General features: G+C 42.8%; 4 protein-coding genes across 5 annotated transcripts in view; all 4 read left to right on the plus strand.

Annotated features, from left to right (window-relative positions):
* The first annotated feature begins 46,938 nt into the window (after window positions 1-46,938).
* angpt1 (angiopoietin 1) lies at window positions 46,939-114,508 on the plus strand. The gene is made up of 9 exons (XM_080484180.1): window positions 46,939-47,891; window positions 75,642-75,797; window positions 76,354-76,475; window positions 77,569-77,801; window positions 86,579-86,706; window positions 88,297-88,398; window positions 92,458-92,624; window positions 107,464-107,594; window positions 113,574-114,508. The coding sequence occupies exons 1-9, from the start codon at window positions 47,460-47,462 to the stop codon at window positions 113,735-113,737; spliced, it is 1,635 nt and encodes a 544-aa protein (XP_080340306.1). The 5' UTR covers window positions 46,939-47,459; the 3' UTR covers window positions 113,738-114,508.
* Window positions 114,509-133,270: 18,762 nt separating this feature from the next.
* On the plus strand, window positions 133,271-135,377 carry abrab (actin binding Rho activating protein b). Its single transcript, XM_080485726.1, has 2 exons — window positions 133,271-134,115; window positions 134,593-135,377. The coding sequence occupies exons 1-2, from the start codon at window positions 133,379-133,381 to the stop codon at window positions 135,074-135,076; spliced, it is 1,221 nt and encodes a 406-aa protein (XP_080341852.1). The 5' UTR covers window positions 133,271-133,378; the 3' UTR covers window positions 135,077-135,377.
* A 2,846-nt stretch (window positions 135,378-138,223) lies between these two features.
* Window positions 138,224-140,343, plus strand: LOC308122726 (zymogen granule membrane protein 16-like). Of its 2 annotated transcripts, XM_080484752.1 has the most exons (4): window positions 138,224-138,527; window positions 138,607-138,659; window positions 138,740-138,869; window positions 139,806-140,343. In XM_080484752.1, the coding sequence occupies exons 2-4, from the start codon at window positions 138,608-138,610 to the stop codon at window positions 140,116-140,118; spliced, it is 495 nt and encodes a 164-aa protein (XP_080340878.1). In that variant the 5' UTR covers window positions 138,224-138,527; window position 138,607; the 3' UTR covers window positions 140,119-140,343. The 2 variants fall into 2 exon arrangements, with proteins under 2 accessions (XP_080340878.1, XP_080340877.1); XM_080484751.1 differs by having other exon boundaries at window positions 138,281-138,659; window positions 139,806-140,341.
* Window positions 140,344-141,371: 1,028 nt separating this feature from the next.
* The window catches only part of LOC308122725 (zymogen granule membrane protein 16-like), a 4,414-nt gene continuing 1,606 nt past the window's right edge, over window positions 141,372-144,179 (plus strand). Inside the window, exons 1-5 of the mRNA XM_080484750.1 lie at window positions 141,372-141,806; window positions 141,900-141,930; window positions 142,011-142,063; window positions 142,297-142,426; window positions 143,930-144,179. The exon at window positions 143,930-144,179 is cut by the window's right edge and continues 1,606 nt beyond it. Of these exons, the coding sequence (XP_080340876.1) occupies window positions 142,012-142,063; window positions 142,297-142,426; window positions 143,930-144,179 (432 nt within the window). The 5' untranslated portion in view covers window positions 141,372-141,806; window positions 141,900-141,930; window position 142,011. The remainder of the gene's footprint in view (window positions 141,807-141,899; window positions 141,931-142,010; window positions 142,064-142,296; window positions 142,427-143,929) is intronic.

The following is a 144,179-nucleotide window of genomic DNA, read 5'->3' on the forward strand; positions in this document are numbered from 1 at the left end:
CTCCACCCGTCACCCGTCACCCTCCACCCAGAACTACATCTCTCTTTTTTCACTTTCCATTTAAATCCCCTCTCAAGAGTTATTTATAAAGACCTTTGAGATCGACATTCTCCCTTCACCTCACCGCTCCCTTCAGATGCCGGCGCCGCGTGCCTTTTTGAACGACAGCCTTGCTGGAAACCCTCCTCGTGTGCGTTGCGTGCGTCTGATTCGCCGACTCGGCTGAACGCGGAGTGTTTTCAACCCACTCAAGGTTGGATGTGAGAGTTTCCTCGTCCTCTGTGTGGATTGTGTGTTTGAGTGCAGATGTGGAATTTGAAAAGAGTTTCACAGGCTCGTTCATGTCAGATCGTCCCGACCTCGCCGCCGCCGCCGCCGTGAATAAACACGCCTGTTTATCGCGAGGTCGTCTCGCCTCGTGTCATCGTGTAACAAGCTGAAACAGTTAGAACTCGTCGCAGGTAAGAAAGAAAGAAAAGTCTTATGAGGCTGTTGGTGTCACGTTCACCCAAAGCAGCCTGTGTTGGGGAAGAGATGCATCATGGGACCAGGAGAGTTCAGTTTGACAGCTGAGAATTTGGATGCGACTGAATCCCGACCGCAGACGACAAAATTAAATCACGTCAAACCCGTATGTAGCGGAGCGCAGATAAAAACACAGCCTGCTTATTCCGACGATCAAAACGTCATTTTACAAATCTTCTTCACCTCAGATTAAACAGGTTGGAGGATTTTCTCTCCACGTCTCAGACGATTCTCAACCGCAAAATTAAACGTGTTGGAAGTTTTGGAGTTTTCCAAAACTCACTTTTCTTTTATTTCTTGGTTTTTGTAACTGAGGGGGTTGAAAAAAGAAAAATACTGTTACTGACCCAGAAAATCCTACATACTTTGTAAAGCCGGGATGAATCTGTGGTATTCAGCTTCATTTGAAGTTTTCTTCCATGTAATTACTTGAAAATGACTCAGGTGTTTCCATACAAGTCAACTGAATTCAGACTGTATTTGTATGGGAGTGGGAGTTTTTGCTCTCATAAAATTAAGTATTTTGACACTGTATTCTGATTTATATATATATATATATATATACACACACATTTCAGCTTTTTGAGGTAAACTCAAAAAACTTTAATAAAAGTTGGTGTGGAATATTTATTAACGTGTTAATATAAATAAAATAAGTTAAGTCGGAGCGTTTCCAAAAAGTTCCACCTTCTGAGTCATTTACCCAAAATTCCCATTTCCACGGAGGATCACGTGTTTCCACGCAGACGGACTCGTGGCGTTTCCCCCAAACAAATCTTGTTTTCTCTAGTTTCCGCGAAGACAAAAGGTATTCGAAAGGTTCGACTTTTTCATAAAGTTTCATCTTCAGTTGCTCCGACCACCGTTGTCATGGAAACGGAAACCCAAAACACCATGAAAGTTGAGTTGTAAACGGGTCCTCAGTCTAATCAGTTTTCATTTGGTCTCACTACTGTGAGCCTATTAATCGTACAGCCGTTCCACTTAAGAGAACGTCTCGGAACCTTTTATAGGATTTCCTTTGTTTCTCCCGTTACCAATCCAAAGTTTTGCTCTTCGCCGGAACCAAATAGAAATAAATTCTGAGGGCATTCAGGGAGGAACCAACTTCATGTGCAACATAGTCTTACTGATGCATCACTGTCTGATTGACGCTTTACTCTTAAAATATATCTCAAGGACGATGATTATTCTCTCCTCCACCACAAGGGGCTGATGGCATTTTCAGAAATCCTCCATCGTCGCTGCAGGCCGACTACTTATTAGACGCATTGAAGACAATTTCAGTGAGAGACACTGCGAACAGATTACATTTCAACCTTCTGACCGACATTAACAAAGTTTGAATGAAATTCCCCCATTGCAATTTAATTTTCATAAAACCTCACATGTCGCCACTCAAACCGATAGTTTGATTACTTTGCTTCCAATAATGCAGCGCGCGCACACACACACACACACACACACACACACACACACACACACACACACACACACACACACACACACACACACACACACACACACACACACACACACACACACACACACACACACACACACACACACACACACACACACACACACACACACACACACACACACACACACACACACACACACACAGTCCAGTACCATGTCAGTTAATGTGTAATTACAGGCAGATTAATTTGCATTTTTAATTAAGCGCTGCATAATGGGGATAGCGGGTTCAGATATTGTGTGTGGTATTTAAAGGCGTGGAGGGACGACCGCTCATTTCAGATACACAGCCTGATTGCTTTCTGCCATTTAATGAGTCGTCTGCCAGGAAGAATGGTTTTGATTTAAACGACGTGGTCGTGCACCGGGCAGGCCAGCGACGCTGGAGACGCCACAGCGCCGAGGTTAAAGGCCACCGAGGGCGAGAACTTTTGCCTTGAAGGAGAGAAAAATGGAAAATATGGGATGAAGTCAAACCATTAGACACTTTTGCTCCCTCGTTCCTTCACGGATTTATTTGTATTTCCAAGGTCATGGAAAAGCACTTTGAGTTGAGTCGTGTCTGAATGGTGAGATAAATAAAATGCTTCGTTTGATGTTCATAAGGTTTGTTTTCACAGTCTTCCTGTGTGAAGTTTGCATGTTCTCCATGTTCTTTTTCCAGATCCTGTCTGTGTTTGTCCTGTGATGGACTGCTGGTCCATCAGGATGTAACCTGCATTCACTCCAACGCATCGTTTTCAGCTTCATCTCTGAGCTGCAGCTCAAACAAAAAGGCTCTTCTGAGTCTGGTTCTGCAGGTTTCTTCCCATTAAGAGTTTTTCCTTTCCACCCTCTCCTCTGCTTTCTCATGAGGAATTGTTTTTGTTTTTTTTCCCATAAAAGCACCTTGAAGTGACTGTTGTATTTGGTGCTGTCAAAATAAAACTGAATTAAGGAAAACAAAACACATTTGAGAAAAACATTTAATTGAAAAAGTACAAATATGACACCAAATTGATTAAAATCTCACCCCCTGAACTTTTATACAGTAAAATCAAATGAAAGTATCAGGTAAATACGATGATAATAAAATGACTATATTCTTTTATAGTCACATAAAAATGTTTTAAACTGTAAAAATGTCCATAACTAATTAAATCAGACTCTTATATTTGTAGGAACATCTTCATTGAGAAATAAAGAGAACAAACTGATATTTTACCTCAATATTTGCTTGGTGTTTTTTTTTTTTTCCAATATAATTGTGTTATTTTGATGAAAACAAGACGACCTGATATGAAGTGGCATTAACGGCGGCAGCGAGGAGATCTGAAGATTCACTGATCCACTGGAATATTAAACGTAATCTCGTTTCTCCTCGTTTATATGAAAATGATTCATGAGAGAAACTCATCACACAGAACACATCGACCCCCCCCCCATCCCGACCCCGTCCCGATTTTGGAAATGAAGGCAGCGGCTGGAGGGGAAGATCCTCCGAGGAGCGGTGGAGACTTGTAGCTTGACCATGTGAGGATCAGGACAGAGGTTTTTACATGAAACGTTAAAGGGTTCATCCGCAGGTTAACATCGATTTGGAGAAGGACCAATAGGAGCCATCGAGCCGCCTGCAGCCAGACTTCAGCTCCTTCCACTCAAATCAGACATGACAGGTTAAACAGGCGTTACTGGAGAGAAGTGATGCAGGAGAAGATGTGTGGCGAGACGGAGGGTCTGTCCAGGACAGCGGCGTGAAGAAACTCAGATAACAGAGAGGATAAAATATCCTTTCTCCACGGGACGTTGGTGTGCTGATCATCTGGCAGCTCTGAGCCGTCGGCTGGACGACCTCCAGCTCACTCAGTCCTTTTCCTCTTTAAACCAACGGGGTTCTGCTCCACCATGGGAACTTCCTGGGATCGCAAACATCTCCTATTTAACCTGCGCTGTGAGCGAGATGGATTTGTGGGAGAAAGCCCAGCCTCTCATCGGTATTCGGGGCCTCTCCGTCTCGCACCGCCTCATTTCAGACTCTCGAATCACTTTGTCAAATACGATTGATTTGCTTGATTTCCACTGTTATCTGACGGTTCAAAGGGTCAGTGGCGGTATGAGTTTAGAGAAATGAGCTTGTGAGAAGGTTCAAATCCAATCAAGGACCAGCAGGAGAGTCTTTTAACCCTGAATGCTCCTGGAGCAGCCCACAGATCAGAGGATTGATTACACAGAGCAGACTAAGGTCTCACCGTAGCATGTGACAGAGAAATATATTGTCAAGAGGGAGAGAATCAGCATTATTAGTTCTCATCTAATAAAGTGTGTTTTACCGATTTCCCTTTGGAATCATGGCCGATCTGCACATGCTCAGTAGATGGACAATAACATCAATGTTTGCCTCCGTTGTCATGACTCCCAGTCCAGATTATTATATTAAAGTGAGAGTCACCGACCGGCGTAGCGTTCCACCTTCTGCCCATACGAATGTCTGTGTACTACAAACCTCAGAACTGTGTTGACAAACTGTCATGATAAGGAGAATAACTTCCAGGACTATATGAAGGCGCAGGAAGCTTGTATTTGCCCGAGGCTCAGCGGTTACAAGCTATGGCGTTACATATTTAACCACCGCTGCACATCGCTCTGTTGAGAAGTCATTGAGAGGATTTTAAATTACTCTCCACACTCCAACATGCTGATTTGAACTCATAAGGTCACCCGAGTCCACGTGTCTGGATCAACACCTAAGGTGAGACGGGAAGCTTCGACTGCTGCATGTTTATTTTATTCCTCAGTGGAGGAATCAAGGTCCTGGTTACACAATGTTTTGAGGGAAAAGTGCATCGTTTGTGTTTTTGTTTGACGTTTACACAGAAATGCTTTGAAAACAATGTTTATGTCCACGAAAATGACAAACACTGAAAAAATAAAAAGTCCTGTCCGGCCACTAGTGGGTGCTGTTGGTTTTTTTTTTGTTGCGATGAAACCACATACGCAATGGGAGAGCACGGACATTCTCATGGAAAGATTGTTATTACAGTGACTGTCAAAATAAAAGTCCGAAGTCCCAGAAGAATCTGGACTGGGAGTCATGACACCACGGAGGAAACATGGTTCTGATTGTCTATCTACTGGGCGTGGGCACAACTAATATTTACTACAGCCTTGGTGAACGTTTCAGAAAGGTTGTGTTTTTAAAAAGTTTTCAGTGACTCAGCATTGTCGTCATGTAGACGGACACACAACAGGCAACGGAAGCTTTATCTTTTCTCTTGAAACATCTCAACGGGGGCTTACAGTCATTTAATCCCAGAACGCTTGTATTAGGTGTGTGAATGGAAGAAAACTTACTGATAAACATGTAAACTCCACTCAAGTTCTTACAATCCCACTTTATCAGGCACGACTACTCAGTTACTTATCAACTAATCACATGGCGCCGACTTCATGTTTTAAGACTCGAACATGGTGAAAATGAGCTGCAAATATTGAGAGCGATCATGCAACTTGTGAAGAAAAATCATTTAAATGACTTTACACTGGTCATGGTTTCACCAGAGTATTTTCAAACCCTAACTAGTGCCAGTCCAACAATGTACTGCGTTATGTTCACTTCAGTATAGTTGTGCTTTAACTTGAGTATATGAATATACATTGTGCCTATAAATAACTCTAAAACCTTCTCTGGAGCTCATGATTTTCTCCCATGAGGGTGATTTGAGGTTAAAACAGCAAATCTGCATAAAGGATAAAATAATTATCCTTAGAGGGGAACAAACCAGCTCCCTGTATTTGGGTGTTATTTCACTTCAGTTTTTGAAAGTGAAGCCTTGAAGTAAACACTCCTCTCGGCCATCCACCAGAACTTTTGATCTCCACCAGCCGAGGACTCGGGACAGTCCAGGTCCTGTGCCAGGGTGGGGGGGTCGGGGGGGGGGGGGGGGGGGGTACTCGAGGCCCCTCTCATGTGGCCGTCGGCCCCTCGGCCCAGTCTGTCACTTCTCAAACCCTCCACACGAAATGGAGCGAGGCACAAGGGGCGCACAGAAAGCCCGAGCTCAGCACCAGGCGTCCTATCAAAGCTCTGGGAACGCCGCGCTCCCAGCTAAGTCAACTTGGCTGCGTCGGCGCGCAAATATTTGAGCAGCGCTCGGCGGCTGGGATGCCACTGGCAGAGCTTCACAGGGTCCCACGTCCAACACAGAAACCTGGGGGCCGAGAGACAGAACGGGTGGGGAAGTTGGTGTCGAGGCGGTCTGAATGCTGGGAATGTCTACGCCTCTGCGCTTCCTCATCCTCCCTCACTCAGACTTCATTAGGGCCTGATGTTGACGAAACATCTGACAGCGCCGCTGACTGAAGTCACTCAAGTTCGCATGAGTTCCAACAAGTTTGCGCGGTTCGTTTTCATGTAGAAGCCGTTTGCATGATTCAACGCCTGTTTAAATGTCAGAAAGACACTGAGCGTCACAATGTGCACAAATCTTAAATATAATATTTACAAACCAGAAGTTACTAAACAACACATAACTGGTTATCTTAGAGCTCGGCCAGCCAAGCTGTAAGAGGACCGGCTCTATAGAATCAATGACAACGACTCACATAATGGGTTTTAGGCACTTTTTAGTACTTTTTTCAAATATATAAATTCTTAGCTACAATTCATTTGGAATAAGTCGCTACTAACTACGCCCGGGATTTGATTTAATAATCAAGTGATCTGAGGCTTTCCCACGGGTACCCACTCAGCTTGGCTCCGTCGAGCTCCGGAATCCTCTGGTCGCCACCAGACAAAGAAACATCGCTGCTCCACCAGCTTGAGTTCTGTGCGTCTATCTATGGTTATGAGCATTTTTGTTGTGACCAGGTTTTAAAAATGGCGGGTTGAACGAGTCGATCTCGTGACTCATCTGTGTCGTCACGCGCCGGCCAATCAGCGGCCGCCGTCTGCCGGCGTCACATCGTCTATTGCTTGGGACCTCTGTCGAGGAGAAACCAGGAAAGTACCTGGTATCAGGTACCAACACGTAATGGACAAGTTTAAAAGGCAAGGCGAGTCGAGTAGGGCAGAGTAGGTACTAGTGGAAAAGCACTATTTGTGTAAACGGGGCCTCACGTCGATATGAAACCGTCATTTTCATTCATCAATGCTTTCAAAAGAAAAGCACATTTTGGTCGTCTGTGTACGTGACGACGGTGCTCACAGCCACTGGAAACTGTTCTGCACGTCCACAAGTGTGTAGTTTCATTATAAAAACAAACTGCACCCACTCTGGCACGTTAAATGAAAGGTGCATTAGAAATGATATGTATTATTTTATTATTACTCATGGCCTGGCATGTTAACCACATCGTTTTCAGCCTTACTGACGTTTCCGAACATGGCTTTTAAAACGATGTGTAAAATGCAAAAACTTTTTGAAAACAGAAATACACGTGTAAACGGGGCCTTAGTGTACCATCGTGTAACTTTACTCTGAGAAATATTCTTTGAATGCAGATACAATGGAATCCTGTCAAATGTGAATAAACGCAACTGATATTTTGAGTATTATTACTTTTGAGGTATTAACCTTGTTCCTGTGTTTGATGAGGAAAGCCATGTGGCGTAAAAATGAATCAAATCTACAGATCAAGTTGCATCGATGTTGGCGAACACAAGAAAGACGTGGACAGACTCTACATATACTTACGTGCTTTTTAAGTAAATTTTTTTGCCTTTTAAAACTATTTAAGGCTAAAAAAGGGAACAAAGCAGTGTGCAGAGTGACGTAATGATCCATATAGTAAGAAAACATTATTCCAACAGTTTCTGTAGAATTTCATGACTCAATTTGTAACATATATATATATATATATATATATATATAACTCCAAGACTTATCACAGAGAGGATTGGTAGAAGAATGACAGTAAACTATGGAAAATGGAGGTGTAACTATTTCTTCAAGCTCCAGCAGCACGTTAACGGTATCAGATTCACTACTTGTGCCTCGCTGAACCTGCTGTGAATGCTTTATGTCCCGTACTAAATTCTCAGGCCCTGAGGGTGTGTGTGTGTGTGTGTGTGTGTGTGTGTGTGTGTGTGTGTGTGTGTGTGTGTGTACGTGTGTGTGTGTGTACGTGTGTGTGTACGTGTGTGTACAAGTTCCTTCAACTTTCACTCACCTATTCAGGTGTCAAGTTTTAGGGCTGGCATTTATGAAAGCCATAACAGAGGAGGGCAAGTCCTCCGAACGGCAGAGTTACAAGGGGTGCAACACGAGACTATTGTGTTCCCTCTCCTGCGAAAACAGTAAAATAGTGGGTTTTATCCACAGTCACACTGCTGCGGGGCGGGTATGGATTTATTCTCTGGCCCATTGTGCCGCAGAAGCAGGTAAATAAAAATGCGTCCCTCCTGCAGGTATCGCTGCGTTTCCACCCACTCACCTCCTGTCCTTGGTAACATTAAACACAAAAGAAGCTTTTTGATGTATTGATTCTTTTCTTTCTCTGCATTTTAATGGGACACGTTTGTCTTTCTTCACAACTTTCAAAGCCATCAGTGTTTTCTGTAACACTAACACATTAAACAATAGGCGGTCTGGATGCGGGTATAACACGTGGCTGGTGGACCAGAACCGGTACCAGCAAAGGATCCAATCAGGCCACATTACAGGTGAAAACTGTTTCAGGAGATTCGGAACCGAATTTCTGCATGAAGGCGACAGGCTTCAGCGAGTGGGGGAGCATTAGCATCCATGCCATGAGGGTAATTTGAGTTTGGTACATGAATACAAGAAAACTTTCTGACCAGGGATGCACCAATACTGATACTACATGGCCGACACTAAAAGTATTCGGTACTCAAACCTTTAGCTACTTGCTAATACTATTACTTGATCTTGTTTTCGTCTTTTAAAGAAGAGGGATCAGTGCAGCCCTATTTTTAACTTTGGGGACAGACTTAAGAGCTTGGGAGTCGGTGACCACTGGGGGTGACCGGGCAATTCCTCTGCTCCCTGGATGCGGCACGGTAACTTATCAATGATCGATTTGATCAGATGATCTGAGAGGTTCAGAGCAGCGATGGGAAACTTCGATCAAAAGCATCAGAAATATAATCCAAATCCTAATGGGTGGTTAAGGATGTACGTAAACATCATTTCCGAAGAGAAATGTCTCCATTATGATTCAGTAAGTATATTTGACAGGCATTAGTTTGAGGATTTCCACCTTGTAATGCATTTAGTTTGACAGTATTGATTTTAAATGTGGATAAGTGACCTGGTTTTCCACTTGAAGATATCTCATGGAGAGGGTTCATAATATAGCAATATAAAGTACATTAGGCCCAGTGTATATCAATGTTTACTGTCCCTAAACTAGTGTTGTCACACATACAACACGTGCTCCATTTAAACCCAACCAAAAGAAGTGACTGCAGCACCCGGGGGGCTCAATGACCTACACAGAAGCACAAATGAGTCTGAAGGGATCACTGTTGTCCCCCCTGGTGGCACGTTGGGGTAAGTTTTGACCTTTGGTGTCAGGGACATGGGATTGAATCCAAGTCAGCATAAAAATAGTAACCGACTGCAGCACTTCCTGGAAAAGGAAGAAGCCAAATGCACATTTGAGTGTGAAGGATTTCAGCTTGTTTGTTGTGTGCAAAATTGTCTCCGGATATGTTCGAAGATTTCATAGATATGATTTGAGGGTTTTCTGATTTATTCTGCCTTTTTCCTGAGATCAAACAGGGGCTGTTGGACTCTTCTGTCCCTTTCTGCTTTGCACATGCAAGGCTGACTTGTTTTTATGAAAATACCACAGTGCCATCTAGTGGTGCGGAGCTGTAAAGCAGAACACGCTCTCAACACAAAGTCTTAAAAACAAAACAAAAAACACCCTGCCTGTTTAGTCCCACTCATGCAGTCTGGTTTGTGTCCAACAGCCCACAGAGGGGCACTTTGGGGCACTTTGGGGCCGTTTGGGTCCGAGCTCTCCTCTTAACGAAGGTCAGACAGGACGCTGAAGAACTAAACACCTCCTCCTCCCGGAGGTGCAGCCTGTCCCTGGAGGTGGAGTGAAAAACCGTTTCCTTTAATACCCCTGGGAGGTGAAGGGGAAATTGGTAGTGTGTGTGTGTGTGTGTGTGTGTGTGTGTGTGTGTGTGTGTGTGTGTGTGTGTGTGTGTGTGTGTTTGGGCTTGCTCTGCTAAAAACCCAGAAAATAAATCATGATTGGCCTGAACAGTGACAACCTAATCCTCCGTCTCCACGCCGACCCTGGACCAACAGAATCTCTTTGGCTATACGGACGCTGCCTTTAATAGTCTGTTAGTGCTGACCTTGGATTCATTCTGTTGGAAACACACACGCGGGAGCCATCCAATCCAATCCAATCCAATGTATTTATAAAGCACTATTAAAAACAACTCAGTTGACCAAAGTGCTGTACAACAATATAAAAATACAATTATAAATACAACAATACAGTGGCAGCACAGAATACACTTATAGCAGTAAAAGTCAACTTCAACACTGGTTAAAAGCCAAAGAGAACATGCGTGTTTTAAGATGTGATTTAAAAACATGAAGGGAGTCAGCCTGTCTAATGAACAGAGGAAGCTCATTCCACAGTTTGGGACCAACCACAGAAAACGCTCGGTCTCCTCTGAGTTTGCGATGCGTCTGGGGGACCGAAAGCAACGCTTGATCAGCTGACCTGAGTGAACGTGTTGGGGAGTACGACACGAGCAGGTCGGACAGGTAACGAGGGGCAAGGTCATTAAGACATTTAAAAACAAATAACAGAATTTTAAAATCAATTCTAAATTGCACTGGGAGCCAGTGCAGAGAAGAGAGGACGGGTGAAATATGATCATATTTTTGTGAGCCAGTCAAGAGGCGCGCTGCAGCGTTCTGAACCAGCTGCAGGCGGGTCAGTAAGGACTGGCTGATGCCGGTGTACAGGGCGTTGCAATAGTCCAGCCGGGTTGTGACAAAAGCATGAATCAGTATTTCAAAATGATGTTTTGAAAGTGAGGATTTTATCTTTGCGAGTTGCCTCAGGTGGAAAAAACTCGCCTTCACCACAGCACTGATCTGTTTGTCAAATTTAAAATGTTGATCCATCTTTACCCCCAGATTAGAAACAGTTGGTTTGACAAACTGTGTCAGCGATCCTAGGTTCACTGGGGCGGCAGTACCAGAAGTGCTCGGCCCCACTAGGAGGACTTCAGTCTTTCTGTCATTAAAATGTAAAAAGTTAGCAGACATCCAGGATTTGATTGCTTCAATACACTCCAAAAGTTGAGTGGCACTGAAAGCATTCTCACGCTTCAGGGGCACATAGATTTGGCTGTCATCAGCATACAAGTGAAATGACACCCCAAATCTACGGAGAACAGATCCTAGCGGGAGCAGGTACAGTGAAAACACAATGTGCTCCGGTTACAAATGAAAAACATTTGGTTGCATGAGCCTCAGTGGATGAATCCGATCAATCTGACACGTCTTCATAATGAGGTGGTTTTGTGGCGTTAACGTCTCACACCTATTCTGCTGTGGGGGGTCCGTTTACACGTTTCATCACGAAAAACAAACACCAACTAGTGGCCCAGCATGAAAACGACATTTTCAACATGTCTGCCGAGTAAACAAACACGGAAACGTCACCGTGGGAAAGGAAAGAACTGCAGAAACGACAAGTTTTCACTTGAAATTAATGTAAATAAAGTGACGGTTGTTCATCAATAAGTATCAAGGATATAATTCAAGGAGTAAAATCTACTAACAAATCTTGATAATAGAATTTAATTTAAAACTTCCAAGTCTAACATGTTGACCAGTATTAAAATAAAGACAATTTTCTTCAAGATATGTGATTCATTCAACAGTAACACTAAAAGTGGCCAAGAGGCCAGGGTGCCTGGTTCAGATTTTTGCAATTTAAAAAATAAAAAAACAACCTAAAACCTGACGAGAGATGGAGAGGGAAGCATTCACCAGACGAACAGATATATCTCCAACACTAAATAATAATTAAAAAACTAATCCATGAGCTCACGCCATGGGGAAATCATCTCATGGAGGAAATTTGGGAAATCATACAAGAGACACCCAGGATTACTAAGTGGGCACCCTGCGCAGTAGCTTGCTGATTTTAAAATAAAAAAAAAATAAAAGTAAAAACAAGTTGGTTTGACTTATCTTTGCCAAGCAGCCAAAAACACCAAAAATTAATGCTGATGTTTCAAAAAAAAAAGTTTGTTTTATAGTCGAATTTTGTGCAGAATTGTTACTGAAGAATAAACATTAATGTTCATGTTATCTAACATGCAGCTTGTCCTAATCGTTCCCGCAGCGTTCATCTCAAACCAACGCCGAGAGGCCGCGAGTCCAAGTCTTCACTCCACAAACTCTCCAAACAAGGAGATAGAGGGAAGTTACAGGAGGCCGCTCCTGCCCCCAGGAGGCGCTAATGAAATGCATGTGTGTATATCTCAGACTCGATAAGAGGCTTGTTCAAGATGCATAATGCATAAATGTGCACATAAAGAAAAGCGCAGCCTGGATCGCCTCACAATGCAGCGGCTTCACAGACGAGTCAAGATATAGAGGCAGAGTGGATTTATTCTTTCAAACACTCGGGGTGAAGGCTCCTAACAGCCTCGTATTTACAACGGGGGGTTTGGAGCAGAGACCCCCGGGCCGCTGAGTGATGAGCCCCTCTGCCAGACAGCATGTCTGGGACTCAACTCCTCGAGCTGCGACAGAGCTCACAGTGTGTGTGAGTGTCTACTGATCGTAAAGCTCTTCACTCCAAGGATGTCTGGCATTTTTAACAGATTTCAGAGTTTTGGCACATTAAACAACGTCAGTGTGATCAGAAGATGTTGGTTGTTTGTTCAAACAGCAAACTGAAGCACACGTTGGTGTGTTGGAAGCCATTCCAAGGCTTTTCCGTGGAGTTTGTATGTTCTTCCTCTGGATTCTTCTCCAGATACCCTGGTTTCCTCCTACGGTCAGGCTTATCGGGTTAATGGGTCACGAATCAGAAACAGGTTCACACACTCTTCACGTAGGGCGGAGGACAGATACGTTAAAGTAGAGTTTCAAGGATTAGGATGAAAAAAAAGCAAAAACACTCGTGTAAGTGGTGGTTGTAAACTTAAATAACATGCTGTACATAGAAAACACACTTAACAGAAATATATATAAATAAAATAGCACTTGTCTGATTATTAAAAGTCTTGGGGTCCAATTATTTTTGATGCAATTAGATCATGCTTAAGTTGATCCACTTCTGCAGCTTCAGTGTGGATAAAATGTACTTAAGTACACAAACAATGCACAGATACTTTCCACCTCTGGAGCTGGTGACCCATCATGAGTGAATCCTCTCTTCGGTGTTAGAACAATAATGTGGGTATAAATCAGGGGCGTCAAACACATTTCAGTGTGGAGGCCACATTCAACTCAGTTTGATTTGAGTGGGCTGGATTGGTAAACTAGTGCCATAATGACCTTTAAAGATAAATGACAGAAAATGGCGACAATCCCAATATGAATCTAATCTCAATAGAACCTTTTGGTGCAAAATAAAGTGAGATGTCCTGTTGCATTATGGGTGTTCCTCTTCAGAAGTTTGTTGAACAAAATTTGCTTGGTGGTTTGACACCCCCTCATATGAAGACTAATAGTTATGGTTCCCTTTGATCTGCTGTTACCTCCACTGTCCAACAGGTGGAGCCGTCGCTTCACCGTCCTTTTTACTGTCTCCCTCCACAAACGGTTGACCTACTTTTCCAGTTGTTTGTCATGTGAATGAAAGCAGCCGAATTGGATTTTTTTTTTTGCAGCACAACAATTAAAACACTTTATTATATATATATATATATATATATATGTATATAGCAGCTGCTAATATAAAGATGGCTCATTGGCTGCTTTGCCTCATTAACTAAAAGAAGGATGTCCTCAACAAATGATCGTTTCAGAGACGCTCCCCTGCCACACTCCGTACCCGATTTAATCCCTTCCCCAGCTCTGATAAATCAATAAATCAGAGCCTCGTCTCTCAATGTTGCCTTTATACTCGCTCTATTCCCCCTGCGGCAGTTTACTCTTCAGCCCCGGGGCCCAGGCTTCTTTTGCTAGACAGAGCATTTCCAAACAGCAGATAGAAAAGGAGGGAGATAAGGCCTGCAGACGGATGATTTATCGGGCCGCCCGCAGAATAACCATGCAGTCGGGCTTCCTTTCTGCCGACTCTCCCCCTCAGCTCGCTCGCCGTCAGCAGGACTCTATGTGGATCATTTAGGCCTAATAAATACTTTCCAAAGTCGTCTCTTGTCCCCCGTCCCGCCCCGCGGCCGGGGGCTATCTGAGGCCCTCATGACCCATCAGCCCCGGGGGTCCGCCGGACCGCGGCTGGGATACAGGCTGCTCTTTGATGTCTGCCACCGAGCACTCAGACGCTGCTAACTTCAGATTAGATTCCCCCGCCATTTGCATAATGCCTCCTTTAGAACAGGCTGTGACTCAAGGGTCGTAATCTGCCTGCTCGGAGACTGCACCGTCTTTTGAACTGCAGAAAAGCTCATTCGGGCGACGATTTGACCACAGCCCAAAATGGGCGTTTTTTTTTTTTTGTTTTGTAACTTTGGGAAAGAAATAAGCACCGAACAGGCTGAAAAGGAGATGAAGTTTGGATTGTCGGGAAACGGATGCATGCGAGCCCACGACACTTCTGATTAAGGCTCTGCCACTACGCATGCGTACCGCGGAGGCAGCAAATAGTTAGAGTGACCGATTCACATCAACCACACAGGAAGAACATGCACAAGCCTGGACTCGAACCCGGATCCTCACTGTGAGGTCAGATTAACCACTACACCACCACTGGGTGTGACGTTACAATTAAACTCCACGTCGTTCACTTTACATTAGAGGGCTGTCGACAATATCCCATTTCCAGAACGACGAACCAAAATAACCACCTTGTCACTTGCAGCTATCTGATGTAACTCCAGCTGACCCCAATGACAGATCAGATTGACTCAGTCGGTTCAGAGCTGCGCTTCAGAATCTCCCTTCACCTCGGGCCTCGGCTCGGTATCTGGTAGAGAAACAGTTTTTCACATCGTGAGACACGTTTACATGCTTTCTTTACAGATCTCTGGCTTGAGTGTATCAGCCGCGGCGTTACAGCTCGGAGTGGCCGGGATTAACAAAACAAACCGAGGAGAAAACGTTCAGGGAAAAGAATAATAAAACACATTCTGGGACCAGGACAGACTTTGGATTTCTCCATTTATGTTCAGCTTCATGAGCGGATTGTGGAAACGAGACGTGCTTCGAGTTGTAAATCTGAATTTCTTTCTTTATGTGACAATATTTCACAATTCTATACAGACGGGTTTTTTTTTTTACACATTTTTCGTGACCACAACATACCTACAAAAACACAAAACTGGTATATTCTATCATTGAGCAAGTCCCTCATGTAACATATATACAATATACTGTTTATTCATGAACTGTTTTTTTTGTAGGTTGGTACAAAGTAAATCATCCATTTCTGTGTTTATTTAGTGAACTTGTGTTGTGAGAACACCACGGCTCCAATCGACTCCTCCTCCGTCGGGGGTTCCTTAGTTACATTATTTTAATGTTTATTTATATTTATCTATTAGTGGCTTTAATCATAGATGGGATGTTGCCAAGATACATTGTGCAGGAATCACGTTTAATGTCAAAACCAATTTTCTCAATAATGGCCGCTGCTATTTCAGTCCAGCAGGGTTGGACGACAGGTCGGTCCTAATAACTGGAAATGATCTGCCTGGGAGTTTCTACATTCTCTTCAGAAAGGCCCCGATGCTGGAAGTCCCCCCCCCTGAGAATGTTTTGGTTTTGGAGTGATTAAAAAATATAATTTTCAAAAGGTACGAGGATGAAGAAGGTGTGGCCAACCACTAGGCTATTTTTAGGGGCAAATATCTGGTCATTTCTTTTGGTTATTTATATTGTTCGTTTCTTTCCTTGCACTGTGGGCTTGTGTGTGGGTACAGGTGTTTATGTCTGTAGATATGTATGAATGGACGTGTATGTATATATATTCAATGTGCTGCACAGGACGTGTGTGTGTGTGTGTGTGTGTGTGTGTGTGTGTGTGTGTGTGTGTGTGTGTGTGTGTGTGTGTGTGTGTGTGTGGGTGTGTGTGTAAGAGATGGAAGGAAGTAATTATATTATTTATTTGTGACAAGGGGTGAGAGTAAATAAGTTTTTACTTCTTCTCACTCCTTTTCGAGTACTCTGACGATGTTTTTCTTGATTTATTTTATTTTATTACTGTTATTCATTTATTTATTATTTGAGAGGAAAACTTTGTTGTTAATTTTCTTTTCTTTTTTTCTTATTGTTTTCGTATTCGAAATAAACATTTCAATCAAATAATTGTATTTTTCCATGTGAATTCCATCAGTTTTAACTTGAAGTGTTTGACTTTTGCAGATATTTCGCCAGAGATAGGGTTTTAGCTTCTCTCTCACCGTTTGATTTGAAATAAAGTGTTGACCTGTTATTAGATGGCCGTAAGCTTGAGCAGAGTCTGGATATATGTCATAATATCCCTTCAATGTTATGTGTTTGTTGAGGTATTTAAAGAATCTTTTCTTTCTAAATAAGTTCTGATACACTGGATTTGTTCCAAAATATTAAAGACAAATATTAGACAGCATGTTGTTCTGCCTTTAAAGAGCCAATGTTGAGCCATCGCAGCAGGTTGTGTGTGAACCCGAAGGAGGTGAACCTCAGGGCCGTGCACCAGGGATCACACTAGGGTCTGACCAGGCTGTCTGGGACCAGGCTGCCAGAATTAGAATTGCACAACATAAAACTACCAATTTGTTTCATCTTGAAATCTCATCCAGCCTCAGTAAGAAGCACTGAAAAGTCCGGAGAAGAAGAGAGAACATCACTTTACTTCAGGACAGAAACGTGAAGACACATTTTCCATGTGATCTATTCTTAAGGAGACGGTTCGGTTCAGACCGGCTCGTTCCAACGATGTCAGACGGCGGCAACTCGGCGTCAGCGCCAGGTGATGTGATGGATCTGAGTTTGGCCTGAAATGTCCTTCACCAGTTCATCAATGTACGGACATTAAATCAAACGTGGAAGATGACTCGGCTCCTGGGAGAGTTTGATGGTTGCCATCTAGAAACCCGGGGCGTCAGCGAGGGACGATGGCCAGGCAGTGGTAAGATTAACAGCGGTGTAGGAACAATACTGAGATACTCTGGCCAACAAATGGACTCATGCAGCGTTGGAATCGAGCCGAGTAGGGAAGCTACATGGAATTTAATTGGCTGGAAGCCAACAAGCGATCACATCATCAGTCACACGTTTTCAGTTGTGAAGAAATCCCTGGTGCAGGTTTTGAAGACGCCAACGCTCCAAAATCACGTCTCTGCCTAAATGATTGGATTTCCTTTCTCCTGAAATATGATCTGCTTGCTTCAGTCCAGGTTGGTGTGGACTCAATTATCTCACGTGAGTGAGGTTTAAAAAGGAGCGTCTGTTCTACTGCACGTCGTCGTCTCCTCTGGTTCCTACAACGTCACATCTGCCACTCAACTACACTTCTGGGACTCTTGTATCGCATTTCCTTACAGGACGACCATCACAGCCAAGCGCCTAACCTCGACTCTAACCCCACCGTAAAACTCAACCTTAAACTTAAAATTATGTAAAGTTATGCATGTTGCTGGGCCCAAAGTTATGGTTCCCACAAGGTAGGTCAGGTGGGTCAGGTCTAGTTTTTATGCCTTCCAGGGACTTTGCATTGATATGTGATCACGTCCGGCAGCTCCTTGGCTGACCCCTACCCCAACCTGGACCTCAGCTTCACCATAAAACATGTCTTCACAGTCACATGAGGAAAAACGCCTCTGCTGTCCCCACATCGGGAAAAACACAAAGATGTAGGAGCTGCACATTGAAATTTAGCCTTAATTAGCCTTAATGAACATGGCGTCTCTTCCACATAAATTACTGGGAGGAGTTAAGGTGAATAGATCCCAGTACACCCAGAGTGATATACCATCTGAAATTCTGATATTTATTTTTAACCCTCCTTACATCAGGACCTTTTTACATTTACACTCTGTCACTCGTGGCGTTATCAAGTATTTCACCTGCAAAATAAAACTGGGAGTTCAATCAGTTTGCGTCAAAGTGCCAATAAGAACGTTTTAGGAAGGATCTTAGTAAATCAGACCGAGTTCTGATCTTAACCTCAATGCAAGTTTAGTTTTAAAACCACGTCTCAATGAAGCGCCCGCTCAGAGTGGGTCGGGCCCCACAAGAATACTGTTGTTGGGGCCGACAGAGAAACAGAAGAAAACACACGACCTTCTGACCCCCGCTCAGTCGCGTGCCGGCACACTGATAAATCTCCCATTCTGGATGCTGCAGGTTTGAGTTACCTCTGGTTCTGTTTGCATTATCGCCACTAATGCGTACCAACCACACCACACACACTCCAACACGGATCCTGGAGAGTCAAATCTTGACACTGTGGCCCGGCAGCCATTACGTCACTTGAAATGGAGAATCCGCTCACTCTGGTTCTCTAATTCTGTAATCAGTCATCTCTGGAGGGAGTCTTCCTAATCAGACTCAGATTCATGCAGCGCTGCAGCCGGCCTGCCGCTACAGCCGAAGAAATGGAATCTGTTTCCTATTGGAAACCGGTGGCTGGAAAGTGCTAACGTGTGAACAAATTGGGACAATCTAACTGAACGCAATCCTTCCAGAACATATCGTCTGAGCCACGGGGAGACGATGGATCCAATTAGGAGGCTGAGTCTCGGTATGTTTTCAATCTTTACTTCTGTTGGGACCCAAACCACTGAGATTACACATTCAAAAAAATTAATTGATCAAAGTTAAACATCCAAAATTAGAATTTTAGTGGGTAAATATAAAAATAGAATCTGTTATTTATTTGAACCTATAGCCTCAGTATGCATAAAAGTAAAAAAAAGAAAACTACCCTTCGCAGGGCATCCAGAAGCAAAACTACGACAATAAAGGCATGAAGTCAAACGGCGAACAAGCAACTTGGAAAAATACTGATTACATGAGGTGTGATTGAAGAAATGAGACATTTATCAAAGAAAAAGTCAACAAATGTTTATAATCACATTTGCTCATGTGAATTTCCTTTATTATTATGTATTTCTATTGGTTTTCAGAAGCTACCATCCTAAATGAATCCTTGTGTACCAACTCTTCCATCCTGATGTGCACCAACCCCCTTCAACAATCGGAGCGCTTTCAAAATATATAAATATATAGGATATATCCAACATGAGCCACGCAGTGAATGACTCAGTCTCAATCTTTTATTCTGAGTTCAAACACAAAACAATGTTGGTAAGAGCCATTAGTACAGACATACATCCGTCTCCTTGACTCTTCTTGAGGTTTTCCTTTCGCTGTTATGATCAGAAGTAATCGAACCCGACACTCCCGTCAGTCGTGACATTTGGATCGGAGCAACTGAAGGAGGTGTGATAGTGAACCAGCTCATTTACTAAAGTGGGCCATCTTCCAGTTGGATGGGCGGCGACACGATCCCCCATTTTACACTGTCCATATAATCTAAGTGACCTTGGTTAAGATACTGAACACCCAATGTACGTTGGTGTGTGAGTGGCAGCGTGAATCCAGCTGCCAGCGTGAACTAAGAATTAAGTGGTGGAAATGTGTTTGAAAGTCAAGTTAATTTAGCGTTTACTCGCTAAAATGGATCAAATTTACATTTCGTCTCAAAAACGGGTGTGACAACACTCCTAGACGGACGCCACAACTCTTCTGGAAACGCTTCCAGGAGCTTGAACTGAATCTTTGATGCCTCAGACTGAAAAGTGGAGGCCCGTGGGCCTGGCCAGCGCTGCAGCCCAGAGTTGTTGTAACCTCTATCGGGAAGGCTCCAGTCAAGACGGATGGACAATCGTCCAAAGTACACAGGAGCCGCTCGCTAATCCACCGGACTTCAGAGCACCAAGACTTACAGTAATACTCGAAGAGTAACGGATCTGGTCTCATGGAAAAGCCATCAGTGGAGAGGTGAAAGAAGAAACACCTCCACATTACTCCTAATCAACACGTTGAGTGAAGACGTCTTTTCCCCATCGGACACGGTGCGGGAAGGCGGTTTGGTAAGACTCACTTCCTGTCGGGAGACGATGCAGTGTTATATTTAGTACATGTGGAAGTGAGTGAATGAATGTAGGCTAGTGTAAAATCTCCACAACGTCAGTAGTTTCACCCCTGAGGAGACTAAAACTGTGGGTTTTCCATTCCTTTGTAATGGATTTATCAGCTCTGTATATTTAACGTGAACATTAGATCTCCAGAGTTGGGGGTCGGAGGGGTTCACTGGTATTTTTGGAAGCCGTCTTTTATAGCCGCTATGTTTCCATCAGCGATGACAGATATGGAGTCAGTGATTGAATGAGCATGAAGTCCCGTGGCTCACCTCGCCACACACACACACACACACACACGCTTATTTGAGGCAAGTGTTAAAAACCTGTGGCGTGCCAGTGTTTGTTAGTTCACACTCCTCCCAGTTGATCTTAATGATGCTGCTCGATTTGAAAAGCTGCCTCAAGCCCGTCGTCGGCTTCTCGCACACAAACACTTGAGATAACCGTCATTGAAAAATCTGCACTTGTTATCGCAGTGAAACTCCTGAACACAAGCCACAGCCTCACACATACTCTGACTGCACATCGCAATTCATCGTCGGCTCGTTGCGACACCTACTGCCAATACTTTCCACAATATGTGTCCACATTTAAAAGAAAAAAACACAATGATTATTTTGGTCCCCCAGTGGCGCCTCTGGTTAACCCTTCATGGTGCAAGTGACCATATTTTGTAATTGCTTTCTTGCTAAACAATATTAATGTTTGATATGATGAAATATTTGATCGTGTGCTCTGTGATACCGATGAAAATGTCTAAAACTAATGCTTTCAAGTGAAAATGCAAAACTATCAGCAAAACTTTTTTGCTTGAATATTAAAATAAAATTACATTTTGCGGTTTCGGTTAGACAACTACCGTACTCTTAGCCAATGAAAAACGCAATATATTTTTGAAAAACAACTCCCAAACTACCAAAAAAACCCACTTGGTTCAGTGCGAGGTCCACTTTTCTAACGGCTCTACACACTGTTGCTTTACCAACATTATTAGGAAAACTACCAGTTTGCAAAAATAATAACCATAATGCCGCATAATGCAGAAAATGTGTCTGATGTGAGGAACGGGGAGAAATTTCACCCATGAAAGACTCATGATAAAGACTCATGACAAGTCATGTGAAATTCTTTCTGGGAGCTTCAGGTGGGAGGAAAAACAAAAAACTCAGGGTTTCTTCTACAAAACCTGCCAGCGAGCAGGTTCTGTTCACAGAGTGTTACTGTGGTGACTTAGAGCTCGAGTTTTCCCTCATTTCAGGGTTAACGTACTCCGAGTTTTCACATAACCCGCTTTTCCCCCCCGTACTCTCCACTGCACTAACTTTTTTTTTTGTTCTTCTCTCAATATTGTTGTGATTTACGTTTCAAATTACTCGTGGAAATTCAATCCCGGGAACCTGCTTACTATTCTGCAGAGTGACAGACGAGATAATGCAGCCGGTTTGTGGACGTACTGGAAATGAAGGTGACGGTGGCGCTCTGTAAGAAAACAGGAGGTGATGGAGGCGAACAGCAGGACCCCTGAGATGGTGGAGGTGCTGGTAGAGGCCAGTATGAACGATACCTTCTCTTGTTCTATTTAACAGTATTTGTTGGAATGTAGCAGCCACATCTACAACAGCGCCTCAGGAGACTGTTTATATATCTCTAATGTAATGATGCAACAGCAGCTCAGTGCTTCAGCAGCCTTCTCTCATCCACTCCCCAAAGTACACGACAACATGAAGCAGTTCAATATTTTTACATGGGAGTTAACCATTTCGGCACAATCCAGTACGTTTGTCATCACAGGAAGCCATTTAGAAGACAATTAAACATGTTCTCTTCTCGCATGCAGGTTTTGTTCAAATTCGGCGCCCAACTTAACTTTTTTTGAAAAATCTTAGAAAGATTCAGTTTTTAAAAAAAAGATCGAGAAGAAAAAGAACAGAAGTATCTGGTGAAACTTTCACAAGAAAAGCTAAAGTGTTGAAATTAAAGAGGATTTCTTGAGAAAGAAATCGCAGGACAACTCCGGCAGCGTGACGTCGCCGAGGCAGACAGACAAATGAAGAGACAGGATCAGATTGAAGGCTTGAATACACAGAGGGAGGCGGAGCTGACGAGACACACCAGGCAGCAATCAAGGCTGATCATTGGAGGAGAGGGAGCTCAGCTCACCGAGGGAAAGTCTCCAGACAGAAGAAACTAAAAGGGAAATGCGGAAAAACACAGGGAAGTGGAAACTTTCAGCTATAAATGTATGAGGAGAGAAAAGAGGAGATAAACTCATAAAAATAAGATGTAAATCTAAAGCTAGAAACTAGAAAATGGTCCAGGACGACCTGAGAGACTGTAAACTAAAAACTTTGTTAAATGAGGAAGTTTTAAGGTTCAGACTGTCTTATTCTCCTGAATTACAACAGGAAACTGTTTCAACAAGAGCTGAGAGTTTGACCTCAGACTCTACTTTTGGAAACTCTGGGAACCTCAAATATGCAGCAACTGAAAGAATTAGGCCCCATCGTTTTCGTTTGACCTAACCCTAACCCTGTTTCCTGATTGCTGTGTGCTACATTTATCAATAATGAGGATAATATTTACCTGTACGTGTCTACGCAGGTGTAAAGTTCCTAAGTGTTTCTCAGTGGAGCCGTGGTGACAAATCCAACATACCTGGAGATTCATCCACAGGGAGAACATGGAAACTCCTCACGGAAAGACGCCCGAGCTTCTGAATTGCACCAGATATTTATTTTTTTTCGTGATGGGATCAGAGTGCGAACCCCTCGAGGACAAAGTCAGAGCTGCAAAGAGGTGAAATCGCTGTTGCTTCAGCGTCGCTGCCAGAAAGAGGATGACACACGTTTAGACTCTCGAGTGCAGCAGGAATGTTGGTAAAAATAGGAAAAGTGAGATATGAGCTTTTCTCCAGGGGCTCTCGGTATGACCTCCTCCACCAACAGAAAGCATTACTTAACCTCAAACTGGTGGACTTTCAACCAGCCCAGCAGCTGAACACGTACTTTAAAAAGCGACGAGCGTGAGTCACAGTGACAGTATTTTTCAAACAGGCTTACAAAGTGGATGACAAATCACCTGGGAGATGTGAGACAGGACACTTTCCCCCTCCTTTTTATCGTTTGAAACGTTCACCGCAAGTCTGGAACTCATTTCTGTCCCGTTTCCTGATAAGGACGAGGCGTCACACTGTTCCTCGGCGCTCTGCAGAAAACCCTCACACAGTGGAGCCCATTCAGCCGCCGCGGCGCGAGTGTCCAGTCAGCACAGAGGCCATGGCCTCGACCAGAGCGTGGAACCTCTCGGCCACGCTCAGGTACGTGTGGTCGTCGAGCAGAGGGAATAAAAATCAACAGACGAAGCAGGTCTCTGGCCTAAACCGCTAAACTGAGATCGGATTTATGAAGGGCTGCTCGGGGGAGCGTGTCGGTTTGCACATTAATCACATTTGCTCGCGGTTACATGCGCAGACACACACCGTGCCGGCGCAGTCAGGGGCGGCGTCCGGCAATCAGAGCGAAAATGTGCCGCTGACCCTCTTTTCATCGATCAGGCGGACGGCGAGCGGCCGCTCGGCAGAGTCCTGTCACATTAGGGACGTCAAGCAGACAGCTGCGTGCATCCCAATGCCAAATCAAATACATCGTGGTGAAGGTGGAGCGTGGCACGAGGCGGCGCGCCGCTATCAGGGCTCGCACAGCAAATTGAGCTTAATGCCAAGCAGCTGTGAAAGTGATTGTATAATTACATCCAAACAACGACTCACATTCTGGATCTCCCCCGAGCAGCTGAGTGAAGCGCGGTCGGCTGCCACGACGTGACTTCCTCGGCCAATTAGGACGAATTGTCCTCCGAAGTGTCTCATTATGTCAGAAATAAAAACGAATCCTTTCTAATGAAACATGATGGCTGACAGTTTGTCTTATATTTACTTTTATTGTAAGTAATGACCCTGTGGTGCAACTCAAACTGATGACGAGAGGAGTGGCGAATGAAGCATCTGCACGTTTTTTAATTGTGCTTTAGGAAGATTTTTTTTTAACGTATGACGTACTTGAGCATTAATTTTTAAGGTTTCCTCCCTTCATTTAAAGACAAACGTCTGTACTTTCTCCTCCGTTCATTCTTCAAACTTGATGATTCAGAGTTCTCGTGAAAGGGTCAAAGTTGAACAATGATGCTGCTGAAAGACAAATTTAAGGACACCGTCCCCCTACCGTCCACTTCAAGTAGACTTCGGCTCTGTTGACACAACGACGCCGTCGTTTTTAGCCGATCATCCAAACGGTGCAGCATTTTAGGAGCCTGAAAACTGGAGATTTCAAACCACTACCTCTGCTTTGACGTGTGGACAGAAACCCTGTGAATTTCTCTGTGACGTCATCATCAACAACAATGGCGGACTACAGCCTCCACAACGAGCTGCAGAAGCTACTGATGCTACCGATGCTACTGATGCTAATGTGGCCAGATGTTGGAGTTTTCTATTTCTCAGTTTTTGCCTGCTCCGTGTCTTCTTCTCCATTTTTGGTGTATTTTTGTGACAGTTACAGCGCCACCTATAGACCGTGTGGATGGTAAACTTTTCAAGAACGACGGAGAGAAAAACGGTTGTCTTGCTGGAGTGGACAGGCCCCGTTTACACAACAACACTTCGAACACGATTTGTTTTGGGGTTTTTGTTCTGGAAAACAACGTTGTTTTTCATGTTTGGCCACTGGTGGGTGCTGTTGGTTGTTTATGTAATGAAATCGCACACGTATGCAGGCAGAGAACAAATACATTATAAATATTAACAAGAGGAGAACACGGACATTCTAGCGGACAGACGATCATGCCTTAAACACGGGATTGTGTATGAATACAGTGAAAATGTTTATTTTGGAACATGATTGGAGTAAATCTGTACTTTTATCTACACCTTTAAGTAAACAATGTGCCCCGCCTGGATGACTATTCATGAAGCACATTGGGGCTGAAATGGGGATTTAATTATTATTTGGGAATGAAAAAATCTGCTATGAGAGAATAAGTGTCCATCCTCCTTCTCATCCGTCCCAATGGAAACCATGTTGACCCCCCCGCCCCCCCACCTCAGAGCCAGGTCCACTGTACAGCTGTCAGTAGGTGGTAAAAATAGAGGGTGTAAGAGGGAAGCAAAGACTGTCATGCTGCTCTTTCCTCACACCTTGGAGCAGATATGAAGCACAATTAACACAGATGTGTGTGTGTGGGGGGGGGGGGGGGGTCAGCAGTGTCAGCTCATACTGGGATGACTTTGCTCTCGATTTACAGCTGATTTTATTCTGCACTGTTTACTTTTGTTCAAGTTTTAGCACTTTCCATTTTGTTTACATTTCTTGCACTCTGTTTACTTCCAGATCTCGGCTTCTATACTTTGTGCTTATATGTTGACACTGTTTACTTCTTTTTTACACTGTTAATCTAATGTTTACTTTCTGTTTATGTTTTTGAAATTGCTTTACTTGGTGCACTCTTTACTTTTTATGTCTGAGCACACTGTTTACGTTTTGTTTACCGTTAAAAAAACATTACTTTTACTTCATGTTTTAGTTGTAGCATCAGAGGCCTTGTTGAATTACGTTCTGGAGTGCAAGTGCCAAAGTACAAATACTCAGATTACTGTAATAAGTTCAAAATTTTAGGATTAGTTTTTTGGCTCACAAATTTTTATATTTATACTTTAACTTTGCTACCTTTGAAAGCAAGACTCACTAACGAATATATACTTTTGTGAGAGGCATCTTTTACTATGTGTGTTGTTATGCTGTGTTGCTATGGCGTGCTCCTATTGTGTTGCTATGGCGTCTTGCTGAGGCTGTTGCTACAGTGTGTTGCTATGGTGTGTTGCTGTGGCGTGTTGCTATGGTGTGTTGCTATGGTGTGTTGTTATAGTATGTTGCTATGACGTGTTGCTGTGGCGTGTTGCTATGGTGTGTTGCTATGGTGTGTTGTAATGGTGTGTTGCTACAGTGTGTTGGTTTGGTGTGTTGCTATGGTGTGTTATGGCATGTTGATATGGTGTGTTGCTGTGGCGTGTTGTTATGTCATGTTGCTATGGCGTGTTATGTCATGTTGCTATGGCGTGTTGTTATGGTGTGTTGCTACAGTGTGTTGCTATGGTGTGTTATGTCATGTTGCTATGGCGTGTTGCTGTGGCGTGTTATTATGTCCGTCAGTCCGTCTTTTTCCTGTTATGCAGAGAGGTACTCCTGATGTTTGATGACAAAACAACAGTAAAGACATTTAATGTTATTTTATAGAGGAAAACGAATCTCGCCTGCATTTCAGAATAAAATCAATCTGAAATGAGCAACATTTAGCAGCTGGTATTCTCAGTCAATTTAATCGGTAATATTTAGAAGCCCTCACACAGATTTACTGTTGTTTGACATTTATTTTCAATATTTAATCAACAAGTTTTTTCCAAAATAAAACGGTCTCTCTGGGCATGCTATATTAGAAATGACAGAAAAGGAGAAATCAAGCATAAATGTTCCTTATCTGAGTGCTTTATTTTTCTTTGGAGTTACAGCGTGTTCCTGCTATAATCACAGTTTGCTGTCGGTGTCGCCGCGGCTGCTCAGGATCACCACGCCGGAGAGCAAACAGGAGGCCCAGCCAGCTCTGGATCGCAGCTCCAGCTTTCCAGGCAGAAGCTGGACTGCGTCGGGTTATTTGTCCAGCTCCGAGGTGACGGAGAGGCTGCTGCGATATCACAAGAGGGTGCTAGTCACCACACGCCAAATTAGGGCAACGCGCCTTGGCGTTCCAAGAAATAAACCCCCAAAAAAACCTGTAATTTGAACTCTTGGAATTTAACTCAATCTTCTCCTTGTTTTGTTTTTGATTTGCTGGACTCCTTCAGGCCTTCACAAACAATGAAATGCTGGCAAAGCCAAAATACATTAGAATAGATGGTCGTGACCCGAGTTGTGCAAGTGAATGGAAGGTAAACCTTGATTACAGTTACTAGTTGAAACATAGTGGACTTCACTATGAATACATCTGCTTTATGAAACATATGGTTGGAGGGGGCTGGTGGTGGTCTGGGAGGCTCTGGTCTCGGGTCAGGTGGGCTCGACTATAACACCAGTGGAGTTAGTTGATGGTTACATCACAGCAAACTGGTCCAAACAATAAATGCTGCTCGCTAATTAGCATTTAGCTTCATGACTTTACATCCTGTTTTTAAAGTTTCTATATTTAATATTTTCTGCTGGTTTCAATGATTTCTTGGATATGTGAAAGGATTTTTGTAATGCTGGAAAGCAGAAATAATATAGGATGTGTTGGAGCCTATTTATTGATATTAACATTATAACTGTTAACAGAACTATATTCGACCATCCAGTGTTGACCTGGAGTTACACTGTTCGGCACATGATGAATTACTCTACTGTTGCTTTTAATAATCACTGCTTCTTTGAATTATTTTCTGATGAAACCCGAGCCATTCAGTCAGATAAAAATCATACGCGGTCCATGATAAAAATCTGCTGCTGCTTTATAATGAGCCTACATTAGCTGACATTAGTCTTTGAACCTTTGCAGGAAACATGCCAGCTGAACATCTGGAAGCAGCTCCGTGCCAGCTTCTTCTGAATTACTTATGTTTTTCTACCTGAGTTCATCTTTTATATGAAACGCAGACTGTATGGTTTGGATTTGAATACTCATATGTGGCCATTATGTCAGGAACTGTGACTATCACCTGTAAATCTTTGTTTGCAGCGCCCTGCAGAGCCGTTGCATCTTTGTAATCGTGGAGGTTGTAGAGAAACAAACCGGAGTTGGTGGAAAGCCTGTGTTTGCGTGGGTGATTGTAAGTGGAAGTGAGTCCTTACGAGTGCCTTTTGTTTATTTTTTCAGGCTGAAGCTTGCCAGCGGTGGTGGTTTCTGGGTTGTTGGGAGTCATTATGAGATGGACTTCAGGCGACCCTCGTCAGGACGACAAAACAAGCTGAGGTAATGTGGGACCGCTGAGCCTGTGGCGTCGCTTCAGCCGAGGGCGGACGCTTGTTTACTGTTAACAAGCCTCAGATATACTTTATAAAATCATACCATTTATAGGCACATAGTTTCTTTCTGTACATTGTAAGAAAATTGACGCCTATCAACACAATTACAGGTTATCAACATATCAACATACCAAATTCAGAAAAACAAGCCGTAGTATATCTTTTTATTCATTTTTTTTTATTGTTATTTGACTATTAATAAGTTTCAGACATATCAAATAATATACAAAATACAGATATAAAAAGAACACTTTTTTGCTTGTTAATAAATAAAAATAAAGGATTTTATTCCTTCTTTCTTAAGTAAGATTTTTATTATTGTCCCCCAAGTAATAAAACTGATCTGTGTTCATAATATTAAGACAGATAGAAAATAATATGCATGCGGGCACGTATTAATTTAATATCTTTTATGTCTTTTTTATTATTGTCATGATGCAAGTTCTGTTTCTTGTATCACTTTTAGAGCCTGACTCTGGTTTCAGGCTCCTTGACTTCCCCTCCTCGTGTCTGATTGCTTCCCTGATGTGTTTCACCTGTTCCTGACTGTGTGATTGTCTGCACCTGGTGGTGGCGGTGTGCGATGGGCGTCTTGTGTGTGTTCTGGTTGATTAGAAACACACTGATTTCAGCTGAGATAGCAGCTTCCTCACGAAGCAAACTTTCCATGTCCATACATCTATTTCAATTACAGTCCCATAGTAACAAAAGTACATAACAAAACTCTGGGGCCAGTGGTGGCATGAAGGGGTGGATTGCAAAAAGTTACAGCACTGCTATTTGAGGGAGCACCCATTAGGTCCTTGTGTACATTTTGTTTCCAGTCGTGGAAAACCTTTTTAAAACTGAAGTCATTTTCTATCTTAATGAGTAAAATTCTGTCGAAACCCAACGCGGAACAAGCCACAGAAATCTGATTTACTGTCTAACACATTACATCATTAAACCAGCGTAAAGCATGTCAGTGTGATCAAAAAGGGTTGACAAATGTAGACGTCATAGGAAAAGGTGGGCATTCATTGTTGGTTGTGGTTCCAATTACAAAATATAACAACCTCGAAATAAAAAAAAGAAAAAGAGTGATTCATTAAAAAAAAAGTGCCTACGCAGACTTTCCATGGCACACGCTGGATCAAGGTTTACACAATGTCCTTAGCTCTTCACCTCGTCCTGTAAGCTGAATGTTTAGTCTTTAGTAATCGTAGAAGTTTCTGCAGTTTGCACAACACCGAGCACAGCGAGCCAATTTCCCACAAATTGACTTAGATTTTTGAGTGAAAAGCTGCATTCTGAGCTCAGGAAGCCAAAACGGAGAGAGCGAGGATTTGTCAGGGTTAGTCTTGTCGACTTTCCGCTAGTTTAGGGTTTTGTTCTTGTTAAATCACAGCGATGACCACATAATTCTTCGAAGGTCGGCGGCTCTGCTTGTGACCGCTCGTCTTTTTCTCGCCGGACGAGTTAAAAAGTCCAGAGTGGAAAGTCAAATCACTCAATCAATATTAGAAACTGTTGATAGTTTCCTTTGGAGTTAAATTCATGTTAAGATTTATTCTGCATTTCGAATATCAAAGTAGTGATTCATGAGTATTTTTTACGCCAAACCGCCAGGACATCGTCCTCTCACGTAGGTTAATATTTCTAAATGACTTGTAGAAAGCTGCAGCCATCACTCCGAGTCAAAGAAACACATCGATCCTCAGACATGAACGTTTATATCGAACCTGAGAAGATGTCGCTGACGAGTGAAATCCGAGGTCGGTCCGATACGTCGAGAGCTTTTCTGGCAAAGAGATCATCGCATATGAAAGTACAAAGTGTCTCCTTTACCATTGCCAGAAAAGGAATGTGGAAGAAGAAATGCATGGTGCAGACAGGGCTGGTTCTCCTGTGGTGTCATGTGATAGGCAAGCTACGGGTGATATGCAACAATTGGCCGCAACATTCGTTGTCCAGAAATGGTGGAATCTGGCTTCATGAAGAAGACTTATGACTAAAGTTGTATGGCCAAACAACGTTATCAAACATTGGTGCTGTCGCAGTCATGAAACGTGAAACAGGTGCATTAATATAAAGTTTGAACAGAACTAAAGGTTTTTGGCCGAAGTCAGAACTCAAGAGTCAGAATTGTGCAAATGAGTTCACTTGATCGTGGTCGTGTTTCGCACTCATGGAAGTATATCCGAGGTTTGATTCTGGACTTGGTGGGGTTCTATGTGGAGTTTGCATGTTCTCCATAAGCATATGCTTGAGGTTAATCGGTAACTCTAGATTAGCCAGGTATCAATTGAAATGACTTAAAATTTGTATATATATTGATTCAGTTAAAGGTAAAACTGTAGAATGCATTTATGATGATTACAATTAGAGACATACGATTTCTTCTTTAAGACCCCATTTACACTACGGTTTCTTTGTGTTCTCATAACAGAAAAGTTTTGCATTTATACGGCAACTTTTCTTGAACTTGATACCCATTTACACGTAAACAGCAGAAATGCTTAAAACTATGTAGTTTTCACGTTGGGCCACTAGTGGGTGCTGTTGGTTGTTTTTGTAATGAAACCAATATAGATAATGGATGGGTTGATGAAACTTTACTTCCATATTGAAATGAACAGAAAAATGCATAAAACCCCAGCTCCTTATTTGTTAAATATAAAAAAAACTATTTTTTTTGAAGATATATGTTGATAAAATTGTTTCAAAACGGATATAGTAAGATGACTTTATACCAACCTTTGTTATGCTGTTTATGTCCTATCAGGATTAAAGTATAAGGACATGAGGAATCTTTTCCTTCCGCTTTTATTTTACACACTGTCCCAGCATTTTTGGAATTGGTGTTGTAAATGACTGCGTTGAAATTCACTTGAATCGTTGCAACACTGAACACTTTCCCAAGACACACTCACAGCCCAGGGGTGTGTTAGGTCAGTCTTCAAAAAACAGCCACAGTTGGACAGAGACGTATAAATTATGGGTTAGCTCGACCTTCATTTTTAAGAGAGAAAAGGTTTACATCGGCCTGCTGCAACGGTCCACTGAGAGTTTTGAAAATGAGTTCACAGGAACAATTTGAATTCAAAGATAAGATATAACTGCACCGTGCTATTAATCACAAATTTACCACTTTTACAAATTGAAATTTATCGACTTTCCAGAGTTGACTTGGAGATCAACTCCGACAATAAAGACAATGTGACACAACGAGGACTTTAGTGGAGCTGGCGGGCGGATTCTGCGTCATTAAGTTGGACCAGAGTTAAATATTTAAAACAATCGAAAGGTTGCACAGTTAGCTGAACGTTCAGGTTAGTCGTTTTCTCTGTGTCGTTTTCGCTACACTCCTGTTTACTATCAGAGAATTTCACTTACTGCAGAATAAGAGTATCAACTTAAGTTAATGTTACCGTCCCTCATCAGACTCATGAGCTGCAGTCTAAGATACGAGTGAAAACGCTTCGTTTTTGTGTATTTATTTCAGAAAAGTTTCACGTTTAGGATGTGCAATTACACCAAAACGGCAGAAACACTGAAAATGATGTAGTTCCATGCCAGGCCAGGAGTTGGCCCTGTTTTTTGTTTTGTAACCCCCCCCCCCCCCCCCCCATTCTGATTGTCCGTCGACTGAGCATGTGCAGAACAAGTATTTACTCCGGTGTATGAACAGTAGCAGCGTTTCTCCTGTTTACACACAGACAGAGCCCGAGCATTTTCAAAAAGCTGTATTATCCCCATTTCCATGGAGATCAAGCGGTTTTACGAAGCTGCATTTTCAGTGGCTCCAAGCACCGATGTCGACCCAAAGGAACCCCAAAATCCAGACGAAGTTTTCTGTTTTCACTTTAAAATGCTGCCAGGTGAACCGGGGGCCTGAATTTTGCTGTTCTTACTTCTCATGATAATCCCTTCATATAAACACTTAATTAAACAAGCAAAAATATGAAAATGTCAGAGCACATTTATCCCAATAAACGTTTGGAATTCCTAAATGTTGAATCGGCGATCAGCTCAGCTGATGTGTCACAGCATCACCAGAGGAACACGTTACTGAAGGAAATGCAATGTGACGCATGGTATCTCTCCAAGAGTTTGGGGAGTTTGTATCTGTTTTATCTGGTAAGATGACTCCACGTCTTTGGCAAGAAGTACTTCTAACTGTAATCGGTGGCTCTTTTTCAGTCAGTTGCGCAACAATGGTGGTTTGTCGAGAATTCCCTGTGGAGTGGCAAACTCCCGCCACAGATTTATCACCGTGTTACAAACACTTCAGAAGTGATTTTCCACTCGATGCCAGTGGTTTGGGGTCTGTCAGCTGTCTTTACAACTTGACTTTTAAATAGCTGGATACCGTTGGTTATAGTAGGCACAGCATTGAATCACAGATGTGAAAAGTGGGAAACGCTGTTCACCTCCGAGCCCCAGTCCTGTCATCTGTCGAAACACTAGGAGCAACAAACAGAACCAGAGACGCCGGCGACTTGGTCAACCCGGTGTCACGGAGGTCAGGTACCATGTGGTGGTGCTTTCCCTCCCCATTCGCCAAATTAGTCTCCATTTATTTTTACTGGGTAATAGTGGCTTTAGTGCATGACAAGTTCATAGACAAATACTCAAATAAGCACTAAGTACCCTCAGTAGTGTGTCCTGGAGGGAAGGCACGGAGGCCAGACATTGATTGTGTTTAGTGTTGGCCCTCTGACCCGTACAACAACGTGACGTGATGTAAACCATGGCCGCGCTCCTGGCGTTATCCGATGTGACAGATTAACGGTAAACATACACCTCTCTCGGACGATTTTACACCACTTCTCCATCTCCTGGCCTGGATCTCAACACGAAACGGTCAAATTATCACCTACACGCATCAGAAATCCCTTTGCTTCAAGGAAAAGTTTAAGGGAATCAATTCATCAACCCTGACGGCTTAATGAGACATTTGTTTCTGATCAGCGGCCGAGGAATTTACCACCGAGAAGCATCTCGAGTGAGTCTGCCGCGGTGGGGGTCTGCAAGCGTCTGGTTTGTAGCACAGCCAGTGTTTCTGACAGATCAGTGAAACATACCCGCCCCGATCACCAGGTGAATAACTGTCCGTCCGCCGCAAGACGTGTTAGACACGCTCTTTTGCAGTTTTCAGCTTTAATGTGGCGGCTTTCTGGGAGGTATTTCAGGTCTGTGTTACAGTGTCACTCCCTCCCCTGACCTCACTGTATATCTAATGGCTGAGCAAAGCTTTGCCAGAATTCTACACATTACTGCTGCACAGGCTGTGGAGAAGTCGAGATTCTCAATTTACTTTATGGTCACACATAAATGAGCCATAACATTGGGACCACCTGATAAATATTCCTGACGCCCTCCTCCATCCAGACATGTACTCGACTAGACATCTGAAGATGTGCTCTAGTGTAGAGACTATTTCATACAGTCATTGACATGAATATTAGAAGAGTATTTGAGATAATTGATTTTACCATGGTTGCATTTAGAACAGACGCTGTGGTCTTTGCATCCCCAACTTGAAATTCTCAAAGTTAACGAAACACTGAAATGCTCTCACTTGAAACCAAAGTTCCATTTTTGGCCTATTTTATGAACAGCTGAAGGTTTTGATTAGTTTTTTGGGATTTCAGCGTTCAGTGTCTGCCACCAAGCAAACATTTAGTAAAATACACCGGCTGTGCTGGTCCCTTTATGGGAACCAGCAAATTCTTATACAAGCAACACGACTCTTTTCATTTCAACGCTCACATCAAACTCATCTGGTTTGTGTCTAAGCTTCATTTGTCCGTGAACCTGATGTCCTTCACCAATTTGTGGATATGTGTTGTAAAGAAGTCGTGCAAAGCAGGCAGAGCAACATTGGAAGACTCGCGACGACTTGGGAGGCTGTAGGGGAGTTAAATGAGCTCCATCAACTGGTAAAATCCACTTTCCTCCACAGTAGAAAATGGCTGGTTTTTCCCGTGTGATCATTTTCTTCCCCTTGTTGGTGATCGACTTAACTTCGCTGTCTTTATTAAATTTTGTGCCGCAAATCGGCTTCTGGCTCCGTTAGCTTCGAGTTCGCTTGTTGCTTCTAGAATCGCTCGGACATTTCTGGGTGGCGGCTTTTGGAAGGAGCGATTAGGTGAGTGGCGTTAATGACTTGATGCGGCTCCTTCCACACTTTGCATTGCTTTTTAGTTTCTTTTGTTTCTTTGTATGACTTAACCTAAAACACCTACCTTACAATTACTTTGGTTTGGACTCTGCTAAATCATACACTGATGTGAGAACTGATATGTCCTTTAAATGGTTGAAATAGACTTAAAAAATAAATCAAAAATGTGAATGACAGTATTTTAAATATTAAAGAAAAGTGTGATTACTCCACAAAGAAAGTGCAGACTAGGCACATCTGGTGTAAATCGCCAGTAAATACATCCTCCCCACTAACAAGCCCCACGATAAAGAGATAATCAGCCTTATTCACTTCACCAGTCAATGGTCATAATGGAATGGCTGATGGGCGTATGACTTAATCACCGGGTTCTACAACGCCTCCAGATATTAGTGGGTCACATCAGGCGACGCAGCGGTGCTATCGACAATGATAATGTGTTATTTCTTCACTCCTACCATTACGACTCGAGACACGATCCCACGCACTTGTTCAAACGCGGAGAAGAACTGCATCAGATCATACTCGTGGCAGGAGACGAAGAACTAATAGCTCTGGCTCGGCGTCGTTTCACTTTATGACTGCGCACAGGGATGCGGTCATATCTTTTGGGTGCTGTTTTCCATATGGTTGTCATGAAAATATGATCTTATAAGGTCAAAATACATCCTTTCAGAGTGTTATAAATCAAATCTTGGCACAGTAGCAAGTTTGGCACCGATCAGCAGGGAAATCACCGTGGCGTTATCGTAGCTCTGATGTGTGGTCATCCAGCAATATCCAGACAACAAGAAGACAGCCGCCCCGAATGGGGGAAAGTAATATCTGTTTTTTCACAGTTTGGTGTTTTGAAGAGCGAGTAAATGTGCTTTTTAATCAGTTTTTGGAGATCTCCATGTGGTCTCCGCTTCTCAAACTGCAATGACTTTGACACCAGACACAATAACATTTGGCGTTTTGTATTATAATGATGACCCAGGTTGAGATTCGATGTGCCAGAAGTTGTGAATCATTTTTCTTTTCCACTTTAGTTTGTGCTCAGATATGTGTTATGTCATTGTCACAGTACTTTGTCTTGTAGAGGGTAATCCATGTGGTGAAAAGCAATAAACAAAACAAGATAATTCTTTTAATTCCAGCAGGAGTCTCTTGCTCGATGTGAAAATGAGGAAAAGCTCAAAACAGCTGACAACGGACTGATTATCAACCCAGTTCAATTTTTCTTTCCTTAACGGTGGTGACACATCTTCATTATGTGAACCAACACAAACGCAGAAACATGACGAGAAAAAATGGAAACATGGAAAAATATTTTTGTAAAGCGGTGCGTTCCTCAAATGCGGCGAAACCCGAGATGGGATATTGAATTTGAGATGATGACAGCACATTTTGCAGCTCTCACCTGGTCAGTGAGTGATGATTTTCTGAAAATTCTGAACTATATGTCATTGGGAATTGATTTTATTTATATAAAGTGATTTATGAAACATGGTGGTCGTTTTAAACCCAAAGATATCTAAACAAAAACCTGAGTGTGGGTGGCAGTGGAATGAATAAACTTTGACCTGTAAGAATTCATACAAATTAATGTATGAAGAGTAAGAAAACATGAAAAAATTGTTGTTTCAACAATCTAAACCTGCGGCAACTTAACTAGAAAATGATTAACGATGACCTGAGCTTGTTCGTCCTATCATATAGGAAAGTATCTACTGATGAATTACTAATTCTAAAGATGTCTTGTTGATGGCAGGCTGTAAGAAAACATTTCATGCATTAGTATAAACATATAGCAACCTCACTAGTAAATGAACCCCGTTGACTTGAGTTTGAAATTGAGCCTTTCACACGTTTATTATAAGTACCTTCAAATGTAATTTGTAATTTTAAAGATATATATTTGATCTTATAGGCTGTGAGAAAACGGTCCAGTTGCAAAAAATCAAATTTGCATGAAATAGTCAGCATTAATAAAAGCATAACATCCCATTTGTTGGACGCACAGACCATATTGACTCTGAGGGTAGATGATTTACTCCTCTGAGTTTGTGGGAAACGTAATTGATTAATCAGATGGTGAATTAGATGGGGAACCTCACGCTGAGAGGGATCGTCACACACCATCAACAAGTGACAAGCGGTAAGCGTCTGATTAACGTCAAAGCTGCAGAGACGGAAACCATGAAAACCACACGGCGTTGTCATCAGGTGATTCAACCGTCACGGTCGAAATAAAACACGGAACATTTTCTGGGCATCTGGTGGTGAAGGAGAATGTCGGAGAGCCCGTTTCAGGGATATTTCTTTAGAAGCCACTGAGGAGCTACTGACTGAGTCCGACACAAACAAGCTGTTATTTGTCCAACTTTCAAAACTACCATTAAAAAGTACTTGGGGTGAAGTGGACTGTAAAAAGAAAATCTCCGAAAAGTCATCAAAGGAAGGAGAAATGTATAACTATTGACTTTCAGCACCGTCGGCAATGTCCAGGAATTCAGCCTTTGCCTTCTATAATTGTATTGTCCCGCATTACTGCCAGTTGTCCATCAGAGTACAATAAGTTTTGGTTTATATGTTGAAAAATTCCGTTTTTGTACTCGGGCTACATGAGAGCAAATTGATGTGCGTTCAGGAGCAGGCAGGGAAAGTACCCAAGGTGACGACAAGCGTTCAAAAACCTTTAACGAAGGTCCAAACAAACAAAAATCATATTCCAAGACACTCAATGGAGTTGGAGAAAATGTGAACGCAGATCAGTCCACTAAGTATAATAAAGAGACAAACTGACAAGGACACACATGCAGAAAAGGGAAAAATGATAGTGGTATAAATTAAAAAATAAAAATGCAAAACAAAAAAAACACTCCTGCACATAGTATTAAAGATCTTCAGTCGATTGGCCTCACTTAGTTCGTCTTAACTTAAAGCAGCTTACCTAGAAAATGGTCCAGATCTGAGCTCACCCGAGCTGCTTTGGACCTACTTGTTTACAGACGCCATTTCAGTCATGGTCTTAAAAACACCTTAAAGGAAATATAGAACATGTTGTTGAATAACTACATGTATTTTCTGTAGGTTGAATCTCGTAAACGTTTTCCCAAAGCATTTCACCAGCTGATTTGGATTCATCATGAAATAAGTGTATCAACGGTTTCAGACTATGAATAAAGACCTACAAGGCTTCAGATTTTGCAGCAGGCTATATGTTGAAAAGTGGAAAAACATCAGGAAACTTGGTGTTTGACCATAAATCACTTGGTGTTGTGAGAGGTGGGCTTTAGGGGCTTTTCCTCCCACATTTTAAGGATCTTCCATTAAACAAAATGTGACTTTCACTCAGTTTAAACACCGTACTCAGTGTTTTTTGTTTTATTAAATCCAATAAATCAAGCCACTAATTTGTGAAGTGAGTTACATTAAGTTTCTTTTTTCATCACTTCATCTTTTGCGGATAACTCTGGTTTTTGACCAGATGCTGCTTCATGAACAGATTAATCTTCTCAAGAGTTGAAACTAACTCCGAGGGAGAAAAGACTTCATGCAAGCTCTCGTCTAACCTTCAGTCCATTAAAAGATTACGATTGTGACAGAACGGACAAAAACCTGCAGCCTTTATGGCAGGATCATAACCGATAATATTAACAAAGAGTGCAGTGAGTGTGCGTAGGTGTGGAGAAACAGACAAATCATCCCTTGTTCACCAGACCCGTTATCAGATTCCTCAGCCTTCATCCTTCATGCAAAGTGTTTGGGGTCAGCTCAGGCAGTGTGTTTTAGGGTGAAGCAACCATTTCCCCCATGATTACCCGAGTTCACCCCCCGAAATGTAAAAAAAAAGAAAAGGACAAGGACAAGCCTATAAACACAAGAGGTGTGCAGAACGGTGCACAACATTTAATTTGAACAGTTTCACTCAGTGAGAAGCAACATACAAGTGAATAGACCGAAGGACGGGAGTCTTAGGTTGATGTATTTATTACTCTCACATGTATGACCTCATACAACACACACACACACACACACACACACACACACACACACACACACACACCTACACACTGATTCAATTGTTGATTTCACCGGCAGGTTAAGTCAAGAACATAGCCGTGCGCTGAGGTCATGCTTTCTTCTCATGTTAGGAGGACCGGTTGGCCCCATTACCGCCCCAGAAAATACCACATGACAAATGGCAGCAAACTGGCTGCACATTAAGACGGCAAGAGCAAACAGCGCCTGCCAGCAGAGAAATTAGCAAAGCAAGTAAGAAGATATATCTGGACTTACTGTGTCTCGTCTGATGCATGACGCTGGACAATGTAACCTATCCCAGGCCAACGAATCGCGCCTCCATCAGCGTCACACTAATGGACGTGGAACAGGGGTCCAAGTAGCCACGTTAGATTAGTTATTGCTAATTAAATCAGCATTTCGGCCTCAGATCAGATTCCAGTGTTGGATTATGGTGTGCTGACAAACAGCGAAGGGAAAGTTGCTTCAATCAGTCTCAGTTTGTTGTGTTTGACCGACTGGGAGGCATGTTTCTATTTACGGTTGCGTAATCCTACACATGTCGCGAAGGAAACATGCTGATATCAGCCGTCATCGGCTTGTATCAGGTGTCTACTGCGGTTAATTTTTCTTTATCTGATGTGGCAGAAGAGGATGGGAAACGTACGTAAAGAATATTAGCTAAAGGCTGAGGAATGCGAAGGGCCGGGCGTCCAAGAGTTACACCGACTTCATCTGGGAGCACATTTTTAAAACATGAACTTTGAAAGAAGTCGCACAACAGGGAAGGAATTTTACCACTTTGATCAAATTAACAGCTGAGCAAATAAAGAGCAGTTTGCTGCAGGAGACATCAAATCTTTAGGGGACATCAATAAGACATACGGAAAAGTTAAAGATCGGGCTGAGTGAAGTTTTCATCTGCTCTGCCCACATTATCACAGTTACAACTGAACTGGAGCCTTTCACAGACGACTGCAGCAGAACCCCACCACCCCCACCACCACCACCACCCCCCGAGGTCGCCAGTTCATCAAAAGGCAAACAAACTACAGTCTTATTATCTCAACACGCGTGCGTTTGGATTGTGTGATGAAGTCCCACACCTGGAATGGAGCCAACATCTGCACAAAGGAGGCCGGCGTTCCACCGAGAACCTTCTGCAACCAGGGCTCCGTTCACACCGCAGGTCTGGATGCTCCGTTCACATTTCTCGCTGAGATCCGAGTTCTTTGGGCGATCGCTTCAACTCGACCTCCATCAGACTGCAGTGGGAACCCAGAGTGACCCGCATGCGCAGAAGAAGACGTGACATTTCGCCCAGCACACGCTTTATGAAAGTCAGCGCCAGGGTTGCCAGATCTGACTCACTCTGTCGAGTATTGGTCAGCGTGAGCAGAATATCAGTCGGGTCATGCTTGTCTGCAGTGTGAACGTGCTCTATGGCTTTCTGTGTGAACTGCAAACTGGAGTGGCCTTGTGTGTCTTGTGCTCTCAGTGAGAGAGGAGGACAGATTTGAGAGACTTTGATGGCAGGTTGTAGAAAGCACCATCTTCCAACTGCTTATATGTTTAACAGACCTGCTTCAGTGTTGCTCTGCTCTCCAGAGTCCAGGCAGAACACAGAGTCACAGAACAGACACTCGCCAACCCCCCCCCCCCCCCCCCCCCCCTGACCTCTTCAACAACCAAGTATTGCAAGAAATGTCATATTTTGTACGTGCAATTGTTTTCACATGGGATTGCTCGACCTTGTGATTGCAAATCAAAAGCATGGTGACATCATGTTCGCCTGATTGGGACAAATTCGATCTTGGTGATTTGTAGAAAATTATATCATACACAACGGAGACAAACTGAAGTAAAACATGTAATTAGCGGCCGGTCAGTGTGTGACGGGGGGGGGGGGAGGTTGGAATAGGACGTCACATGAGACCCCGATGCAATAAGATGCAAAACATTTTAAGCAACATATACATAGCAGCTTGAATTTCGCTTTGGTTTCGATGGTATGCTGATGAAGCACAGAGGCAAAACAAATGCAAACCACAAAGGTTTTGCAAATGGGCTCAAAGTTCCGATCAATTTAATTCATTTATGTCTTTTTGTGCATTTCCATTGTGTGCTGATGTATAGTTATTTGTTTTATAGTGGTGCCATGGGCTCGTACCCCCTGCCGCGGGCCCCACTGGACCGTGGTTACCTTGAATTCTACCGTTAGTTTCGGTTTCTGTCGAAAGACCCAGACGATTTAAAAAGAAAAGCACCCTTCCTCTAGGAATTGAAACAAAAGATTTAACGTCGTACTGACAGACAAAAACCTTCTCGCTTTTCCTCTCACCCCGGCCTGAACTCCGTCTCCCGCGTCGAGGATGGGAGGGCTTGACGTGGGATTGGGCATGGCTGCTCTGACAGCAGACAGAGGCCATGCTCACGGCGAGCGCAGACCCGGAGCCCCGCGGGGAGAGCGCGGAGTGACAGCCACCTTGTGCTAATGGCTCCACGGTGTCACCCTTCCAGTGGTCTCACCCTGATGACATCACCGGTCCGGGCAGGCCCGAGTCAAAACTGGTTGCGTGGAGAATCCATCAAATCCTCTGCTGCTGCGGCAGAATTTAATACGAGCTGCTGAAGTCAAAGACACAGAGCAGTGAGATCAGCGCACCGCGTGTTTGGGTTTGTACTGTCAGCATCTTTTTGAGGAAACGTCGCTGAACTGAGGCTGTTTTAGAAACCTGTGACAGAGGACTAATGTAGTATTGGAACTTTCTGAAGAGGCTCACTGACTTTCAGAAGGCATCTTTATTGTTTCACGTAGTGCAGCTCATGGATATTTTATTGTTTTATATGAGTATTATCAGCAGAAACATTAATAGAGCAAATGACACAGCTGCTCCTGATACAGGGAGAAATATCAGTGGATATTCAACAGAACAAACTGTTCCATCCAGAGCTGTAAACGTGATGAGAAAAACTCAAATCAAACTTCCTGTTGTTGGATTAATCTGTAAGGAAACAAGAAACTACACTTTATTTCTATTGTCCGGAGGAAGTCTGCAGATATAAATGAGATTTTTTCTTCTTTTTTTTTTTTTTAGTTAATCCATATGCTTTCTGGGCAAAGAAAAAGCGTTTAAGTTTCAGTGTTATTTTCCCAGAGTATTTCTGTAAACTGGAGCTTATTACTCTCTGGGCTGAGTGCAGAGTGGTTGAAGTGGCTTCGGAGAGTAAAGTCATCAGTGTAGCTCTCAGCTCCCGACACGCTCACTTCAGTCCTTCCATTCAAACGCGGCCCTTCAAACCACAAGGCCCTCCCAGCTCACACAAAGTCCCGATTCTTTAACGCTCACCTCTCAACCACCGAGCGTGAAAAGTGAAGTCATCACTTGGTGAGATGCTAACGAGGCTATTGTGCGTGGGATTACAGTTTCCTCGAGGCCCCCCGCCTGCCGAGATGTGGATCTCTGAGCCGGCTCTCAGAATATGACACGTCTGACCTGAGCTCACAACAGGAGGACAATGCAGCAGAATGACCCGCATTCGCACTCGCAAATAGGTTTTTCCCCTTCTGATGAGTCAATCGTACGGCTGCTGGCGGCCGTTCAGCATCGCCATGACGTTGTGTTTGAGCGTGTAAACCTCAGCTACCGTCGCCATGACAAACGGGCAAACGCAGGCGCCAGAGAAACGATGGCCTCGGTGCCAATCCATCACATTCAGGTTTTCTTAGTTCTAAGAGTGGCAAACAGCGAGCGAGCCGGAGCTATTCAGGCGTGTCTGAATGAGTTGCTGAGGTTTGTTCTCTGGAGTCAGACGGAACGCTTTTCGCCCTTTACCTTCCACCCAGTGACAACTCCATCTGTCACCCGCAGCCTTCTGCTTTCTGGCCTCGCATAAAGGATCAAACAGCCTAATGGCTCCATTGTCAACACAGATTCAAACATGTCAATTTCTTTCTGGAGTTTTCCAGGACTTTTGATTTCCTGGCAAAACCGATAATGTGATTCAACATTTTGCCAAGTGTTTTCTATCCATGGAGCCCAAGGCTGCTGCGTTTGGCCCGGAGGACCTGCAGCTGTTCCCGACTTGGGAGTTGGTTCATCTTACTGGAAAAAAACATCCAATAGCACTTTTCCAACACATCAGATAAATATAACTTTATTATGGGCCACATAGTGTTGTGGTGGTTAACGCTCTTGCCTCACAGTTAGATTATCCACGGTTTGAGCCCAGATTTTGTGATTTCTCTGCGCAGATCTCATAGAAAATTTAATCGGGTCAACTAGACATGAATATATTGCCCAAGTCCGGTTCACGTCATTTAATTTGCTTTGAGGAGCCTCCTACCTGGAGAAAATATAAACATATATAAAAATGAAGACATATTTCTCTGCAGCATTTGCATGTTCTCCCTGTGTGTCCATTGGTTTCATCCACGGTCCCAAAACACCAGTTTGAGGCTGATTGGTGGCCCTGGAATCCAGAGGCTGGATGGATCTGCAAAGTTAGATTTCTGTTTATCCTCCATAAAGGAGTGATGAATGTACGTTCATGCAAATAAATGGAGCTTTTACTTTGAATGTATCTATGGGGAATAACACAATGAGTGATATAATGTGCTAACAGGAGTATTGTAATTGAAGGTTTTGCATGCTTCAGAACCTGTTTACATGATGAGGATCTGCTGGAACCGAAATCACCTCAGTGTTTATCGGTGGTGTTCAGTTTAGTGATTGAATGGAACTGAAGTTTGAGTTGTTTGTATTGGAGGAAACGTTTTTAGATTCATTAAAGTAACAAATAAATCAGAATTTAGCAAAAAAATTTAAATAAATTCCGTTATCTGGATTATCGTTACAGTTATTGGGACAACACAGAAACACTTCTTATAAAGTCTACAAACAAAAGTCACAGTGTTCCAGCTGAGGAAATGATTCTCAGCCTCTATTAAAGCTGTTCTCATATTCAATATGTCATCTAAGTGCCGCACACTCGCCACCAAACATTAAACTGAACTAAACCACATGACAGATCCCCTCATCCACAGCATCACTTCCTGCAGGCAGGAGGTAGGAAGCTCCACCGACTCACACAAGACTTTCTTTCAAAATCAAATTTCAACACATTTTGTTATTTTAAAGCTCGTTGTTGTGATCACATAGCGCTGAATACACAAGTCTCATATACTCGCATTAGCTGAGAGCTTCGCTGGCCAAATGTCTGAACGTGAACTGATCAAAGCGACGAGCTCGGCGGGAAGAAAACAGAAAGCCCTGAGAAACCGTCTGATCTCATGTTCCCCCCCTCATATATTCACTTCTACATCAGATGCGGAAGGCGGTGTCACTCAGATTGATGTCCACTTATACAAAATGTCCTCCCAAACCTTTCACAAGTAAAACACAAGCCAGATTCCCATGAACAGCAGCTGCCTGCAGGCCCCTCACCACTGACATGAGCCACTCTGCTCTTGACTGTCACCAAGCGATTATTCCATTTTACTATAGCAGCTGTGCGTCGGCGAGACCTTGTGGGGACACGCAGGGCGCGCAGCCCGAGGGTGAGCAAATGGTTTTGTTGTTGTAGCTTTGAAAACGGGTTTGTTTTCTCAACGAGTTTACATTCCAGTCAGAATTCTGATCTAAGATTACAACACTCGGTTACAAACTCATGAATATAAACAGCTTTTTGTGGCTCGCCGAGTTCAAGACAAGGCGGTATGGATGTAGTACAGGAGAGGTGCCGGTGGGGATGATGGTACAGTTTTTTTAAATGTTTCGATGCAGAGCAGGTGTGTCTTGGTATCACATGTTGCCTCTCCGGGTGGTACGGTGTGTGGGGGACAAGAGGAGAATAACTGGGAAAGCTACTGAAGCAGTCGGAGAATATCATGTGTGCTTGCGAATGGATCTTCAGATGCACGAAAGGCGTTTCCATGGAAACGGACATCGCTTTCAAAACATTGCCGTGTCAACGTGAAACTTTTCTCAAATGAAACGCGTCACTGTTTTGTTGCACAAACGGGGCTCGTGATCATGAAGTATTTTGATTCTAATTGTGGGCAGCTTTTGATAAATTGAGGAAATTGGAAGCTCTTTAACCAAAGCGTGTTTTAGAGCTGGAAAAGCAAAGCAGAATAAGCAGGGTTTACAATTTAATCCATACCATCAACATCAACTATGCTTTATATTGGAAAATTTAATTTGCTGATCAACTTAAATCTTGATGGCTAAAGAAAGACAAACACAAATGTTAGAAGCAAAATCTCATGCGTCACGATTTCATATAGGAATTTTGAACACGAGGAGGAGCACTCTTCCTGCACAGCTCTGTGGTCCTGGTTTTTAAATGTGTTTGGATTTTCTACTACCAAATACAGGCGATTTAAAAAAGCCTTGATATTCGAAGCTAGATGCCTACCGTATCTTGTTATGGGCACTCTGGGTTTTTTTTTTTGTATGTGTGTGTGTGTGTGGATTTGTGTTTTTTCATGCTCAAAATGATGTGTAGTTTAATTTTGCACGCTCAAGGTTACCCAGTATTGGCGATTATATCCCACTTAGTTTCCCTTGGACACAGCAACTGGCGCCTCAATTTTAGGACACCGGCAAAGTACGTCAGCCTAAGACAAGCATTCCAAGAGCAAACATGCTTTGTGTCTTGGCCAGTCTGGGTTATTCAGAGGGTTTGTTATCTTGGGTCTCCTTCATGCATTCGTTCACACCGCCTCTTGGCTCCCACACACGGGGTCCTACTTTTTGTAGCCCCTCATATCACTGGATACACATTGGATAGGCCGAACACGCGTATGATTAAACACACACCTAGAACACGTACCATAAGCATGTGCATTCACCAAGATAGCCACTTTATTCAAATCGCAGGAGAAAGTTTTGGAATGGAGGAGATTGATGATTTGCAGCCAGTAATCAGACAACAATTGAGAGGATTTAACAGACTGTCCACAACAAGGACCTGACCTCTGACCCCGGGCCTTTCAGCGCTGCGTTTCCTCGCTCTGCTCCATCTTCTGGCAAAATGATAAAGAGACATTCCTTCTTCGCCTGCTCACTCTTGGAGTTCATTCTTGTTTTCTTGAAAACATACGAGCTGAGGGTCATGTGTTCTGATGGACTGTATGTTAAATGCAGTGGGATGGGGAACGCTGAATACTGGACATACAGTGTATATATTAAAGATGGAAAATCATCATTCTCACACTTAAATCAAAATTTGCTATTTCTGGTCCACATGGATGGAAAATAGTTTTTGATGACACTCGATTAAATCTATGGCGTTCAGGCTTCCCTTTTGTCTCCAGACTCTGGTATCCATGAGTCACGGGTCATTGGTTGTACTTCATAGGATCACTTGCTGACAAGAAGAGTGGTCTTTTTAAAAATGATTTCGCTGAGTCATCTCATTGAATCGCTCTTCTTTTCTCCAATAAATTCATCTTTAAAACCAACTAGAAGCCATTTACCACATGGCACTGCAGCAGATGAAATCACAGGGTGGTTAACACAATTTGTAACATATTTACTAAAAATCTTCCATTTACGTTGTAAATTGCTGCACCCAAAGAGTAAATACAAGATTTCCAAGACGGGAAAACACTGGAGCATATCTGCACTCTCCATCTACCTTAATACCAAGGAGTTTTTTTTCCGTGCATACTTCTACACCAATGACCAAGACGACAGAACTAAAGAACAAATCAAGACCAACATCATTCTGGAAGTACTTGGTAGTGGTTGCCAAAGCAACAGTCAAACTTGCTGACCGACCAAAGTTCATGAAATCTGCACAGTGTAGCAGTGCTGAAGTTAAAATCACACGGTCCGTTGCAACCTTTTGTCGGTTCATGTCAATGCAGTTTCCCACCTTCGAACAAATCAACTTTAAATGCTGCCAAATATATCCCACCTGCTGTCAGACGGCATTGTAACGACATAATCAATGGTTTTCACTTCACCCTTCAGCTAATGCCAGGGCTGACCGGTGCAGCAGGACACATTTCAGGCATGCAGAATTTTAAAAGCTCTACTTGATATGAGGGGGGGGGGCTTTATTTGAAGTGCTGGGATGAGTTCGCCCCTGTTGTCAGGAGAGAAAGTGAAGCAGGTGAAAAGTGGACGATGAAAACACCTTGAACTGCGTCGACTCCCCGTAACGGAGCACCTGCTGCTGTGCGGCGCGCTCCGGAGAAGGGAGCGTTTCAGGAGCAGATAAATTAAATGCACACGTTCAAACGAGTGTTTTGTGTCAGCGAGCAGGGAGAGAAGGCAGGTCAGCCGCATGAGCCTGTAAACCGATCCTCATAGTCCAGGCACATCCTCTGTGCAGCGGTCTCCCTCTGCCAGGATCACACACACATTCACGCACACGCACACACACACATTCACGCACACACACGTCTATGCACATAGTCACATTCCTCCGCAGGCTCTGCAAGGGGCCGGCGCAGAGTGTGTGCTGGAAGCTTGGAGCTGCTCTTCAGAGTGAGCGCCTCTCTCACTCTGGCCAGTCGCTAAGTGAGAGAACAGAGGAGGACGGGAAGGCAGAGAGACCAGGGGAGGTCTGACGACACCGGCCCGGCTCACCCGGCACCCACTTCAAATGCACAGACTGATAAATGCAGGCACGGAGCTCGCGCCTGGCTTTGATTTACTGGAGGAGCGCCGGCGATTCATAACCAAAGCTGTCACTCTGCTCTCTGAGAGACGTGTGCAACTTTTCCTGCCAGGACAGAAACTTGAAGCGGGCTCGGGAAACGTTGCACGTGTGCTGCCCATGGCAAGAGTGTGCAGTAGCTTTCAGTGCTGGAGGTCCAACTGAAGGATGGACGACACGTGTTTCAGACTAACTGTGCTCGTCGCCCGGTTCTGATCCAACTGCAAAGGGAACTTCCAGTCAAACATAAACACAGCAAAGCAGCAAAAGATAGAAGACCCGAATTCACCTGCAGCCCGTTTCCCAGGCGAATATGATGCTGTGGTACCATATTGGTCGTCAACTGCTCTCGCTGGCGGCACTTTTGGCGATCGTGAGCTGTGGAGGAGGGGAGCAGCGGAGAGCGACGGAAAGCAGCAGCAGCAGCAGCAGTAGCAGCACAGGTGGCAGCAGCAGCAGCAGCGGCAGCGGAGGAAGTAGTAGCAGTAGTGGCAGTAGTAGTAGCAGCAGTAATTACAGCAACAGGCGCTTTCATAAAGTCCAGCATGGCCAGTGCACCTACACGTTCATCCTGCCTGAGGGAGACGGAGCCGGAGGCTCCTGCAAGGACTCGAAGGCCAGTAGCTCGCAGTACAACGCCAACTCGCTCCAGAGGGACGCTCCTCCACCTGAGCCAGAGTTTCCCAGCCAGAAGATCCAGCAGCTCGAGCACATTATGGAGAATTACACCCAGTGGCTGCAGAAGGTAACCGGGTCATGTGGTGGGACTCATTGGCTCTGCTATCAGAATAATTCAATGTTCTCTGCCCTGATGTTTTTCTTTGTAATGAAGTGGAATTTTCCTGCTTTATAATTGGACCCATGTTGAGAGCTTTCCGAGCGGAGATGTTCCTTTTGAAGTGGTCACGCTCCACGTATATTTGTTGAGATGTTTGTGTTTCCGCGGGTGTGTGGTCTCCGCAGAGCGTCTGTTTGTGGCTCCACTGGGTAACTTGTTTTGCTTTCTGGACGAGTCTCTCAGGCCGACAAACCGGGGACTCTTTGCTGTTTTCACATTCTTGACACGCTGTTTGTCAAAGTGTTTGTCAGTAGGCGAGTTTGTATGTTTGCTGAGTTGAGCTTTTTTTTTTTTTTCGTTGTTGTTGTTTTTTCCAGTGTGTGGCCCATTTTGGAATAATTGTCAGGTTCAGACCAACACTGGCACAGAAACACGCTGACTTAAGTTGAACATTTCTGCCTCTGATGTTTCAACGCAACTTGTATCACTTGATTCCCGATATGCGGAGGATTTGGAGAAACATTGAATTAAACCTGAAGGGAACATGAAAGCTCGATCTGTCATTATGTAACCGTGTTCTCTGAGCTGAACTTTTTGTTCTGGATGTCGCACAGCTGCTTGATTCTCCGCTGACATGCTGCACTGCTTCGTCTCTCACCCACCAGGCTTCTCTCTCTCTCTCTCTCTCTCTCTCTCCTACTCTCGCTCTCTCTCTCTCTCTCTCTCTCTCTCTCTCTCCTACTTTTCGACATGTTTATTTTTCCCAGACAAAACTACAAAAATTCCACACATGTCCAGTTGAGTTGCACACATCGTCGGTCACAGAGCAGAGGTAGTTATATGTCAGTCACCTCCCGGTTCTCCAGCAGGCTGTCTCTTTAATGGCAGGAAGTCAGAGAGAGTCCCGGGAGACTGAAGGAAAAGACAGAGGAGGAGAGGAGAGAGGGCTTCTTTTATTTATTTAAGTGGAAGATGTGTGAGTTTCACCCGAGAAACATGGAAATAATAGAAGCAAAGAAATATTCTTCTTTTCTCAGTGAGGACTTTCTTGAACAGGTTTTGGGAAATGTGAAAATGTTATTTCTCAGATGTACTGATCACAAACAGCTTTTTTATTTAATGATTGATAGTTTTTAAACTGTGCTTGTTCTCTAAATCTCACTGGATTTGCTCTTGGTTCTGCAAAAACAATGTGATTTTATAAGAAAATATATGTCTTTTTTGACATTATATTGATTCGATTTTAAAAAAGCAAGAAGAAGAACTGGAATGTTACGTGACCAGTAAAGGGTTAAAGTGTTTGCTATGTTTAAATATGAACTCCAAACATGGAAAAGGGGAATATTTCCACCCACTCATCCATAAGCAGTCAATGACATTTCTCCAGTGAAAACAATAGTAAGTTGTGAGCAAATGAAATCACTTTCTGCTTTTATCTGATTTCCCTTCGTCGTTATCGCCTCCCCATCATCTCCACTTCTTTCATCGCCACTCGCACCCTGATTGTTAATGAGTTGCACCGTGAGGCTGCAGCTGATACGGTTTGGCAGCCGCTCTGCTGTTTCAGGCTTTGAGACTTTGTGTCTCCAAAGAAAGCGAGACTATCTCTCTGAAATGAATCAAACCAACAAATGCTGGAGATTCGCTTCCCCTGCTCCTTGACGTTCCACAATATTGTCCTTCTCAAATAAGATTAGCAGCTCCGGTCTGCGATTAAATGGGAAAAAGCTCTCGGTTTATTTTTGTCTACAAAACATTGAAGCGTGACGCACAAATAACAACTAATAGATTTGATGGATTGCAGTGACAGATGGGAGTTAATGAAGCTGAACTTCATCAATACCCCGAAGTCTATTTATTAGGAACCCCAAAACCGTCTGAGCAACGCCGCGGCGTGTCTGCTTTTCATTTACTCTCAGAAAGTAAACTTTTCACTCCTCGCGTTGGAGGAAAAAGTCATTTTTCATCCATTAAGCTGCACGGCGTTGCAGCGGGATGTTGATTGAGTTTGCAATTAGAGAGGCGGCGTGGGAGTCGACTCCACCCTCCTGCAAGTTCCGAATAACTCGGCTGAGCCGCAGAGCTCGCGAATCGGACTGAGGTATCGTACGAGGGGGATTTTGAGATTACAGAGCCGATTCTGTGCAACATCAGCTTGGACGGTGTGTCACTGACTGCATCAGGAATCCCCTCGGCGCGCCGTGTGTGCAGTGTTAATGGAGCGTTTCATTCACCGAGGAATTCACCTCCATATGGCACAAATAAAAACATTTTAACAACAAAAAATAACAAGGTCCCGCTCCACGCTGCAGCGTTAATCGATGACAGTTGACGCTGAGTCCACAAACCTGCACGTGTTTCTGTGTGCCTCCTAAAAGAGATTTATGTGTCAAGAACGAGCGGCGGTGGAAGAATACTGGCTTTATCTTTGCTCAGTGGACCTCGTCCGTCTGTGATAGTACTGTGATACTATAAAAACACCACAGCAGCGTTGGTAGGCTGAAGCTTTGACTAATGAGACCTCCGAAATAACTTTCTCGTCTGGCGTAAGAATGGGAGCATGTGAAAATGTCAACCGATGCCACCAAATTTACTTTTCAGGATAATAGAATTCATCTATTAGGAATCGAGGGAACAAACGACACAAGAGAAGGATTTCAGAAGGAACGGTTAAACACACAGTGGTAATTCAGACTAATTATACTGCGGGGGGGGGACATCAGGATGCAGTTAACATTTTTCATTGGACAAAAGATTAAGTGTCCAGGCCAGTCTATCTATCTTAATCACACCGGCCTTTTTACTGCTTGTCGAGAAGAAAGTTTGCCCTGATGTCGCTCCAACCGGCTCTGATGAAAGACCGTTGAAGATAGCGGCGGGTCCAGCGTGGGGGGTAGGCCGGCAGCGCCGATGCAGCAAACAGCTGTTAGGGAAGCATTTTAAGTCTGAGATCTTTCCTTTGTCAGCCCAGGTTGGAGTATATGGACCCTGATAACATTCCTGACCAGTCAAAGGTGGCTTGTGTTTGTCCAGGCATTACTCCTCCAGCCTCGTCTGCTGCGTTCCTGAGAGAACTTACATATGCTGCGCAAAATCAAGGATGAAAAGAAAAATATAAAAGCAACATTTATTTAAAAAAAAAGAAAAAACTCCCAGAAAACCCAATAAAGCAAGTCAGTGGTTTATGTAAACTTGAGCAATAAATCATGCAGTTTTTCATTTTGCTCTGACAGAGAGCTTCAGTAACTAAAAAACAAGCAATGGGAGAATTTAAGGACATGATATATATAGAATATGATCAACGTTACAGCAGAGCAATCTGTTTCACATCAGAATATAACTCCATGGAACATTTTTCATTCTACTTTTACAATATTATCTTAAAATAGAAAATGAGCCGGTGTCATGTTTTATGGTTTCTCACATATTATATTTTTTTTCCTTCAATGTATTGTTTTATTGTAATAAATTATAGACAATCTTAGACCCCGTTTACACAACGTCTCAGGGGAAAACGCATCGTTTCAGAAAAGTTACCCGTGTACATTGAAACGATTTGAAAACGATGTGCGTTTACACGGAAACAACAGAAAATGATGGTTGTTATTGTCCATCGACTCGCGCACGTGTAGAATGAACTATTTACTACAGTCGTGATGCACATGAGCAGCAGCAGTGTTTCCAAAAAGTTGCGTTTTCCCCCCCGTTCACATGGGGACGGGATCGGAAAAATCGTGTTATCAATCAGTATTTCTGACCGCCGTTGTCGTGTAAATGGACGCCCGAAACACAACGGAAGTATTACGTCTCTGTGTAAACGAGGCCTGAGTGCCTTGAAACTTAAATTTGTCTGCCTACGAATGAAAAATAACCACTTTGGCACATTTCCATCAATATATACTGACGCGATCGGAGCCTGTTAATGATAAATAAATCAAGGAATAAATTAATGTTGAAGAGACCAAACTGCTGATGCTGTTAAACATGATTTAAGTAAAACCAAGTTTGTAGTAAATTGAAAATATCACGTGCTTCAGTGTTTTCATTGACTGATTGTATGTGACAGTCCCACCTTACATTTGTCTTTAAAGTTTCTGTTTTGTCATTTAGAAGCAGTGAATATGAGTTGCCAAGTTTGAGAAAACTTTCTCAATGTGTTCTGGAGGTTTTGACTTCATGAGAATTTGTGAGGTCAACGCCGCCTTAACCTTTGACCTCCGGCTCTCAAAATCTAATCAGTTCACTTTCCAATGACAGCAGAAAACTGGGACACGTTTACAGAAATTCCTGCAAAGGGATTTTTACAGGAGCCTGAATGGGATGATGGAGCTACAGACGCGTCTCGCGCCGACGCCTAAAAATACATGAAGTAAAGTGAAAGTCGAAGCACCTGCTTTTTTCTTTTCTTTTAAGGGGTAACGCATTTTCCAACCAAAACATCGGTCTGGGTCTTTATCAGCTGTTGCCAAGTCACACAACAAAAGTCTAAATGCGTGTCGAGCACACGTCTGACAGGCGTCATCAATAATCGTTAAATGTCCTTAAGCGTGCACTAACAGGGTTTTACCTTAAAACAGATGTTTATTCTTGTAGTCGCTGGGCGAAGGCCTCCATAAAAACTCACAGCCACCATGACTTCACTGAAGCCAGGAACTAATTTTCAATTAAATCAAAACACGGCAACCAGAACATGTTCTGCTTGTTGGAGCAACAAAACAGCCGCATGTGGTTCATCTCTTCATGAGGTCACAGCGTTAGTTTCTGTTTTCAGCCTGTGCATGCACCTTTTAACCAAGACACCCTTTAAACAAGCTTGCGTCCGGAAGAATCAAAGAATCCAAAGTCCCGTTTATTCAACAGCAAACATTTCAACAGCCCCACATGCTAATGGCCTCACGTTCAGCACTTCTGTGGAAAAGGTTTTCAAGACGACGCAAAACTTTTCTGAAACGAAAAATGTGTGAACGTCATCCGACACCAGAGTGGCCCTTCTTCCGTATGCGCAGAAGAAGGCGAGGCGTCGCGCCGAGCACGCCGTTTACGGAAGTAAATATTGACGCCATGTCGGTTAGCATCAGGGTTGCCAGATCTGACTGTTTCCAGCCCACACAATGTAAAACCCACCCAGCTCAGAGCCCAAATCTCAACCTCTGTAGAAATCAGGTTGAAACCATGAAACTATCATATATGTGTAATAAAGGTGTGGCAGCTGCTTTAGATCTAAATGTGTTCTTCCCTGAAAGAAATCCCAGTTTGAGTTCCAAGTAGACATTGAGGATTCCACAGTATGTATCTCACGGTGCAGTTCTAAGAATATACGTTCATTTTCTTCAATATTTTCGAGACATTTTAGACAATTTGGCAGAAGAGGCAGAGGTTCAGCCAGCCAAACTTTGAATCTGCTCTGGGGAGTGTAATAGAGTAATAGCTCTTCCCACTTCCCTCCTCGCGGAGACGCTAGAAAGTGGTCGAGAGCCGCGTTTCTTGAGAAAGACAACCTGTGCCAAACTAAGCTGTTGAACAAGGGGGAGGGTATCCAGCGAGTCTTATCCCTGTGAAATTCCCATCTTTCTGCCTCCTTACGAACATGGCGGCGCTGCACAAACACTGGTTTAAAGGATCCATCGACATGTGGGCAGCGGCTTGTTTCCCTCCCATACTGGGAGTTCATAGGAGAACGGGTGGATGTGTTTCTCTTCATAATGCTATCAGAAGGCCACACAGCGTGCCCGCGGATCCCAGCACAAACCTATCTATTCTCGTGGTGACTTCCTCCACAAGCGTTTATTTTCACTTATAATGTGGGCCAAAGAAAGCAACGGGATGATACATAAAGGCTAAGAAATGCCCTGAGGAATAAAAAGCTCTTCCCTCCTGACCCCAGAACTTGTAAAAAGGAAACTAGAAATTGCAGAAGGAAACTAGAATAACAGCTTCCAGAGGAGTTTTGTCTTTACTGTGTGTGAATTGAGGGAATGTGGAAAAAGAGAAAATCAGTGGCGCTTTCTGCTTCGCGTGGGGATGAGGAAAAACAAGAGACTTTTTGATTTTTTAACATGAAAATGGACTGTAACACTGATAATGTTCTTGATCTTTATAAAAGCGGGTATTCAGTGGCTTTGGCAGTCGACTCTACTTGAGGCTCCGCGGGCAGGTTCTGCACACCTCAGTCACGCCATACATTTTGAGAGTTTTGTTTATTCTTTTCATCATCTATTTCCACGAATCGCTCTCCGGTGGGTACTTTCTTAGGGATTTATTTTGTTTTAATTACTAGTTTACACGTTTGGCCGATAGCGTGAAGGATTTATGACGTTCCTTCAGAGAACATTGTTGCTGGCCTGTAGTTTGGCTCCCGCTGATGCAGTGAGGGAATGAAATGAGAATTTCCTCTGATGTTGTTGTGTTTCCAGGCGCTCCAGAGTTCTTTCACTCTTTTTGCCTCTCAGGTGTGAGAGATATTCGTTTAAAGCTGCAGATTTGACTTTAGGTAACTGAGCAGGAAGGAGAAGAGCTGCAACCACACAACTGACATTAAAGACACATAACAGAAGTATTACTGCGGCCGTGGTGCGCCTGCGCAGTAGCGTTGTTTCAGTAAAGTTTTTTTCTGCCATTTCCATAGAGCGTTTTCAAAAAGTTGCCTTTCCTGTGACTCTGAGCCCAGACTGCCAAAATAAAAGTCTTCTGTTTTTACTTGAAAAGATTTTCGCATAAAGTGAGCCTGACATTGATAACCGGATTAACCAGATTAACCCTCACATGTGTGTATTTGGATTATTAAAGGGAGATAAAGTTAGAACGAACAATCTATTGTAAATTAAACCCAACATCACTTTGTTCCCTCTACTTTTATTTTCTCAACTATACGATGTGAAATCCAGATCCACTTCCTTTTTGGCTCAAATTTTGAAGAGTTTTATCAAAAATAACAAAAAGGTGAAACAATTCTGCTGTTTGAGGGTAAACTCCACCTGCATTTTATCGTTAACTAAAATCGGAGTAGAAATATTCCCCTGATGTTTTTTTCACACGATAACAAAATGCCGATTTTGAGAGTTTGACATACAGCACTCCTTCCAACCTCCGACATCCAAGTGCTCTTCAATCGTATTTCTTCACTCTACAGAAGACCTGTTGCAGATTTGCTGGACATTTTCCCGAGCCGATTATGTTCCCCGCCACGTTAAAGTCAATAGGAGTTAGGATTTCTGTGTGTGCAGACGAGATGGAAGGCATTTGCATCAGTATAGAACCATTCAGATAAAAAGCTACTCACAGATACATTAATAATAGAAAGTTAAGAATATATAAAGTGATAAGAATATAAGAAATGCATTCAAACAAAGTAAGATAACAAGTACAATGTAGAACAACAGAAGTAAAATCTATCATTTATTGGAAATGATGTTTCAAGGTGTGTGTGGCAGACACAACCACTTGAAAATGGATCTACACACTGACCAGCGTTGCCAGATACGGCGGGCATCCCCCAATTGGCGAGTCAAACTATCTTACCTTTTAACTTTTTTATTTTGTGTATTTGCGTGTTTATGGCGCGCTCATTATCACACATATAATAGTTTAACAGTTATAACATAATTTCTACACAGGCTTTGTTTGGGCTGGTTTTGGTTGAGGTGTGTGGGTTCTATGTTGTTTGGGCTGAAAACAGCAAATCTGGCAACCCTGGGCCAAATTTACTGCTTCTTCTGAATAGGCCATATGGTTTTCCCACCACATGATCACAAGATATATCTATTAGTTTTACGTATTGTATTAACTCTACATCACACCACTAGGTTACTTTTAAATATAAAGTTTTTTCATATTTGGTTCACTTTAAATTAGTTCATTAATCTAGGATGATGGTGACAATATGAGACATTAGATATTGTTTTAAATTAAGAGAAAATCACAGTTTTTGATAAATGTTTGAATTAGATCGTGGGGTTAAGTTCCCTGCTAGTCCATACGCACGAGACCCAAACTGGTGAATTGTGAAATCTGGGGATGTGTAATTTATATTAGTAAAATATTTTTACATTCAATCAATCATCTAAGTACATCCGAGGCTCTGGATGTGGATCCATCAACGTTTTATAGTATTTCGATATTTCCCTGTAATTCTGAAACGTAAAGAGACATTTATTTTTGATTGCTGTGTATTAAAGTTACGTTCAAAAGAGTCCAAACACTCAACGTTCATGTCTGTATCTCTGCCACTGCGAACGTTGAATCATCATAAGCGAAATGTGAGATAATACCAGCTCATATAGAGATAAACTTTCGGCAATATAGTCAGTTTGAGTGAACTTCCTTCGTTATCTTTGTCGTATTTTGGTTCTATAATGACTCCTGATAAACAGAGCAGATGATAATATTACTCAGCCGTATCTGCTGCTATTTGTTTTCCCGCAGTTCATTCTGGGCCCTGTGCTGTAAATCAAGGCTTGATGAAGGTCAAGGGAACTGAAACGGCATCGCTGTGTTTGGAAACCCGAGCCGCTTGCAGGGGATAGCGCAGGATGTCTTACACAGTGTGAACTTACAAAAGCGTTTCAGTCACTCTCTTTCGCTGCTGCTTCGCTTCCAGGAAAAGATAACTTTGAGAAAACAGGCACGTCTCGTGTTGCTGATTCTGGCTCGGAGCGCCGGGATGAGAAACGAGCGAAACGCCGCAGGTTGCGCCGACGCTACACGCCTCATTTTATGCTGTTGTTTGATCCGTGTGATAATTATTGATATGGATGTTAATTCTGTGAACGTGGGGAGAAACATTCCTGAGCCCCCCCCTGAGGGTCAGCACTCCCCGACAGATGTTGCGCTCTGAGTGGACGTCTTTGTCCGGAGACCCCGGAGCTCAGCACCTTTTCACCCTGTTCACACTTCAGACTCACAGATTCAGTGTTGCTACGATTTCACAGCAGAGAAATAAAAGATTCACCATCCGATGGTTCAATTGTAAAGGAAGGTGTTACTGACAGGAGGTATAAAAGGAGTAAAAGAAGACGGCAAGGCTATAAAAGATTGGAGGTGAAAACAATTTCCAGAAACAACTTTATATGAATCTTTATCCCTTCATCCACGTTGGGAGCCAGTCGCAGCGTGGAGGACGGTTTACCACACATCCATCACATTCAGGGAAAATCTGACCCACAAATACACCCAACATGTGAGTTTGGACTGCAGGTGAGAGACGGAGTAACTCAACAGAACCCACAGTTTACAAGGGGAACATGCAAATTCAACAAAGAAGAGACAGACAGTCTCAAACTGCAGCCCGGGTTGGACCCCGATGTGGAGCCCGAACAAGACGCATCAGTCCATCTTCTACCACTGTTTATCCAACTTAGGACAACGTTTACACCTTAATGGTTCAAGAGAAACACATTCTGCGTTTTCACTTGAGAAAAGTTTTGCGTTTAAAAGGCAACGTTTTGAAATCAATACCAGAAGTAATTAGCATGTCGGGCTGAAAAATTTGCTTTGTTTTTGTGATGAAACCACACACACACACACACACACACACACACGCACACGCACGCACGCACGCACGCACACACACACACACACACACACAGAGCAAAGAACAACGAGCTCTAAACATTAACACTGGGAGAACACAGACTTTCTAGTGGACAGACCACCAAGTTGGATTGTTATTACGGTGACTGTCAAAATAAAAGTACCAAGTCCCAGGAGAATACTGAGTCATGACACTCTGGAGGAAACATTGTTCTTATTGTTTCTACTGAGCATGTGCAGATCAACTAATAACTACGGCCGTGGTGTGGGTGTGCGATAGCAGCATTTCCGAGAAGTTGTGTTGTCGCCTGTTTCCATGGCGATGGAGTCGGAGTGTTGTCGAAAGGTTCCACCTCGGGATCAGACGTAAAGATGTGCAGAGGTTCAACGGTCAAGGACAAGTCGTGTCCACAGTGTGTGAACACCCAGAAATAAATGTGTGTGTAAATGTGTCTTTCAACATCTGATTCAGTATCTTCGGTTTAGTCTTGTGAGCCATGAATCATCCCGGAATCTTCTGGATTGACATTTCACATACTGTGCCAACTTTTTATTTGTTTGATTAGGTGGATAAATGGACACAAAAGCGACGATTGGCGCCGTTGTTACTGTGTGATGCATCGACTGAGAATCGTCTGGAAGGCCGACAGCCTGGGACGAGACGCAGAGCGCCGACTGTTTGTAGCCCGTCTCTATTTTCCTTGTGTGGTTTGGACTCTCCAGTGGCTTTTGGTTTATCGATTTAACTGTTGTGATTTAGTGTGACACCTCCTTCGGTTCGCTGGTGAACGCACACACACACACACACACACACACACACACACACACACACACACACACACACACACACACACACACACACACACACACACACACACACACACACACACACACACACACACACACACTCGCAGCCACAAATCTGCATACATATATATTTTGAAAACACACTCGTAACCCTGTTCTGACATGTGTTTGCCTTTCCTGGGACCAAAGCCAGACTTCTCACATTCCATATAATACCAGGGCCGGAGCTGGCATGCTCACCATACACGTACAGGGGCGATACAGTAAAGTGGTTTACCTCCAAGGCTTCTGGTCGCCCCTGCTGTTCAAGAAAGAAAAACACGGGTCACACGTCCTCATGAAATCACTCCTGGCTACGACTCTTCTACACCCTCCTTGTTCAGCTGCTTCTGTATTTTGGTTCACATGAGAACGTTTCAAGTGACAGTTTTTGTCGTGTTATTTCAGAAAGGTTTTGTGTTTACACCACAACGTTTTGAAAACAATGTCCATTTCCACAGAAACAGCTGAAATGCTGAAAATCATGTAGTGTTAATGTTCGGCCACTAGTGGGTGCTGTTGTTTGTTAGTGTGATAAAACTGCACACGTCATGTCACGACACTCTGGAGGCCGCCGTTTCCACCGAAGCTGCGTTTTCCGCCGTTTCCACAGAGTCAGAGGGTTTTCAAAAAGTTCCTCCTTCCTTGAGAACAGTTTTTTGAAAACGTACAGTTTTCAGGGGCTCCGGGCACTGTTATGTTATAAAAAGACGCCCAAAACTCAATGAAAGTTTTGCATTTCCACATTTAAACGGGGCCTGTCACTTCCATCAGAGCGGGTGATTCTACAGAAAACGCCTCCTGACCTACTTTAGTATCGTGAGCTTTAATGGCTTCTCAGTCTATGCAAACGCACCAACATCTTATAACATCTCTGGTATCAAACAATATCAGATACTCTTATCTTTCAACCTAAAATTAGTGTAACTGGTCAACGTTTTAATAAAGTTTGGTAATATGAGGCGGTAACACATCACTCCTCGCGTAAACAAAGCCGGCTGGAAAAACTGTGACACTGCAAAAATTTACACCGAGGTCTGGAAAAAGTTTGGAAATTGAATCTTCTTTAATTGTTTGGACAGCATTTAGTTCCAAAGATCAAACCGAGAAGCCAAAACAATGAGGACATGGAGAAGGACACAAAACTGTGAAGCTGCGAAAGTAAAAACAATGAGGTAAAAGAGACAGAAAATGGCTCTTCAGCTCTGCGTGTTCTTACTGATGGTTGATCGCAGCTTTATTTATACAGGTGGTAATAGTCCTTTCAACACAAACACATTAAACTTATTTGTGCAGCCCTTTTTCATTTGATTTAATCTTGTTAAATGTACCACACAGAGGACCGAACAATGGGATCCAACAAGTGAGGAAAATAACACTCGTACAGAAATGTTTAAAAGAGTTAAATTAAAAGGAGAACAGTTATTGAAAGAAGTGACTGACGTGATAAAAAATGTTCGATGAAAAATAATAAATAAAGACTAAAAAAATGCCTGAGAACTCAATACCAAAAGCACATATAGAAAAATAATAGTAATGGATTAAAATGGCACCATATACCAGTGTTATCTCGCCGGGTGGGGGAGTTTTTCAAAAGGCTACTACATGAGTGTTTTTGTTTTTTTAATCACAGATCTCATTTTACATTGATTTGACTTATATAGGGCTTTATAGTAATAATTACATCCACAGTCACACACCAATGGAGTCGGCTGCCATCTCAGGTGCTCAGTCCATCGGGAGCAACTTAGGGTTCAATGTCCTGCTCAAGGACACTCTGACAGATGGGAGATTTAACCTGCAACTGCTCTACCAACCAAGCCACAGGTGCCCTGCAGGATGCCTAATTTGATTAAATAATCATTTAAACTGGAAGATTCTGTATGAAATTTCACTCGTGCCTGCCGCCTGCTCCCGACTAGTATCCTCTCCATTTGGTGCTTTTCACTAAAATCTCATCCAATTTTTTTTTTGCAGTCTTTTGGATGTTTTGCAGAAACGTTTTGCTGAATCGGTAACAAAAGTCATAAAGCACTATTCCCAAATGTCCTCCGTGTTTTGATGTGCTTCTCGGGTGTGTGATCCCGGAGGTGTGGGACGAGTAGCAGAAGTTGTTTTGCAGGAGTTGGTGCAGTTGATCTCCAGCTTGATGTCACAGAGGGGAAACAATATCATGTATTTCCCTGCAGCCGGTTCTTCCCAGCAGTAACAGGGTATCGTAGCAGCAGCCAGACTTTCTCTGTACGTTGACCTAAAAGGAACCGGCGTATAAATCTGTCACTGACCGGGGAGATGGATGCACTTGTTGGTCGGAGTTTACAGCAAAAATACGGATGGTTACAAATGGCTCCTGATGTTTATTTAAACTGACATGTTTTCCGTCGTTATGAGATGGAGAGGATAATCCTCCGGGGGCCTGTGTGTGCGTGTGTGTGTGTGTGTGTGTGTGTGTGTGTGTGTGTGTGTGTGTGTGTGTGTGTGTGTGTGTGTGTGTGTGTGTGTGTGTGTGTGTGTGTGTGTGTGTGTTCATGTGTCACACTCACGTCCACATCTGCGTGCGTTTGAGCGTGACATTGTTTGATCTGCACATGAGTCTGTGTTTGGATGAGTTGACCTTCAGCTTAACCGGTGGCCTGTTAGAAATCAGACGACATGTTGCTTCCTCGGCTTCGTACAGTCATTAGGTGAAAAGAAAAGAGGCCGTGACATTTTTCCAGCGACTGTCAAACAGCACTCCCATTATGCACTTACATGTATACATCTTGGTGATGCATGACGTCTCTGATGTCTCCTCTCTGAAACTTTATGATAAGTGACCATCGTCCTCTACAGCTGTTGCTTTTTTATCCGGACGCCAATTTAACTTGTCTTTCAGTAGGAATCCTGAACATTTAGGGTTTTGAGTCCTTTAAAGGTCCAGTTGTAGCGTTCCTGTAGCCTTAACTCACTTCACATGACCTTCACCTGGAGTAGGACTTTAAAACTGGAGGAATTTATTTGAGAAAAAGACTTTATTGGCAAATATAAACGCCTCAGTTTCATTGCACCGGTTTTCGCCAGATCCTACCTTGGCTTTAGACGATTGTCGACATTTGGAACATAGATATTCCCTTACAAACAGAACCCCGGACGAATGTAAGGCCAATAATTATATATGCAATTCTCTGTGTCCTCGGACTCTCAAATCCTCCTCTTTTGTCTTGTTCGGCGTCTATTCCCGACGGACATACAACGCAATTCATCACGAAAAGAGAAGTTTAACAAATCCTACCAGGTAATTTTAGAAGTGAGACTCATGAATGCATCTGAGCTGCGGTTTTTCCAGTAACAGTAAGAGAAACGTTGTGCAACAGTCAATAGACACACAAAGTTGAACACACTCTGCTTTTTTTTTTTTAAATCCATAATTTTCTTCTGTCAAGATTTGACAGTAGAAAATGATTCAGAGGCTGTACCGTGGCCATGATGCAATAGTCAGTATGGAAGAGCTGCACATTGTTACTCATGCTGGGATCTATTGACCAGCTGCAAGGAACTGGAGGTTCAACTGGGACCACATACACGCCCACAAACAGAATATATTGACCCAACGAGGGATGGGGGGGGGGGGGGGGGGGGGTTGCTAGGGTCACTAGGGCTCAGATCTTTGCAGTGGGGGCTGTCACTGGAGATTAGGCTCCCCACATCTTTTTCTTTTCAAACCTCCCGTTATGAAGACCAGATCCAAATTAATGAGCTTTAATGAGCTACATGTAGTTATTTGCTGGCTTCTCGATGACAACAGACCAACTTGTCTCCAACATTACACGTTCACTCAAAGAGAGTCTACAAAGAAGTCATCAACTATTCATATTCAATTCAAATCAATTGAGTTGTTATAGTGCCAAATACAAATCAGTCATCTTGAGCCACTTTTACTGTGAAAAACTAAAAAAAAAAAAACTCCAAAAATTCCACTTGAGCAAGAAGCAGTGATGGTAGAAATGGAAAAACTCCTGTTCAGTCGGAGGAAACCTGCAGAACCATGTGGAGAGTTGCTGCTGTTCCGGTTGTGGTTTGGGGATAGAAGGAGAGAACAAGAGAGGACAGACCGACAGACTATGGGTAGGGATTCAAACCCTGGTTCGGATAGGGGGTAGGGACTGGCGTAATCCAGTGTCATTTGAATAGAACTACTGCACCTTGTGTTTCCTTGACTTTACCAGCCGCTGCAACCAGTTAGAACACTGAATCAATTCGAGAAGTTGAAAACCACTGGATCTGATTCGATGTGGCATCACAGTTCTTCCACTTCAATGCACAACCCAACAAATCGAACAAAACAGAAGCTTAAACTAGCAGCTTCGTAAGTCAATCAGACAATTGACGTCTTTTTAATGCTATAAGGTCGCCCGGCGTTAATGTGAGACTTGGACAAAGCAATGTTTTGGTCATCATCAAATTAGCTGTGGCAGAATTTTTACTGCCAAAAAGTTTGTAATTACACCTGAACCATGAGTATTTTAAATTGTCTGGGCAATTGGTTTTAAATGTCGAGCCGATCTTTGGTTAAATGACATCAAATATTGCGCAAGTAGCTTCTTCTTGTTCAAAGTTACATTTCATCATGCAAATGACCAAAATCTTCCACTAGTTCAGGCGGTGCAGCCAATGATATGATATACAGCTCAGGGTATGTTTGCCTCTCTTGAAAGCAACAGTGGAAGAGTACAAAATGACTCATAAGTAACATGATATGCCGCTGATACGATAGCGTCACTTCATCTCTGAACTGAGACGCAGAGAAAGAGGGGGCGAGAGCAAACAGATGAAGAGAGACAGAAATACAGAGAGACGGTAAGAGAAAGTGAGAAAAGCTCTAAGGCCGTGGCTGGCTCGTACCGTGAGTGTCACTACCCTGGACAACTACAGGGACGGTTTATAAACACTGGAATCCTCACTTAATGGGATGTTCGGATGACAGATAAACACAAATGTGACATTGAAGGAAACGACCCTTGTCATGAAACGGCCATTCATTTTGATTGAAAGAGACACTCAGCATGATAGATGGTGCTGCTGGCACACAAACTGGAACACTTGAAACATTTCTTCTACCAAAGGTTTGCCCGATTTGGAAGTTTGACATTCGCCCCTGTGCATCGTAAAGACTCCTTCATGGCAGGGTTCAAAACAGAACATGTCCATTGCATCTATTTTTACAACAATCTTGGCTGAGCAATACCCTGCAGGGATGTTTAGAGGGTACTCTGGAACGCTGTCTCAAATATTTGGATGTAAAGTCTGTGGTATCCCCGTTGGTCTCAGTAAAGGGAGGGGGGATGCTGTGTTGCAAGAAAAGCCATCGTCTGGCACGGTCCTGTCCAGATGTGTCCTCGAGGAAAGAATCTCATATTGGACAAGTGAGTCACAATATCTTCAGCCCGGCCCTCTCGGTCTACGACCTCTGGATGAATGAGCAGGTCTGGGTTTGTTTGGTTGTTTGGGTTTTGTTATGCATTCCCATGTCTTGGGTGAATGCGAGCACTTCCTCTCCCATACGGCCAGATAAGCCTAATTAATTGAGTAATTTTTGGACCCATTTTGACCCTGGTTGTAAGTGGAGGATTTGTAAAAATATACATCCATTTGTAGGCCATACTTCACTGTATTTGTTTTCTTTTCTCATTGGGAGAAACCTCGTAAACTACTCTGATGGGGAACACAACTGCCTGTACTTGAGCTATGAGTCAAAGCAATAAATGGATCGAGTGAAAGGGGGGGATAAAAGGGCCGTTAGTATATAAATGGTCACAGGGGATAAAACTGTGAAAGTTACAAAAGAGGAAAAAGCCTTAATATTGTATCAGAATGAGACTGAGACAGAGTGAGACAGACAGTTTGACCCTTTCTTAAATTGGAAAATCACATTGCGATATAACATTTCACTGGCAAGAGTGCCAACCAATCAATCAGTCAACCGGTCAGTCAGCTGGCTGATTGTTCTTTCAATCAGTCAGTCAACCAAACAGTTAGTCGATCAGTCAACCAATCCATCAATACCTCACCATTTCTATTTATAAAGCGCTTTCACACAACGATGGTTGAGACAAAAAATCAACCTGTCCACCAGTCATTCAGTCAGTCAGTCAGTCAGTCAGTCCATCAATATGTCTACCAACCAATTAGCCAACCAACCAACCAAATACCAACCGTTGCTTTGCTTACTGAATTACTTAATTATTTAAGTACTGTTGAGAAAAATATAAAATTTAGTTCAACGTAATCTACTCAAAAGACACTTAAAATATGAGTTACTTACAAACTGCATTTACATTGTCAGTTGCGAGCCTATGGGTTGATGCATCTGTATAAAACATCTACATTTAAAACAGACAAACATTTACGCGTATAAAAAGTACAAGATAGTAAACAACTGTGGATATAAATCAGGAATTTTATCAGTTAAAAGAATCAAGTTATTGGCTCCAAACATGCAGGTCGAAGACTTTAAATCGTATTTAAATCCCACAATTTAAAAAAATTAATGTAGATAATAGAATTGAACAGTTTCCACTCAACCGTATCAGTATAAGAAAAAAAGACGGGAAAAAAAGCATATATTTTGCATGTTCTCACACCCGTCCCAAAGCCATACAGGCCTCAAGTTTGAGGCAAAACATTTAGTCCATCTTCTTCGTTTAATGTCGAGCGAAAGTCCAGGCTTCTCATAACACAACGTCACAAATGTAATTTGTATGTCGTTCGGCTGCGGAGATGAATTGGCTTTTATCTGCGGGTATACAGACCAACATGAAAAGAGCTGTTTGATTCATCTCGCTCGAGGGCGCACTAAATCATGGAAGGTATGTTTCCTAGACACAACACTGTCACTGTTTTTCATTTAGAAAGTTCGTTCAAGCTCGGTCACTTCAGCAACACTTCCTGTCAGTGATGGTGAGTGTCCGTGTGAAAGGAAGTTAAACGTGCATCATGGGAAATCAACTTCAGAGGAACAGAGTGGCATTGATGACCAACAAGGAACCAGGTTTTTCTTTTTCTTTTTTGCATGTTTGACATCGACCATTTAACTGAGCAGATGTTATTATGAAAACACAGTTTTCCTCATCAGACTTTGGTTTTGTGTTGTAAGTTGATGCGAATTGCACGAAGCTAATTAGCAGTGCAAAATGTTCCACGCATCAAAATCCATTATCACACTTTGACTCAGTTTTCATGTTGTGTTATTTATTTAGAATGTGGAAAAGATGAAAATGAATTTGGCCTGAACGGGTCGCCCGCGGGTTTGGAGTTCTGATTTGTTTTCTCTGAGAAAAAAAAAAAAAAAAAAAAGAAAGAATCACCCAACTTTGAAGACTTTACCAGCAGAATGTTCTCACTTTCTTTTATTGTGTGCCCTGTTGACAAACCACTTTGACAGAAAGTCCTTTCAAGGGTGATAAATAGTGTGTCATGAACCTGCCAAACAGCTCTGGGCACCTCAGACCGTGCACCTCGATTTACCTAATGGTTTCTCCAGATCAACGCTCGGTTGGGTTTTTTGGTTTGTGTACACAAGCTTTATTGTGTCTTTGGGCATGCAGAACCAAAGCCGGGTGACATCAACACAAAAGGATCTCGACGGGAGGACAAAGTGGGGAGAAGAAAGGCCGACGTTAAAGGAAAGGAGAGAGGCGTCTTGGAAAAAGCGGCGCTGGCGGCTGTTGGATTGTTTTGCAGATGGCAGTCGGTGTTTGCCTGAGGGAAGTTGTGGTACCAGAAACACAATTTCAGAGAGAATGGTGACGGAGGATGGACCACCCACCTCACTGAGGTTTCTCTTCTCTTTTGTTGAAGCTTCAGGCTTTGCACTTGCCGTTGCGACATCGTTCTGTGTTTGCGTGCCGCGAAGACGATCTCACGCCTCCCAACGATCCCTGCAGAGATGTTACGGTTTAATTTCATAAGAAAAGACATTTACAGTCGCAAAGAGACAGTAGAACACAATCTTTCAGAACACGCGACCTTCACTGTGACCTTGAACCCATTTGTCTCGAGAACTAACGGGTTCCAACAATCAAGCTTCCAGGTACATTAATAAAAACTACACTTGAATATTATAAAACTGAGTCAAAAAGGCAAAACTCGCCTGGCGAGCTTAACTTCAGCTTCTTCTATAATGTCAGTTAAAGACAGTTACTGTGGTCAGTCCTTCTTTTTTTATGTATGAATTTCCAATATGTAAATAGTGGTCAGCTGTTCTTCATTGGATTTTAAAATAATTAGATAGCAAGACATTGAAGCTTACTGCATGTTAAGTACAGATCTATTCTAGTGCCTTTCAGTTGCTCGGTTACATTTGGAAAAGCGAAGACAGAGTTCGTGGGGCTTGAGGCTCGAGGCTCGAGGCTCGCCTGAGTGTGATGAAAGGCTGCAGATTGATGAAGTTAATTATCAAGACATTGAAGCCTAATTATTCTAATCATGATACTTAATGAGTTTGGAAAAGTTTTACTGAATTATCATCCTCCAAATCAGTTTAATTGTATTTCTAATTAACAGTTTCATGTTTGAGTGAATTTATTTTCAGGATGTCGGCTCAAACGGTTTCTCAGGCCGGGTCTGAAATCAGACAGTAGAGTTTCTTTTCGCTTCAGACTCTCTTGACGACTTTTTTGCAAGAGGAAAGAAACATGGCGGTGAAAGCCTGGACGCCGTTCACCAGGGTGAAGGTCAGAGAAGGTTCCGCCGTGAGTTCACACCCAGTCGTTCCTCATATAATCTTGACAGATAGAGAGCTCAGGACAGTTTCATGCTGGATTAAAAAACAAACAATGTGGTGACTGAGTAAGACAGCCTCCAAAAGATATGCGTCCAAGTTCCCTCCATTATCTCTGCTACCGGGCTGGAAAGTGGCGGCGCAGTAAGTCTCAGGGTAACACCTCCTAAAGCCCCACTGGAGTGAATTAGAAAGCCAGGTTTCGGAAAGGGGGTGTCAAATTCACCTTTCACTGTCGGTGGGCGATAAGAAGGCACACAAGTATTTGCTGGCATCGTTCCCAGCGCGGCTTGTGATCGGGACGTGCTGATATGGACTGTTACCCCCCACCCCCCACCCTCCATCCCCCCGCCCTCCTCCCCAATCCCCCCGCCTCCCCGTTCCTCGATGTTCATGTTCACCAAAGTGGTCTGTAATGGATCCAGAGGGATGGACCACAGAAGTCAGACCGCCCCGCGAACACCATCACCATCACCCCCCCGCTCCCACACGCTGAGTCGGAGATAAGCAGAGATGTGACAGAGCTCTCAGTGTTTCAGTCCAGACAGGCGATTTTTCAGATTTCCACGGCGTCTCTCTGCACTGCCACCGCTGCTGTTTAGAAAAGGATCAAAACCCCTTTCGAGGAGTGGAAGTTCAGCTCAATGGGAAATGTCAGAGAAGCAGTAAACATCTGCAGAGCATCTGCACAGCAGAGTGCCATCTGTGATAGAAGCAGAAGGGAGGGTGGGGGTCAATAAGGGTCAAATTTAACAGGAGAGCCTCGATTACGAGAATCAATATACCTTTTTCTTAATGTACGAAGTCTGAAGACCAACCGCATGAAAACATCAGCATGTTATCAGCGGAAGACGCTTTAAACAACCAGAATCTTTTGGTCTTACCTTGTTATGTAAATTTTTTGCAGAAAAAAAGTAGATTTTTCTGCTGAAGCCCATCAGATTGCCTTGCAGGTAAGACCGAAGCATTCTGTAATTACAGGATTAAATTGAATGTATGGTCATAAAAACGGAACTTTTCTGAAACGCTGCTCCGGGTCATGTGCACCACGGCTGTGCTGAATAGTTCTCCTGCTCAGTAGTTGGACAATAACATGGGGTTGTGGCGGCAGTTGGACCCAGCTGGACATGGCTGGTCGACCTGGTATCAACGCCCGTGTAGAAAAACTGGTCACTTTCATATCAATCTGATTTAATTCTTCCCGACTGACTGATCATGTTTTCATTTTTTCCATTAAACACTGAATGAAGTGATTTGATTGACGTGTGGGTTTACGTCCGCAACAACTATCCTCTGGGTCGGTCAGTGGATCCATCCCATCATGCTTTGCACCGTAACTTTAGCCATTTGGGAGAGAGTGTATTGATTTTGCAACGAGACGAATCAGGTTTGTTGTGTTTCTTCGGAAGTGGAAACCACAAAGGAAAATCTGATTGTGCTCTCTGAAGTGTTTTCACATGGACTCTGATCAGAACATAAACACGCTTACGGCACTTTGTTAAAGCCCATCATTTCAATCAGAGTCACTCTGATCCAATGTAACCGTTTTTCAATCAGATCTGTTAATCTGGTTATTCATGGTCCATGTAAGCACTGCTAGTGATCGCCGAGGGGATTATCTTGAGTCTTTGTTGTTGACCTTCAGGCGATGACAGATCGCTTTGCCACGATAACACATTTAAGGCCGGTCATCCACACGGCGTGGCGTTTTAAGAGCCTGAAAACGTTTTTTTTTGGAAAACGGGTTTTTTTTGGAAAACGGGTTTTTTTGGAAAACGGGTTCTAGAGTGGAGAAATTTTAAAACGCGATCGTCACTGAAAGTTACTCTACCAGAATCCACACGGGAAGACTGAAATATTTAGGACCCAGTTTTAGTTGTTGATGTATATCTCTGCTCCTTTGTCAAAACCTTTCTGAAGGAAATTTGTCATTAGACTCGGACAAACATTTATATTTTGTGAAGGATACCCGGGTCTGTTGACATCTTAGCGTCACAGAAATGCCCGAAGCTTCCCGAGGCAAGATCCCGTTTGTTCACTCGATCCCACGAGATCTCGAGTCGCACATGCAACGATCCTTTTCACAACATTTCAGACTATTCTCTGCTTGAATTCAATTCAATTCAACTTTATTTATATAGCACCAAATAGAACAAAGTCTTTTCTAGAGAGAAACCCAACAAAACCTCTTTTTCTGAGACAGTCTGGCTTCCTTTCTGTCTGAATCGCTCAAATGTTGATATTTTTGATGGAGCTGCCGCGACGCCATCTTTGATATCCCAGAAACCCTTGCGGCAGGTTTCTGAAGATGACGTCAGTTAGCGAAACAGTTTCATGGCTACAAATTCCGGTTTGTTTGTAAAAATATCGACTCGTGTCTGATCGATTTGAACAACTGTGGGTTGGAAATGAGTGAAAGTGAGTGTTGATGGTCTTGTTTTGGTGTATTGGTTTATTCTCGATACAGACCTTATACATTTTATGGGAAGCATATTAAAGATTTTTTCCGGTACAGTAACTTTAACAACTATGATGGCGGACTATATCCTCCAGCTGCTGAAGCTACTGATGCTTTTTGCTTTAATCAGACCAGATGATGTTTTTTTCATTTCTCAGGGTTTTTTTCATGGTCTGTTTCATCTTCATTGTTTTTAGCGTATTCCTGTGGCAGTGTTACAGCGCCACCTATAGGCCTTGGCCTTTGTACTCCATTGTTTTAAGTTGGGAATGTTTTTTAGAAAGATGGGGAGGAAAAGGTTAATTTTGGCTCAGAGGTGGACAGAGCCTGAGACCCCATCCTGTGTGAAACACCTGAATCGGGGCATTTTCATAAAGTTCCACCTTGAGGGCTGTTTTCTAAAAGTTGCATTTTAATTTTTTCAGATCACCGTTGTCGTGGCAGAGGTTTTCCATTTTTCACTTGAAAACATGTCAACAGATGATGAACTTAGATGATGGACTTCAAACCTTTGAGACTGTTTGGGTTTTAATCCACTGAGTTGCTCATTCAGTAACTCCAACCTTTTTCCTCTAAACTCTCCGTCCTCCTACATTCTTGTGCCACTCACGTTCTGGACAGCACAATGTCTTCATGATTAGCATACAATGGAGCCTCATAAACCGTCTGTTTCTACACGCCGAATGCTCCTTTGTGCCAAACACAGCATCTTAAAGCCTTCATGTCTCTGTGTAAAGTGGCAGTTAGGGGGACATAAACTTGTGTTTATGTGACTCCCACTTAGCAAACAGTGCTTTTGTGAAACCAGAGGGTGGATTTAGCAGTTTCCAAAATAGAAAGCCAGCGCTATTACGCCTTCTGGAGTGAAAACACACACAACAAACTGCATTTATTGTTATTTAAATCAAAGTGGAGTCAGTTCCTGTCTGTTTGTGTGATTATGTGCAAGCAGAATCTTGAAAATTTGAGCTATGCAAGCTGAAATGAAGGACAGTAAAACACAAGCTTGCTTACTTAAATACACTCAGGGGTTTTGCAGTCATCCCCTTATTTGGTCTGGTATGATGGGAAGCTTATAGTGGCTAATGTGTGTGGATTATTTTGGATAAACACTGTATAACAGACATTACTGAGTCAGGTGAGTCTTGTTTTCTTGAGATTCACTGTATGACAGAGAAAATCTGTCACCGGCATTAAAACATTACGTGTTACTAGAAAACAAATCTCCACAATGTTTGGATTCTTATTGTGCAGTCGTACTTATTTCACCATCTTAATCCCATCGCTGACCGATGCAGACTTGCATTTCAGTTCTGGTGCGAGAGCTGAGCCAACAATAGTTCCTGTTGGTAGCCAATGAGTGGAAAAGCAAAGCACTTAACTGGAGTCAAGGTTAGAAACCATTTAAATAACCCAACACCCACGTAGGCCCTTTTTTTTTTTTTTTACTACTTCCTGAGTGGTGATATTACATGATTGGGCATGTTTGTGTGATCTTGCTTCTCCTTGGTACTTTCCTTTTACGACCCCCTCCAGACCCGGCTGTGCCTCGGCCACATTCCCAATGAGATGGACCATGAAGTGATTGCAGGGCTTCAGTTCCTGTTCTCCATCTGTCCCTTTCTGTGCCTTTCCTCTCAAGGTGACTTCAGCTGCACAAACCTTCTAACTGCCCTCAGACAGTGGACGGAGTGATCTTCTACTCAGCAGCTTTTTAGAGTGAAGTTTTGAATCCCAACCTGCATGTGTGTAAAGATAACCTACACCTTCCACTGAGTTAAGACGTATCACACTTCTGCACGGAATGAACAGGATTTCCATACACAGTCATGAGCTATGGCTCATTATCAGACGGAGTGATCCATCATTACTTGATCTATGTGAATTCCAGACTCCTTGTTTTCTTTCCAATTCCTGAGGCTAGACCATTGGAGGTTACATGGAAAGTGACACTTATATCAGCCTCATGTAGTTCGCAGTCAGGGGAAGCTGTATTATGTCTGAAATCAGCCCAAAAAAATGTTATATTTCACTTTAATATTGCAGCCAAGAAAGGATATTACATTGAAAAGCTAATTCCACTTGGCAGACATGTGCGATGTGCTGAAACGGGCCCGTTTTCTCTGACGAGCAAAGGGATCCACCTCTGCTCCGCTTATTACAGTGTATGTGAGTCTCGGATTGATTGAAATCTCAATTGGATTGTTGCAATTCATTTGTTCTTCATGAAAGCTGGGAATATGGTTTAAGTGCAAACCTCTACAAGATAAACATTATCAAGACATTATTGTGCCAACACATACATACAGACTGACGTTTGTGTTACTTCTCACAAACCCTGGAGCCACCAGCCAAAACACACCCAATAACCAACATACCATGTGAACAGTAATTTAGCCGTCTTTGAGCTGTGTTGTATAGTCATTTACTTTTAGAACCATTAGATGGAGTTGAAATGACTCCAGTGTGCAGCTGTCAACATGGGGCTGAAATGGAAAGCGCTGAAAAGCATAATGGTCCTATTGGATCCGTTTAGACTCGTGTAAATTCATTTGAAACGAAGGCAATCATCTAAGGTTAACAAGTAATAAGTGCTTTCTTCACATTCGTTCTGCCAAAGACTTTATATGTATATCTATGAACCTTTGGTATATAATATAACTAGGAGTTCTTGTTTCTTCAGACTTAAATCATCGAATCCCCCAAACAAGAGTCATCAGCAAAGAAAAGCTGTTTCGCTTCTTGTTTTGTTTGTTTTTTCAGCTTCTAATCCCACAAATGCATCTTATCACAGGAGGTCTGCAACCTGCCGCTCCGGAGCAACATGTGGCTCTGCAGCTCCTCTGTAGTGGCTCCGTGAAGCTTTCACAAAATGATATGTGAATAGGCGTTTCACTTATTTTTATTAGATTTACACACCAGAGTCGTTTTCAAAAGGACTCTTAAGTCTGGTCTAAAAAGAGATTTAATAAAGGTACAAATAAAATGGGGGAAAACATCTAAAATCACAAGAAATTGGGGGGGAACAATCATTAAACACCTTTAAAAAAAAATCCTGAAATGATTAGAATTTCTAAAAGAATGAAAACTAAGAATTTGAAAAAAACCTACACGCCTGCTTAAAAGGGAACTGAAATGGTTAAAACGGCTTGTCTCCAAATAATTGCTGAAAAAGAGTGAAACCGCTAAAAATGAGTCTAATGTGATGGTAACTATCTTGAATTGTGTTTGAAACTTCATTAATGCACCATAAATACAGTTTTTGTATGCATATGGAAAGTATTTGTGAAACTATAGAAGCTGGGTTCGCCTCATTTTAAAAGTTAAACTTGTTTTGCGGCTCCAGGAAAATTCGATTTTAGTAGAAAGTCACAAATATGGATCTTTTGCTCACAAAGGTTGCAGACCTCTGATTCAAACTAAGTGGTCAGACTTTTTAAAGGCATAATATTTATCACCAAAGAACATTGCAACAGCAAAGAAATACTCAACCAAATGCTCCTTCCTTACTTTCTCAAACACACAGAGATGAGTGAAACATTGCTTCATCAAACATCATTTAAAAAAAAAAAAACGATCCAAGAGCAGAGCTGCTTTTAAAGGCTCGTGCTTTCTGAAGTTTGTGTGACAATCTAAGGGGGGTCCAATGGAAGAAACATTTGAAAACACTGATCCATCACATCTAATCCTGACATTGAAACCTTGACCTTCTTATGCGAGGGAGCCTGAATAGATGTTGTTGCTTTTACATCATATGATTGGACGCTGCGTTCTCACAAGACAGGAGACATCTATCCACGCAGCTCTGGGAATAGGAGCGAGATGATAAATCATGAACGAGACCCACACGAAGATCCTCGGGAAGATGAAGCGTGGATATTATGTTGAGGCTTGTTGCATGTACAGGTTATTATATCCATCTTCATCTTGTTTTTTTTTTTTTTTCTTTCCATGAGGGAATCTGGAGACGATCCAAGCTGTCGTTGTGTAAAAGACAGGTTACACCCTGAACAGGTCTCCTGTGTGTCCCAGTGCGATCACAGGAGGGACGCACAATAAGTTAAGACTGACCAGTTACAGCATGTGTCTGGACTGCGGGAGGAAACCTGGAGTCACAGAGGACCAAATCATTCTTATTCTAATGTTGTAGAATTACGTTCATTAAAATATAGAGTGATTCTACCATTGCTGTGTCGAAGACACTGTTATATCAAGTACATGTTGGTCTTCCGTCAGTGATGAACAGCGTCATACTGCAAGAGAATAAGCAGGTATTACTCCGCGTACTGGTACTCTTAACAAAAAAAACTTTGTAATGAGGAAAAAGTCACGGACTGAGTGCAGTGGAGCTAAGACCTGAAAACCCCGTGGCTACAATGTGAAGACTCCTGCTAATGACACATGTGACACTGATTTGTTTGGGCTGGCGTGTTCCTAAAAGATGGCTGCTGCAGCCCATTGTTAAGCCAAGGAAGTGCTTAGGACTCCTCCTTTAATGAAACTGTCTCAATGCCTGATTGTTGAATGACTTCAGTACCTGCAAGCAACCAAATTAACAATTGGACACCTTGAATACCAGGTTTTATGATCCATTCATTCATTCGTCTATACCACTTTGTCCAGCTTATAATCTGGGGGTGACGGACAATCATACCCACTCATATCCACACGTAGAGACAGTCTAGAGACATCTAATTCTTCTATATCTGTAAAGGTCAGAATCAAGGCCACAGAATGTCGTAGCTTGTGTTGTAATTATTGTCAAAGCAAAAGAGAAAAGCACAAGTTGACAAGCAGGCATGGTGCAACGTTTCTGAACGACTGACTGAAAGAAGTCTTATATTTTGTCAAATCACACAGACGGGTCTTACAGTTGATATACGATCAATCTTTATCTAACGTCAACACTTATCTGCATAGTGTCATTTGGTTGGATTTGGAGCCGAGACGAGATTGGAGAGAAGGATGAAAGAAGTAGTTCCCGACAAGCTTCAGAGAATATCTGTTGATCTCTCCATCTCCCCCATCCCAGGCTAACCGCCGACATCTGGATGTGTCTATCATGACTAAGCTCATTCCTCACTTGAGCAGCTCTCAAATGGCGGGAAAAAAATATTTATTTATGCGCAAGAGAACGTACTTTCATCTTCTTCCAACACTTAATTCAATTTAAGGAAGCTGAAGTGTATTTAAGCTGACGTTGGGAAAAGTCCAGTACAGCCGAGATACATTAGGTCTTCATCACATGATACCCAGAACATGAAGTTACATATACAGACTATTTACTGTCACTAACTGTTGAGAAGTGATCATGCTCACCAACTATACCCTCTGACAGCCTGCATCAAAGTGAACTTTATTCAGCAAGTGAAGAGTTTTGTATGTTGAAGAAAGATGGTTATTTGTATCTTCAAACTCCCAGTATTACCTGGATTATCAGCTCGGTCTTGTCATTTTAATATTTAAACTTCTCACTCAACTTTAATGATAACTTTTAGTAAATCTTTGGTGGATTTCTCCTTTCTTTCGTCTTGTGTTTACAATTTTCTTGGCTTTACTTCTTTTCTCTTATTATCTTAATATTAATGTGAGGTTGATGGGTGGGTGGGTTGGTTGGTGGGTTGGATGGTTGGTTTGTTTGTTTGTTGGTGGGTTTGTTTGTTTGTTTGTTGGTTGGTTGGTTGGTTGCTTGGTTGCTTGGTTGGTGGGTTGGTTGGTGGGTTGGTTGGTTGCTTGGTTGCTTGCTTGGTTGGTTGGTGGGTTGGTGGGTTGGTGGGTTGGTTGGTTGGTTGGTTGGTTGGTTGCTTGGTTGGTTGGTTGGTTGGTTGCTTGGTTGGTGGGTTGGTGGGTTGCTTGGTGGGTTGGTGGGTTGGTTGGTTGGTTGGTTGGTTGCTTGGTTGGTTGGTTGGTTGGTTGGTTGGTTGGTTGCTTGGTTGGTGGGTTGGTGGGTTGCTTGGCCAACCAACCAACTGCAAATGATACAAGTGACTAAAAAAGAATAAAGTAAAAGAGATGTGACTGCATTTGTTCTCTTCTCTTCCCATATTAATTTATCTTTTTTTGTTTTCTTTTTAAATACAAATGTCTGGCACTGATTTGCTATTTTCAATTTTCCTTTTGTTTCTAGATTGAGAACTACATCAAAGAGAGTATGAAGACCGAGATGGCTCAGCTGCAACAGAGCGCCGTTCACAACCACACGGCCGCCATGTTGGAAATGGGAACGAACCTTCTCTCCCAAACGGCTGAGCAAACACGAAAACTAACTGACGTTGAGACGCAGGTAGGAGCTCAGGAACCCGCTCAGGCTCGTTCGGTTGAATCTCCTGCGAGTGAACCGGGCCTGTTTTTCATTAACCAAACTACTGCACATACAGCTTCATGAAAACACTTAGAGAGAAGTGGCCAAAGACAATAGTGATGCCACATAAATGCCTATCGCACCATTGAGTTGTTTGGCTTCAGAGTGATATGGAGAAGGTTGAGTAGGAGGTGATGGAAATTTGTAAAGGTAGTGGTGGGTAATTTATGCGAAAGCACTAAAGATGTTAACTGTTTGCAAAGTTTAGAAAAAAAAAATCATACCAGAGATGAATATCTCCTAAGTATTACCATGTGTTGGGTGAGTACTTGACAAATGAAAACAAAGTGAATGGTTCTAATGTGCAATGTGATTTTTTTTTCTCCTGCTGTGTCTAAAAACTCTCAAATACAACATTTTTGGTGCTGACGTTCAAAAACTGGAAGTACAGCCAAGAGAAAGAACATGGATGAAGCAGAATGATTTTTTTAATTATTGGTATTGTTGTAGTTTCTGACTCTGTTTGTTATTGCGACAGGTACTGAATCAAACATCCAGACTGGAGATCCAGCTGCTTGAAAACTCCCTTTCCACCAACAAGCTGGAGAAACAGTTGCTGGTACAGACCAACGAGATCAGCAAGCTGCATGACAAAAACAGGTACTGAAGAGATGTACTCCAGTACATTTACTCTTCCCAATCACAAGCAAAACAACTGCTGCTCCGTGTAAGACTGAGTAAACACAATCAAAAGCCGCCAGCTCTGTCCTGCCGCCTCGTAGTTTGTCCATTTTCCAAAACAACGTTGACTTCTATAAACCGCTGAACGTTAGGAAGCTTTAATTCTCCTGAAGCCCGGTAATTCCCTCCCAGACAAGCGCTCTGCTCGGCTCTCTCTTCATTCTCCGGTTGCAAACTGTGGCGATCGGATTCATTTTCATGTCTCCGAATCTTCCTGTTTGCAGTGATTAGTCCGGTGGGATAGTCCGAGATGATGTGGTGTTTAAAAGGGTTTGGTCCACATCCCTCATGACGGCTTCCAAATAGAGTCTCGCTAAAGGAATACCGTTTAAATGTAAAATCCCCGATGACTTTATTCTTGGTAAAGATTTCTGAGGGCCGTTTTACGAAGCTTCGGCAATTATGATATTATTCCATCCCGTATGTGTCGTCTTGTCTGTTTCCGTCACCGAGCAGAGAGAAAAAACACATGGTGGGTTAATGAGCAGGCGATCAGCTTATATCATCTTTCAGGTATTAGACTGTATAATGGCATAGCGCAGACGCTCCGAGGGCTGATTCATCCACCTCACCAGTCTGCAAAGTCTAGGACGAAATTGGTGTTTGTACTTTGTAAGAAATGCATGGCAACTAAATCTATACACATCATGATTTTAGTTTTTTTTGTACATATGGAAAGTTACAGTTGTGTCTTTTGAAATCACTCGCCTCAACACAAAAAGAAAATGAATTTGCCGCCATTTAAATTTTAAGTATTCAGGGTGTCTGTCACAAAAAGCAGTTTGTAAAGAATTTAATGAATTCTTCTTTTTCATAAGGACAAAAAATAAATAAAACAAGCATTACATAACGAATAAATCACTACTAATATGCTGACAAAAATTTGGAAACAATTTCCAATTCATTTAAGTCCCGGGAAAACAAAACTCCTTCCAAAGGACTAGAACAAGAAAAGAACAACTACCATCCTTTCATAATAAACTTCCCCCGCCCTTTCTCCCTTTGGCCTCAGCCTGCTGGAGCAGAAGATGCTGGACATGGAGATGCGACACCAGGAGGAGCTGGAGAGCCTGAAGCAGGAGAAGGGAAGCCTGCAGACGCTGGTGGGGCGGCAGAGCGGCGTCATCAGGGAGCTGGAGGCTCAGCTGAGCCGGGCCACCGGGAACAGCACCGCCCTGCAGAGGCAGCAGCAGGAGATGATGGACACCGTCCACAACCTGCTCAACCTCTGCTCCAAAGACGGAGGTGAGTACAAACCCAGCGCCGCAGCGCGGGAAGGTGAGGCTGGATTAGAAACACACCGTGCCCCTCCGGCTATCCAGCGCTCACGCTGCACATCTTGTGTTGGGTTGAACGCCAGATTCCTTAATGTTCCTCACATTATAAAATATAATTGTCAACAGGCGTTTGGATTTATAGGCAGTAAAATGCATAAGTTTTCTCCAGCTCAAGTTCGAGGCCTTTCATTTACAGTCTGGTTGATCTTTACTAAAACTTACACTCACAGTTTTTGCTTTGTTCGATTCATTTCAGTTCCAGATAAAAAAATCGCTACTTATTTCTTTCTAATCCTATCAAAACGCCAAAGAAAAACTCTGTACAGTGGTCGTTTCTCAATGGGGTGGCTGCAGGTTCGATTCCCCATCTCCATCTGTCCACATGTGAAAGTGTCCTTGACCGCGTTGCATGGCAGCTGCCTCCACTGGTGTGTGACTGGGTGAATGGGATTAACAGTGTGAAGCACTTCAGCGGCCACTCAAGCGGTGGAAAAAAGTACGGCGAGTACGGCACAGCGAGGTATGGTAAGGTAAGGCAAAGTGCCCCGAGCCCCAACTCTGTTGCGTGGGTCCACCGCTGAGTCTACGGTTAAATTGTAGGCGGGCTTGTGAATGGCAGCGTAACGACGTTAAGTCTGCCACGTCATTACGTCATTACAAAACAACAGTAAACATGGGAGCAGCGTGCGACACATTAGTTTTGGCGCTGCTCAGGAAGCGACGCCGTGAGGCTCCATTTGATCAACGAGAGGGTTTATACAGCAGATCAACTATTTATATATTACCGGCTTGTAGTAACAATCGTCACTGCCAATCATTTCCTTATAGCGCCTCCTTATGGAACACATACCAATGTGCTAGGTACCTCAATGGAGAGGATATAAACAATGGTAACAGTTGGATATGTACTTTTAGTACTTTCAAGAACTTTTGTCTGTGGAAACGCATGAAAACCCGTCCCGTACATCGTGTGCAGTGGAAATGAGGCTTAAGTGAAAGGCATCCCCCCGGCCTCGACGTTTCTCCAGCACTCCCTGCCCCCTCTTACTCCGACCCCAGTGCTCTCTGCCGACCCCCACAGGGTAGGTCCACCCCACACATTGAGAATCTCCACCCTACGCAATGGAGTGAGAGCATTTTCTGGCAGTTGCGTGGTCTGAAAGATGATGACAGAGTCATAGAATACAAGAAGAAACTGCTGATCGTAACCCAAAGTCAGCAGCTCGGTTCTGAACTAATCAGTTAAAGTTCAAGCGTGACTCCAGAACTCTCACTCACAATGGGAACCATCGCTTTTGATGATGACTCATTCAAATACGTCCGCGCTCGAAAGACAACCTGCACATAAGAAAAATAGCTTCATAACTACGTGGCCTTTTTCTCACCTCGTTTCAGTTTCTGGTTCCACTGGATGGGTTGGCTGCAATGTGATATTTCAGAAATAGCCTTCGGAAGGTTGACTCTGTGCACAGTTGGCTGGTCCGTCTCAAGGTCCAGCAAGTGTTGGATGAATGGAGATGTGATGAGCTCTAACTCAGTGTTACCTTTTTTGTATAAAACAAGTTACTTTTATACCTTTTTGCAGATATTTATGGCTCTCAGCTGTTGAATCACAGTGACATCCTACGATTTTCTCCATTTGCTTCATATAAAATATCACAGCTGGTAACAGGGCCAGCGAACTTTAGATTTGTGATTTAAGTTTTTTCATTTAAATCTGATACATGCAACAAAGACGAATAAATGTAAAACCAAGAGTTTGACACATAAGCAAGTGATTAATATGGAAGGACTATCAAAAGGTTTCTATTAGTGCAAAAGAAGTAGTACTATGTTTTGTTGAAGGATTCTCATTAACAGCAAAAAAAATGTTTCTAATGTGAAATGCTTGAAATTCAGACCCACGACAGCGTTTCACGGCAATGTTTTGAAAAAAGATGTCCGTTTGCTTGTCCATTTGCCTCTAGTTGGTGCTATTGTTTGTTTTTGTCATGAAAAGTCAAGTTAACCCCGTTTACATGGCGACGGAGTCGGAGCATTTTGGAAAACTTCCACATTGGGAGCCGTTTTCAAAAAGAAGAGCAAGAACATTGGAGGCCGTTGTGCGAGATGCTTGCATGCTCTGCCTTTTCTCTAGGCATTTTGACTTCTTTCCACAGTCCAAAAACATGCGTTTGAGGTTAATATGTGACCATAGTGTGTGTGATTGCCTCTCTGCCTGTCAGTGTTTGTTCTATAATGGACTTCTGACCTGATCAGGGAGGAACCTGATTTCACCCACGGTTCGCTGGGACTGGCTCCAACCCGCTGCTACCTTGAATTGACTGAAGCACTATAGAATCCGGATCAGTGGATTCATGGTAAATTACTGCACTTTAGCAAGAGGAGAAGGTTTTGTGGCCTGAGTTTAGAGTCCAGTGTTCCAAACTCGTTGCATTAGAGCTGGCAGCCCTGCTCATGCTGACAAGAATCTTGTGCACGTATCCATTTCTTTCCTCTTCATTTCACAATATCTGTTCTTCAGTTACACTTTCTGTGAGTCGTTGAACTAAAACCAGCAGGTTAGCATTTTGTTACGCTAACATGTTAGCATGCAAACTCTGGAGTGTAGCTGGGTGCACCGCCATTTCTAAATACATCTTCCCAAAGACAAAGGCATGAAACCGAACTCCTGCAGGGTTTTTAACTTTGCACCCCAAACACAAATCACCGCCATCCAACGAGCAGCGGGTCATCTAGGAGAGGAAAGGTCGTGTTTATGCCTCCATGGAAAAATACTTGTCAATCACCTGTTGGCTGCTCTCATTGATATGCACCCCTCCACGAGCGATGACGCTAACTCAAGAAGATCCACATCAACTTTTGCCAGACCACAAGATGCAAAGCAAAGTTTGTGGACTGGCTCTGCGTGGGTTTGAACTGGGAAACCGGCAAGTTGTTTTGGATAACTTCCTTCCTCTGGTCAGAAGTTACAGCTACAACAGCTTTGACTTCACAATCTCTGTGCACTCACGTGGAAACCGCTCATCCTGCCCCATACGGTGCGACACAGGGATGCACCGGCTGATAAATTCTGCATCACTGAGAGCAGCGTGAATAAAGCAACACGGTTCTTATTGTAACCCGGTGTGCTCCTGTTAACGGGGCTTGGTGCCGCTCTTAAAGCAGCATGGCGCGCTTCTTTGCAACAATCGCGTTTCACGCTTTAATTTTATAAAGTCTCTGCACGCAGCTTCGCTGAGTTCTCCGAACACGACTCTGCTGATGAAGTAATAGGCTTATTTCATTCCTCTGTGTGCCTCCCTGTTAATTTGAGATGAGGGATTTCCTTTTTGCCTCCACGTTTGACCCGGCAGCAATTCAACCTTCTTGTCCGGTCAAACGCAGTGAACTCATTTACCCCTTTTATCGGACGTTTAAACACCAACCCCCGCTTGATCCTCACATTTGACTCCAAATCCCATTGGCCACAGGAGATTTGACATGAATTTGTGCGTCAGGGGATTCGTTGCAACCTCATTACCATTTGTGGATTTCCTGCAGAGACGCCTCGAGACCCCACAGCGCTTCTTGAGGTTTTCCCATCAGACAGGAAACAACGGGGCCATGAAAGGATGCCGGGAGTCATGAGTGGATAACTGCCGCGCATGATTAACACATGCTCTGTATTCATCACGCTGCGGCCTTTTGTGATTTTAATGTAGCATGCGATGAAGGTCACGGCCGGCCTCGTTTCACACGTTTGTTTACTTTTGAATTGTGCGATTACCAGAAGTCCTCTGAGAATGTCTTTGCCTCACTGCCTTCATCGTGCTGAGATTTATTAGTGTCTTTTCATTTTTCGGTGATTAATCTCTGAGTAAATGGTACTTTTGCTGTCCATATTTTGTCACTGCGGCTGACAGTTTTAGTGTCAGTAAGGTGAGTAGTACCCGGCTTCCTTCGCCCATCCCCCGGTCCGTGATTGGTTGCTGCTCTAACAAGAAGAGATAGAGCAGGAACGTGGCTGTCGCCGCTCTGTGGTTGGTCCTTTCCTCTTCCATGGTGGTGTTGAAGGTTGAGGCGGGCGTGCAGGTCAAAGGTCTCCCCCTTTCCTCGCCCCAGACCGAATAAGTCAAACAGTTATAGCTCCTGAGGGAAGCCCTGTCCCGGGGAGGTGAAGGAGGAGGTAGCTCTCACTGCTCATCTGACGCAAAGCTCCTGTTTTTATTTAGAGCGAGGGAGCAGAAGAACTCTATTCTGTTCAATGAGTGTTCAGGGGAGGGCTTTTGTTTGTTTGAATAACGGATTAGTGTTTGCATTTGAGGGAAGGGACTCGCTTTTCGTGCCATCAAGTGGCGTCCGTTTTTGCTGAGCTCTGTTTTGAAAGCTGAGCCTGAGCATTTCCTCTGAAGCACGAACTGAAATCATCTCTGACTTTGCTTTGGGGAAGGTGATGGATGTTTATAAAGATGGGGGTTTTCAAACTCCATCAATGTGTTTCTTCTGGGCTTTGACAGTTTTATCTCAAATTTGTGAATCCAGTGTGCCTTTCGGTTGTTTACCTCTTGTTTAGCTTGCAGCAATTAAACAAACCTCCTCAGTGTGCGATGAGCCACACACACTCTTATGAACAGCAACTGACCTCGGCTTCGGAGCACCTTGTAAAGAAATTCTTACCGCTAGCGATGATTTGGTTTTACAGTTGTTTCTATTATCCAACTAAATGAAAGATATTCATCATTTTTACTGCAGCTCATTCAGAGTCTAAAGGACTGTAATTACTTTAAGGGCTCATGCAAACCCTTAAAGAATGGTGTTTCCTGTCTGCACTGCCTCGACAGGACGTTATGTTAAACTACCTCATTAGATCATCCAAACCATCTTTTTCAAAGTGATTATTTCTTTGCTTCAGTGGCTTTAAAAAATGAGTGTGACACTTAGGTGCAAAACCACCTTAATGCCCCCCTACAAAATAGTTACCACGTCACTTTTTCTAAAACTAACTTTTGAATATATTACAAAGGAAAAAATGGACTGTCAGCGTAAAGATTATTGCATTTCCCGGATAGATTCTTGACACTTTTGTTCACATTGTTCTTATTGTCCATCTACTGAGCATGTGCAGAACAACTAGTTCCTATGTCTGTGGTGTGTGTGTGCAGAGGCAGTGGTGAAAATGCACTAAATAAATCCATTTATAGTTACGGTAACACATTAATAGTGGATATAAAGTGTATACTGTATCTGTTCATCATGCAGACCATTGCTTTTTATTTTTCCTTCTCTGGCAAAAACACAAGTTATTTAAACAAATACCAATGGTAAATTACTATTTGTATTTGTTCCAAACAAAACTCTAACATCAACCACATTAATTACCAAACACCAAGATTGAAGTAGCCTCGTCTCGTCAACCCACTTGCCACATTTTGGACCCTCTGCCACTTTGTGTCCCACAAACATGAACAATAAAACACACATAAACAATAAAGCAGGAACTGATTATGAGACTGTGAGGACAGAAGCTTTTAAAACATCCTCAGTTTAAAAGGGTTAAACACTCAAAATGAGCATGTTAATCTTAGTTTGAGGATAAAATGGTCTAACGTCTTAGAGTTTTGTTCCATATTAAATCTCATAGGCAATTACTTTAACTGTCAGTGGCACTGAGCGGACTGATTGTGGTCACTTGGGAGCAGTGATGTCTGTGGAAGTCCATTTATTCACTCTCCTTGGTTCTTGTATTTGGGCTCATTTGGCAAGAGTTCTGATTTATGCAAACACCCAGGCCCTGCTGGTCTTTTCACATGAACCCCCTACTGAATACAACTCCCCGATGAACCACAAAATAGTTTTCTGTAAATAAATATTAGGACATAAATAATATTTGTAGAGCTGGGCAGCGAGCCGTTCAAGGGAGCCGCTCGTACGCTGGAGCCGGGGAAAAAAGCCCTTCGCCTACCAGGGGAGCCCTCAAAGGCAATTGTGGAATAATTATCCACTCTGTTAAAGATTGAATAGCAGACAGTTCACCTCTGACAGCGATCTTCCCCTCCTCTAAAATGCCCCTGCTGGCTGCCAGCTTGGGGTAAATTGCCGTGTGACAGGGGCCGCCCTTTGTTGCATTAAAGTCCGGACAGCCAAGGTCGGGCCTGCCAACCCGTCGCAGCAGGAGATTCTTGTCACTGACACTCAATACTTTGTCAAAATGCCGGGAGAGTCCACCCAGAAGACTGAGCGCTGTGCTCGGGCGGAGGGGGGGCGGGCGGCCGAAGCGAAAGGCGAGGAAAGGCTGACGCACTTCACTTTTCTCGACATCTTCTTTGACTCAACAATCCCAACAATAAAAACAATAGTGTGAAAGCTGAGAGGAGAGAGGGTGGGAGAGATGAGCGTGGGGGTGGGGGTGGGGGGGTAAAAAAAGAGCAAATCGGAAGGAATTTCCATCAGTACAACAAGGGCTCGGAAGGTAAATACAAACCACTTGTTATAACAGGAACTTGAAATTTATAGCTTGTAGTATTTTGTCCTTAGCCCCTTGCTTGGTTTCAAAATAGTGCCGCCATAATTATGTGCAGATGGAAATGGATGCAGCTGGTCTGTCAGAGTCGGAGGCCTCCTTTCGGAGTGTGAAATCCCCAAGTCAACAAACCACTTTGCGAATGAGTTAGTGGCGCTCATTTTTTATCTGGCGAGTGAGAGCCGGCCAATCGTTTTCGCCTCCCAGGAATTTTATATTCTCGACTGCTACATGTGTTTAGCTCGGAATGATTTTGAATGTGCCGCCTTTTTGTGACTACAAACATAATGGGAAGGTACTTTACTTCTATTTTTACTGCTTCGGGGGTCTCAATGTACTTTGAGTGACCTGTTACAGCCACGCGTTCTCACAGGAGCTTCATTCCTCAGTTGGTAGATTTGGTTGTCTTCCTTCCAAATGCAAGGTTACAGATTTGATCGTCATACAAAGTGTCCTTGAGCGAAACACTGAACATTATATTGCTCCCAATAGAGGCTGCAGGTTTCCCAACCTCTGTGTCTGGTTCTGTTGGATCCCTCCTGTTAAAAGAGTTTTTCTTTTTTGCCGTCTCCTCTGCTTGCTCATGTGGAACTGTTGGGTTTTTCTCTGTTAAAGTGCCTCAAGAGGACTGTTTTATTTGGCACTATCAAAACAAAACCGATTTGCACTGGATTGAATTTGGGAATTTAAATTGAATTCAAAGCAGCTTCACTGAAAGTCCATTTATGTTTACACACCCAGGGTAACAGCAGCCGTGAAAGGTGGTCAGTCTTGACCGGAGGTACGTCTCATATCACACAAGCGTTTTCTTGATCCCTTTTTTTGACGAGCAGGAAACACTCTGCACCTGAGTTTGGACATCCTGTCAGGAAGAATCTTAACTTTTTCTGGCTCATGTTTTGACAGTCTGTCCTCTGTCAAGATAAAATGTACTGTAACCTGTGTAAATAATAAATCCGCCATCCCAAACTCTGGGAAAACAAGTAATCACTAGATTGTGCAGCAGTTTTAGACGGGAACACATGTGGAGGAATGGTGGGGAATGGAAAGTCAGCTTCGATCTTTAATTCTTGCTTGAACTCACAAGTGAAGTCAAAGCCATGTGCTGATCGATATGTATTAAATATACGGTATCCATTTTAGGATTGATTGAGGCCACAGGCTTGATGCATGTTAGTCAGTGGAGGCAGGATAAGAACTGTGTGTTCAAGCTTGTGGAGGAGATTTTCTGGCCCAAAGTTGGAACACAAAGACAAAAGTTTCACTCAGATTTGGTTTTCCATTTGGTTTTCCTATTTGATGCATATGAAAGCATAGATTTCTCCACCAATCGTTCATTGGATGTAAAAAAGAGTTTATAAGGAAGCTGTGAGCTCCTTTGACACTTCATAAAGACGCCTCCCGTCAGACATCAGGTGAGTAAGACCTTCACACCTCCTGCCGCAGAACAGGCCTGTAGTAACTTGATTGTGTGACGTGCAACACAATGTTGGATTGTTGTGGTTAGGCGTCTCCAGACTCAGAATCGACTGTGTACACATGTATACACTGAGTGCAATACACTGCGAGGCCGAAGAGCCGCGAGGCTCTTTAGTCGGTACTGCTTTGAGATTTTCAGCATACCAGTTTTCAGGCCCATGATGGTGGCGGGACAGAACGAGAGGATAAAATGTGTGACAGTGAAAAGTCCTTCAATCAAAGCACGGAGCTGCACGATTTCCTGTTTTACATTTATTACATACATTTATTTATACAGTTATTCCTCCCTGTGGGACTATCATCTAGCAGAAGGAGAGAAACGTAGACCAGAGGGAAGGTAATCCCGCCATCCGTTCAGCTAATCACACCCTTTATATTTCACACGGTCACTGAGCAGCTCAATAGAGATCTTTTAATATTTAGGATGATGACATGGTAAAAGTGACAATAAAGAAAGTTACAACCTTAACATCGAGAAATCCAAAGAATTAATAAATGACATCAGAGCAACTGGTTTGCTTGATAGTTAAATTGTTTACTTCCAATTTAATCCTCCTCGTATGATAATCTAATCCAGCTGCAGGCTGTTTCCAAACCTTCTACTGAAGCACGAGCGTACGTCTCCTCATCGAGCCACGGTGTGAGCAACATTGTTTCCCTGAAAGAGGTCGCCACCTCAGACAAAAAGGCTTCAGTGTCACTGCCGTGTTTTTAATTTGACGTTTGTGATACAGTAACCGCCTCCACCTCTTGTGTATCCACAGTTGTTCCGAACAGCACGAAGGTCGCGGAGGGTGAGACCAGGTTCCGGGACTGTGCCGACCTGTTCCAGGCCGGCTTCCACAAGAACGGCGTCTACACCATCCAGATCGGCCCGCAGGAGACCAAGAAGGTGGGGAAACCCCCAACGCCGCGCGGCCCGCCGGCCTCCGTGATGTGAAAACATCTCAGTTTTCATTGCTTCTGAGAAGTGCTTACATAGTGGATTGACAGGTTTCGCAGGGTTTCTTTGAGTTGGAGTGAAGCTCGGCTCTCGCCACAGGAGCGGCGAACGGAGCGGAGCCACCGCAGGACACGAGGCGCTGACGAGTGCCAAAGACGAGTCCTCGCCGCTGCAGCATTATTAAAAGCCCAAAATACTTTTTGGCAGCTTGGAGGGGATTTAGCTGGGAGGTGAAGTGTGAAACAACACGGGGCTGATCGGGATGGCGACAGTGGAGCGAGTGGATGCGTTAACATCGAGACCGCGGGTCGATATGACTGATGGGAGTGAGGATTTGTCAAGTTAGGAGGCCGGAGGAAGGTTTTTAAGTGTGGGTTTCTCTTTTCCCCAGTCAAGGAGGCCACTGCTGCATCAATCAAAGTCCAATATTAAAGTTAATCCATTCACTTATAAATTCTGAATAATTTGATCAGATTGAATAGAATCTGATCAAAAGCATATTAATAAACATTTACATGTAGATATGTACAATTATATTGTGTACATCAAGAACAACGGCAGCAGGATGAGATTAAAGTGCAAAATAATTGTATTGAATGTTAAAAAGAAAATAAGACGTCTAATACCCATCATTCTGGTGCTGTAATGAGATTACACAATGCCCACATGATGTGGTTATTACACAGTTTCCAAAAGAAGATTTTTACACGTTTTCCAGCAGCATTACAGCTTCTGTGCAGCTCTTCTACGACTGACATGGGAGAGCGGTTCCTGCATGAAGCTAGAGGATCTTACTTAAGCCTCTTTATGCTTGGCTGAGGCTGAAAGTGTGGCGTGTGTGCGTGTGTGCGTGTGTGCGTGTGTGCGTGTGTGTGTGTGTGTGTGTGTGTGTGTGTATGTGTATATGTGTATATGCAGGCCTTCTCTGTGCATTATGGTATGAGTGATGAGGCGGTCCCGGGGATGAGGGTCCTGTCAGGGCTGCTTCTTTAATCACACCCAGGCCGTGGTCATGTGTGTTCAGCTGCGTGGGCCGGCCAAGGTGAGAGACCCTCTCCAGCTCCGCCCCGGGGGAGGGGACCCTCCTCAAAACAATGCTGCAGATAGAGCGCCACGGCTGCATTATCAGCTTACACACCGTGAGGTCCAAGGTTAAGGGCCACATTACACCCAGGTGTCTGCTGGTATGCGTCCGGGCTGGACCGCCGCTTTGATCCTGCACAGACCAGGAACGTGTCCGGGGAGTTGCTGAGGGATAAGGAGACGCTGATTAAGTTGGAGGAGAAGGCCGATACGTCGCATTCCCAGAGATGATTCATCATGAAAGCCGGGAAAAGGAGTGTCCGAAACCAAACGATGACCCTTCATTGTTCGCTGATGCCGCTGAGAGTCACATTGAATGTTGAATTCATTAGCTCGGTAGTTAAATTACATTCCTCTGAATACGTAAAGACCTTCGGGTGCGATCAGCGTTGCGTTACTTTTGGACATGTGTCTTTTTCCCACGCTCCCTCCTCATGGTTTGGTTCTAATGCGTAGGTGTACTGCAACATGGAGACGGCCGGCGGGGGATGGACGTTCATCCAGCGCAGGGAAGATGGCAGCGTGGACTTCCAGAGGACGTGGAAGGAGTACAAGATGGTGAGACACGTTATTTCCATTTCATGAAATCTGTTGGAGATTGTAAAACTGAACAAAAATCAAGTGAAAATGGTTTAAATTGAAGGGTGTCAAACATGAAGTCTGTGAGTCAAAACCGGCCTGCAAACGGCTCCAATCCGGCCAAACCACCAAGCAAATTGTAGAAATTTCACAGAAAACATAGATTCAAAATTCTGAAGAGTCAGGGTGGGTTTGTAAAAACACCCAGAATACAACAGCTATAAGAAGAAGGACATTTCACTGTATTTTGCACCAGAAGGTTTCATTAAAATTGATGTTATGTTACGATTGCAGTCTTGTTTGGTTGTACTTTTTAGTTTTTTATGAAAATATAGTCATTTCCATCGTGTATTCTCTGCACCACAACAAACACAAACCATGAAATTTTTAATTTAAAGGTTCTTTTATCAGTTCAGGACATGAAACAGGGATGTTTGTGGCCCCTGAACTAAGATGTCATTGACAAAAAAAAATCTGAATAGGGTTTAATTCTCACTGGATGTCTTCAAAAAGCTTTGACATCCTGATCTGAACATAGTTCTGCAAAGAAAATGTGTGTTTGCGGTCGGTTTTAAAGAAACAATAAAAAGCAGGGAGTTGTTCCATGGAGAGATCCCCACCCACCCACCAGGTCACAGACTAACACTAGGCTCAGGTCATTTTGTACTGGACTGCAGAGAAAAGATCAACTTATTTGAAATTACATGCATTTAAATTTGTCATCAGTCTTCAGGATACACTCCTTTATAAATGTCATTTACGCCCAAACCTCACTGACAGAGTTGGGATTTCCTCCCATGAATTCAAGAAGTCAGAAAAAATAAAAACTTAAATTATGGGGTCGTCACATCAGGTCGTTCCCACGCTCCACACTCACTGTGCGACTCGATAATGAAGCAATAAAACCCTGCAAACAGGCTCTTGTTTTAAGGAGACTGTGAGGGCCCGTTTCTTTAAAGAATAAATGATCAACATGTTTCTTCGGACTTTCACCAAACAGGAGTCATCAGCAAAGAAAAGTTCTTTGACACATTTCTTCACGACATTAACAGCCTCATAGCTAATTCCCAACAAATGTGGCCGTTAAAGACGGAAAGAAAACAACCTTTCAAACGCTGCAGATTTATTTCCATCAAGTGAAATATCCTACCAAAACCCGTTTTTTTTTTTTTAAAGGTTTGTGCAGAGTTTATATCCATTGAGGAAAAAGATGATGATTTAAGCTCTTCAGAGTGACATTGAGTGAAAACACACACACAGAAACAGAAAGCGACCACTCATCCGTATCCATTAAGCATCAATTACGAAACTCTGCGATGAACAAAACATCCTGTTGCAAAAATTTTTTTTTAAAAAGTCTTCCACAGTGGGATTCTGACAAATCCTGAGCACATTCTGGCTTCAGTTAAACGTGTTGAAAACAAAGAGGAAAAGCGTTTGGAGCACTTTTGTCCAGATGTCATCCCTCCTCGCATTGTTTCTCTCGGGGGTCCGAGACTTTCGCTGCTCTTCAGCCGAGACTCCGGCGACACCGGGTTACTCTCGCTCTTCTCCGACAGGAAATGACTACCTAAACCCAAAAGCAGCGCGGCTGTTTAGTCTCCGCCGCCGCGTGCCAGGTGTTTCATGTGTTTGTCGTCAAGGAGAAATCGAGGCGTGTTTGCATCGAGCGTGTTAACGTTTCCAGGCGAGTCCGTGTTTACATTGTTAAATTGGATTTATTATCGCTGGCAGCTGCGTCTGCGGGCGATCGCCGCGAAAGGCGAAGGCGGGTACCTTCCGATAGCCGCCCGTTCAATCAGATCCCTTTGAAACTGTTGAATGTCCGCTCTCTCTCATCGCCTCGATATCTCTATATAGGTCAATGGAAAAGGAATTCAAAGACATCATGAACTCCCACAATGCTGTAAACTTGAAACTAAAACGTGCTCATTTGTTACGGGTGTACGTTAATGAGAAAAGCTTATATCAGATTTTACACATTTCAGCAGAGAAAATTCAATATAAACTTGGAAATCAGCGTTTGGGAGCAGTTAAAAGTTTATTTTGGTGGAAGTGGAATGTGTCTCAGCTTTGAGGTAAAGAAAGGTGAAACGAACAGACAAGACCGATGTGGAAACAGTTGTTTACACACACACACACACACACACACACACACACACACACACACACACACACACACACACACACACACACACACACACACACACACACACACACACACACACACACACACACACACACACACACACACACACACACACACACACACTTACAGTGCTAAACAAACAGCTCAGCATTATTGATAGTCTCCTTGAAAAGCCTTGAATGATTGATAGAGTTTTATTATGTTATTAAATTTCTCCTTCTCGCTCCTCCGGGGCTTGTACTCACTTTTTTTTTTTTTTTTTTTTTGAAATCGCACTTTAGGGAAAATGTAAATCTTTCGCTGTGACTCGGTTTCCTAGTGGAGCCTTGGAGGAAATGTTGGCAATAACCATGTAAGCGCACATATTAAACTGTGATCCCAAAACCATTTTTCGGGGGGAAAATTAATACCAAGTGATCGAACATTTTTATTTAAAAAAATTAACTCAGCAGGCTTATATCACGTTATCGTCACTTTACATAAATAAGTTTGTGAGATAGTTTAAAGTAATGTGTATTTATTTTTTTTTTTTTAAGAAATGAGTCCTAACAGCTGCGCGTAATGAAAAATGTTGCAATTGTTAACTAAATGTAATAAACATTTCAAGTGGTTAGTTTACAGTAGTAAGTTGTGAAACATTTTACGAAAATAATCGAGAATAATCAGATGAAATGGTATTAAAATAAAATGCTGAATCAGTAAACAAAAACGTACAATAACAACTGGTCATCACAAATTATTGAATACTAATAATTATGCAAACTTAAAGATGGTTTTTTTAAAACAACTTTATCAGTTGATTAAACATGTTTTTTTTATATTTAAAATAATAACGGACAGTAATCAGAAATAAAAAGAATTATTGCAGTAGTTAGTCAACAGCAAATGAGGAAAGGTTAACAAAATAAAACTGCACTAACTGTAAAAAGAACATTGAAAAAAGTGGAGATTAAAAACAGTTAAATGAAGGTTAAAAGTTTTTAAAGTAAAACCAATGGAGGAAGTTTTGTTAAAGACAGATTAACACCAAACTAAAAAAGAAGAGCGGAAATAATAATAAATAGTCGAGCATTAAACTGATCGATGATTCAATCCTCGTTTAAATGAAAAACCTTCATTGTGTTTACGGTGCTCAGAGTCACTGGAGGCGGCGGGCAAAACATCGGGTTTTCACACAACTGTAAAGTGGGAAAGTGTGAGAAGAGCGAGGTAAACGGCGGCTCCAGCAGGGCGGCGAACTGACGGACCGTCAGGAGGAAGCGAAGAAGCTTCTTTCACTTCCACCCACTCGGCAGGACATGGCTCAAGCCCGAAGAATGCCTCATATTTACTTACCCCCCCCTCTCATTCTTCATCCCCATGCTCATTCACTCAGCCTCCCCCCCGTCCTCTCAGCAGTCCGCTGTCAGAAGCAGTTTTCCTGCGATCGCGAGCCACTCTGATCAAATCCAAACTCCTCAAGTTGTTTGAAGTAGTGTCTGTACGCTCGCCGGACAGAAACCTTTAAGGAATAATGACTTAAACATGTGTGACTTAAAGAGGAAGAGCGTCGCCGCAGCTGGTAACAATTTAGTTTTATCCGTAGGTGAGTTTGTTCAATGAAGCTCAGAACCTGCAGAACCTCTGCTGGTGTGCAGTATGAGTTATAAATAACAATCGCTGACTAACCCTGATAAAAATAATTGCTGTGTATTTATACATCAGGAGAGATGTACCCTGGGTCGTTTAACTCATATTAATGACATAAGGTTGAAACTTTAAAATATTGTTGTTATAAGAAAATTGATCTTGAACAAAAGAAGAAAGAACTCTTTCTTGTGATGAACAAAAGAAAGAGAACATGTCGTCAGGTTGGGGAGGAAAGCTTCTGAGGTATTTCTCTGCTGCAGGGCTTCGGGAGTGTTTCCGCGGAGCACTGGCTGGGAAACGAGTACGTCTACCAGCTGACCAGCCAGAGGCAGTACGCCCTCCGAGTAGAGCTGACCGACTGGGACGGACACCAGGCCTTCTCGCTGTACGACCGCTTCCAGATCGGCAGCGAGAAACAGAACTACAGGTACGTGGAATCTGCTGCCGCTGATTCCAGCTGACAAACCGAGGAATTATGGTTCTTTCAGACCAGGAAACAGACATTCAGGAAAAAAGAAAAGTCTTCACACTGATACTTCATGTTCAAATTCCAGAGGAGATATCAAATACAAAGACGATAACGTCATCTGCGAAAGTGTTTGTAATTGACGCAACATGATCGTTATGCTCGATAATAATATCACATGTTTACATAAAACCTTACATGTCCGACCATGATGGTCCAATCAGATTCGTTCAGTCGGAGTGGTGCGGTGGGGCAGTGGTTAGAACTCTGGCCTCACAGTGAGAGAACCAGAGATGGAGTCCATGAAGGGTCACAGAATCAGTTTGATGTGCTTCATGGACACTATGCTGGGACATTTTAAGATAATCTTTCAAGCTCTAATGCAAAGTTGTCCAAATTACAATCTGTATTATCCAGAATACAAAAAAAGTTCCCAAGCACTTCTACTGTAAAACTTCTTGGTCTGAATATATAAAGTCTGGAAAAGTGGGATCATCTTTTTTTCCTGAGTTTCCAATCGGACATTTCATGACTGGAACGCGCTGTTCAGTCATCAATAAGCACGGATTCCAGAATTCGTTCAGTGAATTGATATTTGATACTATTCCCCTCTTGATAATTGGATTTTTGGAAACTCGTCGTCATGCAGATTAAAATCTGTGGTGTGGTGTCGGAAATTCCAAAATGGCCGACTCACTCAACCAAAGCAGCCACCAGCTCCAGCTCCTCACCAATTACCATTGACACCTGGGCACCGGCCAAACAAAATGACAAAGAACCGTAGTTTGTGGGATTCAGACAAGGAGCCGTGGCAGCAGAAGTGCTGGTGCCCATTCAACTCCCACCGTGAAGTTCAGAGCCGTAACCCCAATCACTGCAATTCTGTTTGTCAAATAGAAGAAAACTGCATGAAAACACAATCGCACCCGGTTTGTGTGTGCAAGTTTTCACAGCCTGTGTGGTTTGAAAGCAGATTTGTATCTGTTCCGTCAGATGGCCGTGAAATAAAGGACTGGAAATGTGGTTAAAAAAGACAAACGTGTGGTCAACTTTCAGGCTTTATTTTTCCTGGTCTTGTATCAGAAACAGTTAAATATACATGTATTCAAACTGTGATAGCACTTCAATGGAAAGACAAAATGTCTGAAAGTGTTGGGACTGTAAGTGTTTGTAGAAGCCGTGAGCTTTCCAGACACTTCTGTCATGTCTGTCTGTTACGCAAGTGTGTGGTGAAGTTTGTCTCACAGCAAATTCCTTCCCAAAGCCAACGTGTTGCGAGCCTCCGTCTCCTTACTGCAAGTCCCGCTTTGATTGATGCTCGGTCCTGGTGAGCGTCGCAGGGCAAAGGTTCCTGTTTTCTTTCGAGGGGGTTAATGATAACAGGCTTCAGGCTTAGTCGGACGCTCGGCCCCCTCAGATGTGGAAACTACTGCCGAATTCCTCGGACTTCCAAGCAATCGCTGGCTTCAGAGTCAAAAGGTCTGACATCTCCAATTCAGCCGTTCTCCCTGCTGGCTCTCGGTGATAAGAGGTCCCCTCGGTTGCGAAACGTCGTTTTCAGCTGCAAATGACGAAATGCGGAACGAGGAGTCTGTGGCCTAAAAGCCTTTTCCTCAGTTCTTCCACCGAGCCTCCAGAAACAAAGGTTTCATGTGTTTCTCTGCCGCAGGCTTTTTGCCATATCTAATTTTCAGAGCTGTCTTGTGATGACAGGAGTTTCACTTTACAAGGTTTTCGTCTTGAGAAGTTCGTACCTGGAGCGCTCTCCAAGGGCCTGGAGAAATGATTTCAATCATCCGGAAGAGATCGAGTCGTTTCTTTGTTTTGAATTGAACGCCGAGTCGACCGCGGCGTGAGAGCTCGTCTTACCTTTGTTCTTTAAGTGCACGAGCGCTGACATCAGGCTTGTCAACATGGGGCGGAAACGTGCGAAGAGGAAGGTTATTTGTAGGTTTTGGTGAAATGGCTCGATGAAGGGAGTTTATCAAAATGTTCACAACTTCTCAAACTCTTTTTCCCCTTCACATTTTCTCATCAATTCTTGTGTTTTACACTTTTTATTTCTAACCATGTGAACTCGATCCCATCCTGGAATATTATATGACTTTACATTCTGCTTTTCATTTGTTTCATATTTTTGGGATGATAGGTGGAGTTGCAGAATGCTTACAGCCGAAGTAGGTCGTGAAAGTGACTTTGCATTGAGATTTGAATTGGATCCTCTTTGTTGTTTATTGTATATATCCTATGGGAATTCATTTGTTGTTTGTTACATGGTTGCATTATTTTAATTTGCTATATAATTTACCTCCGTGTGTTTAAAGGGTAAAACTCAAGACACCTGGCCTTCGGTCTCATACGGACTGTGTCCCCGAACAGTGTCCGAGCCTGTTCGGGATGCCGATCTCTAAAAATAGATTTTGTTTTTTGAAAAATAGCTGTGGTTCGCTCCTCTGAGATATTGGCCAAAACAGCCCAGACATCCAGACCCTCAAACCAACCAGAGTGCTCAGAGTGCTGTGGTTGTCTCTGCTCTGGCACCGTACCTGTTTTAAAATGTCAAACTGATCATGACAAATCGTCCACGTCGCATTCATGTTTTTGCAGAGATAGCAGGCGGTGTTGGGTCTGTGTCATTGCGAGCCAAACATTTGTACCTCATACTCTCACTTAGAAAACATACACACAGACTAAAAAGCAAACACAGACACAAACAGACATCCACCGCTTGGAAAACAGACAGCATATCCATGTAAGCCCCATAATGCACGCAACTAACTCCCCATTTTTCATAAACAATAAGTGAGTGTTACCAGCCAGGGAATGTTTGTCTCGCTGCCAGCCTCTTGGTTTCTTCTGCAGCGAAACGGAAATAACTCAAAATACTGAGAGGGAGGGAGGTGTGCAATTATCCCTCTGTGAAATATGGACTCCTAATCCTTCAGAGATGAAATCTTGTACACAAACGCTCATTTATTACCAGCGCTCTAAAACGCTGGAGCTGATGTTATCCTTTACTCACTCATGTAATTCTTGTTGGCTTTGCCCATCACAATAAAACTCTTAAAGCAGTCCATTAACAGCCATCAGATGATATCAATATTATGAATTACAAGGCTGCGATTCACTGACGGTCCAAGTTTCATTTGGCTGCTCAGTAAAAAGTGTAAGAGGCTCAGCAGCTGCCAAGGAGGAGAACGGATGGACACACCTCGAAAATATTTACTACTTCAGATCTCAATGGTTTTAAAAGCTGCGCTTGAAGGTAAAAGTGCATCTGTGTACTGGTATTTGTGATAGAATGTATGGCCCCGTTTACAAAACAACGTTTTCAAATGAAAAAGCAGTGTTTATTCGACGACGGCGCACAAAGCCAGTGAAATTGAAACTTTTTGTAAATCCTCCATTTGTATAGACGGCGGAAACGCTGCCACTACACATGTGCACCACTGCCATAGTAACTAATTGTTCTGCACATCCTCAGTAGGTAAACAATCAGAACAATGTTTCCTCCGGAGTGTCGTGACTCCAAGTCGATATTCTCCTGGACGTGGTGGTTTTATAGTTGACAGTCACTGGTAATGACAATCCAACGTCTTCATCAGTCCGTACGAATGGCCGTGTTCTCCCATTGTTAATGGTTATATCGACTTGTTCTATGCCTGCATGTGTGTGTGGTTTCGTTACAAAAACTACCAACAGCACCCACTAGTGGCCGTACATGAAACCTAAATCATTTTCAGCATTTCTGTTGAAAAACACAAAACTTTGATGAAATGAAAACACAAAAACAATGATTTTTTTTACTTGAAACATTGTCGTGTAAACGGTTCCTGATTTGCTAAAAACAAGCAAGAGCACCCGCTAGTGGCCCAACATGCTAACTGCATTGTTTTCAAAACAATACCATGTAAACGTGATTTTTGTTTTCTGAATTAAAAAAGGAAAAACGATAAGTCTTCACTTGTGGTGTAAACAGGGCCTGAGTTGTGAGTAAACCCTTTCTGGGGTTGTTTTCTAATATGTGCTAAAGCTCATATTACCTTCACAGAAATGTTGCCCCTACAAACCAGAAACAATAAATTACTCTATTTTCCAGACAATAAGTCAAATTTTTTAGCTGTTTTGCGGCCATGCTACTTATATTAAAAAGCAACTTATATATCTTACTTATATATGTCACGGTACATATAGTCTAGGTGTCACTGTATGGCAAGACAACGCTGCTACGGTACAACAGAAAAACCTTCATTATTACTGTAATTCGCTGAAAACACAAGAAAAACGTTGCCCAAAGACGAGCTACACCGCAAAATTTAAACCAAAAAAAAGAAGAGCTTATATATCAAGAAACAGAGAAGCAGAAACGTTTAGAACGTGTGAGAAACTGTTACCGTGATGAAGAAAACATAAAATCGTGGGCTGAAAGCATGAGGGCCAGATTCACAGGAGGTTCTGGAACAAAGGCCGCTGGACCTGGATCGTCGATGCTGCAGTTACATCTGTACATGGACAAAGAAATGAGACTTACACACTAGTGAGACTTACTGTATATCTGCTTTTTGTTTGTTGTTTTTTTACTCTCCATGACACATTTTTGACAGGTGGGACTTCTAGTCCAGAAAATACAGTAATACACTTTCGGTAGAATTCAAGGACTTGACCTTTATAGCTTTTCAAAAACAGAAAATCTGTAGAAATAAATTGAAGGACTTTGTTATATTTATGATGTATATCAAACATCTAGGGCTGCACAGTTGTGTAGTGGTTAGCATTCTTGAATCTTGAAAAACAAACACTAAAGGAGTTTCTCGAGATAACAACATTTTTGCAGTTTGCTTCATCTGCAGAGTTCAAGTAATCTGAGCTGACCAAACCTCTCGAGCTCTCTCTGAACCTCAAGCTCATGATGTTGCGAAATCGGCTGGTTTTTTTCTGTCATTGTTACTGCAGAGACCAAAATCGTCGAGGTTACAGCCTTTATATACAGCTGGAGAAAAAAAACCCTCCTATCATTATACCTAATGGGGCTGCGGCAACACAACACAAGCTGCAGAAGAGAAAATGATATAATAAAACGTGATTTTATGACCTACGAATGTTTTTCCAATGAAAGCCATCAGATGAACACATTCAGGCTAATCGCTCTCACTTGTCAAAGTCTCTTTGATATGGCCGCGTGAAATTTGTCGGTTGCAGTGGAAGAGAAATAAACGACAACAAAGCTCAAAGGATAATCACAGAAAATACATCTGGAGCGAACAAACATAAATGAAAGTCAGACAGAAAACAGCAGTTCAGGAAAAGATGAAAATATTTTGTTTGGACAGTTACGCAACAAGAGACATTCCACTCGGTGACACGACACCGTTTTGAAGCTTATGAAATCAATTGTTGAATTTCCTCCGGTCTTTTTTGAGAGAAATGGAAAGTTGACTTTACACACTAAATCAGTGAAGATAGCTGAACCTCTGTGGAATAATTTAAGAAATAAGAGAAGATACGATGAAATCAAATCTAAGTACAGAAGACTGAAGGACTATGAGCTTGAAGGTTCTGATTTCTCTTTGAAAGCCGAAATATATATCACAGTGTCATCTGCATATCAGTGCATCTGGCAGTTGTGCAGGAGAGAATCGTTATAACCTGCTACACAAAGCTGCATATTATTAGGAATCCAGTGCTTTGTTTACTGGAACCAAGCTCTAGTACAATGTGAATTAAATAGTCAGGAACTAATCTAAATGATCATGTTTTAATGGCAGAAATCTTACCGCAATCTTAAAATTGTCCAAGATTATCTTGTAAGACATTCAAGATCTATTAAGTGCTAGATTTATTGCTCTGTCGACTTGTTGGAATTTCAGAGGGGGGTGTCCCACTTTCATATCATTGTGTGTGTGTGTGGCTCAAATTCAACACCACCTGCTCCATCTCAATATATCCTTATGAACTTTTGGCACAAACGAGAAACTTTCCCAAAATCACCTACGACAGAAACGTTCACAGTAGTTGAATATATGCGTAGACACAAGTTGAGGTTTACAGGGAAAAAATGTTTAGTATGCATGTTCAAAGCCTCCCAAATGGAAGAAAAGAGTTATATGTTTATCTTGTGATGGGCCATTACATCTTTATTCAATATCTTTCCTTGTGTGGACGGCCAAGTTTTTAGATCCAGTCGTTTCTTCATATGGTAATGGCCTGAGGCCCCTTAAGAATAAGATAGATCTCATTTAGATGTTTTTCTTGTGAGAATTTATAAAAGAAATTGGCAGGATTCGGGTTTCAAAACATGGTGACCTCTCTCTTTTCCAAGACTCACACTGAGATAATCTCAGATACGTCAAGTTCTGTCGACTTGAACCTCATCCTCGTGAGCTTCGGGTTCCATGGTTTCCATTTCTTAACAGTTCCTAATCTGAGTGTTCTGGTGTTCTGTGGTCAAACACACAACACAAACGTAATTGGATGGCGTTGTATCACCACAGATATCAGAGATCGGTGGAATTCTCACAGTACTCATAACAATCGTCATGTTCATTGAGGGTGAGCCGCCGCCAGCTGCTGATGAAGTCGTACAATATCGTGGAAAAACGTTAGTGAGTCAGTTCAACCACAATCTTGAGTATTCACTTGGACACAGTTTGTGGAGAGGTTTGTGGGAAATGGGCACTAAGAAATCCCTACCATGGACCTTTAACAGTTGTTTCACAACCCTACTAAGTCAGTGTTGGAGGAAACTGAAGCCTATCCCAGCTGACAATGAGCAAAACACCGTTTCACGAAATACTAACAGGGCGGCGTGGCTCTGGCTCACTCGGTCATCAGCCAGTCCTACCTGGAGGTGGATGGATCCTCACCCCTCCTATCAGAGTGCAAGACACTGAAACCCAAGATACTTTCAATTATATATGAGTAATTCAAATGTGTGTGTGTGTGTGTGTGGGAACGTATGGATGGAACTATGTGCAGAACAAATAGTTACTTTGGCTGTGGTGTGCATGAGATGGAGGAGCGCTTCCGCCGACAACACATCCAATTTGGAAGCTATTTTCAAAAAGTTGCACTTTCAGTTGCTACGAGCACAACACCAAAATGTTACGAAGGTTTTCACTTTCCACGTGAAAATGTCATGTAAACGGCGCCACACACTAACATGTTGAGACCAATTAATCTAAATTATTCTTCATGTGGGAGAAAGTGTAAATACCTGCAGACTCTAAGCATAAAAAGTCAACAACTATGGACTCAAACCTGAGTTTTCTGTCTCTGCTACAAAGTCAATTCAGGTAAAAGTACCTTGACTGGAGGTTTGTCTTTTTTAGACTGTGATTCCGTACCAAATGTCATTAATGGAGAATCTTCTAGTATGGGGTCAGGGCGTGTGTGTGTGTGTGTGTGTGTGTGTGTGTGTGTGTGTGTGTGTGTGTGTGTGTGTGTGTGTGTGTGTGTGTGTGTGTGTGTGTTTTTAACTGGAGCTTTATGATGGTCAAAGTCAAGAGAGCAGCCCACCAGACACCTCTTCAGCCATTGGTCAGGGTGATTAACCTCTGCAATGGGCCAATCAGACGGCAGTTCGGGGGGCTAATGGCTACCAGGTGAACACGCGGAAAGTCTCAGCTGACGGCGGCGCCGTCCTCATGCGAGCTCAGCTCAGTGTGTCAGTCCAAAGTAGAACCATTTTCACTTTCATTTAATATAAAAGTTTTTATGCACATTTTCTAGTGGCTTGTTTCTTTCCGGCGTCGTCTTCAAATACGAGTTCGAGCTTCAAACATGGTAATGTGCATTTCATCAGACACGTTGTTTTAGAAGTGGACCCACACCTCCCCAAAGGATTATTTCTGTGAAGTTACAGTATGATCCTCTGTTCAGAGGAACACACTGGGTTGTTAAATGCAGCATGTCAGCAGAACGAGAGACGGCAAACTGGAAACATGTTTGCACATTCAGGAGCGTTCACCAGTTTTCTCTGCTGTGATCTGAAAAAGTCTTTCGGCTGCTGTGCAGAGAAAAAGAGAAGAAACGTCTCCCGCCTTAATTCATTAGTTCCAAATTAAAAACCTACGTAGAGAGGCACGTTAACTGCATAGAAGTGTGAAATTTCAATTAGGATCTAGGATGGTTAACATTTCATTACATTTCCAGCTGTTTTAATACCTGATTTTAAAGGTTTCAACCTTTTATAGACAATTTTGACATTCTAAGTATTCTTTTTGAAGCAGTTTCCTGTGGTTTTCACTCGTTTTCAAACTTTTTTCTTTTTAGAAAGCTGTTTTAGCAGTTTTTCTTCCCACCATTTCTTGTGGTTTTAGCCATTTTATTTGTGCCTGTAAAAAGAAAAAACTTTTAGACTAGAGTTAAATGTCCTTTTAATAAAGCCTTTGTGTTTAAATATAACGAAAACAAGACAGAATGCGTGTTTAGGTGACATTTTGTGAAAGGGCCGGGGAGCAACATGTGTCTCCAGAGCCGCAGGTGACAGACCCCTGTCCTGTCCTGTCCACTCCTGAGTCCTAATGGACGCTTCGTTTACACAAGAACGTTTCAAGTGAAAACACAATGTTTTTGCATTTCTATTTCAAAACTGTTCCATGTTTACACAACAACACTTTGAAAATGATGTCAGTTTGCATGAAAACAGCAGAAACGCTGAAAACAACCGACATCCTAGTGGACAGACGACCAAGTTGTTCTGCTGCAGCACCTAGAGACCAGAACGTCCTTTATTTTCACTTTATTCATCTTAGGACCGTAAGGTGTTCCTAGCCACTACTGAAGGTTTCCTACATTAAATTGCGGGAAGCTTGATTGAACATGGTGTCACAGTGGTAAACATTGTGTTTTGTGGGCATGTTTCATATTCCAATCTGATAAAATGTTGATTTAGCAGAGTTGGTTTTGGAAGCGGATCGGACAAGCATGTTTCTCAGATACTTCACCTGACCCGCGCTACAACTCGGTTCTTATGTACACAGTCAGCAGCTGTAATACTTCGGACCTGACCCTCATCATGAACTGAGCTCAATCTGCTTCAAGGATTTTTTTTTTCCGTTTGCTCGTTGGGGTATTTAGTCATCCGAAAATGTTTTGGTTTTCAGACTTTAATGCCTTAGAGGTATTCCAGCCAACCTTCATGCAGTAATCAAGAGTAAATGTAGCTCGACAGTGCTACAGACACGTTAGCACATATTAAAATACTGATCAGCATTTTGTCCAACCAGAGTCGCTCGAGCTGCAATGTGGAGGCGTCGTCAGCAAGAGGCTGCAATCTGCCATACCACCAAGGAAATACTACAGCTTTCAAAGAAAACACAGATTTTTTAATCTTATGTCTTAAGATTAGCAGACATGACAGAATAATGACACATTTAACATTCCACTGTATTTTGCACCAGAACTTTTCATTAAAATTGGCTTCATGGTGAAACATGTTTGACAGCCCTGATCTACATGTTTTGCTTCACACTGAGTCAGAGTTACTTGTTGAATGCCTGTCATCCTTGTGTTTCTCATTTTCTAAATATCAGCAGTTGTGGCAGTGCAAAAGCAACAAAAACCATTCTTATTATAGTTAGAAGCTTTTCATTTAACTTTAGTCTTCATATACGGTCCGTCACAACATGTGGTTTTGCATCAAATTTATCATTTTAACTTGTTTCTACTTTCTATTTCAATCTCCCCAGAAATACTGTGTGAAAATGGATGTTGTGATACAATGAATAAAACTTTTAATCCCAAATTATTTGGGTTTTTTGTGACCTGACCACCACACATTTCCTTTCAATGCCATGAGGATGAAGCTCCATTACGCCTCCAATGGAGAAACAACCCACAACAAGAACAAGCTACTGAGCTCATTATATCCTAATAAAGCAATAATATTGACACTATATCATGTTTTCTGTAGGTTTTTTGTCATTTGGGTGAGCTGATCCTCTTTCAGTGACATGCACGGTCGCTGCTTTGACTTTGTAAATAAGTGAGAAGATCAGAAACAGTGCTTGGTCTCCGGTAGGTATCAGAGAACTGAGATGGCCTGACACCAGACCCCCTCCCCCGAGACCTCACCAAGTAGAACCCAGGAATTCCCCATGTAGCTCAATATTTTGGTTCCTAATGAGCCCTGACCAGCTGCATGACTAAGTTTCTTTACCAGGAACAGTCAGATTAGTATTCGCCTCTTGTTCACGTCTTCGTCCAGCTGGCCCGAGATCTGTCGCCCGATTCCTTTTCTCTAACAGAAGTCATAAGATGTCGTCTATCCATCAGAGACCTTTTCTCCTTTCTCTTTCTAAACAGGCCTCTCTTCCTCCTGAGCTCATTGTTTGGCCCATCTTTTGATTACCTCACTTATCTTTTCAGTGCATAATGGACCCTGACAGGGAAAAACTGCAGGTGCCAGTTGGGTCGGGGATTGTTGGTCTGGTAAATACGCAGCGTAGCCGGTAAACACAGCCGCAGACTATTTAAGGCAGCCTGTCAAAGTGTCAGGCTGAGAATCCCTCTTGGTGATGGGCCTTGGCGATGCATCACCGCAGCGAGAGCTGGTGAGAGCTTCAGAGAGCAGAGTACATATTCAGTAAAGTCTGGTCTTCATCAGAGCAGTAGCAGACCTCATCCCCGACACTGCATGTTTTCTTCCTCGCAATCAGGGATTAGCTGATAGAAGTCGTGTTGCTCGTAAGTGAGGCAGTGCTTTTTGGATGCGAGCTGGAAAATATCTCCTCGGACATCTGCTGCCTTTGTCAAGGGCAGATAATACAGCGGCATGTGTCGCACATTGTGCACACACACATCCAGGAATTTGAACATTGACACGTAAACTGTGATGCTTTCAGCGTACTCACAGGCCCTTATCCAAACTCTCCATGTCCACTGGTCGTTTGGTGCCACTGATTAGACACATGACTCATTCTTAAACTGTCGGATTACACTTTCTGGTTTAGTGGCTTAGTGAATTCCCCACTGCGACCCGCAGTCACACTTTGTACTCTGCTTTACAAATCAGCCATTTACACAGCTGTCCAAATACAGAAGTCGTTCACGCTGAATGACTTTCTTTCCTGTCGATCTCTGAGATGTTCAACCTGATTCCTCACAGCGACACACAAAACGTTGCCTTGACGCTCTCTCCCTGGAAAGGCCAAGCGGGACCCGAGGTTCATTAAAGCTCGACGGTTCCTCAGGACTCGGGAAGTTACTCCTCAAGTGAACCGGCACTAAATAACAAAGACCTCTTTGGTTCGGTGCTGCTCCTTGAAAGCAAAACTGAAAAAGTGTAAAGTGAAAACAAATCTTTTGTTGCGTTTGTTTTGTTTACACAGCAACAACGGCTGTTCGAAAAAATGCTTTGACTCCGTCTCCCCATAAAACAGACAAAACACAGCTTTTTGAAAATACTCCGAGGGGAAATATGCTGCGTTTCGGAGACCTGTCCAGACGAGCCAGAACAATCTTTTGTCTCCTCGTAGGTTCCAAAAACATTTCTCGTCCACACCGGAAACACGCGACACAATGGCAACTACTCAAAACGATGTAGTACATATGCCAGGCCTATAGGTGCCACTGTAACTCTGCCACAGAAATACAACAAAAATGGAGAAGAAGTCACAGAGCACGCAAAAACTGAGAAAACGACAAATCTAATATCTGACCTTATTAAAGTCTCAGCAGCGCCACCTGCAGCAGGTCGTCCGCCATCTTTGTTGTTGTTCAGTGATGTCAGGGAGAAAGGGGGCGGGGCTATATGGTCGAGGGGCGGGGCAGTGACGTCATTGTTTTCAGCATTGTTTTGGTCTGATTATCCGTCGTGTCATGGATCCCAGTCCACATTCTCCTGGACTTGGTACTTTTATTTTGACAGTCACCGTAATAACAATCCAACTTGGTGGTCCGTCCACTAGAACGTCTGTGTTCTCCTATTGTTAATGTGTATAGGTAATTGTTTTCTGCTGCATGCGTGTGTGTGGTTTCTTTTGAAAAACAAACAACAGCATCACCTAGTGGCCCAACATGCTAACTACATCGTTTTCTGCCGTTTCTCTGTAAACCGACGTCTTTTAATAAATGTTTCCGTGCAAACGAAAAACGTTTCTGAAAGGAAAATGCAAAAACTATGCATTTTTGAAACATTGACTAAACGGCGTCCAAGAGAGCGTGAGAGAAACGAAAACTTGGCGAGGGAACAAAAGGAAATGTGCAGTACAGTGGGGAGGAGGGGAGGCGCGCTGCAGATCTTCTTCACGCCAGGAGTGAGTTCACAGAGTGACACACCCCGGAGGACTCTGCCCCTCCACCGCATCGTGTTTTCATTTTCCATCTTGTTCTGCGCATTGACATGTGGCGCAGTCCCGATCGGAGGCGACGGCTCATCAGTCTTAAACGTGCAGTTTTTAGGTGATTTCGCGGGATGAATGTTCAGTCTCTCGACCAGAAGTGGTCACTCCTGGTCTTGGAGGGCCACTGTCTCCTCCATGGCTTCAAAAGGCCTGATTATAAGGAAGGACTTGTTATCAGGCTTTCTGGAGAGCTTCACGGGGAGACAGGACCTCTCCGGGGTTCCTGTGCTGCAGGAGGAAGACATTAAAGACATGCAGGAATGTGGCTCTCCTGAAACAGATACTGATGTCAAAGAGTATTTAGCAAAACATACTTTCATGGTGTATTATACATTTTTTTGCACATACTGGACATTGTTTGCACGACTCTTCATCCTTACTTATCTGGTAAACCAGTCGAGCACAAAGCACTTCTGTACACACTGTTTCCTTTATTATCTTTCAGGTTGGAGTTTACAAACTGGTTTTAAAACCTGATGGATCGTATTTGTATCACACATCTTGGTGCTTCAGCAGTTTTCCATGAAGCAAACACACACCATCAGGACCAATATGCGGTTCAGCATGTGGACAGATTTTTTTTTTTATATATATTTATTTGGATTTTCTACATTTTCATATAAATATATATTAATTATTTTGATGACATCACCCGAATGTGACACAAGAAAAAAGTCATAGATAACTTATTTCTGTTGTGGTCCTCATAAAAAAATAAATAAAAATAAATACAATTTTAAAAAAACATAAAAAATATGAAATAGTGACATTATAGTGAACAATTAAATACACAATTGTACAAAAGTACAGTATAAATTTAGAATAAATTGATCAAATACAAGATCGTCCTATACAAATCTATTGCACAAAATTATTTGTCACAAATATTACCGATTAATCATAAAAAAGAATAAGCCTAACTTGGACCCCAATGCTCATATTTTATGCAGAAAGAAAAGACTGGACCAAAAATGAAAGAAAAAAAAAACAAAGAAAAAAAAAAACTGTAACTGATATTTGCTTTATTTTAAATCCCATTGTGATATTTTTTATTTTATTGTTTTGTTTCATTTTTGTTTCACATTTTAGTTCAGGGGCCACAAACAGCTCAACCGCATCTTGAGTGGGCCGGAATGGTGAAATAGTGCCATAATACATATATAAACTTTGAATTTTTTTCTTTGTTGTGGCGCAGAGTGTATGAAATGAACGTGTCTCCAAAACCAAACAATTACTACCATGAATTTTGTGTCAACATAAAGTCAATTTTAATGAAACCTCCTGGTGCAAAACACAATGGAATGTCCCAAAAAAAAACTTGGTTACCCTATAGCTGTTGCACTATGGGTGTTTTTATAAAATCACCCAGACTGCATGGCTTTGAGGCGAATGCGAGTTTGATAGCTTCCATAGCAGCTTCACTGATATCTCAGCTCGGGTCTCAGTGTTGTGTTGTGTCCGCTACTCTTAAGAAATGTGTTAAAAAAATCAAAGTTTTCTTTTCAGTTTTTACCATTTGCTTGGTGGTCTGGCCCGATTGGAGTCTCTTGTGGGCCGGTTTTGGCCCGCGGGCCTTGTGTTTGACACATCTGGTTTAAAGCGTCTGATATTTCTCAATCATTTCCTCCATCTTTCTATCTCTCCAGCTACATATTCATCTATCCTCGTCCATCCGCCCACTCAACTGACTGTTTGCAGCCTTGATCTACATTTCCTAGAACAGTGAAACTCCTTCGGACACTTTAACTTTATATTAGACTGAACATGATTCAAACTGAGTCATGATATTTCCACAGCATGCATTCAGATATTGCACTGCTTTAACAGTCGACGGAGTTCTTCACTTGTAATATTCTCCAGAGCGGGCCTGCTGCGATATATTTCTGGACTGTTTATTTTCAACTGTATTTGGTTTCATGACAGAAAGAAAATAGAAGATCATGAAGAGAGTAGGAGCAGTAGGAGCCTGTGCAGTTAAATCCAATAACCCAAGACAAGAAGAAATATTGCATTCTTGGAAAACAAAGACCCACAGAGACATTGCCACATCTGTCCAGCGGTGGATGGATGATGGGTTAAACAGGTTGCTTACTGGACTTTCTACTGTGTTGCTGCCACAGGTCTGTATTTCAGGATTTAGTCTGTTGTTGCGCTGTAAATTCACACTCTGCCCAGACATTCCTCGCACTCCTTCTGTCTGTAATTCCTTCATACAGTCATTGTACCACTCTTTATTTCACATTGGCTCTACCGTGTTGTTAATGCACTTCCAGGACGTGTAGTCAATCACGACAAAACCTGAATGTCTCTCCGGAGACGTCTGTTGGCGGCGTGTTGTGTCTTCTCCCAGCCTTTATTGCCTCCACTACTCACATCAACACTGGCATTCTGCCTCCTCCCCCGTCTGCCTTTTCATGACCTGACTCCCTCGTCTTCCTCCCCCCGATGTCTTTCAGACTGTTCCTGAAGAGCCACAGCGGGACGGCAGGCAGACAGAGCAGCCTGGTGATCCACGGAGCAGACTTCAGCACCAAGGACATGGACAACGACAACTGCATGTGCAAGTGCGCCCTCATGCTCACGGGCGGTGAGTTCCTCAAAGCTGGGAGAGTCATGTATTTGTGGTAGAAAGGAGGCAGATGTTCAGGATTAGTTAAATTATTCTATTCAAGTCAATGAATTTCGGCCCTGTCCCTACCCGTCCACACAGAGAACATCTGCGTCCAAGCGACACCATGAAGACTTTTCAAAATGGTGTAGCACATATGCCAGGCCTATAGGGGGTGCTGTAACACTGCCACAGTTTTCAGCTAATGTGCGTCTCGTCCATCCACATATCAGAGCCGAGGCGGCGTTTTCAAATTTCTCCACTTAGGAACCTGTGTTTTTTAAAAACACTTTTCAGGCTCCTAAAATGCAATGACATGTGGATGATCAGCCAAAAACGATGTGGTTAACTGCAATGGCGGTCATGTGGACAGCGCTTTTGACAACCAAGAAAATATTTTCAGGTGTTAGCCATTTTACAATCTGGAAACACACACCTGATATTTCATATTCAGGAAGGGAATCTGCTCACATCATCACGTCGTTTTTAGCTGTAAAAATATGGTCAAAGTTCAAAACAGCAAGTTTCATTAAAAAGATATTAGTCCAAGCGATCCCGCTCCATTTTTGAAACCGCTCCATCCTGTCCAGAGTCGCGGGGTGCTGGACGACGTCCTAGATAACTATGGGCAAAGGCTATCAGCTGGACCATTTAGCAATAATTTATCGTGATTCATTCTTTAAGATGACATTTAAGAAGGCATGCTGGGAAATACCAGTCTGTTTCTCCAATCACTCTCTTCTTTCCTGAAGCGAGTTGTACTGAATGTTTCTTCATCTGTTTGAAGTATTTCTCAACGATAAAGTCATTTACTGACCCGGACGGTATTAGAGAAAACATTTTACGGCTACTTGGAAATGAATCTGAACCTTGTCTTTACTATCAGTGAGCTCCCAAACAAAAATAACAGATTACATTGATTTAATTAGGGGGATTAGATTGGGTTACTTTTATTGTTCCCTGAGGTGAAGTTGGATTTCAGTGAGTCATACAACCTCAGACACCATCAAACCAGATTAAATGACGACGAGTGTTAAAAGCTCCACAGCGCTCTACATTAGCCTGCCGGTTTTTTCCAACAGCTGATTTATCCTTACGCCACTATGTTATCAAGTGAACTTGTTGAAAACGGCCAATTGTGACTTACAGATTGACGGTGAACTTGCCCGAGTGGCTGCATGTCAGCTTGTGAGAAACATTAGAGAAGTTGGACTCTTGTTTCCCCTCCTCTCTTTTTTCTAAGCAATGCTTCCAAATGGCTAAATTCCACGACTCAGTTGTATTCTAAAAGCCCACATTGTTTAGTCCTGGGCTCATCTATTTATTCACCATGGAGAGACCATGTCTCGGTATGGCCGACTGGCCGCCTTCCATTCCAAAAGCTCTGTTGCTTCGTCACCTCCACCACAGTGTTCATTGCCCGGTCGTTATTGCAGCTCAACCTGCTTTAGCGAGACTTTGAGTGAGCAAATGCGGTCACTTATACGTCTATCTGCACCTATGAGGTTATATTCTGCCGCTCGTCCAGCGCGCTGTGCTTGGAAACGTAATAAAAATCCCCGGGCGCGGCACCAAGTGTCAGAGAGATTTAGAAGGACTCTGCTTCTCCGGCTGACCCTCGCCGTCACCTCGTCCCGACCTGCTACTAATCAAGCATCTTTAAATCCGCATTTCAGATCAGCTTTACCTCTGAGGTCACTGTGAACAGAGCTGGTTAAGGCGAACTGGCATCTGACGGCTGATCAACACCCCGATTCTGCCTGATTGATCACCTGCCTGCGCCCGGCCGCAGAGGAGAAACACGACGGCGTGAATGCCGAGTCAAGGCTCTACCGTATATATATTCTGATTTATTCCCCGTGTTGTTAAAGGCAGGGCTGACATGAAATGATGTAAGATTCTGGAATATACAAGAAGAAAATACCTCCCGTGCTATTTTCACTAGGTTAACCACAGTGTGCTGGAGGAATAGAGGGCGGGATCCAGTGTGGATAGAACACATGTTGTACGTTTGCTCTGCACTAAAAGACGCAGTATGGACGAAGCGCCGACAGCAGGAGGTCGCAGGGACGCTTTTATCCAGAGAACAAACTGCAGTCCCGGAGACCTTCCCAAAGGAAGACGTCCACAGACATTTCACAAAGGCTACCGATCATAAATCCCAAAGGATTTCTGTGTGTGAAGGAAACCTGCAGTTTATCAGCTGTAGTTTTAACACTTAGTCTTATCTGGTATATCGGTGGAAGGTTGGACAGAATCATGATGCTTTATTCCTCAATCCAGATTCCAAAAAGTGTAGGGAAATAAAAAGATTTGATTTGCATAACACAAAGACATTTTACCAGTTTATGGAACATTTATTATGAATTTGATGGCAGCAACAAGTTTTATAGTTCATGGCATCTATTATGTCTATTGGGAATCAAATATGGGTTCATGATATTTGTAAATTATTGCATTATTTTGTTATTGACATTAGAAACAGTGTCCCAACTTTTGAGAGAATTTGGTCTGTAATTATACTTAGAGTTCGAAATCATTACACTAAAATTAAGTAAATATATATGCATTTATACATAAATATAAATGTTACACATGAACAATAATCGCATTATTGTATTTCTGACTGAGAACCAGTTCCAATTGATCAATTCCATCAGGATGGTACACCTTAAATGTGATCAATTCTTCTTAACGATTCATTTCCCAGCACGACATCAAGTCGCGTCGCGGTACGTTGCATGACGTCACACACTCTGCGACGCAGACCTCCTTTTTATTTTTTATTTAATTTTTATTGAACATTTACAAACTCTAGTTACGCAGACCTTCAACCAGGAGAAGGTGAGAAGGTCTAAAGTGGGAGACGATAAACGACAAAATAATATGATAAGTTAATACATGTTCCACTCACCACGTCCTGAATCCACAGAGTCCACAGCCTCTCGTCTCACAGCCACAAGGTCCAGTTTAAAAAAAAAAACAGTCTCGGTACAAATCCCGGCAGGAGCCTTTCAGTGTGGAGTTTACACGTTCTCTCTGTGTGTGTGCTGGTTCTCCTCCCGGTACTTCGGTTTACTCCGATAGTCAAAACAACCTGCACTATGGCTCCCTGAGCTACACCCCCGGCCTCCATCACCTCCTCCTGAGCACCACATGGTGTGGCTGCTGAAGACGGTCCATTGGGTGAAGAAATGTCCTGTCTGAGGACTAATGAGGGACTTTTAATAAATTAACTCTGCCGTCAATCTGTCCCGTGTAGTGAACGTCTGCTCCAACAAGCCGACAGAGTAGACATATGCTAGTAGATCTTCAGTATATGTGTGAGCCTCTGGTTTTCACACCATATACAGTAGAACACGTTCTACTAGAGTATGTCTACTGTGTAGACATACACAATCTAGTAGAGGGTAACTACTGTATGTCTATATATTAGATCATTCTGTGTTGAATATCCCCTCAAAAAAAGCACCAACATAATATGAGAACACAGCATTCCCTGCAGACCGAGAGAGCACATTCCTCCTCTTACGTCACTTCCACGTTCCTCTCCAGGCTCCGCCTCCCAGAGAGGGTTAACTTGTCAACAGCACAAAATTTGAAAAAGTGTCAATTCCAGGGGGCATCCGATGAAGGCAAAAACACATTTGACTGTTCTTTTTTAAGAGAAAAATTATAATTCAAGTTTCATGTTTGGAAAAAATAACATTGTTCCTTTTGGTGCAGAAAACTGTGTAAAACTACTTTTTCCCTTTCAAAGAAATACTCAGGAATCGTTAGGAGAATTGATAAAATCTTATCAATTCCCACTCCAAGTAATCTACCTGTTTATTCTCCTTTAAAAAAAAAAATAATAATAATAAAAAATAAAAAAAATCGATAAGAGAATCGATAAAGAATTGAATCGTTAAACAGAATCAAAAATGGAATTAGAATCAGAATCAGAAAAATCTTATCAATTCCCATCCCTAGTTTCCTTGCTGTGGGTTTCCTTGCGTGCGTTGATCACTAAACAAACAATGTGTATGTGGCTGATCCGTGACGGCAACAAGGGCAGACGTTTGCTCCAAGCTGCTGACGGGATCTGGTCGAATGTCATCCTGTAGACCGATGTGGTATTCAGGTCAGTCCAATCAGAGCGCCGCTGTGTGACTGACGCATGCCATGCCTCGCATAGCGTCCACATCTGACCGCGGAGCGATCGACAGGGGGGAATCGTCACTGTAATTTAAGTAGTATTTTCCATGTATGTTGGGGCTAAACTTCTACTTTCCACGAAAAACTGCAGAAACACTGAAAACAATGTTGTTGGCATTTCTTTTTTAAATTTATTTCTTTATTTAATTTTTCAGGGACCATGCACAAAGACATCAATCTTAAAGAAAAGATGCTTCGTACCAGATTTTAGTCGTAGCTAGTTTCCATCTGGAGACACAGAACATAATAATACATATTTACAAATATAACATACAGTAAAGATTTATAACATTAGCAGGAACCATTAAAATGTAACACCTGCTTTCAAAAGAACTTCAACAGATATTAAAAATCTTATGGAACACGTTATAATACACATTATAAATATTACCTGCAGTAAAATCAGTAACATTATTATTAACATCAACAATAACCATTAAAACTCAACACCTGGAGTCGTAAAACTCAATTCATGAAGAGCCACTAGTGGGCGCTGTTCATTGTTTTGCAATGAAACCAGGCATGCATGTACATAGAGAACAATACACTAGAAACGTTAACATCGAGAGAACACCCACATTCTACTGGACAGACGAGTTGGATTGTCAAAATAAAAGCACCAAGTCCAAGTAGAATCTGGACTGGGCGTCATGACACGTCAGGAAAACATCGTACTTCTTGTCGAGCTACTGAGCATGTGCAGAACAACTCGTTTCTACGGCCGTGGTGCGCATGTGCAGTCGCAGCGTTTCACTATTTGAATTAGAATTCAAACACGTTCGTAGCTAATAAAGTTGAATTGATGTTACTCTCAGCAGAGCCGTTGAGGGGGAACCGTGCAGTTTGTCACGTTGTGGGAGGAATAAAAGCTCCATGTGCCATTTCTACCCACTGCACACCGAGCTTTAAATAGAAAGAGGTAGCGCCAGTGTTTGGCAGCAGGTAGCGGGCTCGCTGGAGGGGGAGGGGCATGAGGAAGTCTCAGGATTCCAAAAAGGACAGGAGTCATGGTGAAGGTCACTTTAATCAACACAAGAAGAAAAGGAAAAGTCACTCAAAAGTTAGTTTTATCTGCGGCTGAATGGTTCAGACTGACCACACCGGACCCACAGCCATGGTGTGAAGGGCTTCATCATAAAAAGATGGTAAATGGGGAGAATAAGGGACTTTTTCTTTTCTCAAACAAACATGTAGAATAAAACATTTTGATGAAAGTGAAAGTCGTGACTGTACCGCAGCCAAAGGGATATCTTAATTTGAAGAGAAAATGGAAAAACTTTGATTGGGTCTTTGGGGTCTGTTGACACGACAACGACCCCAGAGCCGCTCTTTGAAAACTGCTCCCAAGGTGGAACTTTTCAAAAAACGCTCTGAAACGGGGGGAAAACTCAGCTTTTCTCCTGGGACAACCAGCTCACGGCCCGGCATGCTACATGACTACGTCATTTTCAGGGTTTTGGTCTTTTTAAGTGGAAATGGTTTTCAAAACGTCACTAAACTCTTCAGAAATAAAAACGAAATTTTCACTCATAAAATGCGTTAAAGCCTCTAATAAGCTTGAGAGGGTTTTTTATTTTCGATGTGGATTCAAACAGTTAGAAAATGATTTAATGATGTGGAAAATAAAGAAGTGTTCTCTACTGTAATGTATAAAATATATGATTCTACTGTTATTATTGGTATTCTTCATTGGTGTTTTATGTAGATGATACTGATTCTGATTCACCCTTGAGCATTTCATCATCTTCATTCTCCTTCCAGGTTGGTGGTTCGATGCCTGTGGCCCGTCCAACCTTAACGGCATGTACTTCACCCAAGGACAGCACATCGGGAAGCTGAACGGTATCAAGTGGCACTACTTTAAAGGCCCCAGCTACTCCCTGCGAGCCACCGCCATGATGATCCGGCCCCTGGACTTCTCCTAGTCGCCCCCACTTTCACCTTCCAGTGGCCATGTAAACACATTACAGGGACATTTCCTTTCCTTATCCTCTCGTCTCATCTCATTTTCCGCCGGGAGTCACGGAGCGAGCGCTTCTTCACCTCGATGAACTGAAAACTGACCGCTGGGCGGGGCGGGACGCGACGCGACGCAGCCGAGCCGCCCAGCAGATTCACGAGCCCGACCTCTTTCACGGCTGAGGACACGTCGGTGCACAATCCGAGGTCGGCTTGTTTGAATCCTCAGTCTTCCTTTGCCCCCGTTGGAGAAACGAGGAGGATTTGAACTGGTTTGAATGGAAAGCAGCTTCGACTGAAACTGCAGGACAGAACTCACCAGAGAGGAGGACAAATCTGAGATGTGGCTTTTTGTTTTTTTTATTAACAGAACACATAAATATTGTGATTGTGTTATATATTGTGTTTAGTATATTTTTTGTTATCCCAAATGTACACAATAGCCAAAGCGAGAATGAAATGTCTTTTGTACTAAACCGTGGACTGAACTTCTGCCTGGATTATACTTATACACGGGGGTGGGATTTACTTTAGTGTCAATGCACACACCTTTCTTCTTGTGTGTTCATCAAAACCAACTCCCCCCAAAAAACACTGCAAGACACTACAAGCCAGACAACAGATTCAAACCAGGGTTCTGCATCGGGGAACCATCCACCATCCATCACTGACTTCACCATTTCCTTGTTGAGCAAGAAAATAAAATCTTGAAGGCATTTTGCGTAACTCCCCACTGGAAGATTTGGCTCTTTCATCACAGTTTTCTCTATGGAGGTGAATTCTGACTCCTCGTCACTGACGCCCCGTTCACACAACGACGTTTCAAGTTAAAATGCTTCGTTTTTGCATTGTTGTTTCAGGAAAGTTTGCCGTTTCAGCAAAAATATAGCCAGTAAAAAAATAATGTAATTATCATGTAGGGCCACTAGTGGGTGCTGTTGTTTGTTTTTATAATGAAACCACACAAACAAGCAGCAGCAAACAACACGCTATAAACATTCTAACATTCTAGTGGACGCCCAAGTTGGATTGCTATTGGACTGTCAAAATAAGAGTACCAAGTCCAGGAGAATAAGGACTGGGAGTCACGACACGACAGAGGAAACTTTGTTCTGATTGTCTCTTCTGAGCATGTGCAGAACAACTATTCACTACGGCCGTAGTGCACATGCGCAGTCGCACATTTCTTTTGCATTTCCATGCAGGCAGAATCAGGACATTTGTGAAAAGTTCCACCAGCCGTTGTGGCGTAAAAAGACTCCCGAAACGCAACGAAAGTTTCGCAATGTCACTTGAAAACGCTGTCGTGTAAATGTTGCTTCAGAGATTAGCATCCGTTATTTCTTATGCTGTTCCACGTACTTTTTTCACTCAATTTTCTGCTACAGCGTAAGAAATCAACAGTTTCTACTCTCTTTAATCGGATTTTCTACTTTTGGAAACGCGCTCGCTGCGACCGCCGGAAACGGAGCGGCGATAATTACAAAGGTCACCCGCAGTGATGTCGCTGGCACCTTCATTCACACTTGCCCTTTTGACACGGTAATTATTTTTAGAGTTCATCATGGGAGGTTATTATGGGATTAGATTCTGGAGCAGTTTGTGCCTTCAACGCTGGCTGAGAAACAAGTGGACGCTGCCAGTACACACACACACACACACACACACACACACACACACACACACACACACACACACACACACACACACACACACACACACACACAGAGTACCTGCTGTAGAGCGAGCAGTGCACACCGTCATGTAAATGCTTATATTAAGCTTTTGTCTCGCCTTGAGTTTCTTCCCATTCAAACTTTTTTTTTTTTCCTTCCTCCTGATCATTAAGGGAACTTTGGCGTTTTTCACACACACATCAGCGTGACAGTCGCGGCGCTCAGCCAGTTTCTGCTTCTCATCAATGCAGCTACACGGGGAGGCGGGAAAGAAGGAGCCTGGATCGGATGCGAAGCGTGAAATGAACGATCCATGTGAAGACACTTTTCATAACTCACACTGTGGAGCTTTTTTCCTAAAAAGGTACAACTTGGGAGAAGACAGCGTGTATCTGGAACGTGTAAAACGACAGTTGACATGTTTATTAGCACACTTACATTGTATAATTGAATGAGTGTGTATGAGGAAAACTGTCCTTTTTCTTTTTTCTTTTTTTTTTTCATTTTTCCTCCGCCACGCCACGTTTTGAAGTCGAGCATGAAACCTAGAAGTTGAAATAATAACCCTGGAAAAAATGTGCCTTTGATAACTCTGCTTTTTACCTCATTCATTTGTAGATTTGCAGATTTATTTAAACATCTTTTGTAACATGTGGTAACTGTGGTGTCGCTAGATTAAATAAAGAAGCATGTGATGCACTAATGTTTTCAATCTGACTTCGGAGCGGAGTTTCTTTCCCAAGCCGATGTGAAGGGAGGGGTTAGGGCGGGGGCGTCAAACATGAGGAGACGCTCCAATCCGGACAAACCACCAAGCAAGCTGTAAAAAGTTCAATGAAAAGTTGTTTTTTTTAACTGATTTCTCAAAAGTAAATCGGTGACGCTGCCATGAAATCGTGCTATCAAACTAGCCTCAAAGCCATGATGTCAGGGTGCAGAAATACCCAGAATGCAACAGCTGTAGGAGACCTTTGGACTTTTCACTGTATTTTGCACCGGAAAGTTTCATTAAAATGGGCTTTATGTTGGAATGATTTTCAGGAATAAATGTTTGGATTTGTGAAAATGTAGACACTGTCATCATGTATAATCTGCATCACAACAAGGAAAAACTTTAAATTTAAGAGTTATTGTGATACCGTTTCACCAGTTCAGCCCACTGAAGATGAAATTGGTTAAATTGTGGTCAGATTCCTCACCATAAGCGGCCTGGTTTTTTTTTTTTATATTTCCAACCAGTCTGTTCCAGAAGCTACCACAGTGTGGCAGTAAGGATCCACCTGTTACTGTGTAATCAGTGAGCAGAAGAACCCTTAGTTACAGCCCTTGATGGAATTGGGCTGTAGATGAATGTCAGACTCGGGCCTTTCTTCACATCTCACCATGTCGACATGTTCTCCCGTCACAAAGCTGATCACATCTCCAGAAATGAATGCCGTGACGCACGTCATGCAAAGTGAACGTAGAAATCCCCGGGACGAACGGACACGCTGTGTTTTTGGGCCCACGTGGTGCAGAGATGAAAAGTTCCCTCTCCGCGCTCGCCGGTGGCTCGTCCGCCCGCCGGCTCGCGGCAATGACAGATCACCGTCGTGTGAAGCGACGCTGTCAGGACCTGCAGCGTCTCCTCGTAGTTGACATTCCTGCGTCTAATCAGAGGTTAAACAAATGCGAGCGGCCGGCGCTGACCCCGACACCCCGACTGGAATGTGTTCGCTGCCAAGAGGCTCCGGGTGAGCTGGCACACACCCACCTGGGTGTGAGGTGGAAGGAGGAACAGAGCGGGCGACACACACACACACACACACACACACACACACACACACACACACACACACACACACACACACACACACACACACACACACACACCGCCCAGTCCTCACATCCACGGCCAGGTCACTCGGCCTGAACCGGATCCCTTCTTATCCGCTGAGGAGAGGAATCGACTCTCAGAGGGAGACGGACGCTTCTGGAGCCGAACCAGATCAGATAGAACAGAATACAGAACCTGCAGTATGAACACTCACAACCCCCCCCCCCCACCACCACCACCACCATCACCACCACCTCCACCCCCCTCAACAGACCACCTGCCGACACAGACAGGAAGTACGAGGAAAAACACAACGTCGGCCTTTGTTCAATCTTTTTCAGATTTAATGATAAAGAATGTTTTGGAATCTGTTACTGGTCAGAAAAAGTGGTTATGAAACCACCGAGGCCTCGTTTACACCACGACGTTTCAATTGAAAACGCATCTTTTTATGTATTTTCAATTAAAAGAAGTTTCATCTTTACGCGGCAAAGTTTGGGGAAACGATGTTGTTGTCATGTCGGGCCACCAGTGGGTGCTGTTGGTTGTTTTTGTAATAAAACAATGCGAGCAGTGAACAACACGCTAAAAACGTCAACAATTATATTGTAAACAATTCAAAGAAAACGATGATTTCTTTTTTTTTCTTTTTTTCTTAAGAGTATCGATCGCTTCAACAGCTTGCAATGTCGTTGCTATCAAACTATCCTTAAAGCCATGCTGTCAGGAAGAGTTTATAAAATCATCCATAACATTTCACTGTATTTTGCACCAGAAGGTTTCATCAAAATTTATGTTGAGATTGTAGTTATTTATTGTAGTAATTGTTTGGCTTTTTGCGAAATCGTAGATATTTTCATCCGATACAGTCCTCCACACGACACTTTTAAGTTTAAATTTCAAGGTTATTATGGTAATATTTCACCGGCCGGGCCCACTTAAGATGATGTATGGCCTTTGAACTGACGTGTGTTTGACACCTAAGGTAAAGCAGGAAGTAGAGCCTGAAGAAAATATGATTTAAAGAATAAAACAGAAGTGTTAACTGAGATGTACATGTTCATATTATTTACATAAGCATCGATTAACAGATAGAGGAAATACGTTAAATGAGAAAACTCTTAAGACTTTAACTTTGGCTGATAATTGTTTAATGAATGAAGACGCACGCGTCCGTCGCCCCGTCGCTCCGCGATGCTTCCAGAAGCTTCTGCATTGTTTTGTCCGTTTCCATTGTTGCGAGTGTCGGCGAAACTGGCTGATGTCAGCCGCCTGATGCAGAGCAGCTGTTTATCACTGGGAACCGGAGGAGGGTTCAAGCGGCACTGGTGAAACACGAGCTGGAGATGTCAAAGCAGAAACGCCCCGGTCTCAACACAGAGCAGGTCACGGAGGAACCCCCGCTCCGTCACGTCGCCCCGGGTTCCAGTTCCACCCGGACGTACAGTCATGTGAAAGGCGAAAAAGACAAGAGAGATTGTCCCTCTTTGAACTTCCGCGCAGCCCAAAACTATCAGGAGGTGTAATGTTCTGCGTGGTTGACCTCGGCGTGACTCCGCTCCGCCGGAATTAACGGCCCGCTGGAAGAGTTGGCTCCTCATAACAGTTTTCTCTCTTCGTCTCATCAGAAATAAATCATCTTCTTATTTGGAAATGACTGAATTCTGACCCCTCTCCACTAAATCCCCCTCTTAGGAGAAATAAGAAATCAATCAGAGACAAATGATCCTGTCCATTTTAGGAATAACATGAGAAAGAGGAGCGGAGTGCGACGCGGGGAGAGTCTGCTTCAGAATAAGACGTGTCGTAACTTCTTGGCTTCCCGTCAGTGGTGTTTCTATTGAGTGCGGTTTTCTTCCTCCGGCCAAAGATTCTTCTAGAGATCATCGACTGCAAAAAGCTAATAATGTCTGAACTGAGTATGATTTCAATTTTATTGAGTGTGCCTGCCTATGTAGCAAATACAGCTCTCGTGTTTTTAGGGTCTGAGCCCCAGAAAAAAATGGAAAAAGACGTATTTTTTAGGGCTAAACATCCCGGAAAAGTTATCAAACTTGATACACGCGTCAGACCAGGCGAATAAAATGATATATCGGGGGAAATACACATGTGAGTGGCGAAATGACTCAACAGCACCACCTGGAAAATTTAGAAAATCAAGCCCCCGCATGACATTTTATCTAGAGCTTCGAAATTCAGTATAAATATGTGACATCGCAAGACGCACAAAAGTCCCGGGGTACATGGACCGAAAACTCAACAAGAGGTCCTGGGGGGGGGGGGGGGGGTTAAATCTTCCGCAAAAGTCTGACGGTGTGACATTTTACCGTAAAACAGGAAGTGCAGTGTACATAGCCTGGACGAGCTCCACCCAAACTTTACCTGCATGATCACAGTCCGACCTTGATGAATTCCATTGACCAATACACAGCCACAGTGAGAGCGCCACCCGGTGGATGGACAAGAAATGCTGCTTAAACAGCCTGTGCATGCTCCACTCAGCCTGAAACTTTACGTGCACGTTCACATTCGGCCCTCATCGTCAGTCACAGCGCCACCTGGGGGACATGCTTCCACTCGCTGACCAGCAGGGATGTTAGGACCCAATGATAGGAGACATTTCAACTGAAGCGTCTCCAATTTGCAGAATAACTAAGTATATTTCAAGCAAAATAAATGGCATGCATTTTGTTTAGAAATGATAAAGATTTTTGTTAAATTTGCTTTTTAAATTGTTCTAAACGATTGCACTCGGTGTGTTCAGCTACAGTTTGGCCCTCCGAAAGTGAGGATTTCAATGAAGATTTCGCTGTCCTGACCGCCATGGGAGGAGTGCATCCCAAATTGAGTTGGCAGCACTCAAAGCAGCTGTAGAGTGAATTTAATGTCTGACCTTGAATGTGTTTAATGACCCAGACCAACATCTGAAGACATCGTGAGCTGAGAAACGTGTTAAAGCAGCAGTGTGGAAATAATCCATGACAAATCAGCCCCTCTGTTCACTCCGCGGACATTTCAAGCAAATATTTCACCTCAATGAGACGATATTAAATGTATTTTGGACACTTTCTTGTCTGCAAAAACTTATCTGATCCCTCCTTTCTCAAAGTGAACATTTGAAGTCAGCGTGACTTTTGCTGGCTCATTGTGCTCATCAAATTAACACACACACACACACACACACACACACACACACACACACACACACACACACACACACACACACACACACACACACACACACACACACACACACACACACACACACACACACACAAAAGATTATTTTACCAGCAATTATGAAGCGATCTGGCTTGTATATCGCTGCGTTTGAGGGGAAACTCCTGTGCTTTAGGCAAACAAACGGAGCGATGCTTCGAGGTCGACACTCCCTCAGAAAGAGTCTGATGTGATCGATGGTCTGCGAGAGCGAGGCTGACAGGAAGTGTACACACTGGGTGTGAAGCAAAGGAGAGTCGCGGGCCCCCAAAACAACCATTCACACCCGGTAATAATGGATTCATCAGCAAAAACTCACCGCTTGAAGTTTCATTATGGACATTTCTGTGCAAATATTTACAGGAAAATATATATTTTTTATAATAACTGGTAAAAAATTGGAAACAATTAGAACATATATTCATATTTCTGCTGTTTTTTTGTGGGTTAACTACCAATGAATGAACTTTAACCCTTTAAATGTCAGTTTGATGATCTGATACTGAAATTCTGTCGTGTTTTTAATACAAACTGTAAATTACGTATTTTTTGTGGTTCAAAAAAGATGGTTATTTCTCATTATGCAGATCATTCAATTTGATCTTTGAATGGAATAGAACGTTTCCAAGTGAACGCGAAACTTTTCTGAAACAAAAACGAGAAGAGAGGAATAATTTAAAACATATATAATAAAAATGTCATCAAATTCTCACTACATGTCTTAACATTTCAATCTTCTCATTACTTAAGAGTGTACTGGGAAAAAAGGTAGATTTTCAGAATATCACTGTTTTTTGTAATTGCCATTAAGTTATATTGGTCAGTTTAAAAGAAATGACCATATGTCGTCACATGCCTGGTTAAGTGTTTAAAATAATGACAAGATAATTCAGATGTCAGCATTTTTATTATTTTTAATTACAAGAATTGGTTATAACTCTCGTGAAAGTTGTCTTCATTTTACTGGCATACAGTCATTTACAATATTGTTCTTTAAGCTGGTTTTAATTTTTTCAGATAAATACATTGGTACCACTAACTGGTAAAAGCAAAGAGGGAAAACACTGTGAGAAGTTATTCAATACCAATATTCATCACAATAATACTAACTAAAATAATTAGACCAATACATTTTGAAGTCACACACTGTATACTGAGTAAAGGAATCTTATTTTTGTGACTTTTTAACTTAGATATGTTGTGTAAAACAGTGTACAAGGGCTATTTTTTGACAGTTGCAGAGAGGGAATGTGTGTGCTGACACAAGTAATGAAGTGTGAGAGTTGACTGACACTGTTGGCCAACAGAAACATGCTTTTATGAGACGAGAGCATTCACAACACCAAGGGACCATATGTTTGAATAGCACTCTGAAGTATTCACAGGAACTTTGAAAATCTCTTCTAATCTATATAATCTGTGGTTTTAAACCAATATATGAACTGAAAGTCAAAATCTTTCCACATAAACATAATATCTGGCTTGTTTGTACATTGTCAGATAAAAAATAATTTATCTTAAGCTACATTAACAAACACGGACTTTTAAGATAAGGAGCTTTCGAACTGAAGGTCTTTAAAGAACTGAAGGATTCTGCCTTTTCTCTCAAATCGAATACCAGCAGTTCATATTTAGCATTAGCGCTATAACTATTAACAATGGGACTACAAGGACATTCGTATGAACAAAGACAACCAACAGCACCCACTAGTGGCCCAACATGAAAACTCCCTCGTTTTCAGTGTTTCCACTGTCTTTACACTGCAGCCTATTTTGATCTAGTTCTTCATGACAGTGCTTTTAGACAAAACACCAAACCAGTGTGACTTATGGAAAATAAATCTTTATACTCTTCATCTTATTGACCATCGTCTCTTGAAGGTTACTTACGAGCTCCGAAATTCCGTCCACTGAAGTGACTCTGAGAAATAAAGCCAAACGCTGAGCAGGCCGATCTGAAGACTTCCAGCTCACATCCCAGTCACAGCCCCTCTTCATGTTATTTAAAGCCATTAGCAGTTATCAGTGACACACTGAAACTCATCTGTAACGTTGAACAGCGCCTTTTAAACCCCCGCCGACTGTAAACACTCACCAAAAGCTCCTGTTTTTATCACATCTCCTCCATCCTCCATCCTCTCCACACTGCCAGGAAAGCTGCCACATAAATCCACAGCGGAGACCTTTGACCCCCCCCCCGGCCTCCTGTCAGTGAGTCTGGCTCCAGCACAGTGCTCTGTCATCCTGTCGCCCCTGGTGACCCCCCCAGGTGACATCGTAGACCCCCCCGTCGGCCCCCCGCCGTACAGAGCTGGCTTTGACTTCATTCATTGGGGCCGAGTGGCACAGGCCGTCCACGCTGGACACTCCAGAAGGACGTGATCGGCTCTGTTTCCACGACAGCGTTTTCAAGTGTGTGTGGTTTCTTTACAAAAACAGCTCCCACTAGTGGCCAAACATGAAAGCTACACCATTTTCGGATGTAGATTCACGTCATTCAAGGGCAGAACAAACACAATGCTGTTAAAAAAATAAATAAAAGAGCCTCCAAAGACACTGAAATTGTTTAAAAACTACTTTCAAAACCTCCTTAAACTGCTCAAGGTGCCACTTTTTTTCAAACTATAGTTGGTGCATTGATGGTAGTCAGAGAAACCATAACTGAATAAGTATTTTAAAAGTTAAGATAGATGTTGATTATGAATAATTCAATAGTATTTGTAAAAAGAAAAAAAAACCTGACACTGCATAAATGACCTACCAAAGGTACAAGGAACCTTCATCCATCACTGTGGTTCTGGAGATCTTCTTTACCTCCTGAATACTCTGATTTTAGGGTGCTTCTTTTGAAAGTTCCTTTAGGTAGGATTTGTAGTGGTCAACTTATCTAATTTATCTAATTTTATAAAAAAAATGAAACTCAGCTGTGTGATGACATGTTATCTTCATTTATCTCAGATTTAATCAAATTAAAGACGCAAACATTTTGGTGTTTTGGTTCCTTCCTGCGACGAGGATACGAGGAGGCATCTCCTTCACTTTTGTTGTTTGACTTTGGTCTTCTTCTTTTTGCCTCCTGGATCGACGTGTCGGTGTCTTTATATTCCTCGCTTATTTTCATTTCCCATAACAAAACGTGTTACACATGTTATTGGTGACTGGTCTTCAAAATAAACCACTAAAACTCCTCAACCAAGCCAAAGCAGCGTCCTGCTGTTTGGTTCAGTCGCTGCTCTGATCAAGGAAATCCACCCGAACCTGAGCCGCCGCTCTCAACGTGATAATGGTGGACCTGTTCTACCTGCTGAGACGTTGATGAGGATGTTAAATATGAGGCCCTGCAGCAGAAACCAGAGCCGGCGACACATGCCGAGGTCGGAAGGATCCTCACCGACGCGTTCCTGCACAAATGAAAGCTGGACGCAGACGAGGGGCCAAACAAAACAAGCCGAGAAGGAGCAGCAAAGACGGAGCCAGCAGCTCCGGTCAGCAGGAAACACAGGTGCAGTCCTCTGCAGCCTGCATGTGAACCAAATCCTCATAAAGTAGCTGCCCCCCGCCGCCGCCGGCCTGCAGCAGGACGGGACGGGAGGGAAACTCGTAATGACCGGAACAGACGGCTAACTGCATTTTAATTACACCGCCATCACCCCGCTCCTGGATTATTGCTCCTTCGTGAGCACTTTCTGCTATTCTGTGTCCACTCTGCTCGGTTTTTAACTCAAACAGTTTGTTTTTTTATTTCACTTGCGTATTTCCAAAATATTGTTGGGACGCTGTGTTAAATGTGCACCGATTTCAAAATCCCATACACTCGTGTTTTATTCCTAATAGAACCTAAACAACATTTTAGATGTTGAAAGTGAGAATTCCAATTTGAGGACCTCTCACACGAAGCTGGGACGGCGCCTCTTCTTTTCACACCTGCTCGTGTCCTGTTAATGAGGCGTGTTGGAGTTTTGGGGGAAAAGCAGGCAGATCTTTGTCTGATGCAGGTTTCTCTGCAGACGAGCTGATGTGAAGAAACCAGGATGTGGTTTAACTTATATATTCTTCTGAATGAGAGCAAATGTTGCTCTGAAAGTTCACACTTCGACCATTGATGGAGCCTTCCCAGATGAGTGAGCTTGCTCACGCCACAGGCACTAACGTGACCTCATACCAGCACAGATCCAGGCTCTGAACAACCTGCAGGACTCGTAGTCACTGCTTTCGGAAAAGAACTGACCTCAGATCGGTTTTCCCCTCGGATGCAGGAGAGGAAAAGCGCCTTTCTGGCTCGTGTGGAGTTGCACAGCTGTCTGAGGGATTGAATATTGTTAAATTATGACCTACGGACTTGTTCCTTGTTCACACGATTCCTCCTGATTCTAATAGTTTAACATGGCTTGACCTTTACGATCATTGTCTTGATATCATTTGCAGATTGGTGAACCTACGTCCATCTCTACATCTGAAAGACTCTTCCTCTCTAAAATGTTATCGGCCTGCTCCTTCAGCCTTTCATGTAGTTAAAAACTAAAAGTAGTTAAATTCCTCTTTTAACATCTGAAATATCTGCTTTTATTTACATTTACCATAGTTTTGAGGTTACTCATCACTGCAACAAATATCAGAATATAGAGACGATCCTGCTGTTTGGATCCGTGGAAAATCTTGTTCAGTTGTTAAGGGTTTTGGGATTTATCTTGAGTGTTCAGTCTGTCTGAACAATGAAATCACAGTGACCTCTTGTGGTCAACACTTCGCCTCACATGGAAAATATCAGATCGTTTTGAGTTTGAGACCAGATTTTGGAGTTTTGAGAGAAGGATTCTCTCCACCCCTCCCTTACCAGAAAGTCTGCAGAAAGTTTCTAAATGACGGCTTGTAGAAATAAATACACAATGAATACATGAATTAATACATAATAAATAATGGATTGTAGGGTGTGTTGTGTTGCGTTTAATGCTCTCCCCTATAAATAGTTCCGCCGGCCTTTGACCGTCACATGATCTATTAATACTAGTTATATATATATATATATATATATGGTTGGTACAGTCCACAGGCTGTATGGCCTCGCCTCTGCCTTTGTGTGTGTTCTGTTTGATTCTGTTAATTAAACTTTAGTCAACCAGCAGTTAGGTGAAGGTACCAGCTGTTTTGTATTGAATTAATTAGGTGTATTTGTTTGTTTCCATTTTGCCACTTGCGTACAGCCAATTTGTTTTGTTTGAACGTTTCGTTAACGGCCTTCTAGAGGAGAAGCTGCTTTATTGTTTTATTAAATCAAACATTGTATGTGAACTGGAGGAAATACTTTGGGTTAGGGTTAAGGTAAAATATTAATTTCTCCTCTTTCTCTCCCTCTCGTGTGTGTGTGTGTGTGTGTGTGTGTGTGTGTGTGTGTGTGTGTGTGTGTGTGTGTGTGCGCGTGCCACTTCAATAAAATTATGAAAGTGGTGGACCTGCACTGTAATAAAACTCAGACTTAAGTTAGATATGTTTTTATTAATTTTCTAATCTTAAACAGTTTCAACCAAAGCTAAAAGAATTTTTTTTAAATAGTTTTTGAGTTTAAATAGTCTGTGTGTTGAGTCTACATTAATTCCGTGGTTTTCCCTTAATAAATATCCATTACAAGCTTCAGTCTTCATTAGACAAACAATGCAATTAATTAGATTGACGGCACTAATTATAATAGAAAGCTCCTATGTGCCAAGAAAGCTAAACATATCATGACTTTTGCCAATTATTGTATGTTTTTCTAGATTTAATTCCAATAGCCAACACTTAAACATTAGTTTTAAATAACAGATACTTTTCACTTCTTTGAGTGCTCTGTAATAGAACTAAGACTATAAATGTAAACGGGTCTTTCTATAATAACTATTATTGTCTTCTTGAGATATGCAATGTAAATAACTAAATATTGGCAATATTAATTATAGCATCATCATTACCTCATACTTCATCTCTACCATTACCATCTACCATAGTACTACCATTACACTTAATTTAACAAATTTACTTTAACTGAATTTGTTAGTTGCCATATTTCCTACTGCGTCTGTCTGTCTGTCTGTCTGACAGTCTGTCGATCTGACTGTCTGTCTGTGTGACAGTCTGTCGATCTGACTGTCTGTCGGTCTGTCGGTCTGTCGGTCTGTCTGTCTGTCTGTCTGTCTGTCTGTCTGACGGTCTGTCGGTCTGTCTGACTATCTGACTGTCTGTCGGTCTGTCGGTCTGTCTGACTATCTGACTGTCTGTCTGTCTGTCTGTCTGTCTGTCTGTCTGACGGTCTGTCGGTCTGTCGGTCTGTCGGTCTGTCGGTCGGACTGTCTGACTGTCGGACAGTCTGTCTGTCTGTCTGTCTGTCTGTCTGTCTGTCTGTCGGTCTGACGGTCTGTCGGTCTGTCGGTCTGTCTGACTATCTGACTGTCTGTCTGTCTGTCTGTCTGACGGTCTGTCTGTCTGTCTGTCTGTCTGTCTGTCTGTCTGTCTGTCTGTCTGTCTGTCTGTCTGTCTGTCTGTCTCGAACCTGCAACCCCAGATTATAGCACTGCCCCCTACAAGCTTGTGGAATTGGCACGAGGCTTGATGGGTGCATCACAACATCTGCCTCTCCTCTGTCAGGTCTCCCTCTGTCAATCGTGTCCACCCCATGAAGTCTGTCTTATCATTTGTCCCCATCTTGTCGACCCTCATATTTACCTCCTTCGTCAGTCATTCACCCTGAATTGCTCTCTTTGGTTTTTTGATTCCCTCTGACTTGGCCCTGTGGACACCTTAGCGTCAGCCTCTCAATCGGGATTTCTTTCCCACCACATCTCTTCCCATAATACCACCTGACAAGGGTCTGCTGGTGGCTCTTCACAGCGCTGAAAAGCGCGACACAATGCAGTCGGCAACAGACTCTTCTTTGGAAATCAAACCAACCAAGACGCCTTGCGCACCGCCATACTTTTTGGAGAGCACCTGCAATATCAGAAAAAAATTGAAATTACATTGTGTCCAGATTATATACAGTGGCAGGCCTGCCGCCAGAGATGAAGTAACAACAGGTATATTAAAGCAGCAGGAAGATCAGCAGAGTGTGGAGAATGAGTGGCGATATTGCACAGTGTAAAGTAAAAGCAAGCATCTGAGAGAAGATACACCTGAAAGCATTGTGATATTCTACACATTTTACGTACCTTGAAGATGTCCTTGTCGAGGCTCTTCCACATTTTGGGCTTGACTTTCAAAGCTGCACCTTCAGCCTTTGCTAGTACCTGTTGGAAAATCCACTCGATCACATTGTCCTGTAATATTTCGCTGTGACGGTGTACGCCAGCTTCCTTGAAGGTCCTTGCCACCAAAGCCTCAACTGTGACGAGGATGCGAGCCATGACTACATCGGCATTCGCATCTTTTTTCTTATCAGCCGCAGTTGATCCTGGTTCAGATGCCAGAGGTGCAGGGCTTTTTATGGCCAGGATGACTTCGTTGATGTGGCTGCTGGAACGCATATAAAACCACCACCGCAACATTCCGACAACGCTCTTCACTTTAGCCTCCACTTCAAGGTTCTGAAGTTGTGCTCTGAGAGCTGCTTTCCTCTTGACGGCCTGCGGGAGGATTTCACTCTTTTCCACGCCGTTAAACAGCTCACGCAATAACACAACGAATTCCAAAGTCTTTCCTGTGCACTGATCCCTCAATCTGTTGAAGTCACTGACTTCCCTGCTGCCTGTTGTTTCCACTTGATTGTCAATCAGGGAATCAATGATCTCCATCTCTGTCTGAGTGAACTTGTGGATTTTGGACTTCTTGGAGCGCCTGAGTTGAGCCACAGCCCGAATTAGGGCGACTTTCACAAAGTTCTTTGCGATAAAAGCCTTCATCTTCTCGGTAGCGACTTTCAGGTGCTTCCTTTGGGGCTCTGGATCATTCTTAAAACTCTCAGCTTCTATCAGCACCTGGACTATTTCATCTGCCACTATTTCACTCTCTGCAACAAGGTTGCGTTTCAACTGGTTATACTCATCCTTTGTCATGTCATCAGCACACGGCTGAACAAGCTCCACAATGGAATCGTTCAGGACACGATGCCAATGTTCAGGTGGCACACCGATCACATCGTTGTCAAACTCCGTCTGATGACTTGTGAATTGTGACTGTGGGGGACGCACAGGCTTTGGTGGAACGGAAGATTTTGACCTGTGAGAAAATGTTTTGACTTTGCTCAGAAAACCTTTGATCATTTCTGAGAAACAACCAATCATCCGATTCAGCCTCTTCGGAGGGGTAACCCGCACACTAGCTACATCATCATCACTCGCAGAGAGGTCAGATTTCACACTTTCTATGACCTCTTGTGAGATTAAACTCATCAGCTGCTCCGAGCTGATGCTAGGAATGGACTCTCTGACATTCAGCACCTCAGCAAAAGTCTGGGGAATTGCTTTTCTTACAACTGAGACAATTTCACTGTCATCAACCTTTCCCTCCTTCACAAAAGCCAGAATAGCATTTGTGTATTTGGTAATTAGCTCGAGCAATACTTCTGCCAGCAAGCTCACTGTCCTTGAATCTGGGTGACCTTCCTTCAGCAGTTTCCATTGGTCAGAGCCAATCTGTTCAAAAAAGGTTGCAACCAGGGGGCGCCCAACAGCAACAATCTGCTTTGTTTGAAGTTTCTTCATAGTGAAAGTTAATTCTGTCTCACAAACACCTTCAATGAAAAACACTTTGTGTTCTGGCTATAACAAAACTGTCTTTCTGTCAAAACTGTCAAAACTTCTTTCTCTGTCTTTACTGAATGACTTATCAGCACCTCTGTCTCTTAAACTCTGAAGTGATCAGACCAGTGAATCCTTTCAAATGGTCTGTTGTTTGTTGTGATGTCACAGGGACATCATGGAAAAGATGAAAGCAGTGAATCCTTTCAAATGGTTAGACTGACATCAAAGCTTCCAAAAATGACTCTCAAAAAACCGTTGCCTAGCAACCGTTGCCAGGCGGAATTCAGGGAACTTTAAAGAAAATATCAAAACAAAATGAAATTTGCCTGTTTCTCTATTACAATTTATTTAGAAATTTTATGTCTTCTGTTCATTTCTGTCGAACACAGTCACCATTCAAACACCATCGTCTTATCACCTAATCTGTCTATTTCCAACTTCCATCTGCAGCCACTCCTGATTTCTAAGAACAGAATTCACTAATGGAGAATCTTTCACTTCAAAGCTGTTCTCTATGCGTGACGGCAAGATACACCCTGGAAAGTTTTGCCAGTCCATCACAGGCCAAATGGGAATCACAGGTTTTCAGACCCGTGGGTTGACTGTATCGCAATGCGACAACAATGACAAATAACGCAAATAAAGTGAAATAGAACTCTCCACACCACTTCCCTAATTGGTTGCAAAACCTTTGGCAACCGTGACCATTTGAAAGCTTCTTGCTCCAGTTTGCTGATGGTTTCTGACATTTGATTTTAGGCATGCGTGATTCATATTACAGTAGCACATTTCCATTCTCCTTCCACACTTCCATACCTCCAAAGTCTTCATGAGAGAGAAATGAAGGAAGATTCGAGATGTTACAGAGAATCCCGCAGATGTTTTAGGTGGTACGCACACTGTCCCAGTTTATTTTTCTTAGACCACAAACTTTGCCGGGGAAGTGGCGTACACATCTTTCAGGACCTGTTTTGTGCATAAGCAACCTTTATGAGTGAGGCCCCTGGGGAGTAACCTGCGTGATTTTCAGGTAGATAACAGGTACTAGCCTACCATGCTAGTTAGTATGCTAACAAGTTTGTTCAATTGAGCTGATATTTGGGGGACAGCCTAAGGGGTGCTAGGGTTACGGCTCACGAGCTAATTAGCCATGTCCTCCCCTCTTTTGACCCCCACCCTGCAGACGCATAGCGTTTTGTGCTCGGTCCCTAAAAATAAAAAAGAGCAGACTCTCGAATGCACTTGAATGAAGAGCAGGGTGCATATCTTTCGTGAAAAACTAAATATTTCAGTCTGTCTGTGCATAAACTGCTGTGCAGCTTCAACAATGAAATCTCAGTGACCTCTAGTGGTCAATACTTCACCTCACAGTCACTAAAACCAAGAGTCAACAAAGTGTTTCACTTTCTGACATGTAAAAACCTCAGGACCATTATTATGAACAAAGTGACAGCACAGTTCCAAAAATGTTGGAACACTGTTTTATTCTGAACAAAAAAAAACCTGATTCACCGACTTGGAAATATTATAAACTCGAAATTCACTCAATTAAGAAAAGAGGAGACATTTTCTTCCATCTGATTTTACCATCTCATGGGTATAGAGTTTGAGACCAGTTTTTGGAGTTTAGAGAGAAGGATTCTGTTCAGCTTCTGTCTTGTAAAGGAATCTAGTGGCTCAACAGCCTCCTGGATATTGTTATAATATTGTCCTGCTGAAACTAAGAGCATCATCCCTCAAAAAGACTTGATGATCATGTGGGTTTGTCTCGCTGATTGGAAGATTAAAGTAGAAAAACCAACTCAGCTATTTTTTTAATTTTTTTTTAATGATCTGAAAATACTTGTTTTAAAAATGGGATTATGAGATTTGCAAATAATGGCAATCTATTTTTAATTACATTTAACAAAGTGTCTTAACTTTTTGGAAGACTCTGTATCATTCTCATTGAAGGAAATACCCAGAGCTTTCAAAAACTGACTTGAATATGACAGATTGTTAGATAAGGTTTTTTAGATACCCAATCCTGCACGAAAATTCATATTTTAGGAAATTGTTGAATGTGCAGAATTTAAAGCATTTAGTGCTTTCTGAAAATAAAAATAAAAAAGTGATATACTTGTCAGTCTGCTCAGGATTTTCTCACAATGAAGTTTTGTTACTGTAAGTGGAGACAGAAGGAAGCTGATGCATGTTTTCATTCCAGCGACACTTTGAAATGAGGAAATGTTTCTGCGGCTTTGATAACATCTTCAGGGATGTACTGTTGTGTCCCAACGAGGACTGGGCTTCTCCCCCGGCAGTGTAGTGAGCGCGTTCGGCCTGGTGGAGGCGCAGCAGCCTTCCAGAGATTTCCAGAAGACGTCCTGTACTGATGCTCCATGAGTCCCTTCCACCACACACTGCCAACAGCTGCAGCGCTGTGTGTGTGTGTGTGTGTGTGTGTGTGTGTGTGTGTGTGTGTGTGTGTGTTTATTTTTAAACAGCTCCCCTCTGCAGACTTATGAAAATACAGAGTCACATCACACCGATGTCCACATAAAACACGTCTCCTGTTGGTGCACAGGTTTGCACACATGAAGTCCTGAGCTCATGTCAGGCTGCATCTCTGAGCGACGTCTCAAGGCCGGCCGCCGTGCAAGACTAAACCAGCTCATACGTCAGCAGAGCAGCCTGCTTTTCAGCAGGTATCACGTTCTCTCTGTTCACCAGTTCGATCGGGTGTCTCCGGGTTTATTCAGGCTTCCTTTTGTTTTTGTTTTTTTTTGGAGTTTTTATGAAAGTGTGTGTGAATCTGCAGTCTGACTGGGGAAACTCTTGGGAAAACATGTGGAGGCACAATATGTTTTTAGGTGAATTATTTTACGGTATTCTCAAGTAGAATATTTAGTAGTAAATATCATAGCAATAAATCTCGTTCTGTTGGGAAGGTCTACTGGAACTTCCATTTGCGGGATGAGAATGTGGGTTTGTTGGGTTTTCTGTGTGTTGACAGAGAAAATTAAGCAAAATTCATTTTCAGTGTTCCATTCTGTTTTTCATCCCATAAATGCGTGTTCATTATGAAAGCGGTATCATCTAAAACAAAGGTGTCAAACAGTTTACTTCATGGGCCACATACAGACCAATTATATCTTGAGTCGGGCGGACCGGTAAACTAGTGCCATAATAAACTTTAAATATAAACTTTAAGGTTTTTCTTTGTTGCGGTGCAGGGTATACGACATGATGAAGATATCTTTATTTTCACAAAACCAAACAATTACAACTGAAAATGACTTGCAGTGCATTTTCACCAGAAATGTAAAAAAAGCCTGCTTGTTATTGCATTCTGTGGTTTTGAACAATCTCCCATTGAGCATTGAGATAGTAAGTTTTTATGGCAGCATCATCGATTTCTTGGCTGTGGTGCACAGTTGCAGCATTTCACAAAAGTTGTGTTTCCCCTGTTTCTGCTGCATTTTCAAAAAGTTCCATTTTCAGTGGGTCTGAGCTCTGTTGTCGCGTAAACAGACACCCAATAGAACTTTTGTCGCAGTAGGTTTTAATACAACTGGAGGACACAATAACAAAATCATCGTAGCTATTTCAGACACTCCTGTCACTCAAAAATAGGTTTCACAACACTGATAAATTTAGACATAATTATCTTGTGTGTAATCAAACCTCTTAATTTCGTTTTATTGTTCAAACATGTAATTTGAAACAAGCACGCTCTGGTTAGTTGTTTGCATTATGAGTCACAGTGGTTAAAGCCTTTAAACGCCTCCACAAATACCAGCAGTGACAGCAATAAGCAGTAATTCTGTCGTCTGTCAGTGTAAAATAGCAGATATATCTGTGCTATAAACTCTCTGATAAGGTGTTGTACATACACCTCGCCTGCTCTGTTTTTAATGAAGACTTGACTGTGCAGCTCCTGGTCTGCTGCCCCGCTCACCTCCAGTTACAGGCTCTGCGCTCTGTGATGAAACACGAGTGTGTTGGGGCGACCAGTGTCAAGGAAAGACGATCAGGCCTGTAGCCCGGGATGACTCGAATACTTTCCACCGTCATGTTTTGGTTTGCGCTCCTCATTTCACAGCCGGGGCTGTTGGTGTGCGGCTCGGGGGTAAACGGACGGAGAGGAAAGGTGCAGAAAAGAGGGGAGATTGAAGCGAATCTGACAGCAGGTTGTGAGAGATCACCATGTCGGACGAGCGGAGTGCACAAGCGTGCCAACGGAAACCGTCCACCAACAAGAACATCAAGAAGCTGCGCACCATCAGCATGGTGTGCAGCCTGACGAGCAGCTGGCAGCAGTGGGCGACCGACAACCAGAAGAAGCTGGCCAGTGAACCCACTGGGTGGTGTCCAGCTTCACTCGGGGGACAAGAGGAAGAACCAAAGAAAACCTGGCTCCCTAAAAAGCTTCCACAGACATCAGAAGCTTCTGAAACTCACAACGTGGCCCAGACATCTGGACACGCAGCGAGGACGGAGGAGGTCAAAGCTCCCGATGAGCCACGGGTGTCCTCCCGCATCAAGACCGTCCAGGTGGTGAAGACGGTGACCAGCAGCGCTCAGGAGAAAGGAGCCGGCATCGGGCTTCTCACGGAGAAGATCCAGAAGGAGTCTCTTCTGGCGGGAGACGAGATAGACAAGCTCCTGCGGAAGAGGAGCTCGCCCACACGGCGCAGGAAGTGCTCCAACATGGTGTCATCTCTGACAAAAAGCTGGAAGCAGGTGGAGAATGAGCATGTGAACAGTGGCGGAGGAGGAGGAGGAGGAGGAGGGAGAGGAAACTGTGTGACCACAGAGGAGAGCGTCCAGGCTGATGAAGACAAGGACAGACCAACACGGAGCTTCACTAAAGAAAGAAATCAAAGCAAATGTGAAGAGGAGTCTGAGGTGGCGGTGAGGATAAAAAGGCCTCCGGCTCCAGTGTGAGTATCGAGACAGTGTCTCAAGAAGAGCGGTGGAATGTTAGAAAAAAAAACCCTCTGCTTTTTAATTAGGACAACTTTTCCCGGTTACCAGAACAGAAACAAAGATTTCAAGGCTCGGGCAGGAAGCCTGCCCATCAGAAGCTTTTTGCCCCATCGTTCCAGTAAGCGCTGCATCTGTTTGCAACACACCCAAACAAATGTGGATGTTATCTGAAGTCTTGTTTTTGTTTTCTGTTAAGGCAGGGATGTCAAACATAAGACCCGTGGGCCAAAACCGGCCCGCAAGAGGTTCTATTCAGGCCAAACCAGCGAGCAAATCATAGAAATGTCAAAGAAATCATGGTTTTGTTGAACAGATTTCATGAGCTGAGATATCGATGACGCTGCCATGAAAGCCACCTCACTGCTCACGTTTAGAAAAAAAGATCAAGCTTTTGTTTTTGTTTCCTCTTTATAATCTGACATCCCTTTCAGGTACAAAAAGGGAGCCGAGGACGCCAATAAGATCAACTCTCTCTCCAAGAAGTACAGCGCTGTAGGAAACCTCAAGAGTCGCTGGCAGGACTGGGCCTCGGAGCACACGGTGAACCAGAGACTGAACCCCTTCAGCGAGTACTTTGACTACGACTACTCCATGTCCCTGCGCCTGCAGAAGGGTCAGGACGGGTATGGACGCCCCAAAGAGGGCACCCAGACGGCGGAGAGGGCCAAGCGCGCCGAGCAGCACATCCACCGCGAGATCGACGACATGTGTTACGTGATCAGGACGATGGCCGACCGGGACCCCGACGGGAGGACCAGGGTCACGTTCGGACAGCTGTTTGACCGATACGTCCGGATCTCTGACAAGGTGGTGGGGATTCTGATGAGAGCCAGGAAACACGGAAAGGTAGCGTTCGAAGGAGAGATGCTGTGGCAAGGCCAGGATGACGGAGTGATCATTACCCTCCTGGTGTAGAGTCAAGAACTCGGGAGCCGGCAAAATGACGCAGACAACTATGAGACAGGGTGAAGAGGAAGATTTAAAGCAATTTGACCTGCGACTGTTGAGAGGACACTTGCAGAGCAACATCAAAGGGATTTGAGATGAATGACAGCTTGATGGGTGACTCATTGTGGATTATAAGAACAATGCTTTGGCTGGTGTTTCGCCATTTGAAGACTCTTCCAGTCAGTGTCACAGATGTTTGGATTGTATCTGTTTGAAGGTTAAAGCTTGAGAAGGAAATAAAAGCTTTCTGCTGCTTAAGTTTCCGATCAGAGTGACTTCCACGGGTGTTTTTCTCACACTTTCTTTATGGCCTATGTTAATCAGACACTTAAATGTGTCAATGCACCACATAACCAGCAGCTTCGCAGTATACTGGAGCACAGCGATTCGAACAGGGATTGGATTTCACTGCCTGAATACTCTCTGCTCAGCATTCATTACTGAGCACAAGGCACAATGGAAAGGAACAGAGCAGACCACAGCACTTTTAAATACCAAAACCTCGCAGACTGAGCCTGATGTAATTCATTAAAAAGATGACCATCGAGTGCAAAGGTAAAACTTTCCTGTGACTGGACTTTAGCTGCATCACGCTTGTTGGGCAATGGCATAGGGGAGAACCTAAACCAGGCGGAGGAGTTCAAGTATCTCAGGGTCCAGCAAGTCTGTCGCTGTGTTGGACTGTAGAGGCTGATGTGTAAAGCCAACATCTGCTGACCGGTCAGTTTAGATTCCCACCCAATGATATTGGAAATAAGGAGGTTCCCCTGTAGGGGGCGGCGAAGAGGTCAGTGATTCAGGAGAGACTCAAAGAACAAACCACTGACTCCTAGAGATTTGGAGCAGCCATATGAAGTATGTGAATGTTTTTAGGAAGCCCCATGGTTGACTCGTGGAACTGGGACGAGGCCAGACGGGTCGGCCACGGGCCCTCCGGAGATTCTACCTCTTGGTTGGTCTGGGAGCGTCAGTCAAGGTCTTTTTAGAGATTTAAATGGCAAATGGACTTCCTTGGACCATATTTTTAAAATCCCAAATCTCTGTTTGAGCAGTTTTTTGTTCAGTGTTCTTCCCATGGGATGAGATGGAGAATTAAATCCTCATACGACAAGTCTTCGTTGTCCATACTGTGATGACCTATATCACATGTAGACATGTGAAAACGCAAAACTTTTCTGGCACAAAAACGCAAAACACAGATGACTTGATGAAACGCCTTTGATTTATATTTTAAATAAAATGTTCATCAAGGTTGAAACTAGTTCTAATGAATCGTCACTCGGTTTCCTTTTGCAAACTCTGGTATGAAAATGTAGAGCTCACGCCTGTGCTGATGTCCTCTCTGTTTGTGACTAAATAGAAATCATTTCAAATGATTACATTAGTATTAAAGATGAAAAGGTACGAGAAAGATGCTTATAGTTCATTAGTAAATTGATTTTTATTTAGTTTTTATTTTCTTCCTTAGTCTTTTGAATGTTAGAACACATAATCATAACTCAGTCAACCTGTTCCTCATTGTGTTTCTGTTCTGTGTACACAGTGTTTAATGAAAACCTCAGCGTGTCATTTCTTGGTTAAAGTTGTTTTAAGGAATTCCTTGCTGAAGAATTCCTCTCCAGGAAGTCAGTCCACAGAAAATAATGCGTGAGCGACAGTAAATAAGTGGAATGCAGTGGAGATTCCCTGCAGAGCTGTGCTGCCTGTTGCGCTTCATCTCAATTCAAAGAGAACGTCTCACTTCCAACAAGGCGGAAATATTTTCAAAAACATGACCAAATAAAAAAAAAAAACACACGACAAAAAAGAGAAAACACTACCAGATAGATACTCATTTGGATGAGTGTCCCCTTTTCTTTTATTAATTCAGTTTGTTTCTCTTGTTTCTTTTTTATTTTGTGTTTGGAAAGAAATTGAATAAATAAAATAGATAAAACACTACCAAATGTAAACTGAAAAAAAAAAAGGTGTTTATTTGAATTTGATTCACTTTGGTAGTTTTCTATATTTAATCGTGTTTTTTTTTGTTGTTGGTTTTTTAATATGATGGTGTTTTCTCAATTTGGTAGTGTTTTCTTTATTTTGTAGTGTATTTTTAATTTTTTTAATTCAGTAGTGTTTTTTTGGATTTGGTAGTATTTTCTGAAGTTTGTAGTGTTTTGCACTTCCAGGCCACCGTAGGATTCTATGTATAACACCAACCACCTTGACAAGGACTTACTGAAGTCGAATAAACCATGAACTTTTCCTGGAGATGAGCAATGAAACAAACACTCGCTTCATTCGGTACACGTCTTAAGTTTTAAACAGGTGAAAGCAACTTTTTCACAATGAGTTTCAAATCATTAAGTAGAATAATAGAGGGTAAGAATAAAATAGGATACGAGGTGAATTCTGAAATGAGATGACAACATTAAAACTTTAGATGTTTAAAACAGAGTTTTCTCAATAATCCACATTCACTCAGTGTTTGTTGACTTTATGTTCAGTTGCACAAGTCCAAATGTATTTAAGGCAGGCGGGTCAAAGCCAGCCTGCAGCTCCAGTCCGGCCAAACCATCAAGTAAATGGTCCATATTGTACTGAAAGCATCGAGTTCTGAACGCAGCTGTCATTCATTGGTGATAACAGACAGATAGCTCCCTGGTTACTAACAAACTGGCCTCAAAGCCGGGGGAGTTTGTCAAAACAGCGAGAATACAAAGGTCTTACATGTTTGTTTTTTTTGTTTTTCAATATTTGACTGTATTTTGCATCATTGAAATTGGCCTTATGTTGAGATTACAGTCACTTTTGGTAACAACTGTTCAGATTTGGGAAATATATCAGCATTTTCATCAAGTGTACTGTATTCCACAACACAGAAATATTAAAATTTAAAGGTTCTTATGGCTTTATTTCACCGGTCCGGCCCACTCAAGTTGAACTTGGGCCCCTGTTTGTGGCCCCTGAAGTAAAATGAGTTTGATGCCCCTGCAATAGGCAGCTGGGAGTCTTCACTTGATCCCTCATGATGCACGCACAGGAAGAACATGCATACTCACCACAGGAGACAATGCCACAAGCTCAGCAGAAATCTTTGCTCAGATCATTGGCTTGACAGTGACGTTATGTAGAACTCGTGATGTAGAACAGCACGCCTCCGGTCTGGGTTGTTCGTCTTTTTCTTGTGTCTTTCTTTCTTTCTTCCGCCACCTGATATTTTTCTGGTAAAACCAACTCTGCCATCAGATCTTAAGGAAATGATAGATTCTTGATAAGGTGACAAACATTTTTTATTTTTTTTAAAGTCGTGTGGTCTGTTCTAAAAAGCACCACCCACAACAGAGACATGCCTATAACTGACAACACATGAGAACAAATCCACAAGTCTTTGATTCTCTTTGATGTAGGCTGGACGGAGGACTCCATCACACACGTAGGACCAGACTCCGCTCTCTTACATACGGTTGAAGGAAACTGCACATCTAGAACCCGTCCTGTGTCTCTTTTCACAGAATGATCCTCATCGCCGTCTTCGCTCTTCTTGCGGCTGCTGCTGCTGCTTATCGTAAGTGTGCAGTCGTTCCTTTTGCAGTCATGCACTGACTGAATAGAAGCTCATGGGGTGTTCCTGCATGTTTCCTCCAGCTGTGCAGGAACAGCTCTACTCCTTCAGCCCGCCGGTGGGGTCGGGCAGCGGCAGCTCGTACAGCATCACTGGGGAAGGAAGGATCACAGCTATCAGAGTCTGGGAGAGATCCTCAAACTACATCTATGGGTAAATATAAGTTTTCTATAGTCTGTTTCACTGTGTAATCCGACTTCTTCCTATAAAAGACATAAATGTCAAGTTAGTTTGTGGCTTCATGGTTCTTAGTTTGTTCCCTGTTGACTTTTGCCTGGAGTTCCTTGTAGCTCCAACTTTGAGGGTCAGAGTCAGACTTTGGTGACAGCAGTTTAGACCAGGGACCAGGAATCATGGGTTATGGTTAGTGTTTAGTTTTGTGGAAATATCGACATTGTCATCAAAAATACCCTTAAAGAAAAAACTATACATTTGAAATTGAACAGTTATTATGGCACTATTTTACCGTTCCAGCAAACTCAACATGAAAGTGGGCTGTTACAAAAACTTTTCTTTTTAAAAAAAGCATTTCCTAGAATATCTTTAATGGTTTCCCTTTGTGAACTGGTTTATCTTAAAACTGTTTATACATGCATTTAATATTTTGTTTGTATTTTTGTCGCACTTTGAGATTGTTTAAATGTAAAGTGCGTTTACAAATAAAATATATTATTATTATTAGGGCCCAAGCACTGAAGTACTGAAGGACCGTGTTGAAACTGTAAAGATTGTTATTTCTATTAACTCTTATACTTTGTTTAATTATGGGAAAACGTGTTTTTGAGGGCTTAAACCAACATAACTTTTTGTGACACTCGGCACAGTCATCAGGCGAAATATGTGACAACTTGAAGGAATCGCACATGTGACTGGAGGATGGCTCAACGCCGCCACCCTCCTCTATTATTATTATTATTACTATTATTATTATTATCATTATTATTACTGCTCCTGCTATCCATCCATCCATCCATCCATCCATCCATCCATCCATTTTCCTTGCTTTTTTCTTCTTCACATTTGTCTTGGTGGTTTGGCGCCTCTTGCAGGCCAGGTTTGTAATTTTTCAATCTTCTTCTCGTTGGTCAGCATCCAGTTCCGCTACGGGTCCGTCTGGTCTGAAATTGCCGGCACAAAGTACAACACTCCTCTGGAGCTGATGCTGTTTGAAGGTGAATTCATCGTGCAGGTGTCGGGGAAGTATGCCACCTACGTGCAGTCGCTGGTGTTCACGACCAACATGGGCCGCTCCTTGTTCGCGGGTCAGCCTCTGGGTCACTCCTTCAACATGTATCCAGAGAACATGCTGGCTGAGCTTCGCTTCATCAGCGGCCGCTATAGCGGAGCCCTCACCTCCATCGGGACGCACTGGGCAGTGGGTGCCAACAGCACGTCGCACTGAAGCTGCTCAGATTGAACCAGAACCATGTGGGATGATGAGAAACCTTGGAGTCTGATGTTATTCTCTTAATTCTCTTGCTTCTGTCAGTGGGTTGTTTTAATGTCATGACGATGTCAATGAATTAAAATCTGTTTCACTCTGTGTTCTGTAATCTCCAAGTGATGAAGTGTGAGAGTGATAAATCACAATGAAATTAAATAAACCAAAGTTTTGAAGTCAACACACCTTGAGTTATTGTTTTTATGTTTTGGTGGAATTTGGGGTTCTGCAACTGCGCTCGCGCACCATGACTGTAGTGAATAGTTCTGCACATGCTCAGTAGAGACGATCAGAACAACGTTTCCTCCGTCATGTTTCCTGACTCCCAGTCCATCTTCTCCTGGGACTTATAGTAGTTTTATTTTGACAGTCGCCGTAATGACAACCCAACTTGGTCGTTCGTCCACTAGAACGTCTGTGTTCTCCCAATCGTTAATGTTTAAAGTACGTTGTTCTCTGCAGCGTGTGTGGTTTCATTACAAAAACAACCAACAGCACCCACTAGTGGCCCTACATGAAAACTACATCACTTTCAGTGTTTCTACCGTTTGCATGTAAACGAAAACACAAAAATGCTGTTTTGACTTGACACATTATCGCATACGTCAGGTCTTAGTTTAGTTTTTGTGAAACTGCTTTTTGCCAAGTTCTTGTCAAAACTTTAAATCGCTTCCTGCTTCACTGTGAAAGAGCCTCAGTGGGGCGTCACTTCTGCATACCTGGTTTTGTTTCCTGTCAGAAACAGAGAAGGAATTTTACTGATAACTCTGAAGAAAGACGCCGTTATTATAAATGTGGAAAGTATGAATTTGTAAAAATGCTCAGGATCGACTCAACACAACTAAAATATGTCGAATTGTCCCGTTGCTGAAATGAGTTGCACAAAACTTTCAGTTTTAGTAGTTTTTTTTTTCAATGCCTGCATATTAAGATCAACTAACTAATTAAATAAATACATAAATAATTGAAGAAATACATAAATAAATCCTGTAAAATAAGAGGAGTGTGAGCTTTATTTCTAACCTCAGAAACGACTAAAACGACTCATATGATCAAAACGATCACTTTGAATAAGTAGAATTATGACTTAATTGTTACGTTAAGATTTCTGAACTAATAAGGAGCCAAAGAGCAGCAGAGAGGCGAACGTGCTCGCTCTCTGTGCATCCTGGATGAGCTCTTTGTGTGAAGGTTGTGTACAGCAGAGCGGCACAGGAATGGATGTGTGAGCGTTAGTGTCGGAGCCGGACTGCTTGAGGGTGTCTTCTTTTCTCCTGTTAACCCTGCGTGAAGCCGCCTTTCCCGTAAGCCGACGATTCGGTCTGTCAAACTGGTGATTCACTGCAAACAAAACAAAACGCTGCTTACCTGGCACACTCCACATTTGTAATAACAGGTAATCCTTCTCTTATTATGAAACATACCGAGCATTCTCACATTTACATCTTTTCCCGGAGAAGGCCACGACCAGTTTTAGGGGAAGTCAGTGATGAATATTTTGGTGCCAGAAAAGGTTGGGCCAGGCAGACACAGATGTGTTATCAGCTCGGTGAGGGTGAAAGTCTTTTAAAGTGTGAATTTCATGAAGCTCATGCAGCAGAGCGGGAGAAGGAGTCCAAGCAGCAGCCTCCAAAAGAAAGACTTGATTCGTAAGTATTAATATCGTCTCCTTGTTTTAAGACTTGATTATCACATCATTATTCAAGAAAGAAATCTCATTATATTCCACTTTTATTCTTCAGGTATCTCGTGAAAAATAAAACACTCAAGCAGGTGAGAATGAACTTGTTTTATTCCACTTTTACAACCACAGCGTGTTACATGTCGCTGATTTTAACCTTGGATTTTTGCAGAATGCGTCACTTTGCTGTCCTGGCTCTGCTGGCAGCCTCCGTCCTGGCTGAGTGTGAGTGAGGCTGAAAAATCACACAAATCAATGAAACATAAAGCTTTCCTAAAAAAATCAAAAACAAAGAGGAAATGTTGGATAAACGTAACTCTAACACCTGTAAATAAATGTGATCTATTAAATTCAACAAGACAGTTTAGTTAAGGTTTACTTAAATTAACGACTTAGATCGTAAAATACATGAATTTGAAGTGTTTTGTCTGCTTGTTTGTGTGTTTTTGACCCTGCAGATGAGTACGAGGAGCACTACTCCTTCGACCCCCCGGTGGGCTCCGGCAGCGGGACGTCCTACAGCATCAGCGGCGAGGGAAGAATCACAGCAGTGAGAGTGTGGGAGAACTACAACAGCTACATCTACGGGTGAACATGTCACTCTTTCCTCAGTAAATGAGTCTGTGTGGAGTTTTTGTTCTCTGAAACATGACGCTGATGAACAGAAATGTTAGAATAATGAAATTGATGAAATTAGAAAATTGAATATCAGTCTACTCACTAACTACTGGATGCTAAAGAAATATTTTAAATACCACAAACAAGTGACTAATTGTTCAAATAAATAGAAGTGGTAGGATACCTAATAAAATGCATTAACCCAGTGAGTACCAGAGAGTACCGTCCCACCAAAAGGAAAAGAAAATACTTTTTTTCAAATTAAAAATTTTTTTCTGGGAAAAGAACAAAACACAACATAAAGTCACATTAAGTAATGCAGTGTTACTGTATTTCTTTTTTTTATTCAGAGGGGAATTCTTGATTTCATTTTATGTGACTTTTTAGTTGTTTGTTTTTGAAGAGATTCTTTAAAATGATTTTTAATTTCTATATGAAATTTAATTTAATTTCTTTTTCCAAAGTGAAATTCTTAAAAATAATTAAATTTGACCTATTTTATATTAACTTTCTCAATATTTTTTTCAATTTCAATTTATTTTTTATATGACAACTTGTTTTTATAAAAAAAAAAAAAAAATCCATTTTGAATTTTATGTGACATTTTATTTTATTTTTTTTCCCTCTTCAGCTACTTAATTTGTAAGAAAATAATAATAACCATGTGAAGAGCTGCTGAAACTTTCAGAATAAAGTTTAGATTTTGAGTTTAGAACAAAAAGTAACCCGCATTATGTAAATATTACAAATAAATTCTACTACTTCCCCCTCCTTCTCTGAACTGGGTGACATTTAGATATTTATTATAATTTCCTTTCACCAGATTTGGTGTGCACCTTTTAAACAAAACATTTTCTTGATTTTTTACAAATAGTTTCTTGTTGCATACTTGTTACCAAACTGTAATATATTATTTATTTTTTCAATAAAAGCAACTACTGTAATGCAACATGTAGTCCCAGAACTGAACACTAGGTGGCAGCAACGACACAAGCCAAGCTAGATTTTTTTTAATTGTTTGACGTGAGTGTGTGTTTGTGAAGATTTGCTAAAGGTTGCTGAAATTGTGTACTGTGTATTGTATATTAATCTAGAGAAAAGTACGTAGAAAATTGGAATGGCCAAATTTTCAGCAATAGTTAATCCCAATATATCATCTGATGTGTGTTTGAGTCGCAAATGTTTAACCTAATAACTCGAACAAAATTCCAATATCTCGTGTTTTCTCTAAATCTACCCAGTAAAGATCTCCACTGTCGGTGGATTATTTTGGTTGTGAGTTAGAAAACCTTAAGCCAAATGAATAAAACAAACTGAAACGATCAGATAATTATATTTCAGACGAAGACGGAAGCAAAAACCTACGTGTCTGAAAAGACGAAAGCAAAATACCTGCGAACAACCAAAATGCATAACGAAGTTAATAGAAGTACCCAAACAGTTCCTAACGTTCCTCGCCTCCTCGTCCTGCAGCATCCAGCTGCGCTACGGTTCGGTCTGGTCGCTTCCGGCCGGCATCCAGTCGGGCACCATCAAGGAGTTCGAGCTGTTGGACGGCGAGACCATCGTCCAGGTCTCCGGGAAGTACAGCCACTACGTCAACTCGCTGGTGTTCGTCACCAGCACGGGCCGCTCCTTGTGGACGGGCCAGCCCTCGGGGAATTCCTTCAACATGTACGCCAGCCACCGAGGCGCCGAGCTGATCATCCTGAGCGGGCGCTAC

The sequence above is a fragment of the Lipophrys pholis genome (genome assembly GCF_963383615.2).
Source record: "Lipophrys pholis genome assembly, chromosome: 17".
Classification (NCBI taxonomy): domain Eukaryota; kingdom Metazoa; phylum Chordata; class Actinopteri; order Blenniiformes; family Blenniidae; genus Lipophrys; species Lipophrys pholis.

Bases quoted from the DNA above. Each gene is read 5' to 3' on its own strand.
- angpt1 (XM_080484180.1), top strand. From the start codon at position 47,460: ATGATGCTGTGGTACCATATTGGTCGTCAACTGCTCTCGCTGGCGGCA. The intron at 75,798-76,353 runs GTAGGAGCTCAG...TTATTGCGACAG, and splicing joins TAACTGACGTTGAGACGCAG to GTACTGAATCAAACATCCAG. The intron at 88,399-92,457 runs GTGAGACACGTT...TCTCTGCTGCAG, and splicing joins CGTGGAAGGAGTACAAGATG to GGCTTCGGGAGTGTTTCCGC.
- abrab (XM_080485726.1), top strand. From the start codon at position 133,379: ATGTCGGACGAGCGGAGTGCACAAGCGTGCCAACGGAAACCGTCCACC. The intron at 134,116-134,592 runs GTGAGTATCGAG...CATCCCTTTCAG, and splicing joins AAAAGGCCTCCGGCTCCAGT to GTACAAAAAGGGAGCCGAGG.
- LOC308122726 (XM_080484752.1), top strand. From the start codon at position 138,608: ATGATCCTCATCGCCGTCTTCGCTCTTCTTGCGGCTGCTGCTGCTGCT. The intron at 138,660-138,739 runs GTAAGTGTGCAG...TGTTTCCTCCAG, and splicing joins GGCTGCTGCTGCTGCTTATC to CTGTGCAGGAACAGCTCTAC. The intron at 138,870-139,805 runs GTAAATATAAGT...CTCGTTGGTCAG, and splicing joins TCCTCAAACTACATCTATGG to CATCCAGTTCCGCTACGGGT.